We start from the raw sequence: 144,179 nt of genomic DNA on the forward strand, positions 1-144,179 counted from the left end.
ACTGAATGTAAAGCGTAACCAAACAGTCAGCATGTCAATGCATGCAGTATGTATTTTCTTTATCATAATGTATTTAAAGTGTGTATCCCTATACCTTTATACATGTTACATTCGCTAAGTACGCAGTATTACAACAATATTGTATAATGCTATACAAAATGTACATGTTTTCATTGTTCAATCCAGATTTGAATAAATAGTTTATAGAATTAACAATGCACATTGGTTTCCTGTAGAATAAATCATAGCAGCAAATGACATATGTGTGATAGCCAAGATCTACTTCACCTTCCTTAAACCTTAATGGGAAAGCCTTTGACACACTTGCTTAATCCACTTCTCTTTATCTGGAAAATATTCCAAATAATGAAGAGATTCATTTTATAATGATACCATTTACCGAAGTACTGTATTGTGACAGTCCATGTAACTACTGAAAGAGATTTTTGTTAAACTACTAGTTCTAGGTCATGTGAGTTGTGTTATCAGTCCTTGGCCATTTTCATGTAGATTCATCCTCAATCACGGTTAATGTTAACTCCATGTACACATAAGGGCTGATAAAGAATCATTAGTCTCCTTAATGAAATCATGGGTTCTATCCTTCCATCCTTTTCTATTGAAAACTGCTCTTCATTTCAAAGTTGTTCTGCTTTATTAAAGCTCATTACCATTTCACTTTTAATAAGCGCTCTTTAGAGTCATTACCTGCAGTAGAGTTAAAGGCTCAGCTATTAAAAGGTTACTTTAGTGTGAATAATGGCCTTCTGATATACTCAAGTTAATTACTATTGGAAACTGGTACAATTCTAATTTAATGCTGAACGCCTAGTGAAGGATATGCCAGAGTAACAAAATTGTCCCAAAAAAGTATTCATGGTCAACAGTAAAATGTAAAATGTATATGTAAATGTAACAGACCTATGCAATCTCTTTTCACAAGGATAATGTCCTCCTCTAACACTAAAGAAACTCATCTTGAAGGAATTCAGTTACATCCTCCCCAATATCAAAAATGGGAAACGAGGAACATTATTTTTAAACAATGGAATTGAGTCTCAGATGTTCTGTCTGAATCAGTCAAAGCCTACATCTTAAACGACAATCCCGATAAATGAGAAATAGAAAAAAGGGTACAAATGTCCCTCATTTTTTTAACTTCCTATCTTTAAAAACCTCAATGTCAAATACGTAGACATAATTTAAATTCAATAGCATTCATCATTATATCCTATCTGAAGAAGATTATTTAAAGCTATGAATGCCTGTTAAACAAAGTCGTGGGCAACTTTAAGTAGTAATGGTCAAATTGGGCGGCAGGTAGCCTAGCGGTTAGAGTGTTGGGCTAGTAACCAAAACGTTTCTGGTCTGAATACCCGAGGTAAAAAATCTGTTAATGTGCCCTTGAGCAAGGCACTTAAACCTAATTTGCTTCAAACCTAATTTGCTTCATACTACTATGGCTGACCCTGTAAAACAACACATTTCACTACACCTATCCGGTGCATGTGACAATAAAATGTATTTTTATTGATTTTCTACAGAGCTTCAATGACTCCTACAATACAGTTACGACCTGTGCCCCAGGTCTCTATACCACATTTGCAGCACATGCATTAGTATGTGGAGCACTGAAATTACAGGGGGCACCCATCAAACTGTTATCAGCCTGCTTGATTCAACTCTCCAAAGTATTTATCTGGTCAATATTTCAGTGTATTATGTCTGTTTGTAACAGTTTGTTATATGTGAAAATGTGATCGCATTATAAATTGTATTTTTATTTTCAAGGACTCTTGGAAGATTAGTCCAAATGAGGACTAAAAGAGATAATAATAATAATAAATAATAATTATTATTATTATTATTTTCGAAAATAAAATCAATTCAATGATCATTACTGTAATCACCATACTATCACCGTATTATCCTTCTGTTGAACTATGTTATCTTCTTCTCACAGACTTTAAGAGCACTTAAAGCTGGCCTCTTCATCTCTGGCACTATTTCAAGAGGTAAAAGCCTAATTCCAAGAATGGCTGTATAAAATGCCAGCACAAGGGCTTTTACATCACATTGGTATTCAAGGTTTGCTTGACAACAAATCAAATGTTTGTGGTTTTTAACAAGAAGCTGCAGAACACTTTACATGTTCTTATGGAATGTGTTATGCATTACTTTGACTTTAGGGACAAAGAGGCTAAAAACATCCACTAGAACCGATGGTGAAACCAGGAAGTGATATACAGTAGTGGTGGCTAAGAGTGACTTCCTGGTTTGACTGAAATAGGGAGTGGGTTTGACAGGAAGGGGAGAAGCCATTTAGGGAATTTGATTAAGCTGGCCCGGGATGCCTGGGTTGGGCAGAACCGGGCTGCGTTCCGGGTGTGAGCCAGGCGCCCCGTTCTGGCTGACGTCGAAGTCGGCTTAAAACAAAAGTGACGTTAAGTACGTGGAGTAATGCGTAGGATTCTATGTTTTTATATGCAAAAATGATTGCTTTTGATAAAACCTAGTTTGAAAATGTGAACATATATTTTATGGAAAGAGATGTATGCATCATGCTGCCTTGTTGACAAAATGACAGAGCGGTTCAGATTACTGTTCGATTTGAGTAGGGCGTGCCTCCCTCATCGGCTTCGCCGGGCCAGTTTATTCGAATCCCCTCATTTTGATTGCCATATTGTGGTCAGAAATGTTTGGTAACTAGGAAACTGTTCATAGTATAAAAGCCTAGTTTTTTCACTCTAAGTGAGAACTTCCTCATAGTCTTGTAAGAGATATTAAAACGAGGTCTGCCCAGAGTCGCCACAGGACAGATCTGCAAATGGATGCCTAACTCGCTCCTCATTGTGAAGGAAGAACACCAATGTCTGCAACTTCCAACCACACCACCCGCTATCCCATCCCTAGCCCCACTTTACTCCCTCCACCCCTCCGTTTCCTCCAGAGACTGACAGCTGGGCTTAGTTACAGCATTTAAAGATGCTCTCACTGGCAGACCACAAAGCTTTCAAATAATCAATTTTCTCTCAATCACATAATACAGGAAGAAAAATAATAATAGCATGATGATATCACCACCTAACAAATTACACATATTCCACAAGCTAAAGGGAAAATTACCTTAATGTTGAAGATATAGTGAAAAGAACACATCAATCTAAACTTCCATTTTTATTTGTCTACTTAAAAAATGTACTGTAATTGCCTTATTCATTAATCTAGGCAGAATGCACTGCGTTAACTTTTTTTTGAGCAATCTGTTTCGCTCGCTCTCAAGGTTGTGTGACTTTAACTCGAGGCCTAAGTAAGACTTATGGGTGTCATTATGAACCCTTTCATAAATCCCCTGGCCCTTTTTGCTGGACACTAATAAGTACAGGTCAGGAGATCATCTGATCACTTTTTCACACAAGATTGCATTAAAACAAAGTCAAAGATTAACCAGGTTATAGAGCATGCAGGAAGAAAAGGGAGAGGCTAGTTGAAAATGTAGCCATGATGAAAATCTGAATTAATTTTGCCAACAGTAGACAGGTCGTTGAGATGTTTTGGATAAATCGTGTGATTATTGCCAGTCTCCATGATAGACAGATTATTTGCTGAACAATGTGTCTTTGAAGCCCACAGGTCAGCCACTGTCAGCCGAGCAGATACTGCACATTATATATGAGAGAATGGACAGCCGACTTCCATCAAAGACATGATGAAGAGACGTTATGCAGACATTTTTCTTGATCAAGAAAATGCAACCGCAATTGAGGAATGACATTGTTTTACGATAAATGATTTCATTTTTTCAAACGAACTATTGCATGGGCTGAATGGCTTTAGTGTAGCTCTACTATTGTTCACGTTTCACATTAATGAGTAGCCAACAGAGAAATCAGTCACAATGATGATACTGACAGACATGCTCAACAAAGGAGTTTGAAGTATATAAACAATAGAAAGCATTTTCAATTGTTTGATTCTGTTGATGGGAACAAAAAATAAGGGGATTGCTTTTAACATGTATGATACTGTAAGTGTACCTGAATGCACAGACACCTCATTTGGACAAGCTGTTTCTTTTTCAGTCACTGTTACCTTTCTATTGCCTGCCTTTTTGCTTTTTATGTCTTTGAGCTTTTAGACGAGGACACAAAAGAAAGACTAGAAACCAAAAGTGATGGAAATTATCACACAGTGCTGTCCAACATTAATCAACTATTTTTTCATCAATTGTGAAATATAAAGTGTGCTTTTGTGGCATCTGTGGCATTTCTCAGGAAAGATAACTGGTGATATGGGTAAAATGAAGTGAATCTGTCTACTGCTTAACATTGCCAGTCCAGCGAGAGAAACAGTCTTACAATAACAGCCAAATCCAAGTCCTAGACCTAGAGTATACAGTATAGTAAAAGTCCTGAAGAACACATTAGAAGTGATGATTCGCCACATAGCATAATAAAAACATCAACAGGGAAAAATATGTCATCAAATTTGTCTTTATACACTGAAGTATTAAAAAAAGACAAATTATAATTAACAAAAATACAGGTTTCTTGTATTCCTCTGTTCTAACTGAACCTATTTAAAAAAAAAAAATGAAATATGAAAAATATGATTACAAAATTTGGCCAATCCGTCAAAGAAGATCTGTAAAGAGTACCACAGTATGAGTCATAATACCCATAAAACCTAGCGTTCAAATAAGGAAATGGTTCCAATTGTTTTTACACCATTCATTTTTCCCACAGGGGATTTTAGAAACACTTAAAATGAGGGCTGTGTTTTGTGTAAGCTTACCCTGGCGTGACGTTTTGATAACTGTGTAAATCTCATGTATTTACCCCCAAAAACTAAAATGCTAATTAGCTGCTAATGTGGCTATTATAAGAACTACAAATGCCATGATGATCTGGACGAGACTGCCGAATCGAAGCAAAGGTAAGAATCTTTACTATCTAATGTAAGCAAAATGTTGTAATTAATAAATTGCCTACATTTCTTTAAATTGACAATTCTGTGAACTGTCTTGTGCAAGTTTAAAATTGACACAATACCTGTTGGCAAAGGTGTCAGCTAGAGATGACGTGCAGGAGTTGCAGGGATTTGTAGTCTTGCATGATATCTACTTTGAGGCTAATTAGCATTTTCGAATCTGAGAGTAAATAGATCCGAATATATTGATAAAAGTCACCTTGTCCAAGGGAGTTTAACATGCTTATCAAAACGTCACACCAGGGTAAGCCTACACGAGACACAGACCTTATTTGAAGTGTTTCTAATATTCCCTATGGGAAAAATGAATGGTGGAAAAATGATTGCAACCATTTCCCTGTTTGACCGCTAGGTTTTATGGGTATTATGACACCTCCACTGTGGGGCTTTATGTCCACTGGACAGGAAAGTTGTCTCTATCCCACCCAAACAACTGCTTGCATTACACTGATGAATGGAGCGCCCTGCCAGATTACTTGATTTGATAAGCAGTACAAATCATCGGTAACATAATACATCACAAATTGTTTTGTCAAAAATGTATGGTACAATTTATCAAATGACCATCGCAGTGGGTTGAGTTATGGTGTCATATCTGGCATGATGTCAATACTCAAGTAGAGTTGAGGGCAGCCTGGCTACAGTGATTTAGACACAATGTGCTATGACCTTTGCACAATGTTTAATTCATGTAGCAGGGAAAAAAATGCTGTAGCATTTTAAATTGAATCAATTCGTATTTGTCACATGTGCCATATACAACAGGTGTAGACCTTACAGTGAAATGCTTACTTACAAGCCCTAACCAACAATGTAGTTACATTTTTTTTATACTAAAATAAATACCTACAAAAAATAAGAATAACAAATAAAAGTACCAAATAATTAAAGAGCAGCAGTAAAATAACAATAGCAAGGCTATATACAGGGGGTACCGGTAACAGAGTAAATGTGCGGGGGCACCGGTTAGTTGAGGTAATATGTACATGTAGGTAGAGTTATTAAAGTGACTATGCATAGATAATAACAAAGAGTAGCAGCAGCGTAAAAGAGGCAGTGATCCCATCAGTCAGGATGCTCTCAATGGTGCAGCTGTAGATCCTTTTGAGGATCTGAGGACCCATGCCAAATCTTTTCAGTCTCCTGAGGGGGAATATATTTTGTCGTGCCCTCTTCACGACTGTCTTGGTGTGCTTGGACCAGTTTGTTGGTGATGTGGACACCAAGGAACTTGAAGCTCTCAACCTATTCCAGTATAGCCCCGTTGATGAGAATGGGGGCATGCTCGGTCCTCCTTTTTCTGTAGTCCACAATCATCTCCTTTGTCTTGATCACGTTGAGGGAGAGGTTATTGTCCTTGCGTCACATCACATGTTGTTACCTACCCTTACCACCTGGGGGCGGCCCATCAGGAAGTCCAGGATCCAGTTGCAGAGGGAGGTGTTCCTTTTGTCCAGGTGGGAAAGGGTAGCGTGGAGTGCAATAGAGATTGCATCATCTGTGGATCTGTTAGGGCGGTATGCAAATTGGAGTGGGTCTAGGGTTTCTGCGAAAGTGGTGTTGATGTGAGCCATGACCAGTCTTTCAAAGCACTTCATGGCTATAGACGTGAGTGCTACTGGTCGGTAGTCATTTAGGCAGGTTACCTTAGTGTTCTTGGGCACAGGAACAATGGTGGTCTGCTTGAAACATGTTGGTATTACAGACTCAGACAGGGAGAGGTTGAAAATGTCAGTGAAGACACTTGCTAGTTGGTCAGAGCATTCTCGGAGTACACGTCCTGGTAATCCGTCTGGCCCTGCATCCTTGTGAATGTTCACCTGTTTAAAGTTCTTACTCACATCGGCTGCGGAGAGAGTGTTCACACTTTTGGTATGAATTGTGGGTGTATCATTCAGGTAACACAATTTGCTTTATTTATCATAGTCATCCAAATGTTCTAATCTTTTAGATATCTGTCTGATGATATTTGAATAAGATGATGGATATTCAAAGTTTACGTTCCAAGCTGTTAACAGAGTATATTGAATAATACACTGTTATCAGAATGTTTCACATAATTATAGGCTACAGCACATCACTGACTAGGCAAACAACTTTTATTCTTGACGGGAAGATACTTTAGGCCTAATCAAAACCTATCATGTCACCCTAACACACATACCAAACAATTATAACAACTGAATATGTCACGACTTCCGCCGAAGTCAGTTCCTCTCCTTGTTCGGGCGGCGTTCAGCGGTCGACGTCACCGGTCTTCTAGCCATCGCCGATCCACCTTTCATTTTCCATTTGTTTTGTCTTGTTTTCCCACATACCGGGTTTACATTCCCTCATTACTTGTCGTGTATATAACCCTCTGTTCCCCCCATGTCTGTGTGTGAAATTGTTTATTGTCAGGTTGGCACACTTCCGGCTGGTTTGCGTCGGGTTTTGTTTCACACCCGTGCTTTGTGGCAGCCGGTACTTTGTACTTGGTTGTTGCACTTTGTGCTGCCTCACTTGTTCTTTGGGCATTTGTTTTTGTGACGCGGTTGCGTTCTGTTCAAATAATTGCCTCAGTAAAGTGCTTTGTCCACTCATCTCTGCTCTCCTGCGCCTGACTTCCATGCACCAGCTACACCCACCGTTTGACAGAATAACTAGAACTCACACCCTTCTCACGATTATCATTATTGCAAGTTAGCATTCTCACAGCTTCTTCTATGATAAATACACAACAATGATCTCACAAAACTTGCTTGTGAATCATATCTGGAATATTGATTACTCATTGATTTATAATGCATTGTTTTATGGGAAAATACTGTCATGTTAGGCTAATTCTATGCATAATTACTTAATCAACAGTGCAATCCAATTTCCTCCAATATTTCATGATCGGTTTTACAATGCCAGACATTTTTTATTTGCTTTCCAGTGCAGCCTTGAAATAAAGGCCTGAGTCCAATGTAGTCATAAGATAATCAATGAAACTGCAGTAAACAGTCAGCGAATGGCAATTAAAGGGAAAGACCTTAAAATGGTTCCTCTAGTCAAACCTTGATCCTGTATTGGACGGGAAATATTGCCTGTGTCCATCCCACCACTGGCCAATCTTAAAGCTTACTGCGATGACTACATGGACTCCTCACTCTCAGGGTTTATGGTCTGTGTAATAATTTTAAGCAAAGAGACCAGTGCCTTCAGTGGAGACGGTGTAACAGCTGGAGTCTAGGGAGGACAAGTAGAGTATGATTGATCATTGGGAGCAGTATAGCTGTGTACCTCTCACCTTCCCCTCGTGCTTATTGCCTGCTTCTGATCTCTCACATCTGTCTTGACTTCCAAAAGAAACAGTCCCCCAGGATACCTCTCACAGTTACATTCCTAACTCTGTTTTTATGGGTGAGAGGAAACTTGGGGTTAGGGACAAGACATTCAAACCATAGTTTTGTGATTTCCAGTATTTTAAATTGTACATGTATTGTTTAGCGTTAGTTTTAGGGTTACAGTAGGTTAAGGTAAGGGTAAGGGTCAGGTTCAGGGATAGGGTTAGCGTTATGGTAACCGATTCGCAAGAGTTTGCCCAAAAATGTAAAACATCAAATTGTCAGGCTGTGTTGAAACAATTGTGCAAAATGTTCAATGCACCTCAAACTGAATGTTCAAATTCTCAAGCTTCAAATTCTCAAGCTTCAATTGTAAAACCTGTCATAAAACCCAGCAACCATGTCAAATCACAAAACCCATAGTGCCCTCATCTTATTTTAAAATGAGTGGTTTCCAATATACAGTATCATGGCCTTTAGAGGAGTCTACGGAGGAACGGTGTAAACAGCCATGGTCTACAAAGCAGGAATGACCAAAGATAAAGAAGTGAGGGGTGAAATGCACATGCTCAAACCCAAATCTATTGGGTGGTTACTCATTTCTAATGACCCATTAAATCAGGGCACATCTTGAGACCTATTTTTCAAACAGACTGCAAACTAGATGGTGTTAGAAAAGGGTCTGCAAATTCCCTCTCAAAAATTACTGCTGTCTTATGAATATGTCGTATAAATGTCGGTATGCTAATTGTGCATTTATAACATTCTTAATGGCTTGTTAATTTACCTCCTACACTAAGATTGCACTTGAAATGAGTTAATGACTACAGTGGGAGTTAACAACAGACAATGGCAGATGCAGTATATTAAACATATTTATCTACCTTTGCAAAGAGCATACATGGACTTGTAGATAATCAACATTAAAGTAGGCAACATGGAATATTTTCTTTGCAGGTTACTCCTTTACATGAATGAGACCATTTCATAGTGTCACGGTTGTCGTAGGAGGGAGCGGACCAAAGTGCAGCGTATGTGTGTTGTTCCACATTTTATTTTCCCTGAAAAACTATGCAATACATACAAAATAAACTGACTGAACAAAAACAACAAACCGTGACAAAGAGTTAACATACACATACTCCAAATCAATCTCCCACAAACCCAGGTGGGAAAAACACCTACTTAAGTATGATCTCCAATTAGAGACAACAATGACCAGCTGCCTCTAATTGGAGATCATCCCATACAAAGCCCAACATAGAAATACAAAACTAGAACATCACAACATAGAAAAACTAAACTAGAAAAAAAACCTGTCACGCCCTGACCTACTCTACCATAGAAAATAACAACTTTCTATGGTCAGTACGTGACAGTACCCCCCCCCCCCCCCCCCCCCCAAAGGTGCGGACTCCGAACACACCTAAACAACAACAAGAATAAGCCAACCAACAAAAAAAGGGAGGGTTAGGGAGGGTGACTAATGTCAATTGTTTCAACACAGCCTGACAATTTGATGTTTTACATTTTTGGGCATCTCTGGTGCAGTACGCAGAACCTTCTCATCCCGCGGATCCTCCAGCAGAGGAGGCGGCTCCAGTTCGGGGCGTAACTCCCGCTCCGCCCACTGATCCCTCCGCTTTTGTGTCACCGGACCCTGGATCGTCGCCTAAGGACCCGGACCGCGGATCATCACTGGAGGTCCTGGACTGCATACCGCCGCTGGAGGTTCTGGACTGCGGACCGCCGCTGGAGACTCTGGACTGCGGAACGTCTCAGGAGGTTCCGGGCTGCGGAACATCTCAGGAGGTTCCGGGCTGCGGAACGTCTCAGGAGGTTCCGGGCTGCGGAACGTCTCAGGAGGTTCCGGGCTGGGGACTGTCGCCGGAAGCTCCGGGCTGGGGACTGTCGCCGGACGCTCCGGGCTGGGGACTGTCGCCGGAAGCTCTGGACTGGGAACTGTTGCCGGAAGCTCTGGACTGGGAATGTACACTGGAGGCCTGATGCGTGGGGCTGGCACAGGTGGCGCCAGACTGGGAACACGCACCTCAGGGCGAGTGCGGGAAGCAGGAACAGAACACCCCGGACTGGGCAGGTGCACTGGAGGCCTGATGCGTGGGGCTGGCACAGGTGGCGCCAGACTGGTGACACGCACCTCAGGGCAAGTGCAAGGAGCAGGCACAGGGCGTACCAGGCTGGATAGACTCACTGGAGGCCGGGTACGTGGGGCAGGCACAGGATATACTGGGCCGTGGAGGCGCACTGGAGGTCTCGAGTGTAGAGCTGGCACAACCCGTCCTGGCTGGATGCTTACTTTCGCCCGGCAAACGCGGGGCGCTGGCACAGGACACACTGGGCTGTGAATACGCACTGGTGACACAGTGCGCAGAGCCGGCGCAGGATATCCTAGACCGAGAAGGCGAACTGGAGACCAGGAGCGCTCAGCTGGCACCACCCTTCCTGGCTGAATGCTCAACCTAGCTCGACAAATGTGGGGCGCGGGCACAGATCGCACCGGGCTGTGAATGTGCACTGGTGACACAGTGCTCATCACCGCATAACACGGTGCTTGCTTCATCACTCGCTCCCCACGGTAAGCACGGGGAGTTGGCTCAGGTCTCCACCCTGACTCTGCCAATCTCCCCGTGTGCCCCCCAAATTTTTTGGGGGCTGCCTCTCGCACTTGCCTTGTGGTTGGTATAGTGCCTCGTAATATCGCCGCTCCGCTTTCGCTGCCTCAATCTCCTCTTTAGGACGGCGATACTCCACAGCCTGCCTCCAGGGTCCTTTCCCATCCAGTATCTCCTCCCAAGTCCACTGGTCCATTCCACGCTGCTTGGTCCTTTGGTGGTGGGAGATTCTGTCCCGGTTGTCGTATGAGGGAGCGGACCAAAGTGCAGCGTGTGTGTCGTTCTACATTTTATTTTCACTGTAAAACTATGCAATACATACAAAATAAACTGACTGAACAAAAACAACAAACCGTGACAAAGAGTTAACATACACGTACTCCAAATCAATCTCCCACAAACCCAGGTGGGAAAAACACCTACTTAAGTATGATCTCCAATTAGAGACAACAATGACCAGCTGCCTCTAATTGGAGATCATCCCATACAAAGCCCAACATAGAAATACAAAACTAGAACATCACAACATAGAAAAACTAAACTAGAAAAAAAACCTGTCACGCCCTGACCTACTCTACCATGGAAAATAACAACTTTCTATGGTCAGTACGTGACAGTACCCCCCCCCCCCCCCCCCCAAAGGTGCGGACTCCGAACACACCTAAACAACAACAAGAATAAGCCAACCAACAAAAAAAGGGAGGGTTAGGGAGGGTGACTAATGTCAATTGTTTCAACACAGCCTGACAATTTGATGTTTTACATTTTTGGGCATCTCTGGTGCAGTACGCAGAACCTTCTCATCCCGCGGATCCTCCAGCAGAGGAGGCGGCTCCAGTTCGGGGCGTAACTCCCGCTCCGCCCACTGATCCCTCCGCTTTTGTGTCACCGGACCCTGGATCGTCGCCTAAGGACCCGGACCGCGGATCATCACTGGAGGTTCTGGACTGCATACCGCCGCTGGAGGTTCTGGACTGCGGACCGCCGCTGGAGACTCTGGACTGCGGAACGTCTCAGGAGGTTCCGGGCTGCGGAACGTCTCAGGAGGTTCCGGGCTGCGGAACGTCTCAGGAGGTTCCGGGCTGCGGAACGTCTCAGGAGGTTCCGGGCTGGGGACTGTCGCCGGAAGCTCCGGGCTGGGGACTGTCGCCGGACGCTCCGAGCTGGGGACTGTCGCCGGAAGCTCTGGACTGGGAACTGTTGCCGGAAGCTCTGGACTGGGAATGTACACTGGAGGCCTGATGCGTGGGGCTGGCACAGGTGGCGCCAGACTGGGAACACGCACCTCAGGGCGAGTGCGGGAAGCAGGAACAGAACACCCCGGACTGGGCAGGTGCACTGGAGGCCTGATGCGTGGGGCTGGCACAGGTGGCGCCAGACTGGTGACACGCACCTCAGGGCAAGTGCAAGGAGCAGGCACAGGGCGTATCAGGCTGGATAGACTCACTGGAGGCCGGGTACGTGGGGCAGGCACAGGATATACTGGGCCGTGGAGGCGCACTGGAGGTCTCGAGTGTAGAGCTGGCACAACCCGTCCTGGCTGGATGCTTACTTTCGCCCGGCAAACGCGAAGCGCTGGCACAGGACACACTGGGCTGTGAATACGCACTGGTGACACAGTGCGCAGAGCCGGCGCAGGATATCCTAGACCGAGAAGGCGAACTGGAGACCAGGAGCGCTCAGCTGGCACCACCCTTCCTGGCTGAATGCTCAACCTAGCTCGACAAATGTGGGGCGCGGGCACAGATCGCACCGGGCTGTGAATGTGCACTGGTGACACAGTGCTCATCACCGCATAACACGGTGCTTGCTTCATCACTCGCTCCCCACGGTAAGCACGGGGAGTTGGCTCAGGTCTCCACCCTGACTCTGCCAATCTCCCCGTGTGCCCCCCGAATTTTTTGGGGGGCTGCCTCTCGCACTTGCCTTGTGGTTGGTATAGTGCCTCGTAATATCGCCGCTCCGCTTTCGCTGCCTCAATCTCCTCTTTAGGACGGCGATGCTCCACAGCCTGCCTCCAGGGTCCTTTCCCGTCCAGTATCTCCTCCCAAGTCCACTGGTCCATTCCACGCTGCTTGGTCCTTTGGTGGTGGGAGATTCTGTCCCGGTTGTCGTATGAGGGAGCGGACCAAAGTGCAGCGTGTGTGTCGTTCTACATTTTATTTTCACTGTAAAACTATGCAATACATACAAAATAAACTGACTGAACAAAAACAACAAACCGTGACAAAGAGTTAACATACACGTACTCCAAATCAATCTCCCACAAACCCAGGTGGGAAAATCACCTACTTAAGTATGATCTCCAGTTAGAGACAACGATGACCAGCTGCCTCTAATTGGAGATCATCCCATACAAAGCCCAACATAGAAATACAAAACTAGAACATCGCAACATAGAAAAACTAAACTATAAAAAAAAACTGTCACGCCCTGACCTACTCTACCATAGAAAATAACAGCTTTCTATGGTCAGGACATGACACATAGATTCATTTTGGATTTCAATACACAATCCCATATTGCATGTTTAATTTCATAAAAATGTACAGATAACTGCCAAAATTAAGGAAACATCAACATAAAGTGTCCCGAACTGCATGGCCAGGCACAACTCCAACACCATCATTAAGTTTGCAGACGACCACAACAGTGGTAGGCCTGATCACCGACAATGACGAGACAGCCTATAGGGAGGAGGTCAGAGACCTGGCCGGGTGGTGCCAGAATAACAAGCTATCCCTCAACGTAACCAAGACTAAGGAGATGATTGTGGACTACAGGAAAAGGAGGACCGAGCACGCCCCTATTCTCATCGACGGGGCTGTATTGGAGCAGGTTGAGAGCTTCAAGTTCCTTGGTGTCCACATCAACAACAAACTAGAATGGTCCAAACACACCAAGACAGTCGTGAAGAGGGCACGACAAAGCCTATTCCCCCTCAGGAAACTAAAAAGATTTGGCATGGGTCCTGAGACCCTCAAAAGGTTCTACAGCTGCAACATCGAGAGCATCCTGACTGGTTGCAACACAGCCTGGTACGGCAATTGCTTGGCCTCTGACCGCAAGGCACTTCAGAGGGTAGTACGTACGGCCCAGTACTTAAGTGGGGCTAAGCTTCCTGCCATCCAGGACCTCTACACCAGGCGGTGTCAGGGGGAGGCCCTAAAAATTGTCAAAGATGCCAGCCACCCCAGTCATAGACTGTTCTCTCTACTACCACATGGCAAGCGGTACCGGAGTGCCAAGTCTAGGACAAAAAGGTTTGTCAACAGTTTTTACCCCCAAGCCATAAGACTCCTGAACAGGTAATAAAATGGCTACCCGGACTATTTGCATTGTGTGCCCCCCGAAACCCCCCTTCAGTCCGCAACCCCTCTTTTTACACTGCTGCTACTCTCTGTTTATCATATATGCATAGTCACTTTAACTATACATTCATGTACATACTACCTCAATTGTACTCAATTGTACATACTACCTCAATAGGAACCAATATGCACAGGCAGTTAGGAAAGATAAGGCTAGCTTTTTCAACAGAAATATTCATCCTGTAGCACAAACTCAAAAAAGTTCTGGGACACTGTAAAGTCCATGGAGAATAAGAGCACCTCCTCCCAGCTGCTCACTGCTCTGAGGCTAGGAAACACTGTCACCACCGATAAATCCACTATAATTGAGAATTTCAATAAGCATTTTTCCACCTGGCTACCACTACCCTGATCAACAGCCCTACACCCCCCACAGCAACTCGCCAAAGCCTCCCCCATTTCTCCTTCACCCAAATCCAGATAGCTGATGTTCTGAAAGAGCTGCAAAATCTGGACCCCTACAAATCAGCCGGGCCTGACAATCTGGACCCTCTCTTTCTAAAATGATCTGCCGAAATTGTTGCAACCCCTATTACTAGCCTGCTCAACCTCTCTTTCGTATCGTCTGAGATTCCCAAAGATTGGAAAGCTGCCGTGGTCATCCCCCTTTTCAAAGGGGGAGACACTCTAGACCCAAACTGCTATAGACCTATATCTATCCTACCCTGCCTTTCTACGGTCTTCGAAAGCCAAGTTAACAAACAGATTACTGACCATTTCGAATCCCACCGTACCTTCTCCGCAATGCAATCTGGTTTCCGAGCTGGTCATGGGTGTACCTCAGCCACGCTCAAGGTCCTAAACGATATCATTACCGCCATCGATAAGAGACATTACTGTACAGCCGTATTCATCGACCTGGCCAAAGCTTTCGACTCTGTCAATCACCACATTCTTAACGGCAGCCTTGGTTTCTCAAATGATTGCCTCGCAAATGATTGCCTATCAACAGCCTTGGTTTCTCAAATGATTGCCTCGCCTTGTTCACCAACTACTTCTCTGATAGAGTTCAGTGTGTCAAATCGGAGGGCCTGTTGTTCGGACCTCTGGCAGTCTCTATGGGGGTGCCACAGTGTTCAATTTTCGGGCCGACTCTCTTCTCTGTATACATCAATGATGTCGCTCTTGCTGCTGGTGATTCTCTGATCCACATCTATGCAGACGTCACCATTCTGTATACCTCTGGCCCTTCTTTGGACACTGTGTTAACTAACCTCCAGACAAGCTTCAATACAACTCTTCTTCCGTGGCCTCCAACTGCTCTTAAATGCAAGTAAAACTAAATGCATGCTATTCAACCGATCGCTGCCCGCACCTGCCTGCCCGTCCAGCATCACTACTCTGGATGGTTCTGACTTAGAATATGTGGACAACTACAAATACCTAGGTGTCTGGTTAGACTGTAAACTCTCCTTCCAGACTCACATTAAGCATTTCCAATCCAAAAAGCACCTGCTTTCAATATTCTTTTTTTCCCTAATTTACTCAAATGTTTCACATACAGCGGCTTGCGAAAGGAAAAATGCCAAGGGGGGTGAATACTATCTTGTTGCCTTGCAACCTGGAATTAAAATTGATTTTTGGGGGGTTTGTATCATTTGATTTACACAACATGCCTACCACTTTGAAGATGCAAAATATTTTTTCAAACAAGAAATAAGACAAATAAACGGAAAACTTGAGCGTGCATAACTATTCACCCCCCAAAGTCAAAACTTTGTAGAGCCACCATTTGCAGCAATTACAGCTGCAAGTCTCTTGGGGTATATCTCTATAAGCTTGGCACATCTAGCCAGTGGGATTTTTGCCCATTCTTCAAGGCAAAACTGCTCCAGCTCCTTCAAGTTCTTTAAGTCATACCACAGATTCTCAATTGGATTGAGGTCTGGGTTTGACTAGGCCATTCCAAGACATTTAAATGTTTCCCCTTAAACCACTCGAGTTTTGCTTTAGCAGTATGCTTAGGGTCATTGTCCTGCTGGAAGGTGAACCTCCGTCCCAGCCTCAAATCTCTGGAAGACTGAAACAGGTTTCCCTCAAGAATTTCCCTGTATTTAGCGCCATCCATCATTCCTTCAATTCTGACCAGTTTCCCAGTCCCTGCCGATGAAAAACATCCCCACAGCATGATGCTGGGAATGATGTTCTCGGGGTGATGGGAAGTGTTGGGTTTGCTCCAGACATAGCATTTTCCTTGATGGCCAAAAAGCTCCATTTTAGTCTCATCTGACCAGAGTACCTTCTTCCATATGTTTGGGGAGTCTCCCACATACCTTTTGGCGAACACCAAACATGTTTCTTATTTTTTTCTTTAAGCAATGGCTTTTTTCTGACCACTCTTCCGTAAAGCCCAGCTCTGTGGCGTGTACAGCTTAAAGTAGTTCTATGGACAGATACTCCAATCTCCACTGTGGAGCTTTGCAGCTCCTTCAGGGTTATCTTTGGTCTCTTTGTTGCCTCTCTGATTAATGCCCTCCTTGCCTGGTCCATGAGTTTTGGTGGGCGGCCCTCTCTTGGCAGGTTTGTTGTGATGCCATATTCAATTTTTTAATAATGGATTTAATGGTGCTCCGTGGGATGTTCAAAGTTTCGGATATTTTTTTATAACCCAACCCTGATCTGTACTTCTCCACAACGTTGTCCCTGGCCTGTTTGGAGAGCTCCTTGGTCTTCATAGTGCCGCTTTCTTGGTGGTGCCCCTTACTTAGTGGTGTTGCAGACTCTGGAGCCTTTCAGAACAGGTGTATATATACTGAGATCATGTGACAGATCATGTGACACTTAGATTGCACACAGGTGGACTTTATTTAACTAATTGTGGGACTTCTGAAGGTAATTGGTTGCACCAGATCTTATTTCGTGGCTTCATAGCAAAGGGGGTGAATACATATGCACGCACCACTTTTCCGTAAAAAAAAATATTTTAAATTTTGCAACAAGTTATTATTTTAATTTCACTTCACCAATTTGGACTATTTTGTGTATGTCCATTACATGAAATCCAAATAAAAATCAATTTAAATTACAGGTTGTAATGCAACAAAATAGGAAAAATGCTAAGGGGGATGAATACTTCTGCAAGGCACTGTAGTATGTTATCACAGACCGTGGTGCAACAGTGCCTCTTCAGCCACCCGAGCCACGGCCTCTAGAAAGCGGAGACAGTACAGGTGCATCAAAGCTGGGACCAAGAGACTGATAAACAGCTTCTATGACCAGGCCATCAGACTGTTAAACAGTCACCACTAGCTAGGCTCCACCCAGTACACTGCCCTGAACTTTAGCCAATGTTACTAGCAGGCTACAACCCGGTACTCAACCCTGCACCTTTGAGACTGCTGCCCTATTTACATAGAATCATTGAACACTGGTCACTTTAATAATGTTTACATACTACTTTGCCCACTTTATATGTATACTGAACAAAAGTATCAACACAACATGTAAAGTGTTGGTCCCATGTTCCATGAGCTGAATTAAAAGATCCCAGAAATGTTCTTCTACAATTTTGTGCACAAATTTGTTTACATCCCTGTTAATGAGCATTTCTCCTTTGCCGAGCAGTATTTCTGTTTGTAATAAAGCCCTTTTGTGGGGAAAAACTTATTCTGATTGTCTGGGCCTAGCTCTCCAGTGGGATAAATACCATGAAATAAATGAATAACGTACACAAACCAAAGAAAATACTGTTCATAATTTGGTTAGTAATTTCTCTGGAACCGTCAGCTTGGTCATTTACTCAAATCTCCCTCCATCACAGAGCCACCACTCAGACCAGGATCCACCTCAGAGTCTCCTTACGACCGTCGGTCAGAGGTGGACACATCACCAGTAGTTCTACTTCCTTTTGAATCTAAAAAGATTGAGTCATAATAACAAATTATACATTGTTAATTCCTATCATTTTGACATAATTCATTTGGAAATGTTGTTGAATTCAGTCGTTTTGTGTTCAACAGCATTTACAGAATTGTCATGTTTCTTTTTTTTTTTAACTCTTTAGTATTCCCTGACCCCTTGCAGACAACAGGCTTCTAAAATCATACACCCATAACATCCTCACTTAAACGTTATCCTCCCATCACAACAGAGCAAGCCATTATATCAGTGCATGCTAATCTCCTAATTAACAAGCTAATTAGGCAATTACAGCTTTGCAGAAGGATGCCTAAATGAAATATGTCAACACAGTCACTGCTTTCTATGGCACCTGTGGGTCTTTTCAGATGTCACATTGAAAAGCATAATATACATTTGAACAGATGAAGCATAATATCAATTTGAACAGATGACGAAGTGTTGTATATGCACACTCATGTGTAGTTCAAACAGACTAGCATTCTCTGTGTTAAAAGTCCTCATTTCATTAGTAGTGATGAGTTAATTAGGCTCAGTAATTTAAAGTCCTTAAACATTTTATACCACACATCCTTTCCAACTATACCATGCCCATTCCCAACAAAGTCCACAGAAGGTAAATCATAGATCATCAGAATATTTAATTATGCAATGTGATGCGTAGATTTCTTGCCCTAGCCTCAAGTGGTGTAGCTGTAACAGCAATAATTTATTTCAAATGTTCAACTTTTCTTTATAGAAGTGGGGCTTGTTTCAATGAATCCAGATCAACCAAAAGCAGGTATACAGTATAATGAACTTTCAGTTATGACTAACTCCGCTTTCAACCAACTGAAGTGGAATTACAAATGCATTAAAAGGTTGTTTTTTTTGTATGCCTCTGAAGCAGTGGTTTCCTACTGCAGATGATTAGGGAAATTAATAGAAGAAGAAGAAATTATTCATTTTAGATTAATAATATGGTTTCAGAATTGAAATCACAATAATGCGCTCCTGGTTAAGACAATAATGCGCTCCTGGTTATGTAAACTGTGTGGTGAACTTACAGTGCTACTGTGTCTTTTTGCAGGGGGCTGTCATAGTACGAAAATGAATTATGTTGACATATGGCTGAGAACAATGGTGAAAAGTCATGCTATGCAATGCAATGAAGAATCATGCACTGCAACAGAGGAGAGGAGCTCGAGCTGTACCTTTGAGCCCTCCTTGACAGGTATGCAGTCTGACTTGACAGCTCAGTATTTCAATGATAAATGCAGTAGTCCTGGGACTCCCTATTCACTAAACTCAAGAGTGTGTTGAGCTGATACTTCAAGGTCAAGTGAATAAGAAAGAGCGGAACCACACAGTTCGCTAAAGAAGAGAATCTCATTTGCTTTTTGACTTGGTAGAAGCTGCTTGCCACGATCTCAACCCTCAGACCTTTTAGGTTCTTGATTGAGTCTAGAACCAAATCTCTCTTAAATGTATTTCATGATTTCTTTCAAAATAAATGTAGCTGCACGGTGTTCAATGAAGTGATGCAAAAATAATTGGTGTTCCATTCTGATAACAACACAAAACCACTTTTGTCCATGTCCAATGATGGTCGTTTGATCCAAGAACAGTTATCTCAAGAGTTTTGAAAGTCTCTGGGAATGCTCTTGAGTCAAGAGTGGTGCCCTTCAGTTTTCATTAAAGAGGCTTTAAGTTTAGTTACTGTTTTACCTCAAAACAGTAAATACATTTCTTAACTAATGAAACCATACAATCTTGTCTTTTAGGCTAACAGGGCTTTTGCTCATTGGCATGGATGAGCCCCTTTCTGTCTAATGAGGTAATTTCTGGCGAATATCTGTCCATTTATGGGACCACGTTTGGCTCAATAGCACCTCCAGAGGCAAAGTTTCTGTATGGCCTCTTTAATTCAGTTTTACAATTAATTAAAATAATATAACATGTTATGTGATGGTTCGTATGGTGCCACCAGGACAGAGTTTGTGTGAACTTCACTATCACCAACATGTTGAGCTCTCTGTCTATTTTACACCAAAGTAGGGTGTGGTCCTTTGTAGTTCAGAATGGGGCTTGTAACACCAGGGTAGTGGGTTCGATTCCCGGGACCACCCATACGTAAAATCTATGCATGCATGACTGTAAGTCACTTTGGATAAAAGTGTCTGCTAATGGCATACAGAGCATTCGTAAAATATTCAGACCCCTTGACTTTTGTTACATTACAGCCTTATTCTAAAATGGATGAGATTGTTTTTTTCCCTCATCAATCTACACTCAATACCCCATAATGACAAAGCAAAAACAGGTTTTTATAAATGTTTGCAAATGTATAAAAAATTAAATACTGAAATATTAAATTTACATAAGAATTGGTATTGGTTTTTTATTAGGATCCCCATTAGCTGTTGCAAAAGCAGCAGCTACTCTTCCTGGGGTCCACACAAAACATGAAACATAATACAGAATGACATAATACAGAACATCAATAGACAAGAACAGCTCAAGGACAGAACTACATACATTTTTTTAAAAGGCGCACGTAGCCTACATATCAATGCATATACACAAACTATCTAGGTCAAATAGAGGTGTTGTGCCATGAGGTGTTGCCTTATCTGTTTTTTGAAACCAGGTTTGCTGTTTATTTGAGCAATATGAGATGGAAGGAAGTTCCATGCAATAAGGGCTCTATATAATACTGTACGCTTTCTTGAATTTGTTCTGGATTTGGGGACTGTGAAAAGACCCCTGGTGGCACGTCTGGTGGGATAAGTGTGTGTGTCAGAGCTGTGTGTAAGTTGACTCTGCAAACAATTTGGGATTTTCGACACATTAACGTTTCTTACAAAAAGAAGAAGTGATGCAGTTAGTCTCTCCTCATCTCTTAGCCAAGAGAGAATGGCATGCATAGCATTTATATCAACCCTCTGATTACCCTTTACTCAGTACATTGTTGAAACACCTTTGGTAGCGATTACAGCCTCGAGTCTTCTTAGTTTTGACTCTAAATCAAATCAAATCAAATTGATTTATATAGCCCTTCTTACATCAGCTGATATCTCAAAGTGCTGTACAGAAACCCTGCCTAAAACCCCAAACAGCAAGCAATGCAGGTGTAGAAGCACGGTGGCTAGGAAAAACTCCCTAGAAAGGCCAAAACCTAGGAAGAAACCTAGAGAGGAACCACGCTATGAGGGGTGGCCAGTACTCTTGTGGCTGTGCCGGGTGGAGATTATAATAGAACATGGCCAAGATGTTCAAATGTTCATAAATGACTAGCATGGTCAAATAATAATAATCACAGTAGTTGTCGAGGGTGCAACAAGTCAGCACCTCAAGAGTAAATGTCAGTTGGCTTTTCATAGCCGATCATTGAGAGTATCTCTACCGCTCCTGCTGTCTCTAGAGAGTTGAAAACAGCAGGTCTGGGACAGGTAGCACGTCCGGTGAACAGGTCAGGGTTCCATAGCCGCAGGCAGAACAGTTGAAACTGGAGCAGCAGCATGGCCAGGTGAACTGGGGACAGCAAGGAGTCATCATGTCAGGTAGTCCTGAGGCATGGTCCTAGGGCTCAGGTCCTCCGAGAGAGAGAAAGAAAGAGAGAAAGAGAGAATTAGAGAGAGCATACTTAAATTCACACAGGACACCGGATAAGACAGGAGAAATACTCCAGATATAACAGACTGACCCTAGCCCCCCGACACATAAACTACTGCAGCATAAATATTGGAGGCTGAGACAGGAGGGGTCAGGAGACACTGTGGCCCCATCCGATGATACCCCCGGACAGGACCAAACAGGAAGGATATAACCCCACCCACTTTGCCAAAGCACAGCCCCCACACCACTAGAGGGATATGTTCATCCACCAACTTACCATCCTGAGACAAGGCCGAGTATAGCCCACAAAGATCTCCACCACGGCACAACCCAAGGGGGGGCGCCAACCCAGAAAGGAAGACCACATCAGTGACTCAACCCACTCAAGTGACGCACCCCTCCTAGGGATGGCATGGAAGAACACCAATAAGCCAGTAACTCAGCCCCTGTAATAGGGTTAGAGGCAGAGAATCCCAGTGGAGAGAGGGGAACCGGCCAGGCAGAGACAGCAAGGGCGGTTCGTTGCTCCAGAGCCTTTCCATTCACCTTCACACTCCTGGGCCAGACTACACTCAATCATAGGACCCACTGAAGAGATGAGTCTTCAGTAAAGACTTAAAGGTTGAGGCCGAGTCTGCATCTCTATCATGGGTAGGCAGACCATTACATAAAAATGGAGCTCTATAGGAGAAAGCCCTGCCTCCAGCTGTTTGCTTAGAAATTCTAGGGACAATTAGGAGGCCTGCGTCTTGTGACCGTAGCGTACGTGTAGGTATGTACGGCAGGACCAAACCGGAAAGATAGGTAGGAGCAAGCCCATGTAATGCTTTGTAGGTTAGCAGTAAAACCTTGAAATCAGCCCTTGCCTTAACAGGAAGCCAGTATAGGGAGGCTAGCACTGGAGTAATATGATCACATTTTTTGGTTCTAGTCAGAATTCTAGCAGCCGTATTTAGCACTAACTGAAGTTTATTTAGTGCTTTATCCGGGTAGCCGGAAAGTAGAGCATTGCAGTAGTCCAACCTAGAAGTAACAAAAGCATGGATTCATTTTTCTGCATCATTTTTGGACAGAACGTTTCTGATTTTTGCAATGTTACGTAGATGGAAAAAAGCTGTCCTTGAAACAGTCTTGATATGTTCTTCAAAAGAGAGATCAGAGTCCAAAGTAACGCCGAGGTCCTTCACAGTTTTATTTGAGACGACTGTACAACCATCAAGATTAATTGTCAGATTTAACAGAAGATCTCTTTGTTTCTTGGGACCTAGAACAAGCATCTCTGTTTTGTCCGAGTTTAAAAGTAGAACGTTTTCAGCCATCCACTTCCTTATGTCTGAAACACAGGCTTCTAGCGAGGGCAATTTTGGGGCTTCACCATGTTTCATTGAAATGTACAGCTGTGTGTCATCAGCATAGCAGTGAAATTTAACATTATGTTTTCGAATGACATCCCCAAGAGGTAAAATATATAGTGAAAACAATAGTGGTCCTAAAACAGAACCTTGAGGAACACTGAAATGTACAGTTGATTTGTCAAAGGACAAACCATTCACAGAGACAAACTGATATCTTTCTGACAGTTAAGATCTAAACCAGGCCATAACTTGTCCGTGTAGACCAAGAACTTGTCCGTGTAGACCTCTACAAGCTTGGCAACCATGTATTTGGGGAGTTTCTCCCATTCTTATCTGTAGATCCTCTAAAGCTCTGTCAGGTTGGATGGGGAGCGTCGCTACAGAGCTATTTTCAGGTCTCTCCAGAGATGTTCGATCGGGTTCAAGTCCGGGCTCGGGCTGGGCCTCTCAAGGACATTCAACGACTTGTCCCAAAGCCACTCCTGCGTTTTCTTGGCTTTGTGCTTAGGGTCGGTGTCCTGTTGGAAGGTGACCCTTTGTCCCAGCGGTCTGGAACAGGTTTTCATCAATGATCACTCTGTACTTTGCTCTGTTCATCTTTCCCTCGATCCTGACTAGTCTCCCAGTCCCTACTGCTGAAAAACATCCCCACACCATGATTCTGCCACCACCATGCTTCACCGTAGGGATGGTGACAAGTTTCCTCCAGACTTGACGCTTGGCATTCAGGCCAAAGAGTTCATTCTTGGTTTCATCAGACCAGAGAATGTTGAACATAGGCCACTGAGTTATTGGGGACCTTCAATGCTGCAGACATTCCAACCCGAGCCATGTCCCTCACAAAAAGGCTGTACAGAACTTATAGATTTTTAAGTTATTTTTTATGTTTTTTCTAATTGGGGACCTTCAATGCTGATTGTGCCTCGACACAATCTTGTCTCGGAGCTCTAAGAACAATTCTTTCGACCTCATGGCTTGGTTTTTGCTCTGACCTGCACTGTCAACTGTGGGACCTTACAGTGAGGGAAAAAAGTATTTGATCCCCTGCTGATTTTGTACGTTTGCCCACTGACAAAGAAATGTTAATAATTAATTTTAATGGTAGGTTTATTTGAACAGTGAGAGACAGAATAACAACAAAAATATCAAGAAAACCGGATGTCAAAAATGTTATAAATTGATTTACATTTTAATGAGGGAAATAAGTATTTGACCCCCTCTCAATCAGAAAGATTTCTGGCTCCCAGGTGTATTTTATACAGGTAACGAGCTAAGATTAGGAGCACACTCTTAAAGGGAGTGCTCCTAATCTCAGCTTGTTACCTGTATAAAAGACACCTGTCCACAGAAGCAATCAATCAATCAGATTCCAAACTCTCCACCATGGCCAAGACCAAAGAGCTCTCCAAGGATGTCAGGGACAAGATTGTAGACCTACACAAGGCTGGAATGGGCTACAAGACCATTGCCAAGCAGCTTGGTGAGAAGGTGACAACAGTTGGTGCGATTATTTGCAAATGGAAGAAACACAAAATAACTGTCAATCTCCCTCGGCCTGGGGCTCCATGCAAGATCTCACCTTGTGGAGTTGGAATGATCATGAGAACGGTGAGGAATCAGCCCAGAACTACACGGGAGGATCTTGTCAATGATCTCAAAGCAGCTGGGACCATAGTCACCAAGAAAACAATTGGTAACACACTACGCCGTGAAGGACTGAAATCCTGCAGCGCCCGCAAGGTCCCCCTGCTCAAGAAAGCACATATACATGCCCGTCTGAAGTTTTGCCAATGAACATCTGAATGATTCAGAGGACAACTGGGTGAAAGTGTTGTGGTCAGATGAGACCAAAATGAAGCTCTTTGGCATCAACTCAACTCGCCGTGTTTGGAGCAGGAGGAATGCTGCCTATGACCCCAAGAACACCATCCCCACCGTCAAACATGGAGGTGGAAACATTATGCTTTGGGGGTGTTTTTCTGCTAAGGGGACAGGACAACTTCACTGCATCAAAGGGACGATGGACGGGGCCATGTACCGTCAAATCTTGGGTGAGAACCTCCTTCCCTCAGCCAGGGCATTGAAAATGGGTCGTGGATGGGTATTCCAGCATGACAATGACCCAAAACACACGGCCAAGGCAACGAAGGAGTGGCTCAAGAAGAAGCACATTAAGGTCCTGGAGTGGCCTAGCCAGTCTCCAGACCTTAATCCCATAGAAAATCTGTGGAGGGAGCTGAAGGTTCGAGTTGCCAAACGTCAGCCTCGAAACCTTAATGACTTGGAGAAGATCTGCAAAGAGGAGTGGGACAAAATCCCTCCTGAGATGTGTGCAAACCTGGTGGCCAACTACAAGAAACGTCTGACCTCTGTGATTGCCAACAAGGGTTTTGCCACCAAGTACTAAGTCATGTTTTGCAGAGGGGTCAAATACTTATTTCCCTCATTAAAATGAAAATCATTTTATAACATTTTTGACATGCGTTTTTCTGGATTTTTTTGTTGTTATTCTGTCTCTCACTGTTCAAATAAACCTACCATTAAAATTATAATTTCTTTGTCAGTGGGCAAACGTACAAAATCAGCAGGGGATCAAATACTTTTTTCCCTCACTGTATGTAGACAGCTGTGCGCCTTTCCAAATCATGTCCAATCAATTGAATTTACCACAGGTAGACTCCAATAAAGTTGATCAATGGAAATAGTATGCACCTGAGCTCAATTTGGAGTCTCATAGCAAAGGGTCTGAATACTTATTTTATTTATACATTTGCAAAAATTTCTAAAAACCTGTTTTCGCTTTGTCATTATGGGGCATTGTGTGTAGATTGATGAGGAAAAAAAGTATGTATTCCATTTTAGAATTAGGCTGTAAGGTAACAAACTGTGGAAAAGGTCAAGGGGTCTGAATATTTTCCATATGCACTGTATATTATATAGTCATCCCACACTTGCTATTCTGGGGTGTTTGTATGATTTCAATGAAACAGTCTTATATGAATGGTGTGTAGGTATATGACGCTTAAATGTTGTAGCCTTGCATCCAGCTCAACAACTTGTCTGCTGCCATAGCAACTGCAGGGGAGCGCTGAGCAGTGCTGCCTGCCTGTGCAATGCATGTCACCCATAGCAACGACCAATCAGAAGTTTCTATCCTTTTGTTCAAGCACAGTGAAGGTAGAGGATATGATGGGTGGGCTTTCAGGACCATGCATCTGCCAGCAATAGGACACTCTGGTCGTCAGTCGCATTCAAACACAGCATTGATTGGTCGAAGTGGTTTATTTCCAATATTATAAACATGTTTACTGCTTGCCTACCCTATGTGCCTCGGCTTGGTAGAGATGACTATACCATAGCCATGAAAAGCAAAACGTCTGTGCAGTTCATTATCAGTTCTGTATTAAACTATATAAACATCTGATTAGGCCTATGCATTTTATTTTGTTTGTAACATGCACATTTTTATTATGTGTGGAATGACAGTACTTTGGTGCACGTGCACTCGTGAGGCATAAGACAAGTGGAACTACACCGTTATTTGGTCATTATAATCACCATCTCAAGCAATGCACTTGAATTTTAGCTTTCGGGGTTCCAGAGAAGTGACAAGAATATAGACCCCTCCTCTGATGGGCGGAGCGTGCATTTGTATTTCGATGTTGTCTTTTTTTCTCCAGCTCTTGTTCTGACACGTTTGCACTGAGTGAGTGGCATTGGCACACTTTCAATCGCTCACTACCTCTGCCATCAAACAACATAAAGCACACAGAGGCAGAGGCTCGCGCTCATAAATTTCAGCAGGCAGATATTTTTGCGCATCGCTTTACAGTGTGTAGCCTAATTAATTTCTCGCTGTTATTTTTTTCTATAATTTTTCCACTAATGCAAAACATTTTTTTAATAATTGCAATACATTTACAGGTAGCAGGTAGGCCTACTAATTTACTACCTAAGTGTTATATTTTTTAAAAATATTTTCATTCACATGTTTATATTTAATTTTCACTGGATATTTTGTTTCCTGCTGACAATAATGGGGATTTGAACATTTTCAAGAGGAATTGTACGAGGAAACATAATCAAAAGAAGACGACTAATAAATGACAGATCAGCAAGGAGCAATCATACACAAGTCGTCAACTCAAAAGAGAAAGACGATTTGACAAGAGGACCCCTGCAGGATACGAGGGACAGCGGCTGTCATTTTGACAAATAAGTTTTGAACAATTATAGCTTATGCATTTTCGGACAAAAACATTTATAGATACTCACACTTCGGACCGTGCATAAAGAAGGAAGATTGCAAGAAAGTGATTACTTGGACACGCGATATTGATACCATTACTGGTACTCAGCTAACGTTAGCCTATTATTTTTTTCTTATAGGCTACGCGTAAACGCAATATCACCAATATACAGCTCTCTAACGCAACACACGTTGTAGTTGTTTTTTTTGTATGTGAGTTTTTCACGCCAAGTTTCCATTTCTGTGGCTTCGTGCATTGATTCTGTTTCGGCTGACTATGGACGAACAAGCCCGGATCATGCAGGCTCTCGGCGGTGTCAGCTTGGCTGGCCACTCGATACAAGGAGGCATGGCACTGCCGCCTCCACATGGACACGATGGGATAGATGATGGGAGAAAACAAGATATCGGTGACATTCTGCATCAAATAATGACCATTACTGACCAAAGTCTGGACGAGGCGCAAGCAAAGTTGGTTCATTTATATGTTTTCTTTACAAAACACTTTACTCACCATTACTCACTATAGCTAATTAACATTAACATCCATGTAATAAAAGGCTGGCTATAAAATGCTGATCCATATGGCAATCCCATGGTCCAAATTATTTGCAGCGGCCAATGTAGATTAAAAAGTTAACACCTGTCATCCAGTAATTCTAATAGTTTTGAAACTTGCTTCTGGCTGTGTGGAGGCAAAAAAAACTTTTATGTGCAAAGTGCAGGCTTTACATTGCATTTACATATAATGTTGCGAATTGGTAGGTTGGGGCTCTTGTAAACATTGATGCGTATTTGTAAAGTACTGTTTCACAGTAACTCCTGATATTTAAAAATAACGTTGGCTAATGTCCAAATTTAATTCCATGGTAAATTCTTTACCAATAGCAACAATTTTGAATGTAGGCTTACACTCTTAGTTTAAATTGTGAATTTTCTACAAATAAACTTTTTTTAAACAAACTTTGAAGTCTTGCAAAATAGTTAGCATTTCAACAAACAATGCATCCATCGTCATTCGTGTTGACAAATCACTGTTTATGCTACAACTTTGAGATGCATGTCAACATGTGCAAAATGAGCAAGACCTCGAAGTTATTGTAAAGAACAAAGACACATTATCTTAAAAGTTCTAACAACTGAGGTGTTATAGTGACTATATTTCAATGTTGGTTCTTGTCTCAAACTGAAACAGGAAACATGGACTGAACTGCCACAGAATGAAACCTGCACTCTTCAGCGTCCTCTGCGAGATCAAAGAGAAAACAGGTAAGACTTCACATTAAAGTGGAAGATTTAACAACAGGAGGACTGTATCAATAGGCAACATTGCTGATCCCCAACGCATTTGCACACCGCCATCTTTACTCTCCCCGTAGGCAGCCTTATCCGAAGTTATCAAGCGGGAGACAGAATCAGCTCCCGTCCGTCAGGACATTTTAAATGGGAAAATTCAGGTTATGGTTAACGTTACAGCCTTTGAGAAGCATCTGCAGATCTCCGCGAAAAGGTATCGGTGCTCTCATGTAAAAATTGATATAGGGTTGTTATCCGATGGTTACATAGGGATGGAATGGACAATGAGGTGCGTAACATTCCTCCATATCTTATCATAAATAAAGGACATTCACTGGCTTTGGTCTTATTAGGCTACACCACACCATGTGCATTATATGAGCCGTTTCTGCGCCATGAATCTCGTGTTTTATTAAAATGGAAAGTATAGCCAACAGTGATGGTAATTATTAATCCTATATTTAGTCAGTTAGATCGTAATCTCGTGCTTAATGAGGTTTGCTGTCCACAGGATGGATCACTATTGGCATTATTGGCACGAGTCTAACCATTGTTGCCTTCTGTAACGCACATAAAGCATTCAGACGATCAATAGAGCCAGCCGTTTCTAACGTGACAAGCTAAGTGCAATGAAACTGTGGAAAGTATATATAAGAGCATTGTGTAGCCTAGTAGAAAACATAATATTCAAATATCTGCCCAGCATGTGGGGACACAGATTTTAGAACCAGTCACTTGCCCACATTAATATTAATGTCCTAATACAAATGGGTAGCCTACGAAGGAGTAACTGTATGAGGGTTAATATATTGTTAGAAAATAGGACATGATTTAAGATTGGTATATTTGTTAGAACAGGAAATTGGTTTGGTCATCCTTAGTAGCCTACAAGATGATGAGTTAAACTCAAAAAGTGAAATAGGCTTCCCCCAAACAACACTATTGTGTGTATAGGCTGTGTGAGAGAGTTTGTGCATGCCAGTCTGCGCTAGTGCATGAGTGAACAATTGTGGAACAATGCTACTTTAAGATAACCTTTTTCAAATTCTAACCATGATAAATCCACAAGCTACTAAGGTTAGCATACTAATTGTGCAACCTGTCTTATGCATCGTTCTTGTGCGTCGCAATGGCATGCAATCCTGACATCACAGCAAATCAAACACCATACATCGATTGAACACTATTTTATTATAATGCACATTTCCATTTCTGTTTTTTGCCCAAAGTCTTTCTAGTGGGCCTGAGAGTTTTGCCAAAAGGAGATTGCTCATAAGAAGACACGAACCACATGCTACAGTCAGTGATGTGATGGTGTGCATCTTGAATACGCTTTTGTTAGGGTAGGTAGCCTAGACCAGTCATTGCAAGGCCAGATGCATATCATATGGTCCTAATAAATATATCACTTTTGGATATGGCACCAAATACTATGATTTTACGCCCACGCTATTGGAGAAGGTATTTTTTGTGGATAGGATACTTCTGAAAATGTTGACGAGCCAAAAGGAGGTTAGTGCTAGTCAACTTCTCACATATAAACCTATTACAAAGATGTGTTTGTACTGCAATGCAATATACAAAATTAACATTTTCAGTATTGCAAGTGTATATATTTGTAATATTTAATGTAACCTTTATTTAACTAGGCAAGTCAGTTAAGAACAAATTCTTAGTTACAATGACGGCCTATATGAAAACATATTAATAATATGGCTGTTGATTCATTGCTAAAGGGTATGTGGCTGACTTTCTGGGGGATACTTTATACAGTGTAAAAGGCAGAGGCTCTTTATTTTTGTCCACAATATTTAACTATTTCCTTAAGACTTTATTTTATGCATTTAACATTTAAATAATTTCAAGTTATGGAAATGTTTTATTCTATATCAAGCTGTTGCAGAAGCATTATAAGCTGTCCACTTTACTCTCGCTAGTGAATAGTGATCTTCGATACCAATGGTAAATCATACTATGTCAAGTTCCAGTCGTTTATGACTACAAAAGACAGGATTACAACAGTGGTGCAAGTGTTTGGCATTTTCCCCTACATGTTGGTCATGTCCACGTTTTGCATTTTGGTATCCTTTAAAAGAGTGAGAGAGAGAGGGATGACAGTTGTCAAATACCGGTAAACTCTTAAACCCAGTTGAAAGTTGCCTATCATACAGAAACCCCTTTAATGACATTAATTTGCTACTGCTTTAAAATAGTGACGAGGTGTCAGATTCATGGCCTTTATGTGGCTTATAACCAGAAGTGACTTGGGTGAGATCATAAAACTTAATGAACTTCTCGGCCACAGGAGGTGTCCGCAGGGGCAGGAGAAGGGCCCTCTTGGCTGCCTAGCCTACTTGAGGTATTCTTTATGCCTGTCGAGAAGAAAGTGGGAAAGTGAGAGAGTGATTGTGTAAGAAAAAGGGGAAACATGATCACTGGATGTTTTAGCTCTATGTAATGATGTGTGAGCGACTGTGAGTATACTGTATGTTTTATACTGTATGAGTGTGCATCATAGATTAATCCATGCATTAGTATCAACACACACGATATGCATGTATCCCTACACGCTTTCAGATCTAAACCCCACCTGTAGAACTTATCTCCGTGGGCACATATTGGATTACTTTTGACATTTTTATATTTTATATTACATTAAATATCGAATTAATTATGCATAAGAAATAGAGTCTCTAAATATGCTAATTATTTAAATGAGCTTGTTTACTATTCCAGTTGTTGTAATCTTCTTTAATCCCTTTGATGGTCTTTGTTTCATTGCCATTTTCCACAAGAACTAAACCAGTAAACAATATACTGTACTCCTGTGCTACTTTGTTTGAGCACTCAATTTGGAAAAGCCTGTGTGTAGCAATGCTGGATTTTCTCTATCCCAGTCCCTCTGATCAGTATGTGTTTTGTGTGCTGTGTGAAGTATGGGAGTAGCTGTAAAGTCTTTGTTTTTACTATTGAGAATTTAAATCCAGTTTTAGTTTGGAATTGAGATGTGTGTGTGTGTTTTTTGACATATGGACATTATTGATCTCATTGTAATCAGTGCTTTATTTGATTATACTGTATCAATAGATACATAATAAAACTGTATCAGTAGTTTCATAATACAATTAAATGCAATTAGTACAATGTACATGTAAGGAGAGAGAAATCTTTGAAAATATAAAATACTTATTATTATTCTTGGATCACATTGTACCAGGTGTAAATAGAAACAGGCTAAATCAAACCTGAAGTGTTTGTATTGTAGCCATGTAAACAATGACAGCAAACATACTTGGATTTACATCTGTTTGAAGAGGTAATGGATGATGTGTGTGTCTGTCTGTGTGTGTGTGTGTGTGTGTGTGTGTGTATGTGTATATATCTCTGTGTGTGAGAGAGAGTGTGTCTGTGCGTGTATCTGTGAGTGTGTATGTGGTTAATCTGCGGTTTGGATTCACAGCCTTCCCCCTCTTAGCCATTGACAGAGCTCAGCTGGTCTGGTGGCCTTCATAACCAAACAGTTTTTCTCTCCCACTGTGGGTCATTCACATGCCCCCGTGGCATCATACAGAGGGATTGTTTGCTCCTTTCATGTCTGTTCACTGGCACATAATCTCAATGTCATTTAGCCACCCAATGATCCCATCCGGGGAAAACCATATCCAACCATGAATTTGACAGCAGTGCAGCAATTCAAATACGGCTGTAACTACTTTATGTTTACAGTATATGCTTCAATACTGTGCAGAGCATTCTGTTTTTTTACATTCATATGTATGTTATAAATAAGAAGGCCATTTTAACCCACCTAGAATCTCAGAAACTCACTAGGGAACTTGGTGCGTGGTGGGGGTGGGGGTGGGGGTGGGGGTGGGGGGGGGTGGGGCTGGGGGTGGGGGCTCAGTAGCCTGTGTTGTGTGGTTGGGAAAGAAAGTGGGATGCACTTGACTGGTAAACAGACTATTTGTATTTGTAGTGTTCAGAGGATTTTTGGCACTCTTCTTACTCTTATTGTAGACCCAAAGCAGATTTCCTCATCGCTAATGCCCTAGAAATATTAATTCACTTTGATATGCTAATTAGGGGGCATTATGCAAGAAATTAGATTAAGTGGCAGCATGAAGTCATTTGCCTGTCAGTAAATTGAGTGTTTTTTAGCAGGAGGGGTTTGTCTTTTCACTTTCTCTTGTTTTTGCATTTCAATGAGCTGAATGTGAGATATTGCTGAAACTGCTACAATTCTTTACCTTTTTATTGTCCATTGTTTATTTTCTCTCTCACTCGTCATGTTTGATACCAGCAATCTGCAAATGATGACACTTGTTTGTTCTTCGACACATTCCTTTTGTCCACACCTCTTCTGAATTGTGCCCAGCATGTCAGGGGTAGATAAAGAAAAGTAAACTCTAAAAAGATACGTTTGCAGATTTTTTTATTTTTTTTACTGTAGCTTGAGGAAGACATACAGTACATCGGGCATGAGATCTCAGTGCTAATCAGATGGGTTTTGCAGTAGTTTCTCTGTGCTGGGTTTGTTTTCTCTCCTCTCCTCTCCTCTCTCTTGCCCTGGAAGAGAGGCTCGCATCAGCAGCGGGAGCAGCAAGAATAACAAAGGTGAAAGATTACCTCCATATGGTATTTCTGACCAGGAAAAGGAAAGGTTCTGCAAAAGCACTCCTCTTTGATGTGAGGTTTAATCAATAGAAAGAGATTACAGAAAACTATTACAGGCTAAATCACAGCGCGCACAGAGGCTTAGTCCTCTCCACAGCTCTCTCAGCTGCACTGCACTCCTCCTGGCTGTGTATTGACTTGTTGTTTTCATGACCTTTGACTCATCAAGTTCAGAAATGGGAGGTCTGGTCTGGAGAGGTAGGAGATTGCAGGAGGCTCAGGCTGATAAATGCCCAGATCCAGTGTGTAGAGCAGTGGATTAGAGAGACTAGTTACAGTATCTGACTAGGGGGGTAGGGTTAGCCTACATGTTAGCCTCCTCACACTGCTGATGCCACTGCTGAACATGCCACAGTATTTGTCTGTTAGTTCATCTATGTGCACGCTGTAGTTATGAACAGTGGACTGGCTGAGTTAATTTCAGATTGAGGTTGTAATTAACCACCTGCAAGGCTGACTAAAAGCATTACCTTGAGTAAATATAGTTAGGATTGAGGGTGTAAACATTTGTCAAACCTTTAGGGAACATTCATTTTAAGGCTCCCTGATAAAGAGTTAATGAGACCCCTAAATCTAGTTTGTTGTTAATTTGACATGCCATTATGATTATTATGAATATTATGATTATAGTTATATTAAATTGAGAAAACAATGAAGTTAGCAATGTTACAATCCTTACCATGGCCCAAGATCAAAAGTCAATATTTGTGAAGACTGCCTTGTTCTTTACCCTTTGCTTTTTATAGTGTTGATTTGTGCAAAATACCACAGTCAATGTATGCCGTGGAACAGAAAGCCTTTCAACAGACAGACAATTGACTTTGGATGCTTTTTGTTCGAGAGTGCCTCAGTGATGCGGCTGCAGTGACTAGATAGCGCTCGGCAGAATGGCTCGCTCACAGCTGGGTTCCGGGCCGTCTCAATGGCAGGGCTACTTGTGCTTCCTCTGCAGCGGGCAGGGGATTGGGAAGATGGGGAGGTTATCTAAGCAGCTCCCAAATCCCCTGCTTTCTCCTAACAGCAGAGAAAAAAAGCATATGATAAAGAGAGAAAATAGAAAAAGTGGGGTGCGTAACAGTATAGATGGGGAGGGAAATCTGGAATGCCATATGTTCACATTCTCCCAGTATTTGTCGGATTTTGTTTTCCCGACTGCTACAGTGTAGCAGCACCTGAATCTAATTCTGATCTGAATGAGGTGCTTTGGTACGATAACCTGCTGGTGGTGATGACCCTCCATCTGTACTCACACAGACCCCATCTTATGCTTGCCTCTCTCGCTACCTCTTCTATAGCTGGAAGCGTTTTCTGTGGGCTCCTGTGCGAACAGCAGCCCATAATTGTATTTTTGCCCATACATTATACAAATTAGTCTTTATGGCAACTGGCATACAAATGTGCATCCTCCAACAATATTTTAGTAGGTTAATTGCAACATTTCTCTCTTGTACATCTGAGTAGTTGTTAATTAGGCATGACAAAGTTGGTGAAATAGTTATCTTCAGGCGGTGGCAGCCAGGAGAGGCTGCTTGGGATGCAAAAGGGAAGGCTTGATTGAAACGTTTGACATCGGTAAAGCTTGGAGCAGCATGGCCCTTGCTTGCTTTCTGTGCACTCCATTATCCTCAGTGTTCTGGTCCCTCTCTCAGCTAACCAAACAGAGTATCCCACCTGAACCAACATGCTGCTGAAGCGTGATGAATAATAGAAAAGAAAATTAGAATAAATCTCTCAGATCCTCCTCAGTATTGTTCAGCCTCATCCATCAGGAAGAAAGGCTCCTCCCACATTGACCCAGTCTGGGTATCAATGACATTGTCTTATATTTGCTAATCTCATTTAATAAATGTGGTCCCTGCACCCACACCCCCAACTCTGGAGATGAGCTCATGTTTCATTTAATTACCTTCTACCTCAGATCGTTCGGTTTGCTCCATTCTTTGTTATTCAAGAAAATACAGTGAATATGAACATGTAGAATATTACCTCATAGACAGAATTCTGTTATTGGAATTTCATTGGAGTTTATTAATTCAGTTGGCTTCTAAACTTATTTTTGTCAATGGGAATAAGTTTGTCTGTCGTGTTAGTTAATTCAAGATGTTCAACCCCTGTAGAGCTGATCATCATTTATTTTTGAACACATTTATTTCCCTGTGATCGTTGCATATAGCTAGGCCCTCCTCTCCAGAGGTCAGATGTCATAATGTTTCCCCCGTGGGCCACCTGGTGCTTTATGTTCATGTTGGAGACATTTTTGGAACATGGAGGTAGCTTGTTCTCCATCAGGGCCCTGGCATCTGTTAGCAAGGCGTCTCCTCTAATATATTACCGGAGTTGTGGGCCCTTCAGACCAGAAAGAGACTGGCTGATGAATTCGATATCACCTTTGACTTGTCAGCTATTCTTTGCAGGTTAACCAAATTGTGCTCAGTATGAAACATTACATTTTCATTCAAAGAAGTGAATGTTAAGCCAGCCACAGCTGTTTTCAATATTTTATGCTTTTCCCCTGACATGTATATGACATAAGTACAATTTGTGATGTGTTGTCATCAATAATTTTGTCAGAAAGCATAAAAGCTTGAAAAGCCATCCAACCACCATGGTGTTTATGTCCCATATGTACTACAGCAAAATATGCTCACCTCGTTGGACGGTTCCTGTCTGATATAGATTTGACAGCGAGTAATTCTGTTAAATCAATTAGTTTTATGTTTATTTATTGACGTTTTCATAAGTATACATTAGTATGCTAGATTTGTGTAGGTACTATTCAGTTCAAGCCCATTGAGGAATGGTCTGAATGTATCTTATGGAGCGATAAGTGATATTGATTGAGTAAGAGCTAATCACAGATCAGGTCAGGTAACAGAGACACTGGACCAATGCAATGGGCAGACTGTTACACAGTAATAAGAATGATACAACTAGAAACAGAGCAAAGGTTTGGTTACCGGATGTTTCCTATAGAGTTTCATTATCTGAGTCCAATCCTGGTCTTAATGTTTTAACACAGTATCATTAGATGGTGGAACAATATTACCATAGAGCGTTATTAGTATAAAGAGTGTCAGATGGAGAGACTGGTACAAAGCAAGTCCTCTCTCGGTAATGATACTGCTATTTATAGGTCCCCATTTCATTAGCTCCAGTGTTTCAGAGAAGATATTTTCTCATGGGGCAATAGATGCCTGATGTTCATTTACTCCCCATACACATTAAATGTGGACAACCAACATGGCAGAATGTTTTTTTAGTAAAGAGGGGCCCCTCTGCTGTTTCCAGGAAATATATTTTGATGTTATTTGTTTTGGTGTTGATCTATTTTATGATTGACTGACTCATCTTTAGAGGTTTGATGATACATATCATATTATCCATGTAATACAGTAACAGGGTATAGTGAATGGAACTCTTACAGGTGATCATTTATCATTCAGAGAAGTGTTGGCATTTTCAATTTCATCTAGATTATTAGATTTACAGATTTTATTTGAACAGTTCTAACATTTCAACATTGCAAGGCTTCAAATCATTATCCATGTTATCACACACACCCTATACAATGTTGAATAACGTTATGTAGCTATTATAGAAAACAGAACAATGTGTTATTGTTGTCTATTTCTGCCCTTATCACATGTATTGTTTTCACAAAAGGTGTTTTCTAAAGTTCTCTCCTTATATGTTCATCTGAAATTAAGTCCCTTTTTCTATTGTTCCACAAGCCATTGTTCCACACGGTTCATACATTAGAATGATATATTGAAGGCAGAAATGGGAAAAAGACTGCAATGCAATGAAAATTTAATCAGCGTCTTCTGCTGCTTTAATAAGGCAAATAATTCTTATGGGCTGCTGTGTTAAGATTTCTAATATTTAATTCATACCAAACCTTGCATTATTCTGCCCCTGCCCTGACAAGCCCCACTCTGCTGCCTGCCAAAAGGCAACATTAAATACTTAAAAGCAGATGTAAATGTCTGAAGGCATCTGTATGGCCAGTTTTGAAGTCATCACTAAATGGTACTACCTTGCATTATTAACTATTATTAGGGACAGAGATTGTTTATCAATTGATAGTCTTTTTTACTTAACATTAGAATGAGAATAGAACATTTCGAATATTTGCCAGGTCAGATGGAACAGAGCATCAATCATTTCACTGAAACTCCTTGATGGCCTCGTATTTGTGTTTTTAAAGGCAACTTATTGGCTCCTGGTGTTGAACACAGAGAAACCTTATATTATTGAGTGATTCAGATTTACTATCTTTACTCCTAAAACAATATACAAGGGACTGAAAACCCCTCCACTTCTATCGTCATATTTTCTTATGGGTTGGTGAATGTATAAGACTACTCTAAATGTACCTTTCCTTTTCTTCCTTGAAGTTCATTTTTGTGGGCTGAAGCAACGGAAAGATGGCAAGTGGCCAAAGGCTAGGTGATGGCTCATGTTAAAGTGAAACGGCAGGTCCTGTTTTCCTCTCTTGGTGAAATGGCTTAATTGGTGTCAGAGCCCCAGGGATAAAGGCCTCTTGCTCTGAACATAGCCACACCGTCATAGTCTTCCCTCAGCCAGGACAAGCGGGTAACGTCTGGTGGTGAATGAGGACTAAGCCGTGCCATAACAATATGCAATGATGTTTGGGATGACAGAAATTAATACGCGCTTGCTCCCAGAAAGTCATGATTAATGACGGCTAGTCGGGGAACGCTGTCCCTCCTCTTACTCCACTTTGATGGGGATTGAAAAGCGAAAGAGGCTGGTTTCTCTTCTCTTTAGAAAGTGGATGTCACCCAGAGTACATTACTGCTGTTTTTCTTTCCCGTTTTTCCTCAAGAGGAAGGCGGTGGGGGATTGGATGGTCCCTCCTAATGAATTTAGGATGGGTCCGCTCCCCTGATTTGGGAGTGGACCTATCCTGTCCAGTAGCAAGCTGGTGGGAGTACTCAGTCTTCCTTGGAGTTATCGCTGTTAGGAAGTACATAGGAAAGGAAAAGCACCTACTGATATAGATAATTACTAATTTTACAATCTAACAGTTATTCACAAATGTATGTTTCATTTGATTATCAGATTCGCTTAACATCTTTACTATATGTCTATAGATATTATAAACAAGTTAAATGACTTGTTGGCAACCTATATCCATATATCAAAATTATTTATGATGTCTGTGCACTTGGAAAAGGAACAGAAAACTAAAACAAGATATATTCAATGTTGTAAAAAAAGAATGATGACAATGTGCTTTTTCATAGTATCTGTGTTTTTGAAATTACCAACATAAATTTTATTTAAAGGTCCAATGCAGCCATTTTTATCTCAAATTATTTCTGGGTAACAATTGCGTATCTTACTGTGATTGTGTTCAATTAAAATGGTTTAAAAAAATTGCTTCTTGGCGATGAACATTTTCTCAAACAAGAATGTAGCTAGTACTGTCGCGGATAGGTCTGAGTGGGTAGGGAAAAACAGAAAACTAGCTGTTATTTGCAAAGAGTATGAACTGTCTTTCTTGTTGGTCTATTCACTTTTTTACTGCCAAAACTCCATCCCACCAAAACAGGCTGAAATTTCAAGCGGTCTTTTCAAACAGCTCATACACTAAAATGCCATTATCAAACTTTTACAATTGGACAGTATCATTCCAACCTCATAGTGTGGAAATATATATAAAACACAGGAAATCACATTTTTGACTGCACTGGGCCTTTAACATCTTCAACATTGAGGCTTTTCTGAAAGTGAACGATTCAGGGCCCAATGTGTGAACACAATGAACTGATGTGCAGTAGCCATGATATGAGTATCTGTTGTGTCCTAGCAGGAGACACATTAATATTTAATCCTGTCTGCCATACAGATCCCCAGACCCTTCTTTTCAGGCCTTACTTTCACTAATGTCTTGTCCACCTTCCCAGGTATTTCATTTCTAAGTGAAGTGGAATTAAACAACTCAGTCTCACAATCAATTTGTGCATATATGCACATAATTCATTACAGCAAATTTCGTGCGTTTTTGTGCGTTTTTGGTGTGGCTTAATTCGTGAGAAAAGACACAAATTTTATGTGCTTCTTAATTCGTGCGAAAAGACACAAATTTAACCAGTAGGCTAAAATTTAACCATGTAGCCTACACACAAGCATTTGCAAAAACAATATAGACGCGATAGTTTATATTTAAGTTTTGATCTTCTTAATGGCTAATTCAATGTTATAAAAAGTCGATTTCCGCGCTTAAAAACCCAGGGTCGTTATGTAACAGTGTAGGTTCCGTCCCATCTCTTCGCCCCAACCTGGGCTCGAACCAGGGACCCTTGCACACATCAACAACTGACACCCACGAAGCATCGTTACCCATCGCGCCACAAAAGCCACGGCCCTTGCAACGCAAGGGGAAACCCTACTTCAAGTCTCAGAGCGAGTGACGTCACCGATTGAAACGCTATTAGCGCGCACCACCGCTAACCAACTAGCCATTTCACATCGGTTACACTTACACTATACAGAAATGTTGTCTTTGTTTAACCATGATTTAAAATGTGTTGTTGTATGCCTATATGTACTGAACACTTCAGTACATATAGGCATACAACAACACATTTTAAAGGCACCTTGTAACCGATATCTAAGTACATGTGCCTCTGCACATTGCAGTGAAAATTCAAAGAGCAAGTTTTGACAACAGACATTTTGCTGACACAGAGTATTTCTCTCACTTCTGCTTCTCAAATAAACACTAGCTCTTTCAGAATGATTGATACATATTTAGGTAGCCTTTTTTCCCCTCGTACTACTGTGGAAGGTAGGGGTTTATGCAAGCAGCAGAAACATCAACGTTTTAAATAGTCAATCACTAAGCCTCATAAGGGTCTATCTCTGCTCTCAGATGGGTGTGTAGGAAGACAATGTCAGCTTTTATTTTGGTTCTCAGTGATCTGAACAGTTACTGTCTCACCATTCATCATTTCAGTTGTTTCCTGTTGATGATTTGTACTGCAGTGTACTAAGACTCAAAGCCCACATCAACAAGATCTCATAAAGTCAATGAATCAGCATAGTTGCAGGGGTTTGTTGACTATTTAAACCATCGCACAGTAACTAAAAGGTTGTTGGATCGAATCCCCGAGCTGACAAGGGAAAAATATGTCGTTCTGCCCCTGAGCAAGGCAGTTAACCCACTGTTCCCCGGGCGCCGAAGACGTGGATGTCGATTAAGGCAGCCCCCCGCACCTCTCTGATTCAGAGGGGTTGGGTTAAATGCGGAAGACACATTTCAGTTGAATGCATTCAGTTGTACAACTGACTAGGTATCCCCTTTTACCTTTCTATTTAGTAAGTTGCTGCACATGTCAGTCTGTATTTTGTACTGTAATGTCCACAATTTGCTTTTGGACTTTGAAGATAATTATGTAAATTGAGAGGCCTCCCATGCGTGGGTAAACATAGCTGTGTTAGGACAGAAGGCGTGGTTCCCCTCTTTCTCTAAATAATGAAAAATAAACCCTAACATGGTGTGTGCGTGTGTGGGTGCGTGTGCGCAAGTCAGCCAGCCTGTCAGGTCCCGGTGTGAAGGCTTGGTTCGAGGGCGCTTGGTGCCTCTGTCTGTAAGTATGCCGAGCATGGCCTGGCCTCCCGGGTGCTGAAGGAGAGCATGGAGTGGCAGAGTTAATTTATTTAATGACTGAGCGTCTTATATCTCCCGAGCCCTGATTAGAATCCTTGCTTGATGAGAGAAGCGATAGAGTGGTGTGCACCAGCCTCATGCACGTAGACCCACGGGCTCCGATTCCTCCATCCTCTCTCCTCCCCACCCCCACTCTATCTGTCTCCGCCGCTTTCCCCAAACCTTCAGTAAAGATCAGAAACAAGGCTTAGGGAAAAACCATGCCATAGAGTGAGGTGTTTTACAATTCTTGGCTGTACACCTGTGATAATTTTGTAGTGTACCTCATCTATAATTTAGTATGGTGAGCTAAAGCGAGCGATGCTGGGAAATCCGAATGAGGAGTAATTGTGATTAGTTGTGTGATCAAGATGAAGATCTGTATGAACGTGGGAAAGCCAAACAGTGTGTGTCACTTTGGCAGCAGTGGCTGTCAGCAGTGGGGGAGCTGCGGTTGTAAAAACCATGCCCTCGCTCTCTGCCAGCATGTCTCTTGTGGAGCCAAAGCACTGCCCTGTAGATCTGGACTGGCTGTGGGAGGGAATGCAAAAACACTGAGGACTGTGGAAATAAGTGCTAAGAGCCCTAATTGTGAACGGGTTGAAGTAATGACATACTTCTCCGAGCTATCATGACTAAAGAGGTGAGAGAGAGGGGGAGAGAAGTGGCGTAGAGGGAGAAAATACTCCCTGCTTCTAACATTTTCATAAGCCATCATCAGTAATGCAGCAGCAGCCTCACAAACCAGAAATGATTTCTTCAGACATTGCTGTCAAGTCTTATTCAAATAGCAGCCTCACATTTGAATAACAGCCGACATTTTGAATTAATTAATCAGACAAGATAGTCTAGGCCTTTTCTCATTACTCTACGGGTCAGGCTGGGGAAGATATATGCGGTGGTGATGATATACTTGTCTGTAATAGTGATTTATGGAGATTTTGGATTGTACTCGATTTGTCAAAGGGCCTGGTAGCAGAAAAAAATAGGACAGTACATATTTCATTACCTAATCTTTGATTGATTCCATGATGCTAAAATATATAATCTTGTTGTTTAGGTGCATGGAAATCCCTTGTTAAGGCTGCAGCCTGGCATCAAGAGCAGAAATACACACGCATGCACGCTTGCACACACACACACACACCATTTTAATCTCCTCATAGACCTTTCCCATTTTACTTTTCCTATGCAATTAAGCGAGGGCTGTAAATTACAACTGTGCAGTACTTTAATTATCACAGTGTTAAAATAGAGTTCCTGTCTTTGAGAGGATTTCATTAACTTACTGACTATCCTGTGTGTGCTCATTTTTTATTCCATAATCATAAGATTCATTTGATTTCCATGATGTAGTTGTAGGCACAGCCAGCCTATGACACAGGGCTATTCTGGCAAGTGAAAGATAAATACCTATCCTAAAATAGAGACAACATATTCATGTCAGTTTCAAGGTCAACAACGATCTTGACATTTGGTGACAGTCTTGTGTTAAACTACTTTGGCTTTCAAGTTGTAATGTAAAGTAAGTTAAATATTTCATTTAGGTGTGAATCCAATACATAATAGTTTTATGACATGCATCCTTTCTTGTTTTTTACTAGCCACAACAACTTCATCTCCACATATATTGTTTCTAATTCTTGAAAATGATCATTCTTTTCTATTTACATAAAGCCACCGTGTTTGACCAGGCTGTAAGCCAAGAACAGTTCACATAGTGGAACGAAATGCCAATTACATTCAACCTACTCTGTTTATTGCTCTTAGAGACTTGAGTTTGTGGTTTCAGATTGCTGTACAGCAATGTTCAATCTGGCTGTATATGTCTGTGTGTGTGTGCATGTGTGTGCCAGCTACCTTGCTTTGGGCATGTGTTGTTAAGAGTGTGTGAAGGTGAGACTGCAGTATGTTCTGTTTATAATTCTCTTCATGGGTATGACTTTACAGACATGTAATTGAGCATGGGCCTATACTTATGAGGGTAAAGGTGTTTGTACAACCCAGCGGTGCAGAGAGACTGATGATCTTCACCTGCTAGAGCTGCTCAATACTACTATTCAACAATGACTGAGGCTATATAACACACACACATTCTTGTGTTGATTATTGTCTCATAGCCTTACATTGGTAGAACATGTCAATGTGTCTTTGACTCAATTTATTTTGCACAAATCTGTCATTTTTGTGGTTTTGATGGTTGGATATAAGACATATCGGAGTGTGGGTTGTGGATAAGTCATTAAAAACTGTGTCACCTCCTCACTGGCCATTTGGCTCATTTGACAGGACTTGTGAGAGCACTACAGTGTACGTGTGTGTGTGTGTGTGTGGTGCACACGGGCATGTGTGTGTCAGAATGGTATGAGCTGTTGCCATTCTAGTGTGCAGGCAGCCCATCACAAAATGCACCACCGACCATTGTGACAAAACATTCAAATAAATTGCTGTCAGGCTGCCGAAACACCAAGTGCAGCAATTTTTATCTGACGTGCAGAAGACCCAGACATGCAGTCGTGACAAGTAATGCTGGAGCACCTGTGAGAGACTGACGATAAAAATCAGGATATGCCTGATCCTCGGCATATTATTACTCTTCCTGAAGAGAGAGCTCAAGATGGAGAGATATGTGAAATGTTGCAGCGTTTTTAAAGCCTGGCTAATGAATACACTGCAGTTTTTTTACTGCACAATTCATTATACAGTAAAATGCCGGACTACTGATATTGAGCTGTCAATTCTTTTTGCATTATAAATATATGTAATTAGTTTCATCTCCCCTTTCTTTGAATTGCAAAATTGGGAACAATGGGTTTACTTTTTGGACAATTCTGATAGTGATTTATAAACATTATGATGTTTTACTCATAGGTCTCCAGTGCTTTAAATTTACGCTATAACATTTTAGTTAACTTTAGAATGAGAAAAAGCTCTCCAGAGAACCAGAGATGGAGGACACATTGTTGAATCTGACATCCATCCTACACAGCATTGTTATGTTCTACCTTATATGTTGTTCATGCGGAATAGGCCCTCATTATGATTTTAAGGATGAGAGAGGAAAGCTTTTAATTAATGATATGTAAATGGTTCTGAATTGATTATGTTAGAATATCAAGAGAGATGGGTAGAAGCTGTGGTGTAATATATTTTAATTAAGAATTAATTAAAAATGATGGCAATTTTAAAGAGCCTCACAGAAAATAGTGGAATTTACTCTCTGTCAGAAGTAAATTAGCCTTTGATTAAATAAACGAGCACATACTGTATTTATAGAAGAGTTATTTTTAAACTTTTCCAGGAAGAATTACACCGTTTTTCAAAAGTAATTAGCATTATGTCAGTGGTGGACCAGTAACTGAGTTTGCCATGGGTTAATTGTGATTTATCCCAATTATAATTTATTAGATTTCCTTGATTTGTGTCAGTTTATAGATCAATAAAACTGTATTTCATTTCATGTATTCAGTGCCTGAAATTACATTGTGCATAATAAAAGCAATTACAGTGCATACAATGGCATCACACAAAAACATTGTATATGTATTACATACTGTATATACACATTATTATCATATATGACAAGTCAATTATAAACCATAAAAATTTCACACATTTTTTCAGTAAAAAGATTAGTTGTGACTAGTGTGAAAACATAGGTAACCTCTTTAATAGTCATCTGTTTCTTTTATTCTTTGGAGAAGAGATAAACATTTGAGAACTTAGATGCACTTATCGTGTGCAGTAGTTTTACAAGGCAGCACAGGCCTTTGTTCTCTGCTAATACTAGCATGCATGCTCTTTGCGATACTCTGCGATCAATGGCAGAGAGGCTGGTATCACAGCAGTTGGAGCAGGCATAGCTCGGGGGGGAGGGGAGGGGGGTCCCTGGTGGTTCATTTTGATTGGAGCACAGAGTTTTGTGTTGAAAGGCCAGGGAGAGACAGGCTGTTGGAACCAAATCCCCCTGGATCAGTTAGAGCTTTGCAACAAAAAACACCTTGATATTCCGAGGGAACAGTTTGCTAAGGAAACGAATGAAATTAAATGAGCTATTTGAAAACAGAAAACAGAAACAATGAAATGGATATAAACGACTTGTGAATGTTTGTGTGTTTACACTGTATGAATGTGTGTGCTGTGTAGTGTATTGGGTGGATTGGTTGAATATACTTATGTAGAACTTCACCACAATATGTTATAGTGTATAGCAGGGGTGTCAAACTCATTCCACGGAGGGTCTAGTGTCTGCAGGATTTTGTTTTTTCCTTTCAATAAAGCCCTAGACAACCAGGTGTGGGGAGTTCCTAACTAATTAGTGATGTTAATTCATCAATCAAGTACAAGGGAGGAGCGAAAACCCGCAGACACTCGGCCCCCCGTGGATTGAGTTTGACACCTGTGGTGTATAGCCTCTACAGTGAGGCTATATTGCTTTTTGCAACAGTCCTGAAGTATTTATTTGTCATTCTCTGTTTTCAGTATTCAAAAGGCAAATATATGGATATTGAGGTGAAATAGGCTGTTAGCTGAGTAGTGCTGTTAACAAGCATAGTGAGACAGCAGGTAACAGTGCAGTATCTTTCCACAGAGAGAGAGAGCATAGGAGAGAGGGGTTTGTGATGGGAGGAGAGGAGGGCTGTGATGGGGTAATGAACCAGTTATGGGAGGCAGTGTGGACATGGTGGCTAAGAGGGGAGGGGATGGTAAATAGGGTATCAGTCCTACTCCAACATAACCCCCTCTACACACACACACACTCACACACACACACACACACACACACACACACACACACACACACACACACACACACACACATACATATATACAGCCAATGGCTGGCAAAGCCTCTCTCTTCTTTTTGACACCTGCAACCAGTTGCAATACATCACTGTCAGGATCGCTTTCACCACCCATCTGCATTTGCACGTTAGTTACCCATGGAGGCCCTCGTCAAAAAAGTTGAGCAGTCCTGACACAAGCTCCCTGGTGGGAACATGAAAGGTGATGCGATGTTGGGAGGTGCCATGGCGGGTGTCACTGCTGGCTGCACTCTCTCCCAACACAAACCTGATTAATACTGAAGGCAAAAATGGATTGTTAGCTCATTGGCTGTTAATGCACAAATACCACACCATTCACCTTCTATGTTTAATACTGAACGCATCGCATGAATATCTGGGCTTTGTTTCTTGATTTCCATCTTCCATATAGCTGATATAGGCACAGATGTAACGTTGTACCCTGCACATTGACTCGGTACTGGTACACCTTGTACATTGCCAAGTTATCGTTACTCATTGTGTATTTATTATTACTTTTGTTATATTTTTCTATTATTTCTCCATGTTCTTTGTCTCTGCATTGTTGGGAGGGGCCATCAGTAAGCATTTCGCTGTCTACACCTGTTGTTTACGAAGCATGTGACAAATACAATTTGATTTGATTTGAAAAGAGATTACATCACACTTCCATAGCATATTTCCATCGCCAGGTATCATAAATGGAGTATAATAATGAAATAGTTAATGAGTATGAGGTAGTCTAAGTTGAAGTTCAGATTCATTGGCCCTGTATTAGTGGCTCCTGTATTGTCTGCAAGGTTGTGAAATTGGCTGTGAGTCTGGTCATTGAGGAGGAAGTGACTGCATGGCGCCTACAGTGTGAGTGAGCTCACTGTGGCGTGGTGGGGGTAGTAGTAGTCGTCTGACAGTGCCACTGTTAGCTAGCGGTCGGTGAGTAGAGCGGCGGCTCCGGCCCCGATGGAGGGGGGTCAGCGGCTGAACTCACTGATGGGAGCCAGAACATGAAACAATGCCTGGGTAACGTCTGGTGGGTGAGCTGCACAGAATTACAAGCGAGGGAGCAGGCCTGCTGAGGCAATTACAGCCTAATGGGGTCATTTGGAAGGCAATTGCCAGGGGTTAATGTAGTATGGAGAGATGAGGTGAGATTGAAGTGAAATTTGGGGCTAGATAATGTGTTCAAATGAAAAGGGAGCGATCAGACAAGTTGTGCATTGACGAGGTGGGAGGTTGAATTGGGGAACGAGAGCATGGGCACTCGCAGTGACACAGATGGACACAGGGCTCTATCTTTCACACTAATGCACACACACACATCGTATGCCCTGGAAGCACTACCTCTCTCCCTACTGGAGGTCTTCTTTTCTTTCTCGTCTGTCTCTTCTGTCTGCCCCTCTGCTCTCTCCATGGCCTCTCCTTGTTGGCCGCTCTCTGAACAAGGGCTGCTGTGTTTCACCCCTGCTGATGAACACAGTCTACAAGGAAGTGTTATTTTATAGATGCTCACGCTGGACAATGTGTGTGTTTCAGCACTTGTGATATAATTCTGTGTGTCATAAGTGAGAATACCAATTCCGATGATCATAGTTTGATGAATACTGTGTAGTACAGGATAGGGAAGTCCTTAGTTAGAGACATGTCAAGCCCTCCTAGTATCAGTTGTGATAGAGTGGTAAACGTGTTGGAAGAAGTAGGAGAGGCACCGCAATGGATCGGGATAAAGTGGATCATTATGCGCTCTTACGTTATCCAGTTCATTACCTTAATTGCCAAACATAATCCTGTTTTGGAAGGGTGCACTGGAGCTTTGGGAACAGATCTTAGCCCAGGCTTCATCCCCTGATCCCCTGGCCGGATCTGCAGGAGGCAGCCCAATCATGCTAACGCTAAACTTTGATCAAAGCCAAACTTCCTTAAGGTCAGCCATGTGAATTCCCCTGGAGCTACTGTGTGCGCTGAAGCGAACTGCAGTATAGGAGGTTGTAGAGCACTGGGTGCCTTGCTGCTGCTGCCTGTGACCGTGCTGGATCACCGGCCAGCAATAGCATTATCATCACCTTTCAAGTCTTCAGCGTTTTTACACGATTATGCTCAACACTGGAACTTAACATCATCCATGGGTGAAGATTCTTAGAACAGTCTCTCGCCCTCACTCTCTTCCACACTCTCTCTCTCTCTTTCTTTCTCTCTCTCTCTCTCTCTCTCTCTCTTTCTCTCTCTCTCTCTCTCTCTCTCTCTTCTCTCTCTCTCTCTCTCTCTCTCTCTCTCTCTCTCTCTCTCCAGTCCCCCTTTTTTCTCTCACACTCTCCTGCCATCTCTGTGAAGTCTGCTCCGCTCCTCCCCTTCCACTCTACACAGAGTTTTGGCCTGGAGCCGGCCACTTCACTGAGGCATATTTTCCCAGACTCCCTGAAGGCTATTTTACCAGGATTCCCATTAGGTCTTAACCCATTACCAATGTTCCAAATAATTTACGGAGTGATCTATTTACTTTATATGGTAATTAATTCATTTGACATGGCTTGCTCAATGCTCATGAAAGTCAGCATTTCATATCTGTGTCACCCATTTCTTCTGTATGTACTTCATGCTTTTCTGTTGAATTTTATGACATTTTATATACGGTACCAGTCAAAAGTTTGGACGCACCGAATCATTCCAGGGTTTTTATTTATTACATTTTTTACATTGTAGAATAATAGTGAAGACATGGAAACAATGAAATAACACATACAGTTGAAGTCAGAAGTTAACAGTTGAAGTCGGAAGTTTACATACACCTTAGCCAAATACATTTAAACTCAGTTTTTCACAATTCCTGACATTTAATCAGAGTAAAAATTCCCTGTCTTAGGTCAGTTAGGATCGCCACTTTATTTTAAGAATGTGAAATGTCAGAATATTAGTAGAGAGCGTGATTTATTTAAGCTTTTATTTCTTTCATCACAGTCCTTGTGGGTCAGAAGTTTACATACACTCAATTAGTATTCAGTAGCATTGACTTTAACTTCTTGGGGCTATGTGGGACGCTAGCGTGCCACCCGTGGTGCACCCTATCAACAGCAGGTGCATTTCAAGAGCGGCAAATTTGAAACCAAATAAATGTCAAAATTCAAATTTTTCAAACATACAACTATCTTACACCCTTTGAAAGATAAACATCTCCTTAATCTAACCACGTTGTCCGATTTCAAAAAGGTTTTACGGCGAAAGCATAAAGTTAGATTATGTTAGGAGAGTACATTGACAATAGCTGTGTGTAATGTTTTGTCAATTCAAAGACAGGCGTCACCAAAACCATAAAACCAGCTAAAATGATGCACTAACCTTTAACAATCTCCATCAGATGACACTCCTAGGACATTATGTTAGACAATAAATGCATTTTTAGTTCTATCAAGTTCATATTTATATCCAAAAACAGCGGTTTACTATGGCGTTGATGTTCAGGAAATCGTTTCCCTCCAATAACCGGCAGTCAAGTCAGCACCACAAATTAAATAATAAAAATTAGAAAACATTGGTAAAATATTATATTGTCATTTAAAGAATTATAGATTTACATCTCTTGAACGCAATCAACTTGCCAGATTTAAAAATAACCTTACTGGGAAATCACACTTTGCAATAATCTGAGCACTGCGCCCAGAAAAATACGCTTTGCTATACAGACAAACGGCCATGTTGGAGAGATCTAAAATCGAAAATACTATGTAAATAATCCATTACCTTTGATTCTCTTCATCAGATGTCACTTCCAGGAATCCCAGGTCCATAACGAATGTAGTTTTGTTCAAAAAAGCTCATCATTTATGTCCAAAAAGCTCCGTGTTGTTAGCACATGATCTAAGCCAGCCGGACTTCTCGTCATGAACGAGGGGAAAAAATATATTTACGTTCGTTCAAACATGTCAAACGTTGTATAGCATAAATCATTAGTGCCTTTTTTAACCAGAACATGAATAATATTCAAGGTGGACGAATGCATTCTCTTTTATAACGTATTGGAACGAGGGTACCCAACATGAACTCGCGCGCCAGAGTCTAATCGGCCATCACCGTTCCAAGGCTCTTGTTCGGTCAGATCTCACAGTAAAAGACTCAAAACACTTTGTAAAGGCTGGTGACATCTAGTGGAAGCAATAGGAAGTGCCAAAACATTAATCAACCCCTGTGTGTTTCAATGGCATAGGCTTAAAGGTAATTCAACACATCAGGTATCCACTTCCTGTCAGAAAATGTCTCAGGGTTTTGCCTGCCAAATGAGTTCTGTTATACTCACAGTCACCATTCAAACAGTTTTAGAAACTTTAGGGTGTTTTCTATCCATATATAATAAGTATATGCATATTCTAGTTACTGGGTAGGATTAGTAACCAGATTAAATCGGGTACGTTTTTTTATCCAGCCGTGAAAATACTGCCCCCTAGCCCCAACAGGTTAAATTGTTTAACTTGGGTCATATGTTTTGGGTAGCCTTCCACAAGCTTCCCACAACAAGTTGGGTAAATTTTGGCCCATTCCTCCTGAAAGAGCTGGTGTAACTGAGTCAGGTTTGTAGGCCTCCTTGCTCACACACACTTTTTCAGTTCTGCCCACAAATTTTCTATGAGATTGAGGTCTGGGCTTTGTGATGGCCACTCCAATACCTTGACTTTGTTGTCCTTAAGCCATTTTGCCACAACTTTGGATGTATGCTTGGGGTCATTGTCCATTTGGAAGACCCATTTGCGACCTAGCTTTAACTTCCTGACTGATGTCTTGAGATGTTGCTTCAATATATTCACATAATTTTCTTCCCCCATGATGCCATTTATTTTGTGAAGTGCACCAGTCCCTCCTGCAGCAAAACACCCCACACAACATGATGCTGCCACCCCCGTGCTTCATGGTTGGGATGGTGTTCTTCGGCTTGCAAGCTCCCCCTTTTTCCTCCAAACATAACGATGGTCATTATGGCCAAACAGTTCTATTCTTGTTTCATCAGACCAGAGGACATTTCTCCAAAAAGTACGATCTTTGTCCCCATGTGCAGTTGCAAACCGTAGTCTGGCTTTTTTATGGCGGTTTTTGAGCAGTGGCTTCTTCCTTGCTGTCGATATAGGACTCGTTTTACTGTGGAAATAGATACTTTTGTACCTGTTTCCTCATGCATCTTCACAAGGTCCTTTGCTGTTGTTCTGGGATGGATTTGCACTTTTCGCATCAAAGTATGTTCATCTCTAGGAGACAGAACGCGTCTCCTTCCTGAGCGGTGTGATGGCTGCGTGGTCCCATGGTGTTTATACTTGCGTACTATTGTTTGTACAGATGAAGGTCAGTCAATACGGAAAATTTCAAGAACTTTTAATGTTTCTTCAAGTGCAGTCACAATAACCATCAAGCGCTATGATGAAACTGGCTCTCATGAGTACTGCCACAGGAAAGGAAGTCCCAGTTACCTTTGCTGCAGAAGAGAAGTTCATTAGAGTTAGCATCCTCAGAAATTGCCTATTAATTGCACCTCAGATTGCAACCCAAATAAGTGCTTTACGGAGTTCGAGTAACACACATCTCAACATCAACTGTTCAGAGGAGACTGTGAATCAGGCTTTCATGGTTGAATTGTGCAAAGAAATCACTCTTAAAGGTCACCACTAAGAAGGAGAGACTTGCTTGGGCCAAGAAACACGAGCAACGGACATTAGACCAGTGGAAATCTGTCCTTTGGTCTGATGACTCCAAATTTGAGATTTTCGGTTCCAACCGCCGTGTCTTTGTGAGACGCAAAGTAGGTGAACAGATTATCTCCGCATGTGCAGTTCCCACCGTGAAGCATGGAGGAGGAGGTGAGATGGTGTGGAGGTGCTTTGCTGATGACGCTGTCTGGGATTTATTTAGAATTCAAGGCACACTTAACCAGCATGGCTACCACAGCATTCTGCAGTGATACTCCATCCCATCTGGTTTGCGCTTAGTGGGACTATCATTTGTTTTTCAACAGGAAAAGGACTCAAAACACACCTCCAGGCTGTGTAAGGGCTATTTGACCAAGAAGAAGAGTGATGGCATGCTGCATCAGATGAGCTGGCCTCCACAATCACCCGACCTCAACCCACCGGACCGCAGAGGGAAACAAAAGCAGCCAATAAGTGCTCAGCATATATGGGAACTCCTTCAAGACTGTTGGAAAAGCCTTCCTCATGAAGCTGGTTGAGAGAATGCCAAAAGTGTACAATGCTCTCATCAAGGAAAGGGTGTCTACTTTGAAGAATATAAAATATAAAATATATTTTGATTTGTTTAACACTTTTTTGGTTACGACATGATTCCTTATGTGTTATTTCATTGTTTTGATCTCTTCACTATTATTCTACAATGTAGAAAATAGTAAATATAAAGAAAAACCCTTTAATGAGTAAGTGTCCAAACGTTTGTCTGGTACTGTACATTTACATTATCTATGACAGAAGATTCAGTCATTCATAATTTGCACTCAAATGCCTGCAGCAGCCTTTATTTGTTTAGTTCTTATTGGAATACATTAGGCTCTCTTGTCTGGTCTGTTCACAGTGTAGCCTCTCAACCATAGCACAGCCCCATGTTGAGGAGGGATTGTGTCAGTGCCATGGGGAATACTAGTATGATGCAGCTGTGTTGTCATTTCTGAGTGACAAATACTCACTGGCAGACAATCAGGATGGGGGAGAGGAGGGAATGGTGTCACTGACAAAGTGCCCTGACCTCTAGGGCCCCTGGCCTCCAGAGAACCAGGCACAGATTCACCTCAGGTCAGCAGTGGTGTGAACATGGAGAGCAGCTCATCCCATCGCAGGCAGAATCTGCTGGTGGAGAAGGTAGCCATCAAACCCGTTGCCTATAGAGTAGGACAGAAATTGGGTATAGATTTTGTTTGAGATTTTCAAATGGTAAACGTGTAACCGTTCTGTACCTTTATGATTGCCACCCTGTTGCATTTTAAAAGACCATCACTGGTCCCTATGAAACCTTTGTACCTAATTTGTGAACAGGCCATGAAGTATAGCCTTTACAACTGCAACAGAAAAGGAGATGTAGAAAGCTCATGTCAACAAAGCATCCCATCAAAGCCAGGCTCTTTCCTGTTGTAAGGTAGGGGAAAAATCAATGCTGCAATCTTTTTCTTTTTGCCTTCTCCAATCCGTAATTGAAATGGAAAATCAAATGATAATTGTTTTATCAATATTCCCTTCCTGCCCTACAAGGGTCAGCGCAGAATGATCATGAGTCGGGGATATGACGAGGACAAAATGTGAAATTGAATAGCTAGGAAGCAATAAATCAGCTTTGACAACTAAGAGTGACCAGCATGTATCTGGAGCAGGCAGCTCTCCCCTCGGAATTTGTCCTAATGCTGTCCACGCTAAATAGGGAATATTCATCTCATTATGGCTGCAGTTAATATTGTTATCAAATAGTACTCTTAAAATTCATGCTGAAAGTCAAGGTCAGTTTTGTTATTATTGTCGTCATTTTGACTCTGGTATCAATACTAGAATAGAGGACAAAGCGATATGGCATACGCTGAGATGAGGGAGAAAAACTGAAGATGAAAAACAATTCCTACAATGTAAAGCATACAACATAAGTGCATTCTAGTCATAATACAAGTATTTATTACCTTCAGCTAGTTTGTTAATTAGCATTTTGGTTCAAATCTAGGACTATTTGTTTTTTAAATTATTAAATAAAATATTAGTTGTTTTTCGGTTCCACATACACAAATAATGTGTCTCATAGAATTGACATGTTTTTAATCACCTTTTTCCATTAACCATTTCTTTAGAGAGGTGGTTTAGAGGACTATGGGTAGCTTGTGGCAAACGACAGCACATTTTTCCTCCTCTCTATTATATGTCCTTAAATGAACACGTAGTGCCAGCTTTATAAGTCTTGTAAAAACTGCAGATAAAACTGTTGCAGAAAATCGAAATGCTAAATCATGTGAAGTCCCTTTCCATTGGGCTCATCCTCTTGCAAAGCATTGACAAAAATATGAAATTGATTTGGTTGAAGGGTGTTAAAGAGGCGACAGGAGAATGTCACAAACAATGAATGGTCGCAGCTTGGAGGAAAATCAATGGAGGAGGTTGAAGCCGGTCTTGAGAGCAACTTGGCAGGCGCACACTGTTCCAAGAACAGATCTGTCTTCTTAGTTGCATGATCAAAGGGAACACTTGATAGGTTTAATGAAGGGAGATACTATTCAAGTGACAACAAGAAATATAGATATTGCAGCTGTGCAAGCCCCAGCAATGCAGTAGGACTGATTGATAATATGTCTTAATTGGCTGCTTAGTGGAAGTTAAGAGACAGCTTTTGCTCTGCGTAAACATATAGTACTGTAGCTTGTCAGTGCAGGGGCTCACAAGGCAACAGCCATCATTGCAATATTGAGGTTTTATACTTTTCTATATAATTTTTATCTATCAAAGTATTTATTTTACTGAAACATTGTGACAAGTTGTATTACATGGTAGGATGGGTAACATGGATACTTCCCCACTTGTGCCAGTTGTACTCTATTAACCATATGGTGCCATGGTGCATTATAGCGCTTATGTTGCAGTATTACGCTCTTGTGATGTATATTGACATGATCTTTATGGGTTTTATTATCCCAGATTCAAATCAGGACAAAAAAAGATCCTCAGTACCTGTACATTCCCATTAGTCAGGTTCATCTCTTGACAGTGTTGATGATAACCTGTGCAATTAAAAAAATAGTATTGGCTGAATATCATTCAAGTGGACGTTGTGATACACACCCCCCCCCACCACCACCACACACACACACACACACACACACACACACACACACACACACACACACACACTTAGATGGAATTGCAGTTGTAAGCCTGATGCCATATGCTACTTTCCTCTTTAGCTGGGATTATGCCATCATTATTGCTGATAAAAGCTGTTTACTGCCTTGGCTCTAAATCGATGCTCGGGGCGCTCGGAAACTGGCATTCCCTTTCCAGAATAGTTCATTTCATGCCAGCTGCTCAGGATTCAACCCTTTTGTTCAAGATTTCACAGGTTTTTACAATGTTTATTTTCTGATTCGATTTTTTTTTCTAACAATAGACGTGCTTTCTCTTCCAAGTGGACAGATGTTTTGACAATATTCCCTTTCCATTTCTGTTTAAGCTATATTTAAGGGGGAATTACTGTATGTTTAGTTCTGGCAGTTTGCCATCAAGCAGACTGAATAAACATTTGTTTTCACTATTAAAAAAATGACTTTTGTGTTTTTGTTTTTAGACCAAAATGTCTGGCATTTACATTTCAGAGATCACCAAAGATTATCCAGAAGCGCTGCACAGCCCTGTGTTATCAATCAGTGTCATATCAGTCAATGCAGGTTGACAACTGTGTTAAGATAACAACCAGTTCCCAGGACTATCAGGCCCCAATGACCTTGTGTGTCTCAAATTAATAATGAAAAACCAACATGAAATCACAACCCACTGGTTCCCAGGCAGTGATGCATGCCCTATACCTGACCAGCTAAAGCCCCTCCACTCTCTTTCAGACAAGAAAAACAGGCAACTCAAACAGAATTGCAATGATTGATTTCTAAAACAGGATCACATGCTTTGATCTAGTGCAAATAATGGCAGATTCCTCTCCACAGTTTAGAAGGAAGAATATAATAGCTTTTCCTATCGCATCCATTAGATGTTGAGCTAGAGCCAGTGTAGCCAACAGTCCCTGTTGCCTGTTGCATATTCACAACACATACAGCACATATAGTATGAGGCAATTATGCTTGTCATCTGTCGTCTTGTTGACAGGAGTGTTGGGATGTATAAATCGTCTGCATAAACATCCCCTCTACTACTCTACGTTTTGGCTCCATGTCCCTTAAATAATGTATCTCACTCGCTCTGCCTTGCTCTGGCTCCTGGGGTACCCAGGGAAATCACGTTGATCAATATTGACTATTTGAGAGGAATTGCGGCAAACATTAAAGGAGAGTAGGATTTACAGTAGGCTTCTACTAGGCTCTAATCTAACCATAATTTAAATCCATTGAGCGAATGGTTAGAATCCTAATTCAAATGTGATCTAACACAAGTCCTTAGGAAGGTTGATTTGAACATTTCAGTCCTTTGTTTTCCTTCTTATGAACTTCTAACAATTGTAGTGTGTTATAACAAGGCTTTTGGAGCAAAGTGTTTGTTTGTGTTTGTATGCATGCATAGGCATGTGTTCACAGGGCATAAATCAGGACATGCAATCCAGTATTTCTTTATTGGTCAAGGGCCATTGAGCAAAATGGCTTAATGCTCTCTTAACCATTTCAGCGCTGGCAGCAACTAGAGGAACTGCTGCTTATTGCTGGCCAGCTGGCACTTGAACCAAGGAACAGTACACACACTGTGACTCTCAGTGTGTTCATCTACAGTATGCAATCTCAACAGCATTGCAACTCTCCTTTGGGCTAGTCGTACTGCTTCCTCCCTTGCATAGGCCTCTGTGTTAGCTAGCTAACTCGGGTTAATAGATTTGTCAGGAATGCGTGAAACCCATATTGCTGTGAAGTAATGCCATTAAGTATCTGTACATTTGACAATGCTTTCTTATTTAACATCAGATAATGGCTTCTGGCTGTTATTATGTATGTGTTTTTGAATGATTGGGTTAAATGTCTTGCTATGGTGTCCTGGCTCACTGAAGATCCCCTAATGTCAAGGTTTTGGTCGAGGATATTCTTTTCATAGCTCTTGGGTATTGTGTAGCACTTTCTCACTCATGCATGAATGTCTGCACACCAAATCACGCTTTAACCTCAACCAGGAAACCCCATCCCAAGGGTCGTGCAAGCTCCAGCAAGATCTGTGTGAGTGAGTCATTGCCAGGATTAAGGTATGCTACACTCATAGAAAAAGGGTTCCAAAAGGGTTGTTCGGCTGTCCCCATAGGAGAACCCTTTTTGGTTTCAGGTAGGACCCTTTTGAGTTCCATGTAGAAATCTCTGTGGAAACCAAAAAGTGTTCTTCAAAGTGCTCTCCTATGGGGACAGCCGAAGAACCCTTTTAGGTTCTGGATAGCACCTTTTTTTCTAAGAGTGTAGTCAAAACCATGCTCACTATGACATAGGATATAACTTTGCCCTATTGTATTCTTGCTCAACATTGACGGCCGGGGCACTAGTTTTCATACTGGCATACTGGCACAGGAGAGCTTGAGCTGCAGTTGGGAAAGTCAGAATCAGGGGACACAGGACTGATGTTGAGAGTTTTGGAGTGGGCCTGTAGGTTGGGTATGGAGTAAGAGGGACATACGTCTGCTTTCATAGGACTCCATTATAGACGTTGAGAATTGGAGCTGGGGTTGGGGCTGGGTGGCAGGACTTTGATAGTGAGGGGATTACAGCGTGCACTCAGCCTGCTCCCTATGGCAGGTGGTGACAGGGCATGTGTGGTCCCCGACACAGGTGTGTGCAATTAGCCTGACAGCTAATCCTGGACAGCCATGAAATAGGACCTCTTCTAGAATGCCTGTGTGTGCATGCATGTGCACATGAAATAAACATCTGGCTTTTGATAAACTATACAAATTATAGGTAATATTACACAATATGAGCTACTTATTCCTAAGAACTAATGTACTTACTATAGCATTTCAGGAGGGTATTCATACCATGTTTCCTTCCACTATGTTGGAAAATGCGTATGCCATTTATTCAGCTCGTAGTAATGGGGAATGGACTTGGAAGAGAAGAGAAGGTAATGTATTGGAAAATATTGCATTACTTGTCATAGGTCAGGTTTAAAATGCAGCTTGATACAGTTATTACCTGTAATCCGGGCATAAACACAAATCCTCAAGCACCAGCCAAATTAATAATTTGCATAATTAACATGCATTTTTAACAGAGGCTGGCCCTGTGGTTGCCAAGGCAGGACTGTGGGTAATTAGGGCTAACGAAGCAGTGCCTTGGGCCCTTACCCGCGGACGTACTGCACTCATTCTCAGTACAGGGATTGACAACTGCAAGAAAAGCTTTTCCAGTTTAGAGCGAAACCCCATTTGACAGAATTAATAGTTGACAAACTGCTCCTAAAGCCCTGGCATTGTTTCTGTCAGTTGTTTGGTTTGATGTCACTGTTAGGCATTATAAATCAATAGTGTCAGGATTTGGTAATGTTTATAGCAAGACAAGGTTTATTATTTCATGTGACTGTCATGGACAAATAGTATTTATCATAGCTGTCTATAAATTACTGGAGACAGACTGTTGGTTTACCCAAACCCACTCCGCTCTTGCAGGGGTAATTCCAATGTCCACTTACATATTTAAAGTAATTTATTTTCTCAGCCGTGGGCCCACGTTAACTGTGTGCTTTCTCATTCTCCTGTGGGACTCTGTCTGTGTGTTAATTACCAGGGTGCTGCTGCCACATTAACACATACAAAAAGATGATCAAAGCTAATTCAAAAGAGACCCTGTCAAATATATTTCAGACGCTCACTATCTCGATTTTTTTAAGACGGCCTGTTGTGAAGATGGAGAAATACTGGTGTAATCCTCCTCCTTTAACAGTATAAATATGCTTTTATGTTTTTCTCGATAGCATTGTCTGTCTGAGTGATCTGAGAAAGGGAGTGCAAACTTCTCAAAGAAATGCCAAACTGACTAAGGTCAGGGAGTGGTCATGGTCATGTCAGAACAAAGCGTAGCCTACTAGGTCAGACGCTGAGGAACATCTACTCCCCCTCCATCGGTAAAGCACAAATGTACGTGTCAAATTCCGACATACTGTAGCACATCAGCCACTCTGGGCTGAGCCCAAAGAAAGGGCCTTAACCTTTGTTTCCGAGCTGCACTAATCAAAGCAATTAGAGCCATCACTTTTAATAAGATGATAAATTACTCATCTCAGACTACAACTTTGTCAATGCAGTACATAAATTCTTGCTGTATTCGGTGATTGATGTCTTGTACTCTATTAGCCATGCTATCTAATTTGTATTCATTATTACAGGAAAATAAACTCACAACACAATCATTATTTACAAGTTAATGGCGAGCTAATTACAGAAATATAGCTTACGGTTGTGAGTATGACGAAATAAAAGCAGGGCGTTCTACTGGAGAATTGTAAAACTTAGACACTGTCTCGTTGGCCTAGCGTTATATCCTAATTTGACTTTGGTGCAGGTCATGTTGTTCTTTGTGTTACCATCTCTGGTAAACACGCACTATATCATAGAAAATCTAAGTTTATTTGTCACATGCACAGGATACAGAAGAAGTACAGTGAAATCCTTACAGTAGAGTGAATTGGTTACTTGCATAATGGAGTCTTTTGTTTAGGCATGTAGCTAGCTAAACAATTAATCATAATCCCTACTCATAACGTTACTACCCTGCATGAATCTACATGTGGCTAAAGCTAACCAAGTAGGTTTAATGTTAGCTAGCTAGCTAATATTAGGTTATAACTAGCAATGCAAATGGCTCCAAGATACGAATAATATTACTACACAGATCATACATGTAACATTATCTAGCGAGCCAGCCAGCTAATGTTAGTTAGTTAGCTAACAGTACGCTTTAACTTGCAATGAAAACAACATTCTGACAAAATTAGAAACATGTAATATCTGAAAATGTAGCTAGCTAAACTCTGTTACCCGTTTACATGGATAAAAACTTCTCCCTCTCTGTCACGGATGCCATGGTTGCCCTTAGTTTGAAGATATAATCCGGAGACAGGTGTTTTATACAACAGCATGTGTTCTCTTTGCAGTCAAACACTTTAATTTTCTCCATCTCCTTAGCTATCATACTCTGCTTCCACTGGGCATTCCACTGATTTCAAAACTCGGTCCTCCAGAAAGTAGAGAGCCTTAGCAACACTTTTGCATTTCTTCATGATATCTTTCAAAAATGGCGTGGTAGAAAACACCATCAACACATACTGAGCAGCTCACATTACAGACAGAAGCATGCTACATGGCAGACCAATTCAAACTCATCTCCTGGCATGTCCAACCCATCCATTATCTCTGCCAATCATGGCTTGCGGGAAGGTTCTTGACTTTTTCATGTGGCTAAACCAACTAGGCTTGTAATTTAACAATTTTATTCGTATTTACGGATGGAATAAAAGTTTGTTATTAAAGCACATGAAAATTCACATTCCAGAAGGCATTTCTTCCAAAAAACGCATTTTGATTAAAAAAAAAACATTTTTACGTTCCAATGCCTCTCCTGTGAAACGCGGGACATACGCTAGTTTCCTGAAACAAGTCACAAATAGTTTCTATAGGTTTCTTGATTACACAGCCCTGATCATCTTCAATTTCTCTCCCTCTTGTTTCTTGCTTATGACTCCCATGATAACAAAGGATTTTATCTTTGTATTGAAGATGCATCTACTGTGTCTTATGAGGCTGGGAAATCAACAAAAAGATTAAGAAAGGGAGAGCTGAGGATTGGGTATTGATCAGCAGTACCATTGACTATCAGTTCCACTTTCAGTAGGGAGGTCATTAGTTAGCCCAGTGCGCTAATTCATCCCTGGATTGCAGTGCATCCGTTAGAATGCTAATTCTCTACTATGATCTGACAGCTGGGCCAGAGAAAGGGGCAGAAAGGGGGTGGCTTCAGAGACAGGGGACGGTGGGAGGTGTAGGATTTTGGTGTGGTTCTGGTGTAAGAGGAGGACTGTGGTATATGGGATGTGTCTGGGTAAGGGGTGCACAACTGTCCCCTCCTGTCTTTGCCCCCTAGCACTAATGATGTAAATGAAATATGACATTTGGTGTCCACATTTAACTTGCATTTGCAGTCCACTTGAGAGGGCCAGTATGCATGACCTACCTTGATTAAGCCCAGGGCTGCCTAGGACTGTACCCTTTAAACTGCAAGAAAAAGTGATGGCGCAGAGGAGAAAGCTGAGCCTGTATAATTGGGCCAAGTAGAGCGGCGGGAGGCAGCCAGTCTCCGCTTTTCCTTTTGTATATTCATGACCCCCCCGACTTGATTGATGGAAGGATAGCATTTGGTGACACTGTCATTTGCAAGTTGAAAGGTAGTGCAGTGGCTGGAGCGGTGCTGTGGCTGTGCCTTAGAGGGGGCAGTAAGAGGAGCCTCATTCCTATGCTGAATATATCCAGCCCCTTCTCATTTTCTTTGTCTCCGTTAGAAGAACATCTGCTGACAACACAGAGTTTAAAATGAACCAAGTTGAGAATGAAAAGGGGGTGAAAAGAAACATTCATCTGTGTTTTTGCATGTGAAAAGCACAGGCATGGGCCACATTACTTGGGCCACCTTTGTAGCAGGTTAGTGTTTTTTGTCATTCATCTTGTTCTGGGGGAGCTCTGCAGTGGTCACTAGATAGCACTGCCACGAAGTCATAAAATCTGATTTTAAACCTAACTGTAACCCTAACCGTAACCACACTACTAACCCTAACCTTAAATTAAGACCAAAAAACAAATGTTTTGTTTTCATTCTTTTTTATAACATAGCCCATTTTTAAGGGGAAATCACTCAGTTCTGCCTCCAGGACAAGACTCAAGACAATTAAGGTCAACCTGCATGTTCGTAATCAGCTCCAAGTTAAGTGATTGAGCTGTATATTATGTCTGATCATGTTATTTTCTTATTTTTTTCTTATTTAATTGATAGCTTTCAAACATTTTATGGTGTTTGCATTTCCCTTGTTTTTATTTGTTTTATTTGCTTCTCTGCTAATCATTGTCCATTTTCTTGTACAGAAATACTAAAAATCTTATATTACATTTACAATATATGATGATTTTATTAAGAAGGTAATGTACATTTTACATTTACATTTTAGTCATTTAGCAGACGCTCTTATCCAGAGCGACTTACAGTAGTGAATGCATACATTTCATACATTTTTTTTTTTTTTTTTTTTTGCTGGCCCCCCGTGGGAATCGAACCCACAACCCTGGCGTTGCAAACACCATGCTCTACCAACTGAGCTACAGGGAAGGATGTAGATATTAAACACCACTCACCATGTGTTCATACGTATGGATTGTTAGAAACACTTTGTGACAATCACATCATCAAGTTTGTTGCTGCAGTTGGAAGGAGAAGATCTAAAATCTGCAACAGAAATCTCACTCTGTTCCTTTGCTAACACTTCTGCTGTCCCTCCAAAAAGACAGCCCACACTTATCAGAGCCACAATTTATAGCTGGCAATGTGAAATGTTCGTCTGCTGCAACTCCCATCTTTGTATTTACATCAATTAACACATAAACTCTAATTACCCAGATCACGGCAGTTGGGAGTCCATAAATGCAAAGCGACATGGAGAACCTAGCCAGCTGACAAAGAAGGAAGGTGACGATAAATAGGGAACTATCAATTAAGTAGAGGCAGTGACGGTGATGCATGTGCGTGCTGGGAGGTGTCATGCGTGGGGTGGAGGTAGGAGTGAGGAGGTAGGAGTGAGGGGGCAGAGGGGTCTACAGATAGCTAGCTATAAACAGAGGCTGTGGGGTTCCTGCAGCTCACACATTGACATACTGTGTAGTGGTGATGACACACTGGCTGCACATCCCTTTGCTGCTTTAACAGCAAGTTACCCCAGACACTTTTTTTAAGGTGTTGTTTTAGGTGATCGTGTCTACGTGTGTAAGGATTAGCACCTAGTCACGTAAAGTAACGCATTCAACCTACAAAGATTCACTTTTTATTACAATTATCTTGTATTTATTTTATTTGTTCAAAATGTACAGTAATAGCCTTATGGGGAGGTTTTCATAGTGGCTTGACAGACAACCTGACAGTTTATGTTTCTATATAATAACTGTGCTTTGCAGACTTAATCATAGAGAGGAAAAAATAGTGGGTTCTTATAATGATTTTGAATGGTTCACAGACCAAGCTTGAACCGCAGGTTAATCCCAATAAATTGAACTTGATCAAAGACCACAGCAGTAAAAAAGTATGGCTCTGTACATTAATCTAGTAAACGCATGAAACAGGCCTGGGTCCGCTCTATAAATTAAACACTGGCTGCAATAATGCTGATCTTATGAAATTCTGCAAGTGTTTGCTCCAGGCAGCTCTGTTAGGAAGTCTTGTTATCCACGTTTCTCAATCTCAAATGCTGTTCTATCTGCTCTCTTTTCTCTACAATACCCGGGTTTAGCAGGATAGCATGGAAAGGATGGCTAAATGATGGATCTGCTAAGGAGTTGTTTACAAGAGTGTGTAAAGCATTAAAGAGCTGCCAGAAGGTCCATTAACATAAATGTTTAAATCAGACAAACAAACTTATATACCCAAATGAAAATGTTCCCTGCATTAATCTGGCACAGACGGCACCAGCCTAACAATTAGTGCCCCCTCTGCCACCCCTCCCACACTCACCCCACCCAGTGCTCATTCAGTAGTACCAGTAGTGTTTATGTAAAACAGGAATGGGCTACTTTGATGGGGGTGGGGTTCACAGAAAATATGTCATGAGGGGCTGCAGTGGCTCGCGGAACTGCGTACCTACGTCCATACCCACATAGCCCTAACCTTTTAGGGGCCATAAGTGAAATGTGGTCCCCCCCACCTTGTGATCAAAACATTTTTAGAGTTAATTTCCTGGAATTGTACAAACTTTGCCATGGGGAGAGAGAAAAATGTGCAGTTTTACAGCTAATTTCCTACAATTCTACATATTTTGTGATAGGTTGAGGAGAAATGTTTGCAGTTTTTAATACGATATCTGAGTGAGACTGACAAACAAAATCAATGGGGGCCCCCCGGTCGATAAATTGACCATGATTAGATAGCTGGCTAGACTAATTTACCTATCTGAAACATTTCAGCTGACATAGGCTAATTGAGTGACTGTCAGTGACTGACAAAACAAGAGAAAAACTGCTGATGCAATACCAAATTTCCAAATTTCACCTTGTGTGTTCTACTATTCTAACTCACAACAGTAAGTTGAGACCCTGACTGAGTCCCCCCAGAAAAAAACAACAACAAAAGGAGGTGGTCTCCTGATGTAGAAACTACCTGGGACAGCAGATTTGGAGTGCCGTGTCACTGCTGAAGCAGCATCTTTGCCAGACACCACTCCAGGAATCTGAAAATAATTGTCAGACTTGTATATTATGACTGAGTTTGTCGGGTTGCTGTGAGGTTGTGCAGAGCTGCTGTAAAGGACTAGAGAGTTTATCTTTATTTCTCTCTCTCAACACACAGAAGGCTCGCCACATAGCTAGTTGGGCCAAACTGGAACGACTGATTTAAGTGCTAGTAAAAGTGTCTGATTTTAAATACTGTTTGCATGCCACCCCCTGGAAGACATTTCATATTCAGCAGATTTACATTATGGCCATTATTATGATTTTATGAACCACGAGCGTTTAAAACTATTGCTTTAAAAGTGCATGGGGATATCTCAGGCTCCGCACCGACCGGTGTAAATCTTTGTCTATGTCTGTGTAGCTCTGACCGAAGCCAAACAGACACCCCACTGAAGAGGAGCTCATGACTAAAAGCCATCTCAGTAAAAGAGTGAGAGAGGTTGTTGCTGCATGACCCCCATCTCTTTCTCCTAGCGGACTCCCTGAAACCTCCGGGAAAAAATGAAACTGATTTAATTCTCCCCATGTGCCGCACAAAGATAAATTCTGCCAGTTTTCAGGGAATAACCTTGAACATGACAGAATGGTGTAAATTCTCCCAGTGTTTCATGCATCTCTCTTTTTTTGATAGCAGTGAATAAACCATCCTCATGCTGTTGACCTGGAGGGAGAGGATGAGAAGCAGAGTTTGAAGCTAAATTAGCCCTTTCATATGCTCATGTTTATTCTCACACATTGACTTTATTTCTCTCCTCTTGGTTTCTCTAGTCTGTGCTTTCTGCAGACGTAGCTTTCCTGTGTTTAGTACCATCATGCATCATCTCTGACCACGACTCACTAGTTAACCAAAACGTTGTTACACCAACGTTTACAGTTGTGTTTAAGTATCACTTTCTGGAACATATATCTGTTGGATGTTTTAGATGTTTGGATGCACCATTGGAAATAAATGATTTGAAACAGAGACAAATAAAGCATTTGGATTGATTCCTCCATTACCTGGATAGGCTGTTGACTTTGGGGAGAGTTATCACTGTTTTCTTAAGTGTGGCGTGGATATTTGCTGGAGGGCTGAGTGATCGAGTCAGAAGCCTGGAGCATCCTAGTGTGTTTATACATTGCTTGTATGGCAGCTTTCATAAGACATTTACCCCATGATTTGCGATGAGCTTATGTGTGAATAATTAATGGCAATTAATCCTTAATTACAGTAATTAGGCAAGTCACAGGAAATTAAGCTGCAGCTGGAGAAGCCTGTGCCTTGGAAAAGGGAGGACTGGGGCTGAGCGAACGTGCCATTTAGTGACAGTGGAGCCGTGGCACATTGAGCTTTCACCAGTGTGCCTGTTTGGCAGCAGGGGCAGGGCGTGTGGAGACACAGATGCTCCTAGGCAGTGGGCCTCTGTCACCGGGCAGCCAGTCCTGCTCTGCAAGCACAAGTAAAGGGTTCATTGGCTGTGTGTGTCTATGTGTGTGTGTGTGTGTGTGTGTGTGTGTGTGTGTGTGTGTCTACCACCACACTCGCCCCATAAAACCCACCTACCTACAAAACACCCTGGAACACCACATAACATTTTCAGTTTTTACAAAATGACATTGCCCTATTTGGAGGGAGAGATGCTGAGAGCTGCTCCAATCAGGATCAGACAGTCATTAGATTAATTTACTCCCTTTTATCTTATTTTTTATAAAAACTGAATTTACAACTTGGTGGAGCACCTGAGCTATAAAACTTGAATGCCAAGTTTGCTATTAAGACCCAGTTTAATTTCAGTTGATGGCTTGAAGGACCAAGGGTTCTGAAATAATTCACCAATATTTGCTGCAAAACCATTAACTCTCCAATGACTGTTCAGGGAAGGAAACCACTAAACAAGACCGGTTTCTGGTTGCTGATTTAATTGTTTGGTAAGCATTGGAGATAATAGGTGATTTTATTATTGGCAAAGACTGAGTAGGGGAGTGGAGGAGCGGCTCTCTACGTTTTGTTCAGAACCCATTTGTGCTTTACCGTGCTTGCCTTGATGAATTTCCGCTTCTTTCTGCTGTTGCTTCCAATTACACTCTTTTTCAGAATCCTAATTGATATGCCAGTCCCACTAGATGAACCATAGCTTTTTTACACTCCATTTTTCCATTGGCTCATTTGTTTAACTTCCTCCTATGACCAAAATTGGGTTTATGAATATCTCAGTTAGTAAAGAATAAAGCTAGAACTTTAGTGTATATGTAAATGTGATTATTTTTACAAACTGTTTTACCAACCTCAGTATTATTACATGCATTGTACATTTGTTTTTTCATATAATGTTTGTTACAATCGAAACTGAGTGTGCATTGTTTCTCCCTTATCTACTCCCTATATGTCTACTCCCTGAAGTAACCTAGACAATGTTACTGCTCTCGTTTTTTGTGCATAGAAGGACTGTTTTACTAATAGGGAGTTTAAGTGGCATGGGGAGGCATCCAACTGTGATATTACATTAACACATAGTACTTGGCTGTGTCTGTCAGTGACTGCCTTCAAAAATGCTATTTGAAATAATAAGGATGTATAGGGCGCTAAGAGATGCTCTCCTTGCTCCTGACTTACAGCCACACATCCTCCTCTCTCCTTAAGGCTCATTGGTATCATTTTAAAGCACCTTTAAGACTAATGTAATGTATGCTTAGGTTCTCTTATACTCAGCATATGTATAAGGAAATATTTATCTTCTTTCAAAACCACACATACCCCATTATGTCCTAGTCATCTGATATAATGCTAAGACCAACATGTTATCTTACTATACAACAAGGCTAGTTATGCCTAACCCTACAACAGACATCTTTTCTGCTGTTACACAAAAACCCTGTCTCCTTTTTGTTGTGTTGTGATGGACCAGAGGGAGGATGGGTAGCAGTACCTTAGCACCAACAGCCTCCTGCAGCCTAGGGAGATAGCCAGCCTACCCCCAGAACGACAAGGTCAGCATGTTCTACAGAACATGCCCAGGGTTCTCTCTATAAATCAAATAAATTAGGCTGTGTTAGCCGTAAACTCACAGCGTGTCGCCCGTAAGCTACAGGGTAACTGCACAGGAGCAATGCTTCCAAATCTCCTCCTGAGCAGGTCAGACTATGCAGGGGTCCTGAGAAAAGCTTTGTGAATCAGAGATGGCCCTCGCGGCCTTAACTGCAAGCTAAATAGCGTACCTAAATTGCTTACCACAATATATGTAAAATTAGCTTGGTACAATTAGTCTGTACACAGTATCTTGGCAACATTGGCATGTATGCACAGGCATAACCAAATTTGTTGAGTCTATTGCTTTAAGAGGGAGTGTGTGCGTGCGTGCATGCCCGCGGGCTTGTGTGTGTGTGTGGCTAGGGGCATTCTTGTATCTACAGTGGTGTTTACTCACATTGCCAATCAAATATGAATTCAGTAACAGTGAGAGGTTACAGCGATATGGTGCTCAGGCTTTCCAAGAGCCGTCTATGAATGAACAGTCAACACAGTGAGAGCTTCAAAGAATCTCTCTGAAGCGTTTGAGCCTCTCATGGAGAAAGCTTATTATGGTTGAAATGTTTTTCTAGGAGGCCCAGATATTCTTTGTGAACGTTATTACCCAGAAATATAGGGTATTTCTATGTGTTTATATCAAGAAGCACCTGCAAAGAACCAGTTAGCAGCCTGGTGAGTTTGAGTTGTGCAGTTGAAAAATAAGAACTCTTAATAAGAAAAATGTTGCAATATTTCATTGTTCACTTTTCAAAACTATGTCATTTCAATTACTAAAGTATTATCTCCAAAGGTATGCTTCTTAAATACAACAGATAAAGCTACACACGTGTTACAGAAGAAACAACTATTGTGTGGATCTAATTCATTTCCTCTTCAATCTGTGTGATCATGTGTGTGAGCACGCTGAAGTTATGGTTGTAATGATAATGAGTGTTGTTGAATGGTAGCCTGTAAGAGGCCTTCTTCCTGCCCTGCCGGTAGAGCCGTGCAGATGACACCTCTGCTGATCTGCTAATGGACCAGGATCTGTAAGGCTATCCCCTGGCCTCGCTCTGACCCCTTTGTGCAACTGAATTCCTCAGATGTTTGCAGGATCAAGTCACTTAATCTGTAGCACAGGCCAGGGTCAGAAACAGAGGACAAGGGAGAGAAAGAGAGAGGGCGAGAGAGAGAGAGAGAGAAAGAAAGAAAGAAAGAGAAAGGGGGAGGCAGGAGCAGACGAGCACGGCACTCTGCTGAAGGTCGGAGGGAGCAGCCCAATGTGCAGACTAGAGAACTGCAAATGTCTGGCTCTCAGCTATCTTTCCTAACCAGTTTTAAGCTGCTACATTTTTTACATACACATAAGAATATACTGAATCTCAATACTGGTAATTGCATAAATGAAAATAATGTATACCCCTTTACAAACAGGCTTGAATACAATATTCCTCCAACATTGTTCTGTGAGATGGAACTCGGTTTGTGTCTCTGACTGTATCCCTGTCGTTCACCAATCATGAGAGACTTCCCATCAAGCCCCAACTGCTCCCACATGAAAGCAGCAATTCATAATTCCAGGTCTGTGTCACACACAAAAAGCAGGCTGTCTGTGCCTAATGGTTAGGCGGGCCTGATGTGAAAAGGATATAGCTTAAATAGGATGAAACCTGGAGAACTATTTGACAATCAGACAGTGATGTATTCTGAAGGTGGAGAGGCTAGGGTGGGCCAGTGTAATGTGTGGGCTGAGGCTCCTAAACATAAGCTGGAATTTGCTTCAGTACTTTTTTTGTTCTCAATCACCTGGATGAAACAATCCTGAAGGAGCCTCTTGAATGGCTGCTTGAATGAGACCCCTGACAAGCTGATTTTCCATCCCTGGCGCCAGACTGCGTTCTCTAGTTAATATTCCTAGATAAAGTGTTGCACAGAAGTAAACCAGAAGAACCTCCACTCCTGACACAGGTGACAGCATTTGCATCAATGATGTAGTCTGTGGCGGCAGAGAGGAAAGAGAGAGGAAAGGAGAAAGAGGGATAGGGAAAGGGTCTGTGACAGAATGAAGAGGCAGAATGAGCGTTTCTACTAAAAAGCATTCCTAAAAAATAGCATTCAAGATCATTTACATGAAAGCAGCAGAGGCATTACAATTGGTAAAGGAGCGAGTGAGTCTATGCAGCATTTACTGTAGACACTAAACCCCAGGCAAAAGAGAGGGGAACGGGTGTTTCTTTGTCTGCTTTTCATTGACTGTAAGTTGAATATCTTGTGGCAGAAGCAGGGCAATGGAGAGAGAGAGAAAGAGAATCCCTGCTCTGAGTGAACCTCCAGCCCTCTGATTGCTTTGTCAAACAGAGCAGGCCTCAGCTGCTCCATAGACTCACCAAAGAGACCATCTCTCACAGCCCAGCGTAAGAAGCCAAATAAACTGCATTAATGAGGAGTGCACTGGAAAAGCTGCACTTTCTTCACAGGCTTACTGAAAGTGATGGGGCACTCTGTACTGGCATTAGAGTAACAGTAGAGTAATGTTGCCTTCTCCAATAGATGTCTTATGTTATAAATGTGATAGAGTTTCAATTATATTACCATGTGTTTACACAATGCACTTCCTTCACCGGAGTGTGTGAGCAGTAGCTCTAGTCCAGCATCATCAGAGGTGTTGTGGTTGCCTAAGAGACGGTGCCAGTGGTGCCTGGGTCCTGCCACCTGTGTGGAGGGAGATGCCCAGCTGCTATACTGAGCCAGTGGCAGTGGCGTGACCAAGCTGCACTGGCAGCATTGTGGCCACACTCCCTGGCAGAGGTGCTAATTTTAAACCATGTCCCAGATTTAATATACCCCAGTGCAGCACTTCTTTACTGTGTGTCCATCCTCATCTCATGTGCCACTGAAAAACACACTCAAAGCTGTTGGGCCATGGTCCACACACACATACACACACACACACACACACACACACACACACACACACACACATACACACTCATAAATGCAGTGTACACATAAACTCACAATCACACACACACACAGCACCTGTCACTGCCTTTTATTCAACGTCAACCTTCAACTGTCTCACATATCCGTAGTGACACTGGCAAAGTGCTTGACTGCTTTTTGCCAACAGACTGCAGCACTTTAACTGTAGTTAGTCATGCATCATTATGGCAGATTCAAAGCAGTGTTTCTGGGAATGCCTGCAGATGGTGGAGGCAGAGCCATTTGGAAGGGAAGGAACTGTGACAATGATGCTTATTGCATGAGGAAGTGTGTATGGAAATGAGAGTGAGTCTGAGTAACAGTTACTGAAAGGAAAAGCTTGTGAAAGACAAAACAAACAAATGACAACTAAAGATGACCATAGGTCAGAAGAAAACAGTATTGTGCTACTGTTGAATAATAGCACCCAGGAGAGTTACAGTGGAGAGTTACAGTGGGTACAGTATGTGCTATTGCAGTATGCTTGTGGAATGAGTCTTACTGTATTTATCCAGAACTATCTGTTTTTGAGATATGATACTGCACATGAAGTCTGCATGCAGGTCTTTGTTAGGAGGAGGCTTGTATGTGGGTATTGATCAGGAATTGTTTCCTAGAATCAATGATGTTGGCTGTGTAACATAGGACCACCCTGCTGTCTATATAAAGACTTAACCCTCTTGCATCCAGGCTTTGTACTTCTACAAAAACTCATCTCGCAAAAATTGCCATACCATAACTGTCACTTGTCAGTTACTCTTTGTTAAATTTATAAGAAAGCTGTTACATTTTCAACTGAATATCCCTGTTGAAAAATAAAATGCTTTTAACCACTTTCAGTAGAAGCTGATTCAAGGTTCATAAAAAGGACTGGTTTCTTTATTCTTAAAGGGAATAATGAACCCATTAACAAAATACTCACTCATGGAGAAAAAAATCTTATCTTTATTCCACATGATCATACAGTGACATATTCCTTTTGACATCATTGTGTGAAAGCAATTTCTCTCCCATATTAATTCTGCTCAGCGACATTAGCACATCTATAGACTCCCAGTCCTTTATTACAAAGTAGGTGGCCTGGAGGAAAATATATGGATTCGTTCCCTATGGCATAAAATATGGATTAGTTCTCTATGGCATAAAATATGGATTAGTTCTCTATGGCATAAAATATGGATTAGTTCTCTATGGCATAAAATATGCATATAGGTTTCTTCTCCAATCTGTGTTATTCCTTAGAAAATTCACAACTGCCTGCAGTACTCCTAAATATTTCATTAGAAAACTTTTGAATCTGTCATTACTCTGTGATGAAGTAATCATCAGCTGTCACAATTTTCCTTTAAAATTATACTTGGAAATAGGAATTGAATGATTCAACGGGTGTGGGCTGTATAGTGCCTTCAGAAAGTATTCACACCCCTTGACTTTTTCCAAATTGTGTTGTGTTACAGCCTGAAGTTAAAATGGATTACATTGCGATTTGTTTGTCATCATACCCCATAATATCAGTGGAATTATGTTTTTCGAAATGTTTACAAATTAATAAAAAATGAAAAGCAGAAATGTCTTGAGTGAATAAGTATTATACCTCTTAGTTAGGGCAAGCCTAAGTAAGTTCAGGAGTAAAAATGCGCTTAACAAGTCACATAATAAATTGCATGGACTGTGTGTGCAATAAGTGTTTAACATGATTTTTGAATGACTACCTCATCTCTGTACCCCACACATACAATTATCTGTAAGGAGAATTTCAAACACAGATTCAACCACAAAGACCAGGGAGGTTTTCCAATGCCTCGCAAAGAAGGGCACCTATTAGTAGATGGGTAAAAATAAAAAAATCTGACGTTGTATATCCCTTTGAGTATGGTAAAGTTATTAATTACACTTTGGATGGTGTATCAATACACCCAGTCACTAAAAAGATACAGGCGTCCTTTCTTAATCAGTTGCCGGAGAGGAAGGAAACTGCTCAGGGATTTCACCATGAGGCAATAATGAATTTAGTGACTTTCAGTTACAGAGTTTAATGGCTGTAATAGTTGAAAACTGAGGATGGATCAACAACATTGTAGTTACTCCATAATACTAACCTAATTGACAGAGTGAAAAGAAGAAAGCCTGTACATAATAATAATATTCCAAAACATGCATCCTGTTTGCAACAAGGCACTAAAGTAAAACTGCAAAAAATGTGGCAAATAAATGAACGTTATGTCCTGAATACAAAGCGTTATGTTTGGGGCAAATCCAACACAAGACATCAATGAGTACCACCATGCTTCATATTTTCAAGCATGGTGGTGGCTGCGTCATGTTATGGGTATTCTTGTCATCTGCAAGGGATTTTTTTTTTATGATAAAAATAAACCAAATATAGCTAAGCACAGGCAAAATCCTGGAGAAAAACTTTTTTCAGTCTGCTTTCCAACAGATGGTGTGAGACAAATTCACCTTTCAGCAGGACAATAACCTAAAACACAAGGCCAAATATGCACTGGAGTTGCTTACCAAGACGACATTGAATGTTCCTAAGTGGCCTAGTTACAGTTTTGACTTAAATTGGCTTGCAAATCTATGGCTTGAAAATGGCTGTCTAGCAATGATCAACAACCAACTTAACAGAGCTTGAAGAATTAAAAAAATAATAGTGTGCAAATATTGTACAATCCTGGTGTGTAAAGCTCTTAGAGACTTACCCAGAAAGACTCACAGCTGTGATCGCTGCCTAAGGTGATTCTAAAATGTATTGACTCGATACTGGGGGTTGATTACTTATCTAATCAATTACGGTATATTCGTTTTACATTTTAGTTATTTTTTTGTTTACAAATGTTAGAATTTTTCATCCATTTTGACATTACAGAGTATTTTATGTAGACCGTTGACAAAAAATGACAATTCAATCGATTTTAATCCCACTTGTGTAAAAAGTCAAGGGGTGTGGATACTGAAGGCACTGTATTTGTTTTTGCACAACTAATAATATGAGCTTGAGTGAAAAAAATATCTACTTGGTTCAAATACAAATTTATTATGAGAAGAGCTTACTAAGAAAAACGTCCTAAATAACTAATTTGAGGTAGAAACTCATAAGACACTGTGGCTCCTAAGGGGCTAAACAATGATTTTTCACTGTCCTCGTTTCTATAATGTTGTCGCTTAGATTTCTGGGGTTGCTGTGTTTCCGGATTCACAGACAACCAACTATCATCTATGTATATTTTGACATGGCCTATTGATTAACGAGACACATTATTTATCTTATTATTAGTATTATTTTGTGCTACAATTTGCCATTTACCTTGAAACATATAATAATGATTATTTTCTTACGTTGTTGTGTCTCAATGGGCCACTAGGCTATAAATAGGAGCTAAGTGCAATGTTCAAATCAAATTTTATTGGTCACATACATACACGTGTTTAGCAGATGTTAATTTCGGGTGTAGCGAAATGCTTGTGTTTCTAGCTCCGACAGTGCAGTAATATCTAACAAGTAATATCTAACAGTTTCATTACATATACCCAATACACAACATATACCCAATGGTCAGGTCACTCTGAGGAAGATGTCAGCTTGACGTCAAAACGTCAGTCACCTATTCACATCCTGTACAAAGGAATAAAGTGAGCTAAAATAAATCAATCTCTTCTTTTTTTTGTTGAGTGCTCCAACTCCTTTCTGCCTTGAATTAGTCCTTTTGGAAGTTTTTCTTGGTAAGCCCTTCTAATGATTTTTGTCATTGTTGTTGAGCACCCCTCATTTCCTTTGTTTGCTGAAGCACGAAGGCCCACCTGAACTCTGACTAGTTTATTATATTCACTCTGCCCACATGTACAGTCGGCTTCCAAATTACCGTCATACACTCTGGCTGTGCTAGGAATATCAGTGTGCTCTAAGGACAGCCTGGTAGGGAGGGAGGAAATCAAAGTAATGGAGTTCATAGGACTACTGTACTGGGCATCTATTAGCCCACTGCACTTCTGCCCTAACCTACAGTTTTTCCACACATTCCTTATTGTTTCCTTTCTTTTCCCTACTTTGACACAAATGCTATTGGCTTGCAATTTTAGCAAAGAACATGCTAGCTAGTAATGGCATGTACATGGCAGTCTAGTCACGGATGTGACATTTGTGGTATTTTTTACTATGCCCCTTTTTGTTATGAACCCCCCTTATAGGCAGCGTCTGTTTCAAAAATGTCTTTAAAGTATTCCGATCCGAGTTGTAGTCAACATGGCAGATGCCATGTCTCCAATAAGAGCTTTTAGTAGGAAATAGTTTGCATTTGTTAGTGTGAGCTTGTTGCCAAGGATCTGACTGAATCTGAAGATTTCTGTGTTTGTTTCCTTAAAACAAGTTTTACAGTTGACTTACGAGATACTCAAAAGTCATTCAACTATCAGGGAGAGTCACAGAACAATGACAATTACTGTCTGTCTTTTCTTAGCTCGTTCTGATCTTTAGTGATCACAGATTATCCATCAAGCTAGAGAAATAATTACCCTAAATGTCTTGTGAACAGACTGGGAGCAGATGCTCAAATAGCACCACTGTTTCTACCAAGGTGAATGTGTTTGCAATTTCCTCCTGTATCCCTGCTTAGTGAGATGGCCAGACAATAAATAATGAAACAATTCAAATGAATGTAGTACCACTGGTCCAGATGAATGGGTTTGGTGCCCCCACTTCCCACCTAGCCCCCACCTCCTCCCTGTTCAGCCCTATTACCACAAGGCCTCTCTACCAATCTGGCTATGTTGGGCCCCCACTGTGGAGCAGCATGGCACTGGGAGTTGTGGAACTCAGTCCCCCCATAGCCCCAGGCTGCCTCTACCTTTGGTATGCTGCTCAAGGTTAAAAGGATCCCAGTTGGGTGTTTAACACTGCATACGGCTTGGACCCGGGACAACACTAATACTAGCTATCTTGAACAAGAAGAGCAATGCTGCCGGGTGCTGGACCTTGAGGAATATCTCCTTCCTATTTCCGGGTGAACTATTTGTCTTTGGGTCTGAATTAGATGGTTTTTATTCCGATTTCTCATCAACCATCAATATGGGAGCTAGAAAAGAGCAAACAACATCATTACTGCCATTCCCAGTGCAAAATGGGCAGGTTACAGCTACTGCTCTAGAGTCACTACCATTGGAACCTATAATAGTTACCCTGTAACATCCTACTAAGTCAATGTTCCCTGTTTGTAAGACAACAACTCCTGGACTGAGATGCATGATTTATAGGCTTCTCCTGATTGTCATACACTTGCTGCTTTTGCTGGTGTTCAGTTTAATAGCTGACAGAGCACTTCTGACTTTGAGTAACAGAGCTCAGAGAAACTGCATGCTGGGCTCTATAGTGACTCTACCTCTGACCCAAAGCGAGGGAGGCTAGATTTATGAAATCCACATGTTTAATACATTTCATTTTGTCCAGGGGATTTGTATCGCTTACCGCAGGATTGTAGGCTTGCCACATTTGGTGTATAGTACCGGTGGTGGTATTGTCTGAGGGGAAAAAAATACCTAATATTTGTTCCTGTAGATTTGTCTTATGGCATCTCCCACTCCATACATTTCCATAGAGATAGATGTTGCATTGTTGTGCAGACGTGTGCAGTACATGCAGCCATGATACTTCATACATAATCCCCCCTAAAAACCTGCAAAAGAAATGGAAATTGGTAAACACATACAGCGATTGAATATCAGGTGGGTTTTTAAAGGACTGAGGTTGGCCTCAATGTCATATACGACCTGTGTGTATTCATAAATAAAGTCAGAAATATGAAACATACAGTCCTGTAGCCTGTTTGCAGCGGAACTCTTCCCATTGGTAAACATATCCTGTGTGGTTTGCAACTATGGAGACAAGGGAAAGAACACCAAATGGACTAGACCTAAGAATATTTGCTTTTCTGCAGTGTTGGCATAATGTAAAAAATAGAAAGCCATGGTTTGTTCTCACCTGTAATCAAATAACAGTTTTTATAGTGTAGTGTTTGCCTTCGTAATGGTGTTTCGATTTAGGTGAGTCTGTGTCATCCCCCTCCCATTTGGAGAGCAAACGGGAAGGGAACTATACCTTCCTACCTGTACTGTCTCATGCTGCTGGGCCTTATGAGGGAATAAATGAAAAAGGGTAGGGAGAGAGAGATGGAGAGAAAGTTCACGGCCTGGGTCAGTAACTAGGCAGCATCACTGCCCAACACAACCAGCTGTGGACTGACAGTCCACTCTATGGAAGTGGATGCTTTGTTTACTCCTAGGATGCAGGCTAGTGTACTGTTGACAGATACAGTACCAGTCAAAAGTTTTGACACAACTATTCATTCAAGGGTTTTTCTTTATTTTTACTATTTTCTACATTGTAGAATAATAGTGAAGACATCAACTATGAAAAAACATATATGGAATCATGCAGTAATCAAAAAACTTCACCTGGAATTATTTTCCAACAGTCTTGAAGGAGTTCCCACATATGCTGAGCACTTGTTGCTTGCTTTTCCTTCACTCTGCAGTCCAACTCATCCCAAACCATCTCAATTTGGTTGAGGTCAGGTGATTGTGGAGGCCAGGTCATCAGATGCAGCACTCCATCACTCTCCTTATTGGTCAAATAGCCCTGTGTTGGGTCATTGTCCTGTTGAAAAACAAATGATAGTCCCACTAAGCGCAAACCAGATTGGATGGCGTATCACTGCAGAATGCTGTGGTAGCCATGCTGATTAAGTGTGCCTTGAATTCTAAATAAATCACCGACAGTGTCACCAGCAAAGCACCCCCACAGCATCACACCTCCTCCTCCATGCTTCACTGTGGGAACCACACATGCAGAAATCATCCATTCACCTACTCTGCTTCTCACAAAGACACGGTGGTTGGAACCAAACATCTCAAATTTGGACTCATCAGACCAAAGGACAGTTTTCCACCAGTCTAATGTCCATTGCTCGTGTTTCTTGGCCCAAGCAAGTCTCTTCTTATTGTTGGTCTTCTTTAGTAGTGGTTTCTTTGCAGCAATTTGATCATGAAGGCCTAATACACACAGTCTCCTCTGAACAGTTGATGTTGAGAAGTGTCTGTTACTTGAACTTTGTGAAGCATTTATTTGGGCTGCAATCTTGGGTGCAGTTAACTCTAATGAACGTATCCTCTACAGCCGACCTAACTCTGGGTCTACCTTTCCTGTGGCGGTCCTCATGAGATCCAGTTTCATCATAGCGCTTGATGGTTTTTGCGACTGCATTTGAAGAAACGTTCAAAGTTCTTGACATTTTCTGGATTGCGAGACCTTCATGTCTTAGAGTAATGATGGGCTGTCGTTCCTCTTTGCTTATTTGAGCTGTTCTTGCCATAATATGGACTTGGTCTTTAACCAAATAGGGCTATCTTCTATATACCATCCCTACCTTGTCACAACACAACTGATTGGCTCAAACACATTAAGAAGAAAATAAATCCACAAATTAACTTTTAAGAAGTTAATTGAAATGCATTCCAGGTGACTACCTCATGAAGCTGGTTGAGAGAATGCCAAGAGTGTGCAAAGCTGTCATCAAGGCAAAGGGTGGCTACTTTGAAGAATCTCAAATATAAAATATATTTTGATTTGTTTAACACATTTTTGGTTACCACATGATTCCATATGTGTTATTTCATAGTTTTGATGTCTTGAATATTATTCTATAATGTAGAAAATAATACAAATTAAGAAAAACCCTTGAATGAGTAGGTGTGTCTTTTGACTGGTACTGTATGTGTAGCTAGTGGCGAGTGATAGTCAGAATGTATGAGGGCTCATAATGCTGCTGTCATCCAGTAGTGTCATGTTGAAATTAAGCATTTCACCTGTTTTCGTTCAGCAGAGTTGCAGCAGACAGCTCGGGCTTCCTGTATTTATTGACTTGTTTTACTAGCCTTAAACAGGGCACTTTTATACGGGCCTGCTCAGTCTTAAGACTCTCTAGACATTTACATTATTCCTGGCTGAGTTACACACACATATACAAGGGCATGTCCGCAGGCCAGAGCGGGTATGCGCACTTCACACATACAGTGAGGGAAAAAAGTATTTGGTCCCCTGCTGATTTTGTACATTTTCCCACTGACAAAGAAATGATCAGTCTATAATTTTAATGGTAGGTTTATTTGAACAGTGAGAGACAGAATAACAACAAAAAAATCCAGAAAAACGCATGTCAAAAATGTTATAAATTGATTTGCATTTTAACCTCAAATACCTCAAAAATGCAAAAACTTCAATTTTTCAAACATATGACTATCTTACACCATTTTAAAGACAAGACTCTCGTTAATCTAACCACACTGTCCGATTTCAAAAAGGCTTTACAACATTCAGGATGAAGGAAAAAGAGGAAACCGCACACTGTTCTTGATAGTATCACTGATATTTAATAAGCTTACGTATCGGCCTAACGGCCTTCGTCAGAGTTTTTGTGAATTTTCTGAAAACAGCACCTCTATGTAGACCTAGCCCCACCCACATCCGTTCCACGTATGGAAAGGAGTTGGGGGCAAAGGAAAAATAAATAAGTGCTACCAAACATAACAATATGCATTTCACAAATATTACAAAAGTGTATAGACAAGACGCACCGAACACGTCCATAAAATCACAACGAGGACATAGCAAGTTTTCATTAATCATTGGGTACATCATACGAAAAAACTAAGTAATCTTAAATAGGAACATATTTTAAATTCACAACATAACATACATAGGCATTTCATCATTAAGTCCTTTAGGAAATAATGTCTGGAGTGTGAAAATCCAAAAACATTCTCTTTTGCTCAGAGTATTATTAATATCACCTCCCCTGTCTGATATCTTGACTTTCTCTATACCACAAAATCTAAAGGTAGAAATGTCATGCTTTCGGTCATTAAAATGTACTGCGACTGGATAATCCCTGTCGTTTCGCCTGATTGAACTTTTATGTTCACTAATTCTCTGTTTGAGAGAGCGGGAGGTTTTACCGACATAGCAGAGCCCACATGGACATTTAATAATGTAAATAACATGGGTGGTGGTGCACGTGATGATATCGTAAATTTGAAACCGTTTTCCTGTGTGTGGGTGGCAGAAATATTCACACTTCATCATATTGTTGCACTGTGCGCATCCTCTACATTTATAGCTACCATTTTATTTCGTGGCTGGCAGTTGGCATGAACCAATTTATCGCGTAAATTGCGACCTCTCCTATACACAATGAGTGGTGGATTCTTAAATTCAGCCGGCAAAGCTGGGTCCGATGATAAAATATGCCAATGTTTCTTAACCACACCTCCCACTTTTCGCGAATTCAAAGTATATGTGGTTGTGAACATAACGGAGTGTTCTTTTGCTTTAGCTGGTCTTTTTTGTAACAATTCATCTCGTGTTTTTCCCAATGCCAAATGAAGAGCTTCATCCACACATTGTGGCGAATAGCCTCTTCTTAGAAACCTAAGGCTTTACAACGAAAGCAAAACATTAGATTATGTCAGCAGAGTACCCAGCCAGAAATAATCACACACCCATTTTTCAAGCAAGCATATAATGTCACATAAACCCAAACCACAGCTAAATGCAGCACTAACCTTTGATGATCTTCATCAGATGACAACCCTAGGACATTATGTTATACAATACATGCATGTTTTGTTCAATCAAGTTCATATTTATATCAAAAACCAGCTTTTTACCTTAGCATGTGACTAGCATTCCCACCGAACACTGCCGGTGAATTTACTAAATTACTCACGATAAACGTTCACAAAAAACATAACAATTATTTTAAGAATTATAGATACAGAACTCCTCTATGCACTCGCTATGTCCGATTTTAAAATAGCTATTCGGTGAAAGCACATTTTGCAATATTCTCAGTAGATAGCCCGGCATCACAGGGCTAGCTATTTAGACACCCAGCAAGTTTAGCACTCACCAAAGTCAGATTTACTATAAGAAAAATGTTATTACCTTTGCTGTCTTCGTCAGAATGCACTCCCAGGACTTCTACTTCAATAACAAATGTTGGTTTGGTCCCAAATAATCCATTGTTATATCCAAACAGCGGCGTTTTGTTAGTGCGTTCAAGACACTATCCGAAAGGGTAAATAAGGGTGACGAGCATGGGGCATTTCGTGACAAAAAAAATCTAAATATTCCATTACTGTACTTCGAAGCATGTCAACCGCTGTTAAAAATCAATTTTTATGCCATTTTTCTCGTAAAAAAGCGATAATATTCCGACCGGGAAATAGTTTTTTATTACAAAGAGAGTGAAAGAAAAAGCATGCTATCCCCTCATGCACGAGCCTCAGTCTAATGGCCCTCTGATAGAGCACTTGCCAAACGCGTTAATGTGTTTCAGCCTGGGGATGGAATTACATCGTTCAGCTTTTTCCCGCCTTCTGAGAGCCCATGGGAGCCGTAGGAAGTGTCACGTCATGCCAGAGATCCCCTGTATTTGTTAGAGATGATTAAGGAGGGCAAGAAATGGTCAGACAGGCCACTTCCTGTAAGGAATCTTCTCAGGTTTTGGCCTGCCAAATGAGTTCTGTTATACTCACAGACACCATTCAAACAGTTTTAGAAACTTTAGGGTGTTTTCTATCCAAAGTCAATAATTATATGCATATTCTAGTTACTGGGCAGGAGTAGTAACCAGATTAAATCGGGTACGTTTTTTATCCGGCCGTGCAAATACTGCCCCCTAGCCCCAACAGGTTAATGAGGGAAATAAGTATTTGACCCCCTCTCAATCAGAAAGATTTCTGGCTCCCAGGTGTCTTTTATACAGGTAACGAGCTGAGATTAGGAGCACACTTTTAAAGGGAGTGCTCCTAATCTCAGTTTGTTACCTGTATAAAAGACACCTGTCCACAGAAGCAATCAATCAATCAGATTCCAAACTTTCCACCATGGCCAAGACCAAAGAGCTCTCCAAGGATGTCAGGGACAAGATTGTAGACCTACACAAGGCTGGAATGGGCTACAAGACCATCGCCAAGCAGATTGGTGAGAAGGTGACAACAGTTGGTGCGATTATTTGCAAATGGAAGAAACACAAAAGAACTGTCAATCTCCCTCGGCCTGGGGCTCCATGCAAGAGCTCACCTCGTGGAGTTGCAATGATCATGAGAACGGTGAGGAATCAGCCCATAACTACACGGGAGGATCTTGTCAATGATCTCAAGGCAGCTGAACCATAGTCACCAAGAAAACAATTGGTAACACACTACGCCGTGAAGGACTGAAATCCTGCAGCGCCCGCAAGGTCCCCCTGCTCAAGAAAGCACATATACATGCCCGTCTGAAGTTTGCCATTGAACATCTGAATGATTCAGAGGACAACTGGGTGAAAGTGTTGTGGTCAGATGAGACCAAAATGAAGCTCTTTGGCATCAACTCAACTCGCCGTGTTTGGAGGAGGAGGAATGCTGCCTATGACCCCAAGAAAACCATCCCCGCCGTCAAACACGGAGGTGAAAACATTGTGCTTTGGGGGTGTTTTTCTGCTAAGGGGACAGGACAACTTCACTGCATCAAAGGGACGATGGACAGGGCCATGTACCATCAAATCTTGGGTGAGAACCTCCTTCCCTCAGCCAGGGCATTGAAAATGGGTCGTGGATAGGTATTCCAGCATGACAATGACCCAAAACACACGGCCAAGGTAACAAAGGAGTGGCTCAAGAAGAAGCACATTAAGGTCCTGGAGTGGCCTAGCCAGTCTCCAGACCTTAATCCCATAGAAAATCTGTGGAGGGAGCTGAAGGTTCAAGTTGCCAAACGTCAGCCTCGAAACCTTAATTACTTGGAGAAGATCTGCATAGAGGAGTGGGACAAAATCCCTCCTGAGATGTGTGCAAACCTGGTGGCCAACTACAAGAAACGTCTGACCTCTGTGATTGCCAACAAGGGTTTTACCACCAAGTACTAAGTCATGTTTTCAGAGGGGTCAAATACTTATTTCCCTCATTAAAATGCAAATCAATTTATAACATTTTTGACATGCGTTTTTCTGGATTTTTTTGTTGTTATTCTGTCTCTCATTGTTAAAATAAACCTACCATTAAAATTATAGACTGATCATTTCTTTGTCAGTGGGCAAACGTACAAAATCAGCAGGGGATCAAATACTTTTTTCCCTCACTGTATATGGGAGCCCGGCAAATATTCTCAGAAGCACTTTATCATACCGCCATGCACTGTACAGTATGTTACAGGCTACACATTACCCATACATAAATGCTACATAGCTACATATTCTATACTACTATAGTAGTTAGTAGAGTTTTTTTTATATGATTTTATATTTATTTTAATCCATGATTTTGCCCATGCATTAAATATGCACAAATAAGGAAACATTTAAAGCTCTTTACATTCTTTTTTTTAGGATTGTACATTGTAGTTGAATATATATTATTTGCACATGCGTCTGAGTAATAGAAGTAAAGATTTGGAAAAGCTCTAAACATCATGTCTCCCTGGCTAATCTGCAGAACTAACATGTCCAGTATGTTGGGCAATAAATGATCATGAATATGAACACCAGAGTCACAGTGGATGTGATGATCCCTATCCCAGCCTAAACCCTCAGACATTATTTACATGATTTTTTATTTCTGAATAAACCCCTTTTATTTCCCGCTGTGAGGATATTGAAACCTTTTGTAGTGGGGTAATATTTGATATGTGTATATTATACTGTATATACCTCACATGTGACCCGTAATAAGACTATATGCCTATTAAATGAATTATTTGACTCCATAAAGATAATTTAGCAATATGTAGAGACTATAGTTGAGTTACAGGAATTGGAAGGTCGAGAAAGGTCTAAGAATTGTCTATATCAAAGGCAGATATTGAATTACATTGTAAAATGGATGGAATCACATACAAGCCATAAAGCTTAAGTTACAAGGCAATACTAGCATCACAAGGCATTCACAATCTATCTAGGCATGAAGATCCCAGAGTTACAAAGTAAAGCATAAAAAACATTACAGGCCTACAAGAGAAAAATGTTCATACAACCTTTCAGCGGAGTGGATAACAGGAGCAAGAGGCAGAACAAAGGCATTTCATTCCATTTATAGCATCTGAATATGTGACTCTTTAAAACCGAAACCAACCACCATTGACCAATCAAACTAAACTAAGTTACAGTAACCTAATCAGTCAATCTCCACAGGATGTCACAGCATCTAAATAAAGGCTTGTGTGGGGGAGTGAGACCAGATAAGGCAGAATTCCTAAAGACACTAAAATCCCTTTGCATAGAGTGGTTTAGAGTTACCCTGTACAGTTACAAGTTACCACAGAGATCATACATCCATGTAGATAGCGTCAGAGTTCTCCTCAGGGGACAAGTTTCAGATATACAGTGCATTCGGAAAGTATTCAGACCCCTTTACTTCTTCCACATTTTGTTATGTTACTGCCTCATTCTAAAATTTATGAAATAAAACATTTTCCTCATCAATCAATCAATCAATCAATCAATCAATCAAATAATCAATCAATCAATCAGATGTATTTATAAAGCCCTTTTTACATCAGCCGATGTCACAAAGTGTTATACAGAAACCCAGCCTAAAACATCAAACAGCAAGCAATGCATATGTAGAAGCACGGTGGCTAGGAAGAACTCCCTAGAAAGGCAGGAACCTAGGAAGAAACCTATAGACGAAACAGGCTATGAGGGGTGGCCAGTCCTCTTCTGGCTGTGCCGGGTGGAGATTATAACAGTACATGGCCAAGATGTTCAAACGTTCATAGATGACCAGCAGGGTCAAGTAATAATAATCACAGTGGTTGTAGAGGGTGCAACAGGTCAGCACCTCAGGAGTAAATGTCAGTTGGCTTTTCATAGCCGATCATTCAGAGTTAGAGACAGCAGGTGCGGTAGAGAGAGAGAGTCGAAAACAGCAGGTCCGGGACAAGGTAGCATGTCCGGTGAACAGGTCAGGGTAGACAGAACAGTTGAAACTGGAGCAGCTGCAGGTGGACTGGGGTGGACTGGGGACAGCAGGTGGACTGGGGACAGCAATGAGTCATCAGGCTAGGTAGTCCTGAGGCATTGTCCTAGGGCTCAGGTCCTCCGAGAGAAGAGAGAAAAGAGAGAGAGAGTTAGAGGTTGCATACTTAAATTCACACAGGACACCGGATAAGACAGGAGAAATATAACAGACTGATCCTAGCCCCCCGACACATAAACTATTGCAGTATAAATACTGGAGGCTGAGACAGGAAGGGTGTATTAAAAATAAAAACAGAAATACCTTATTCACATAAGTTTTCAGACTCTGCTATGAGACTCAAAATTGAGCTCAGGTGCATCCTGTTTCTATTGATCATCCTTGAGATGTTTGTACAACTTGATTGGAGTCCACCTGTGGTAAATATAATTGATTGGACATGATTTGGAAAGGCACACCCCTTACTATATAAGGTCCCACAGTTGACAGTGCATGCCAGAGCAAAAACCAAGCCAAAGGTTGAAGGAAATGTCCGTAGAGCTCAGAGACAGGATTGTGTCGAGCCACAGATCTGCAGAAGGTTACCAAAACATTTCTGCAGCATTGAACCTCCAAAAGAACACAGTGGCCTCCATCATTTTTAAATGGAAGAAGAACCCAATTGTCACTCTGACAGAGCTCAAGAGTTGCTCTGTGGAGATGGGAGAAACTTCCAGAAGGACAACCATCTCTACAGCACTCCACCAATCAGGCCTTTATGGTAGAGTGGCCAGACAGAAGCCACTCCTCAGTACAAGGCACGACAGCCCGCTTAGAGTTTGCCAAAAGGCACCTAAAGACTCTCAGACCATGAGAAACAAGATTCTCTGGTCTGATAAAACCAAGACTGAACTCTTTGGCCTGAATGCCAAGCATCACATTTGTAGGAAATATGGCACCATCCCTACAGTGAAGCACGGTGGTAGCAGCATCATGCTGTGGGGATGTTTTTTAGCGGCAGGGACTGGGAGACTAGTCAGGATCGAGGGAAAGATGAATGGAGCAAAGTACATAGAGATCCTTGATGAAAACCTGCTCCATAGCGCTCAGGACCTTAAACTGGGGCAAAGGTTCACCTTCCAACAGGACAACGACCCTAAGCACATAGCCAAGACAATGCAGGAGTGGCTCCGGGACAAGTCTCTGAATGTCCTTGAGTGGCCTAGCCAGAGCCCGGACTTGAACCTGATCGAACATCTCTGGAGAGATCTGAAAATAGCTGTGCAGCGACGCTCCCCATCCAACCTGACAGAGCTTGAGAGGATCTGCAGAGAACAATGGGAGAAACTCCCAAATACAGGTGTGCCAAGCTTGTAGTGTCATACCCAAGAAGACTCAAGGCTGTAATCACTGCCAAAGGTGCTTCAACAAAGTACTGAGTAAAGGTTTGGAATACTTATCTAAATGTGATATTTCAGTTTTTTTAATTATTATACATTTGCAAAAAAATCTAAAAACCTGTTTTGGGTTTGTCATAATGGGGTATTGTGTGTAGATTGATGAGGGGAAAAAACGATTAAATCCATTTTAGAATAAGGTTGTAAAAGTCAAGGAGCCTGAATACTTTCTGAATGCACTTTATATCAAACATGGATGCCTTAGCATCACTAACACACATTCCAATTGCCAATTCTCTGGATACTGTTGAGAGAGAAATATATTTTGGCCCCTTGACGGGGGAAGGTCTGACTGGTCCTTGGACATTGTCTTGTGTTTTGTCGAGTCATTTGCCATGCGGCCGGTGACAGAGAGCACATACATTAGGGCCGAGCCTAACTTTCACACAGATGCCATCTTAACCAAAGCTTATAGGTGCCCATTTATTGAATACCACTAATTAGCCACCACAGGCAAGACAACAACACACTCCAAAATAGAAGGTGTGGAGCCGTTTGCATGAGAAAGAGGATGTCTTAAGTTCTCTCTGTGGATTTATTGCCAATTAATCCTATGGAATGTAAAAGCAGTGCTTTTCAAAGGGGTATTGGATTTCACAAACACATTATGAAAGTCGATACCATATATTAACACTTGGGGTTTCTTTGTGCCCAGTTTTCTTTGTTCTTGTGTGTGCATGGCAATATACTGTATTTGACCTGGAACCTCATGGTCTGCTTGATGTCTATAGGGATTTTGTACATAGAAAGCGGTGACATAGGGCAATACAGTCTGAAAAGGTCAGCAGGTTGCTTCAAGGAAATTGAGATTAAATGTATGTTTCCACACATCTGTTATAAAATTCTAGGTTGTCTGGAGGTATTCAACGTTAGCCATTTTAAAAAGGCTCATAGCTACAGCCCTTTGCCACTCCATCACTACATTCAACTCAGAGGCCGAGGTGAGTAATGGGCTATATTTTCCACACAAGTGCGCAACAAAAAACACAAAAACAAAATCATTAATTGCCCACATACAGTAACCAAATGCCATCAAGAGCCCATGCTCTCATTAACCTGGCACCTAATTATCTGCCTCCAGTCTGAGTCGTGACAAGCCCCGGCGTCTGAACCCAATGCTTGTTGTGTCAGCAGTGGGATGCAGCGCTACCGCAGCCCAGCCAGCAAGCCAGGGCTCCATTAGGTGTGTACCAGACAAAAGCCCCGTGCCGCAAAGGTTCCCTCTGCACGCGCCGCTGCAATGTTCCTCCCGTTAATGCCTTCCCTTCCAATTAAATCTGCAACTGTTAATTACTGTAATTATGGGAGCGAGCCCCTCGCTCTGTCCCCCCCACCTCCCTCTCTCCCGGTATGTCGAGACAAAATGGCACGGTAGCTATTGTGCTGCTTCAGTTGTGCGTCTTCTCTGCTCCGGTGAAGCCCTTAGTAGGGAATTGAGTGGGGATAGGGACTTGATTCACTTGATGGGGGTGACGTGGTGGAGACTGCACAGTTCATCATGGATAACTGGGGAAGGAAGTCACAGCCCATGGCCATGTCTCCAGACGAACTCATTAAATGGTGTGTAAAATACACTCTGAGAATAATTAGAAACAAATCATATTTTTTACCTTGTCCATTGGATATTAGACAACAAGGAGTAGCACCATCACAACACAAACTTCAAAGGGTTTTTCCCGATAGCAATTTTGCTGTTGAAATGATTATTTCAAATGGTTATTTTATTGTAAATCACTATTATAATAGTTTATATTAAACCACAATACCACTTTAGTACTGTCACAGTTCTTGCGATGGATATGATGTGATGCGTTGAGTAAAAGGGGAGGTAATTAAGAGTAGATTGGCAGCCTTCCTGGTAGTCTCTGTTCTAATGTCCATCCTCTCTGTCCTGCATCTGTCACATGGTGTTGTTGGCACTGTACGTTGATCTGACTAGCTCCTCCTCACTGTCACTGTACAGACCACAGCAACCTGCAGCATCAGGCACAACAATACGCCAGCAGCTGTGATGCTCCTTTTCAGGTACATGAGACTTTGGCTGAACATTCTGTCCCTCCAAATCACAGCCACTATTTACCTTAGGTTATAAACACTGTAAAAAACAAATGTATATGTGTTCTCATTGGTGAGCATCTCAACATGTCTCACCGCTCAGCAGTATGATGGCTGTCAAAGACACCCATTTCCAACGGTACAGCCTCTGCCTCCACCTGCAATTGGGGCTATATATGTTAGCTCGTCTGGGAAGAGAATGTTAATCTATAATTTCGAGTCACATTCTTCCCTATAAAATGCACTCTTCAGAGGGAAACAGCTCCCCTCTTTTTCAGGCAGTGCAGTCTCTCCCGTGGATTCACTGAAACAAAATCTAAATGATGGACTGTCATCTCTCGTGTAGAAATGCCGTTGCAAAGAATATTGTGTCTGGCACTGGATCATGGTCTGCTGTATGTTCCCAATGCTGCTTTATGGTTCATGAGTTCATGAGTACACACACACACACACACACACACACACACACACACACACACACACACACACACACACACACACACACTTGCACGCATGCGTGGACTCATGCACACAGACACACACCACACACACACACACACACACACACACGCTTGCACGCATGCGTGGACTCATACACACACACACACACACACACACACACACACACACACACACACACACACACACACACACACACACACACACACACAAATGCCTCAAGCCGAAACCATTTATTTAGAGGAATACAGTAAAAACATGGGATTAATGACAGAAGGAGTATTATTTGTTTCACCCTTAGCCTTTAGAGTAATGTATTCATGGCTTCATACACATTATATTTAGATGAAGTGGTATCTATATGTGCCTGGTTGTCTGTGTGTACAGGACCTGCTGTGTGACCTGGTTTCTTGCAATCTCCATCTTCTAATTAGGGAGCTGCAGAGAAGGCTGCAAAGGGAGGAGAGATTAGTTGCCTTTGGGTATTTCATAACTGGCTTTCAGTGCCACATTTGCATTATGTGCTTGGGGTCTGAATAAAGAATTAGGGTACATTTGCAGTAAATTGAGGCTAGTAGCTAAAAACCAAAAGTATATCAAATATGAAATGAAATAAGAGAGGAAAAAGCAGCAAATGCTGTTAGTTATCTTGAAATGCTATAATACTACTTTACTGTAAATCTAATTTTCTTTGTTACTAAATAATTAGATCAAGGTACCATTTTTTTTAAGGTATATTTGTATTCCAGGTTTATGTGAGTATTGATGGTAAATGCTTTAACAGGCAGTTAATGATTTGTGCTGATTCTGGGCTGCTAGTGCAGCCCTGTGCTTGAGCCCCATGCTGTATGTGTTCTGTAGGGTCAGTCAGTGTGATGATCTGTAGAGGAGGTCCTGTCCACTCATTTGGCCAGTCTCCCTGACCGCTGCGTGCGGCCGCCACAGCCAGGCCTGGTCAGCCATCACTGCGCCACTTGGCCACCTGCCCACTCAAAGTCTGAGAGGGCAACATCCAGAGTGGACAAACACACACACACACACACACACACACACACACACACACACACACACACACACACACACACACACACACACACACACACACAGCAAGTGACAGTAGGCCTTGTTTACCCAGTGTCCCTCCCTCAGTTGTCTCCCATCCTCTCCCTGTGGTCTGTCATGCCGTGTGTCACTTTCCACAAATGTCAATGCCACAATGGGACAGTGATTCATTTTGGTGTGTTCAGCAAAATGTCTACAAGATGTTTGTTTGGGTTATCTTTTCCCACCCCCTAACCCATCCCCTCTCCCATCTCTCTGATTCGGTGAGGCCCGACCCCCCCCCCCCCCCCCCCCCCCCCCCCATTCTCTTGTCAAAGTCTTTGGGAGAGGAGAGCATCATCATCGAAGGACAAAGGCTACCTGAACTGACAGGGATCTTCTTCTTTGACCGGAGCCACTTTTTGTCACGTTTTCTTCCCCGCCCCCTGTGCTGTCCGTTTAAAGTGTGCTGGTGGCGTATGATGAGAGAAGTCTTGACCCAGTACCAGGGGGCTGTAACACTTCACTGTCAATGGGCCTTATCAATCACCGCACTGGGAGGAAATACATCATCATGCTAGACAGGGATTCCCCAGTTTAGGGTCCTTTCCCTGCCCTCTATTACTCTGTATTTAATCTATCTGCATGCTCACTTGTTCATCCCTACAGTATCTCTGCCTGCCTCAACTCTAAAGTCAAACCCTCTGCGGTTTACAGTGGATACAACAAGAACTCAAATGCTTTGAAGTCTCTTTTTATAGAGATGGAATAGTAATGTAAGGTGTGTATCTTTTCCTATTGATGCAGTTTGAAAGAGAAAGCGTGAGCGCGCATTGACAGATGTGTAGGGAACTGTCAAATTCACCGTTTCTGTCTGTGGGGAAATATAATGATTTAGCCCCTGAATTAGACAGGATCCTTTTCAGCTTTTTTATGGTAAGAAAGAAAGTGAAACAAAATGTGGCTAATGCGTGCTAGCTTTCCCTCAGTGTGGTATCAGGTATGGTAATTACCCTACCATTAACATTGGGAATAGCTAATGTGTATTAATGTGTTAATTACTGTACATGCTTGAGAGAGCCCGAAGGCATTCTCCCAGATTCTCTGTGCCATGTGGATATAGGCCAAGCTTAAAAAAGACTTTAAGGACATCAATGAAAGAGAATCTTTATGTTTTATTGGCCAGAACAAAAGATTTCCAATGGTAATTTGATGCATTTCTCTGCTTCTAAAGCGAGAGCCACTAATCTGGAGGCTTTGAAAACGAGATGATATTAAGTCAAAAGAGACATGGAAACAAGTCTGTAGTGACACAGTGTTCTTTGTGTTCTGTTGTCTCTTGTGTGTTGCTTTGGCATTGTGTTCTAATCACATGGTGGGTTAAGGTTCAGGGATTCTCACTAATACTCACCCAGAGAGGGGCCACCTCAGTGGGATCTGTTCAGCAGGCTGAGAGGAGAGCCACGGCCTGCCTGTCTCTGTATCGCTTGGGATTGTATCCTGCTCTAAGAGAGATGACCTTTGCAAATATTGACAGAAAATAAATTTGGTTTCGATTAGTTAGCTTTAGGAGACCTTTGTGGATCAATGCAATTAGATGCACAGTGTGTGGATATGCGCTGGGCCTTTTGGTTGGAGCATTGAGCAGGAAAGGAACTGCAGGGGGTCAGGGTTAGGTGTATCGAACAGGATATTTTGAAAGCGGTGGAAGTAACAGAGATACAATGTGTTCTTTCAAATACAACAAGGCACATGGTTCACAATCAATTTGCAACACGGTAGAGCGGTAGAGCGAAAATAATTAGGTATATAATTAAATCTGTGGAACAAATATTCAAACAAAGTAATGGAAAAATGGAAAATCATCTCACTAAATAAAAATATATCTCACTTTTCCTTTGTGATGTACTGAGGTGTTATGGTCTTCTCTCTGTGACAGTGTAGTACTGCAGTATGATCTGGTGGATAACCCTGCTCCAGCCCCTGATCCTGCTCCTCTCCTTAGCAGCTCACATTACCCCAGCAGGGCTCTGCTTTTATGACTCTCCTGCTCACACTTCAGTGATGAGAGTAAACAAACGCTGGGCCAAAGGTCAGCTAAGCCCCCGGAATAAAAGAAGGCACAGGGGGAAAGAGGTGGGAGGAAAGGAGAGTGGCCAGAGGCATTGCTCAGATCACTGTCAGAACTTCAAGCAGGGGTGATAAACGAGACAATGGCACTAAACCGGAAATGATTCTAAACAGTGGAGGGGAGAGAAAGGCCTGCTTTGTCTTCATCTGTCAGTTGTGTTATTTCATCGGATCAGATATGACATTGAAACATGTAAAAATAATAAGTAAAACCACACCTCACTGATATGAATGTATTAAGCACATTGTCGACTTCCTTTCAACCCTTGAGTAGAAATTAGGTAAACAATATGAACACAGATTTCAATGAGAGAAAAACAAAAATCCAAGTAGAGAGAAATCCAGTAGAAGATGGAAAATCACAGCACTTGGTCTTTTGGCTGGGAGCTGCTCCCTGCTGTATGTTGAGGCAGGTGGAGGGGGGAAGTGTTTCCAAACCTGTTTGTTATGGATGGGCCTCGATAGCTGCTCTGGCACAAACACACGCTAGTGGGCTGCTGGAGGGGCGGAACAATCTCAGACCAGTGGAGTAATCATTTTTATCCCGCTGATTTCCCAAATAGAAATGGACATGTATGATAAAATTGTCATGGCCACTCCACACGTTAGCTTCCTAATAGGATTGCACGTCACTTCCTAATGTCTCGCTCTGTTTGCCCGTGCTCTGAATGGACACATTATTGCTCAAAGGAACTTTACTGTAATATATGGTGAGACAAGTAGCTCTTTATGGCCTGTGATTATTTGGTTTGAATGAAACCCTGTAAATCCCCCAGCTGTGCTTCCCCTGGATAAAGAGTGAGTGGAGTAAAAGTGACAACATGGGTTTGGTGTGGAAATGTGAACTGCTGCTTTCAGAGTTCTAGTTAATATACCTGACATGAAAAACATGCCTAACTACTTACTATCACCTCCAGCACAAAGGAAAATGCGGACTTGAGCTTGTGTCTGCAGCAAAGGGTCGGCAAAAGTACTACACTGAGCAAACCAGTTTGCTCAATCAACCTGCAGATATTACCACCACCAGAGGTACTATACTAATAGCTCAGCATCTTTACAGACATGATGGTGATGGGGTTAAAGTTAGTGGAGTAATGGCATATTGTTCACATGGGTGATTTGGCTTGGCATGCCTGATGCTACAACTCTTCCAGCATCAATGTCTCCAACACAAATGGCCACATGCATCCTCTACCTTAACACCATTACAACTACAAGACAAACATCCAGCCAATAGATCCACAGATAGACACAAATGTGAGTCTTGCAGTAGCATCTCCACATCTGAGACACACACCAATGTCGATGGGGATTGTTAATGCGGTATGTGATGAGAGAGGTGACAGTATGTTACTTTAAATATCCATATAGTATCACTGTTTCAATGTCGTGTACATGTGGTTATGTATGTGTGTCTCAGAGAGCGAGAGAGAGAGAGTGGGTGTGCTGGGTACACAGTCAGTGCCTGGTAGAGCCCCTCTCTGATTGCTAGGCTACTGCCTCACACAATAGAATTACTAATCTTCTTATTTAAAATTCAAGGGCTCACCATATCTTAATGAAGCCTTAAGAAACTGTTAAATCCCTACATCTCTGGCAGATTACTGAATAGAGATAGCCCTGGTAATCATAACGTCTAAGTGGGCACTCAGTGTTTACTGCAGATTGGGTGCCCTTTTTATTAATTTATTGGACTGAATAATGCAGATTTATTTGGCTGGTAATTCTGATCGGCTGCAGTCTTTTTTTCATTGCAGCCGTCATGACAACATTCTCTATGCATGCAGGTGTACTCCTATGCTGACTGATGCCTAATTAGGATTGAAATGTATCGGAAAGAATGAAAAGAGAAAAAGAAACAGCGGGTCCCGATAACAATAGCAAAAGTCAGCACTCAATGATTTGTTTGTGTGTGTGTATGTGCATGCGTGAGCGCGTGTGTTTGTGCGTGCGAGCCCTGAGGTATCTTAGAGTTGCACAGTAATCAAGTGCACAATTAGAAGAGAAAAAGGGAAAATATTGTCTATGAGTAGTTGTAAATGAAGTAGAATAATGCTAAATATGGTAACGTTAAGAGTGTGGAAGAACCCTGGCTCTGTTTTTAATCACAGAAAACCAACAGACAGTGGTGATTTCAGGCTTTGCATCATGCAGAAAAGGCAGACACATGCTTGAGGTTTATTCCTCTGTTTAGCATCCTTTCGGAGAATAGAAGTGCCACCTCGCAGTTGAGCATTTGTCAGTTTATGGATGTTGCTGTCATGTAAGCCTCCCTGTACACACAGTGTGCAGTGCAGTGTGTAGATAAAATAAGGCAGGCCCGGGCTTTAGGCGACAGGAACACAGCACGTACACAGGAGGTACCCAATCCATTCCCACAGGGGATTACCCGCACTGCACTTTGGCTATATGACAGACATCCAGGGAAAGGTACCTATAGAAAATCATTTTGGCTTTAGCTGCTCACTGCTCAGGATACTGTACAAGACAATACTTGTGAGGCTGGCACTGCATAATCTGGGCTGTTCTATGTTTTTTACCCTCATGGAAATCAGCCAGTCAGCCATGGAGGAGTCAGTTTAAGAGTGTGTCTAGGTGTGGTTCTTGGTCAGACCATCAAACCCACCCTCTGGTATAGAATGAACACTAAACAAATTACAAATGATTATTCAGTTACCATGGAGGTTCTGCCCTATCAAAAACAGAACAGTATCAAACTCCTTTGTGTCTGTGTCATATCTGGAGGTCTGGACGTCCTCATGTCTAACTGTCACTCTCTCTCTCTCTGATGTCTCTCAGGCCTCAGCATCCGTGGTGCCCAGGAGGAGGACCCTCCCGACCCCCAGCTCATGCGCCTGGACAACATGCTGCTGGCGGAGGGTGTGTCAGGACCAGAGAAAGGGGGTGGATCCGCCGCTGCCGCCGCTGCAGCCGCAGCTTCGGGAGGGGCCTCAGACAACTCCATTGAACACTCCGACTACAGAGCCAAACTCACCCAGATCAGACAGATCTACCACACAGAGCTGGAGAAATACGAACAGGTTGGTGTGAGTCACACCTTTAACCACCTTCACATCACACCTTTAAGCTTCATAGACGTATTATTAGAGTACAAAACCAGGAACAAAATATTTGTTGTAATATTGGAAACGTACATATTTTGTGGTTCATTAACTAAGTCTAAGTTAACTAAGTCTCTGGAGTAGTGTAGCGAAAGTCTAAGTTAACTAAGTCTGGGAAGTAGTGTCTAAGTTTTTTTTCATTTTTTCTAATTTATTAGACATTTTTTAACCTCTTTTTCATGGTATCCAATTGGTAGTTACAGTCTTGTCCCATCGCTGCAACTCCCGTACGGACTCGGGAGAGGCGAAGGTCAAGAGCCATGCGTCCTCCGAAACACAACCCAGCCAGGCCGCACTGATTCTTGACACAATGCTCGCTTAACCTGGAAGCCAGCCGCACCAATGTGTTGGAGGAAACACCGTACACCTGGTGACTGTGTCAGCGTGCATTGCGCCCGGCCTGCCACAGGAGTAACTAGAACACGATGGTACAAGAACATCCCTGCTGGCCAAACCCTCCCTTAACCCGGACGATGCTGGGCCAATTGTGCACCCATGGATTTCCCGGTCGCGGCCGACCACTCGGGAGGCCCAGTGTAGTCTAAGTTAACTAAGTCTGGGGAGTAGTGTAGTCTAAGTAAGCTAACTAAGTCTGGGGAGTAGTGTCATCTAAGTCTAAGGTAACTAGGTTAACTAAGTCTGGGGAGTTATGTAGTCTAAGTCAACTAAATCTGGGAAGTAGTGTAGTCTAAGTCTAAGTTAACTAAGTCTGGGAAGTAGTGTAGTCTAAGTAATGTAGTCATCTCAGTAAAATGAGAATATGATCAACTCATTCAGGTGCCATGTTGAGCTTCAGCAATAGAGAAGAGAAAATGAAAGGTGGAACACTGATGCCTCAGCAATGCAGTGAGGTGAATTAGACTAATTTACTCCCGGCACTCTGAGAGGAGAGGAGTGAGGGAGGAGAGGAGAGGAGGGAGGGGAGAAGAGGACACACAACACTTTGCCTGGAGTGAATACATCTTTCTTAGGGGTGTTTCCAGGTTTTAATTATCTAAATGTAAATACTTAACGAATTTTACTCAGAGTAATGAGCTAAAGTGTGCACTACGTAAATGAGTTATTCTAATTAATCATGTATGAACTACTGGTTTAACGAAAAGCTGTTTAAATTCTCTCTGTGCTGGGCCAAAGCCAAATTGCAAATCGGCATTTGCATTTATAGATGACTTCACCAACTAAGTAATTGAAGTGCTCAGCAGTCGTATAAATACTGGGCTGTGTTTTTCAAAAGCACGATCAGTGAAGATACTTTTAACTAAGGGAGAAGGCTCATAAACACATTCAGCTACTGAAAGTTGTTCCTAACCAAAGGATACTAGCCAGGAGGGTACTAACAGGGCTGTGTTGGGCTCTGTGATTTCTCTGCAGGCGTGTAACGAGTTCACCACCCATGTGATGAACCTGCTGAGGGAGCAGTCCCGCACGCGACCCATCTCTCCCAAAGAGATAGAACGCATGGTGGGCATCATCCACCGCAAGTTCAGCTCCATCCAGATGCAGCTCAAGCAGAGCACCTGTGAGGCCGTCATGATCCTGCGCTCCAGATTCCTTGATGCCAGGTCAGTGTGTATATATGACGTGCATGTGTGTTACTGTGTGTCTCTGTGTTCCAAAACCTTTCTTAGACCATGACCCACAAAATCACTGTTTTCTAGACCCACAAAATCAATGTTTTCTAGACCCACAAAACCAATGTTTCTAGACCCATAGACCCACAAAACCAATGTTTCTAGACCCACAAAACCAATGTTTCTAGACCCACAAAACCAATGTTTCTATCCTGGAGCATACAGTAGGAAGGCACTCAGAGACAGAACTATATGGAGACATATGATCGTAATAACAATACTTCCTAGAAAATGTACTTCTATATCTGCGAAAAACAAATCAACAACATACAGCGCCAAACAGTACACTGCAAATATTCATAGATGATCTTGCCATAAAGCGCACGTGTTATGTGTTATAGCCATCTTTCAAGATAATCATCCGCTATCACCTGAAAGCATTTTAGATTAAATGAAGTGGGAACAAAGTCATATGTAATCAGCTGGTGTTCTGGATTACTGTAATCACAAACCGTTTGTGGAGTGGAGCTCTAAGGAGAGTGGGAGGAAGCAGAAACCAAGTAGAAGCGCATTTGCTGCCCATTGCTTGTGTGAAGTGCAGTAAACAAGGCAAAATAAGCAGCAAATGCTAAATAACATGATAAGTAGTTCCCTGGGGGGGAAGAAGGGGACCCAGATCTAGTTACAGTTGGTTTGTTCCCACTGGAGTTCCCTGTTGTGGAGTGGAGCTCTAAGGAGAGTGGGAGGAAGCAGAAACCAAGCAGATGCACAGTTGCTGCCCATTTGCTTGTGTGAAGTGTATTAAACAAGGTAAAATAAGCAGCAAATACTCAATAATATGATAAGTAGTGCCCTAGGGCGGTAAAGGAGACCCAGATCTAGTTAGAGGGGATTTGTTCCCACTGAAGTTCCCTGGGGCCATGGCATTCCAGGAACAATGCTCAGCTGAGCATGTCTTGATTTCTATAATGTACCGAGATGCAACTGGGCCTAGCACTCTGTCACCAAGCCTGCCCATCTGCTGTGCTAAACACTACACATTACATGCTTGGCCTGGAGATCAGAGACCAACAGACCAAATGAAGCTATGTATGTGTTTCTGTGTTTCTGTGTGTGTTGTGTGTGTTTGTGGGTTTAGCGATTGGAGGATGGCTTGGTGTGTGTTGATGAGGATGGTGGTGAAAGGAGGACACAATATTCCGCTCCTGAGACCCCCATTCCTCATTATTTTCACCATTTATGTGTGAGATTGATTGTGCTATTTGTTCGATCCAAATGGATGAGTTAATGCTGGTTTTGCTAATGAGCTTCCTTGGCCTTTCTCTCATTTTGTTCACTATTAAGGCGGAAAAGGAGAAACTTCAGCAAGCAGGCGACGGAAATCTTGAACGAGTATTTCTACTCGCATCTCAGCAACCCATATCCCAGTGAAGAAGCCAAAGAGGAGTTGGCCAAAAAGTGCAGCATTACAGTATCCCAGGTGGGTGCAGCTTCCTTATCTCAGACGCAGTGGCTGGTGGGTATTCAGGGGAGAAAAGGCAGTATACGAGGCCCCTGGCTGCAACTCAAGACCATTCTGGAAGGACGGCTAGGCCACACTATCAGAGAACAATGTCCTTATCTTACCTTGACATTGAGCCTAATGACACCTCAGCTAGGGCAGGTTCGGCCTATCACAGCAGTGGCCACGGGGAGGGGAGGTCAGTGTCCTAATATTGGCTGCAATCAGAGGCCTACAGTGGGTAAGCCCTCCATATATGTCCACTCTGGGCCTGTTATTCCTCCATACATTTCCACTCTGGGCCTGTTAGTCCTCCATATATGTCCACTCTGGGCCTGTTAGTTCTTCATATATGTACACTCTGGACCTGTTAGTCCTCCATATATGTCCACTCTGGGCCTGTTAGTCCTTCATATATGTACACTCTGGGCCTGTTAGTCCTCCATAGATGTCCTCTCTGGGCCTGTTAGTCCTCCATAGTTGTCCTCTCTGGGCCTGTTAGTCCTCCATAGATGTCCTTTCTGGGCCTGTTAGTCCTCCGTAGATGTCCACTCTGGGTCTCCTGCCATTTTCTTTGTCATTCTCTCTGTCTGCTCGACCAGTCCAGGTGGCTGGATGTCAACCTGTATAGGTTATCCAGTTAATCCATATGATGTTTAAGGTACATGTGAAGTCACAGTGCTCAGGCTTAGGCTTGTACATGCAGACGACACTGCTTCACCCAATAAACATTTTGTTTTTACAAACAATTTATGTGACTTTCCCACTTTACCTTTAGCCTAATAGATGGGTTAACCTGAAGGCAATATAATCTCTCACACCCAATCCCCACACCCAAACCAATTCAGCATTGTTATCCTCCTTCACTCTGTTCTGCTACTATTGTTAAAAGTTGGCTCATTTAGATTTGTGTATTCTAGTTCAGATGTTAATCCATGGTTGTTCCAATTTGAGAATTACCTATACAATAAACACTGATTTGCAATGTTCTCTCTTGTCTGTGGGGAGGGGGTGTGGAGGGGTATATTGAGTGTAGTCATGCAGAGTCAGATACTGTAAAAGCCCATTCTTTTTTGCCTTCAGGGGGTGGGAAGCACCATCACAGTATCACAGGTATGTCATGACTTCTCCTGATCCACTGTTGTTGTTTTCATTCTTTTGTATATTTTCTTGGTTTCTGTATGTGCACCTTCACAGTCTACCACTGCACACAGATCCCCTTCCTCACACAAATGGACTGATATCCTGGCATTCAAAATCAGTCTGATGCTATTTTAATGTAGGCGTACCATGCTTACAGCTTTACTGTACGTTTGGCACCAAGCAAGTTCCACTGTGATACATAGAATGTCTGTTATTTTGCTGTTGAATATCACACAATATTGGGTGATCAGATCGTACGCCAAGACTAGGTATCATACAACATTTTCATTGTATTTTCAGCACACTTTTGATCATTATTTATGATTGCTAAATACCATTTAAAGACAACAACCATACCACCACATTATATTTTTGGTTTTGATGTCTCATGTCATATCATTTTACTTTTTTGTTATTTCTATAACACAAATCATTTGTTTTCTACACAGTATGCATTTTTTTGTTAGTTGTAGATCATCTGCTAGTTATGTCCCTCTTGGTTTTGGAACATGCAGTGTATGTCTAATGTTCTGCTTTCTGCCAGTGTGGTTCATGTTAGTTGAAGGAGTGGGCATTGACCCTCACAAGTGGAACAATTCTCTGTTCTGAGTGCTTGACTTAACAGGGCACTGTAGGAGTTCCCAGGAGGACAAATCAGTCCAGAAATAAGAGGCCTTTTAAGAATTCACTTGAACTCATCTCAAGCCCCATTAGCAGGGTTCTCCTTGACAAGCCTAGTCCACTGCAGCCACTCCTATTGACTACTTTGTAGTGCTTTGGCTCAGTCTTAGTGAGTTAGACTATGTCAAGTCCTCTCTGAGTTTGTTGTCTTACCCAAGCATAGGAGAGCCTGGTGAAGTCAGAAGAGTTACTCCAGAGAATGGGCAGTAATGGCGTGTTTGGGTATTTCCAGATACTCTCAAACTCAATGGTGAGGTTTGTTCACTAAGGAAGGCATTATGTACAGTATTACAGTACCTTTGTATACTTCATTATAGAACTTTCTTTCATATACACTACAGTGACTGTAGTATAAATATGGGAATCAATAAGCATTAGATATCAGTCTGATGGTTATCACAGATGTCTAGGTGGAATCTACTGCTTTGATTTATGGATTGACTAAGTAGGTTTAGGTGGACATTACACAATGCCAATATTGTTCTCTGACTAGAGGGAACTGAGTGTGTGTTTCATTGCATGAGCATATACTGAACAAAACTATAAATGCAACATGTAAAGTGTTGGTCCCATGTTTCATGAGCTGAAATAATAGATCCCAGAAATGTTCCATACTCACAAAAAGGTTATTGCTCAAAAATGTTGTGCTCAAATGTGTTTACATCCCTGTTAGTGAGCATTTCTACTTTGTCAAGATAATCCATCCACCTGACAGGTGTGGCATATCAAGAAGCTGATTAAACAGCATGATCATTATACAGATGCATCTTGATAGTACGTGTTCCGTTTGTATTTTTGTTCAGTATAATTTGAGCCAGTTTGCTACAGCAGGAAAATAATCCTGCATCATCAAGAAATGTGAATTATTATTTGTATTATAATTCATGGACATTTTTTGTAGTGGTTGATAAATCTTTCCTTAGGGAAAATCGAGTCTGACATTTTAAAGTGGATATTACAAACTTTAGAAGCATTTTTAAACCTTGAATACACTACAAGTTTGCATTTCCTGCTGTGCAGGAAAATCCTCAGCACCAAAAGAGTGTTAAAGTTAAGATCCTACATCTGTAATTCTGTTGTTCAAGATATTACCTCACTTCATGAAGCGATGGCCCTCTACATTCAGGATACAGTCTTACTGTATTATTTCACTCTGTCAGTATGCATGTGTGACAATAAAGGTGTGGGATTGGACGGCAGTGGTTTCTGTCCGTGTTTATGGATGTGCCAGGGGCCATAATTGATATAATCTCCAGACAGTGCTGCTGTGAGGGGGCACTCTGCTCCCAGAGCACAGACAGGGACAAGCAGCCCTCTAAACGGACAAAAGAGAGAGAGCTCAGAAAACAGGGCCGATTCAGCACCACAATCTGTGTTTACCCATTTCAGAGCTCACAGTCTTCACACATATCAATATTTCAGGTCATTATATATTTAGGCGAGGGATGCCTTGGGTTAAGGTGTTAAGTATTCATGTTCTCTGTTCTATTATTGATAATATTAGCAGCAGGATGGCCACTGAAACCCCTTTGTCTGTATAATTAAGACCCATGTTTGAGGTTTCGTTAAAGAGTCTCCCGAAGAAGACCTTATAAATCCAGTGGTATTGAGATCTTGGAAAGATCATCTATTCCCTTTCAATGACAAGAGCAGTGTATTGACCCGGAGTGGGGTAGAAATGTTAGTGAATTATTAACTACTCTTACATGCCCTCTCTAGTGGGTCACTGAGAACAAACTCGGTGTCGTGTTCTTGCAAGGAGTCTGCATGACCATTATACAATCGCTCCTTTTGATGCAGCTGCTGAGGTCAGGTAATTCAGTCTTTCAACTTGGCTCCCACTACACAGGGAAGTCAATTGAATGCACAGTCTGCCACAAGATAAAAGGGAATTAGTTCTGTGGATTGGGTTGTGGTCCCTACCTTACGGTGCCTGCATTTACACAATGTTTAGCTCAACTGTGAATCACCAAAGCCAGAGTTGAGTGGGCAGGAGAAAAATGTGTGTGACCAGGGGAAGTGGCCCCTTAATACCCAGGGTAGAGGATGCTAACACTGCTGAGGCTGTGTAATCTAACAACACCAGTGGTTAAACACAGTCATAACAACTTGTCCTGAATAATATACTGCTCAAAAAAATAAAGGGAACACTTAAACAACACAATGTAACTCCAAGTCAATCACACTTCTGTGAAATCAAACTGTCCACTTAGGAAGCAACACTGATTGACAATAAATTTCACATGCTGTTGTGCAAATGGAATAGACAACAGGTGGAAATCATAGGCAATTAGCAAGACACCCCAAATAAAGGAGTGGTTCTGCAGGTGGTGACCACAGACCACTTCTCAGTTCCTATGCTTCCTGGCTGATGTTTTGGTCACTTTTGAATGCTGGCGGTGCTTTCACTCTAGTGGTAGCATGAGACGGAGTCTACAACCCACACAAGTGGCTCAGGTAGTGCAGCTCATCCAGGATGGCACATCAATGCGAGCTGTGGCAAGAAGGTTTGCTGTGTCTGTCAGCGTAGTGTCCAGAGCATGGAGGCGCTATCAGGAGACAGGCCAGTACATCAGGAGACGTGGAGGAGGCCGTAGGAGGGCAACAACCCAGCAGCAGGACCGCTACCTCCGCCTTTGTGCAAGGAGGAGCAGGGGGAGCACTGCCAGAGCCCTGCAAAATGACCTCCAGCAGGCCACAAATGTGCATGTGTCTGCTCAAACGGTCAGAAACAGACTCCATGAGGGTGGTATGAGGGGCCGACGTCCACAGGTGGGGGTTGTGCTTACAGCCCAACACTGTGCAGGACGTTTGGCATTTGCCAGAGAACACCAAGATTGGCAAATTCGCCACTGGCGCCCTGTGCTCTTCACAGATGAAAGCAGGTTCACACTGAGCACATGTGGCAGACGTGACAGAGTCTGGAGATGCCGTGGAGAACGTTCTGCTGCCTGCAACATCCTCCAGCATGACCGGTTTGGCGGTGGGTCAGTCATGGTGTGGGGTGGCATTTCTTTGGGGGGCCGCACAGCCCTCCATGTGCTCGCCAGAGGAAGCCTGACTGCCATTAAGTACCGAGATGAGATCCTCAGACCCCTTGTGACACCATATGCTGGTGCGGTTGTCCCTGTGTTCCTCCTAATGCAAGACAATGCTAGACCTCATGTGGCTGGAGTGTGTCAGCAGTTCCTGCAAGAGGAAGGCATTGATGCTATGGACTGGCCCGCCCGTTCCCCAGACCTGAATCCAATTGAGCACATCTGGGACATCATGTCTCACTCCATCCACCAACGCCACGTTGCACCACAGACTGTCCAGGAGTTGGCAGATGCTTTAGTCCAGGTCTGGGAGGAGATCCCTCAGGAGACCATCCGCCACCTTATCAGGAGCATGCCCAGGCGTTGTAGGGAGGTCATACAGGCACGCGGAGGCCACACACACAACTGAGCCTCATTTTGACTTGTTTTAAGGACATTACATCAAAGTTGGATCAGCCTGTAGTGTGGTTTTCCACTTTAATTTTGAGTGTGACAATGGATTTCCATTGATTATTTTTGTGTGATTTTGTTGTCAGCACATTCAACTATGTAAAGAAAAAAGTATTTAATAAGAATATTTCATTCATTCAGATCTAGGATGTGTTATTTTAGTGTTCCCTTTATTTTTTTGAGCAATGTAGAATAACACTGACCAGGTCTTCACAAACTGATATATTCAATAGAATTTCCCCATCGTATGATCTGTCGAAAGCAATTCTGTTTTTGAATTGATTGGAATACTTTTCTATTTCAAGCATTCATGTAACACAATGTTGAATACTGGAGAGTTCATTATTTCTATCAATAATCAGAAGCAAATATATTTGAGAACTACTGTTTCCAGTAGAACTATAACCCCAGTAGAACTATAACCCCAGTATAACTGTAGCCCCAGTAGAAGTATAGCCCCAGTAGAACTACAGCCCCAGTAGATCTATAACCCCAGTAGAACTGTAGCCCCAGTAGAACTGTAGCCCCAGTAGAACTATAACCCCAGTAGATCTACAGCCCCAGTAGAACCATAACCCCAGTAGAACTATAACCCCAGTAGAACTATAACCCCAGTAGATCTACAGCCCCAGTAGAACCATAACCCCAGTAGAACTACAGCCCCAGTAGATGTATAACCCCAGTAGAACTATAACCCCAGTAGAACTATAACCCCAGTAGAACTATAACCCCAGTAGAACTACAGCCCCAGTAGAACTACAGCCCCAGTAGAACTATAACCCCAGTAGAACCCCAGCCCCAGTAGAACTACAGCCCCAGTAGAACTACAACCCCAGTAGAACTATAACCCCAGTAGAACTATAACCCCAGTAGAACTACAGCCCCACTAGAACTATAACCCCAGTAGAACTATAGCCCCAGTAGATTTATAACCCCAGTAGAACTATAACCCCAGTAGAACTACAGCCTCACTAGAACTATAGCCCCACTAGAACTACAGCCCCAGTAGAACTATAACCCCAGTAGAACTACAGCCTCACTAGAACTATAACCCCAGTAGAACTACAGCCTCACTAGAACTATAACCCCAGTAGAACTACAGCCTCACTAGAACTATAACCCCAGTAGAACTATAGCCCCACTAGAAACTACAGCCCCAGTATAACTACAACCCCAGTAGATCTATAGCCCCAGTAGAACTATAACCCCAGTAGATCTACAGCCCCAGTAGAACTATAGCCCCACTAGAACTATAACCCCAGTAGAACTATAACCCCAGTAGAACTATAACCCCAGTAGAACTACAGCCCAGTAGAACTACAGCCCCAGTAGAACTATAACCCCAGTAGAACTATAACCCCAGTAGAACTACAGCCCCAGTAGACCTACAACCCCAGTAGAACTATAACCCCAGTAGAACTATAACCCCAGTAGAACTATAACCCCAGTAGAACTACAGCCCCAGTAGAACTATAGCCTCACTAGAACTATAGCCCCACTAGAACTATAGCCCCAGTAGAACTACAGCCCCACTAGAACTATAGCCCCACTAGAACTATAGCCCCACTAGAACTATAGCCCCACTAGAACTACAGCCCCACTAGAACTATAGCCCCACTAGAACTATAGCCTCACTAGAACTACAGCCCCACTAGAACTATTGCCCCACTAGAACTATAACCCCAGTAGAACTATAACCCCAGTAGAACTATAACCCCAGTAGAACTACAGCCCCAGTAGAACTATAGCCCCACTAGAACTATAGCCCCACTAGAACTATAGCCCCAGTAGAACTATAACCCCAGTAGAACTATAACCCCACTAGAACTATAGCCCCACTAGAACTATAGCCTCACTAGAACTATAGCCCCAGTAGAACTATAACCCCACTAGAACTATAGCCTCACTAGAACTATAGCCTCACTAGAACTATAACCCCAGTAGAACTATAACCCCAGTAGAACTACAGCCCCAGTAGAACTATAGCCCCACTAGAACTATAGCCCCACTAGAACTATAACCCCAGTAGAACTATAGCCCCACTAGAACTATAGCCCCACTAGAACTATAGCCTCACTAGAACTATAGCCCCAGTAGAACTATAACCCCACTAGAACTATAGCCTCACTAGAACTATAGCCTCACTAGAACTATAACCCCAGTAGAACTATAACCCCAGTAGAACTATAGCCCCACTAGAACTACAGCCCCACTAGAACTATAGCCCCACTAGAACTATAGCCCCACTAGAACTATAGCCCCACTAGAACTATAGCCCCAGTAGAACTATAACCCCAGTAGAACTACAGCCCCAGTAGAACTATAGCCTCACTAGAACTATAGCCCCACTAGAACTATAGCCCCACTAGAACTATAGCCTCACTAGAACTATAGCCCCACTAGAACTATAGCAAAACCAAAACCAGTGATAGTCACCATGGTGATTAACATTATAACCATTTTTCAAAGGCCTCTCATATATTGCTAATCCAAGCTCATTGTCATTATCGTTGTGTTTATTATGCACTATAATGCCATGTAGATGGCATTCATAAAAGTGTCTGGCTGTGGTGTGGCTAGGTAGTTTTCATTATGTTGTGGCCCTTGTGTTAAAACAGCGCTGCTGATAAGTGACTTCTTTATGATGCGCTGTGAGGCCCATAGATGCCATTGAAGCAGACAGGTACGGTCTCGGTCCTCCATGTGATTTCATAAAGAATCGATTAAAGGTAGCTACAGCCATTACCCAGCAGCACACACACACACATAGACAGACAGACAGGCAGCTCAGCTCAGCCATTACTATTAGATGAAACAGGCCAGAGGCTTTAGAGAGCTGTCTGGAGGCTTCTTTTTACCTATGCTTTGTTTTAGCTCTCTTAAATGTTAGCCCAAGTACTGTACCTCAGAATCATTACTGATATTAAATGCATTATAGTTCTGCATTTTGTGAAATATAACAATGCCATTGTATTTGTCTTAAAGTGATTTCTCAAAGCATGGTAATGTATTTGTATTTCCTGTTAAATATATACAGTAATATATATATATATATATATATATATATATATATATATATATATATATATATATATATATACACACACATACACATACATAAAAACCTAAATATAAATGCATAAAAGTGCATAAAAACCTCTCTCTGAGTGGTATCATTATTGGGATGTTACTGTAAATATATATATATACAGTAATATCCCAATAATGATACCACTCAGAGAGAGGTTTTTATGCTCTGCAGTGGTGTTGGTGATCTGGCTCAAAGGTTGAGACTGCCTGCATCCTCACTGCCCTTAACATCCACTGTAAGCAGGTTAAGTAAAAAGGATGGTGGCTAGGGCTTTCATTGCTTCCAATTAAACCTTGCTTGTTAGTTTAACCTCTAGGTAAACACATTAAACAATTGATGTCAAGGAAACCCTGCCAACAGTGGCATCGCCTGAATGGTCATTCATTTTAATTGCCTAGATATTAAAGATTTAGAAGCACAGAGACACGCAGGATAGAAACGATCTGATGTCATGCAAATCCAGTTGGTTTGCGCATGCTGCAGCATTGGCGGGTTGCTGGAGATATTAAAATGTAAGCGCAGGGGTGGAAATTAAATAAAGCTTCATTAGGGGCAGCTGCTCTTTGGCTGGTCCGGCAGCAGGCTGCAGGAGCTGAGGGGAGCCATAGCACGGCGACAGGCCACTCTAATTTATAGGCCTATTAAAACACAACCCTAATCTCTTTATTATTCCACTCTTATTGCAGAGCCAGCCCTCACAACCTGGGACATTTATTTATTTATTTATTTTCCTTTTTTTCTTTCTTTATTTCTACCATGAGGTTGGAAGGATTTATTTCTGTCACTGTGCTGTAATACTGTAGTATTAGATTAGAATTAGATATGATATAATACAAATATAAGCATTTAGAAATAGAAATATAGAAACTGCACTTTTTAATTATAGAAGCTACACTTTTTACAGTTTTTAATGTTGGCATTTATTATTGTTAAAGTGATAGCTAAACTGTGATGATAGAGTTTCAATTAATAGAGACACAGCAAACATTTTGCCCTGAGATTGTGTTTCATATGGACACAAAAGTTCCTCATGATCGTTGTGTTGTGTTGTTACTCGTTGACCTCACCATAGCACCACAATGCCTGCGTCCTGTATTATGCAGCCTGGCTGACTGAATGTGCAGTGGCCAGACATGGGTTTGATGCTCTGCACTGGTGGACTAAGAAATCATCTTCATTAATATTCATCTGTGTATCTGTTAAGCAAGTTCTACCACCAGTGCAGTTGCAAATAAGTCTACACATAAAATGTCTGAACTTATTTACAATCTGAGAAATGTTCAGTGTGTGTTTTGGGAGGGAAGCAGCCCCTTGTGTGTTGGTTTTGTCAAGAGACAAACAGAGAGCATGTCATGCTCCTTTCTATGATAACGCACAAGTGATTCCTGATTATTGCTTAATTAGCCTGCATACCCAGTGGACATTATTGCAGGGGCTGGGAATTGAGTACTTGATGGACCCAAACGTGACATCTTGAAACAATCACACTGCTCAGTGCACAGTGCCTTGGCTGCTTGACGTCTGACACCTCTGCTCTCCCTCTGCTCTCTCCCCCAGGTATCCAACTGGTTCGGCAACAAGAGAATCCGGTACAAGAAGAACATAGGCAAGTTCCAGGAAGAAGCTAACCTGTACGCTGCTAAGACTGCAGTAACAGCAGCGCATGCAGTGGCCGCCGCAGTGCAGAACAGCCAGACCAACTCCCCTACCACACCCAACTCCGGTAGGCACCCCTGTGCAGGCCCTAACTCTGCCATCCACCCCCAGCCCTCAGTCCCCAGCCCCCCATGCTTAACCCCCACTCACGCACCATTCACACAGGCAGGAGTGACAGGCACTGCTCCCAGCCTTGGGATCACAGAGTCTCCTGTCTGATACAGTTGATGCCAAATAAGACAGGCAAACTCATGCATAAAGAGTGCATTCTTGGTTTGTGAACCGAGAACAGATGTATATCTGACAAAAAGACAATTCAAAATGATGTCACTGAGGTTTTGTTTTCCCTTGACTTTTCCTCAGCCCCCCCTCTAATTTGTCAAACTGTAGCTCCACTGTATGGTAGTGCATTTTATTCTAAGAGAGATTTAAAATAATAGCTGGGAGCAGTTAGAGTAGACTGTATAGGTTACACCAATGTGAAATAACAACAGCAATGCACACAATTGTTAATGAATAATGGGACTCACAAATGACAGAACAAAGACATCCAACAGAATGTATAGTCCAGGAGAATGACTGTGATTTTGGACTTGGCTGACCTCACAAAGGGTTGTGATCTGGTAAGCGATAGCTATTTGAAGTGGTCCCCTTTTTCTTGCACCCAGGATTCCAGATGAAAGATGAAGAATTTCAGCTGGACTCTGCAGAGAGCAAAAACACTCTTTTAACCAACATGTTTACTGGTACTGCTCTTTTCATAAGCTTCTTATTGTCCTTGTCATTGGTATATGATATTTCCCCACTAACAGTAGATAGGAAGTTAGGGATGTGGAACAAATTGGGAGCTTAAAGCGATCAGCCACATGTTGGATCACTGTTTGTTTCATGTGATTTTTATTGAATTAGTTTTGCCTCCTTTTTTGTGGACAATCTGAATACCCTCCTCAGAATTATGACATGATCACTATCCTCTCCTTTATCATGTGTTTCCTTGCTTCCCTTCCTTTTGTAGTTGCTTGCTTTTTGGGAATCTAGTAACCGAGTGTAGTATTGAGTGTTGTGTATGTACAGTAGAGTGTGTTTGTGTTTGTGTCTCTCTGTGTGCTTGTGTGCTTGTGTTTAGTTAGTATGTACTCTTTCCTCGTAGCCCTCTATATAGTTATTCAGCTACTTACATCTTCCCTTTCCAGGTTCTTCAGGTTCTTTTAACCTCCCAAACTCTGGGGACATGTTCTTGAGCATGCAGTCTCTGAATGGGGATTCTTACCAAGGGGCACAAGTCGGAGCCAATGTGCAGTCACAGGTAGGAGCCACAAACAGGGACAGGTCTTATGTGCAAATGCACAGAGCCGTCCCAGTTTTGCCTGTGTGCTGAGCCATCCACAGTGCAGTCTTGAAGTACAGTAACTAAGACATGCTTCCCACATTGGGCCAGCTCAGATTCCCACAGTGTCACAGTCTCTACTGTAAAAGTGACAATGTGGGCTCCATTGTCTATTTTGAGAACATTGACAGTGTTTACTGACTGTAATTTGCTTTGGATGGAATATTCTGGCCTACCTTAAAAATATCCCACCCCATTGCTATCAACAATTATTTCTAAAAGACTCCAGAAAATGTATTTATTTAATCTCTGTAACTGACTCGATTGAAGATTCCCATTTTGTGAATGCATTTGGCTTTGACTTGAGCTCTTGGGTTGGTGTTGGGTTTTATGGTATTGTATTCCTCCTACAGTCCTGTCTTGTATTCTTTCCTGTCTTTGTCTCATTTTGGTTGTGTTGCATTTTGTTGTTGTTGTTGTCATCCATTATGTTATTTCTTCAGGTTTAGAGACAGACATAGGGAAACATTGCCAGAAGATACTGACCCTACCGTTACACTTGTTTACACTGAACTGCACTGGGGTCGAAACACAATCATGGTTACATTAAGACACCATGGAGCCGTCGTGAGATATGGGTTGGAAAATGTACCTCAATGCAGGGATGGGATATTCCACTGTACTAAAAATGTTACCTTTATCCACACTGCTCCATATAGAAGATTGGAATACAACCAGTTTTCCCGGAAACCTGCCCTTTTTGTTCTCATGCTAGCTAGCATTAGCCACATCAGCCATTATTGAATGGCATGTGACGTTGAACAACAAAGGAGCGGATTGGCTGACACTGCTATTCCAAAATGTGGCTAATGCTAGCTAGCATGAGAACAAAATGGGCAGGTTTCCGGGAAAACTGGTTGTATTCCAATCTTCTATATGGAGCAGTGTGGCTAAAGGTAACATTTTTAGTACAGTGGAATATCCCATCCCTGCATTGAGGTACGTTTTCCGACCAGTATCTTGCGCCGGCTCCATGGTGTCTTAATGTAACCATGATTGTGTTCCGACCCCAATGCAGCTCAGTGTAAACAAGTGTAACGGTAGGGTCAGTATCTTCTGGCAAAGAGAAACATATCCATAAACATGTCAGATGCCCCCATTAGAACTAGAGATTAATGGTTTTGGACATAGTCGCAGGAAGTAGGGGTGCTGAGGGTACCCCCCCTCCCAACAACAGCACCCCCAACCCATCTTCCAGCTGCCATGGTTTCATAAAGTGCACACACCAATCATAACATCATGGAGAGAATAGTCTGGTTTACGTGTTGTCTGTGTCTCATAGTCCCTTCCCACATGGAGTAAGTTTTGTATGTTTTGAAACATGGCATTGAGCATGTGTGTTAATGTAAAACCCCATGCCATAGTGAGTTGACAGCCATGCCCACCCTCTCTCTCCCATCAGGTGGATACCCTGCGCCATGTTATCAGTCAGACGGCAGGATACAGTGAAGCTCTAGGGGGGAACACTATGTACAGTCCACACGGCTTGAATGTAAGTGTCTCTGCTTCCTCTTCCTCTAGGTACCATTCTGGAGACAGTGGTTATACCTTGAACAGACCTTGTCCAAACTGGATCCATTCTACTGTAAACATTAGTCACAGTATGTTAGTAGTAAGCTCGGATACAGTTCACCTTGCCTTGCTTCCCACTGTGTGATAAAAGTGAAAGCTTAGGCAAATTAATTGCACTCATTTATTTTCTTTCTTGACCCGTTATACATTTCCTTTTCTCAGAACAAAGTTTTGAATGTTACTAGAAAAGGTTTTATGGAAATCTAGGCTGTCAGGAACATAGTAAGAATAGATGGCTAATCTGAGCTCAGTGAGCCAGGGAAGTGAGAAACTCCATTCCGCACTGCCATAGCAAATGATTGAGCTTCTTAAAGGATGAAGCGAACATGTGACATAGGAGATTAGAGATTGTAGGTATGTTGACACATTTTCATTGCAGGAGGATAAAAGCATAGTTTAATAAAGCACACATAGATCATAGTGCAGGTGTAATAAAATCCCCCTGTTTTTGCTTTTATAAACATCTTATAATATCTTATGTGACTGAAACCAAAATGAAATGAGTAGGCTTTTAGTTGTGTATCTATGTTTGATTTAGCTTTTTTTAAATGCTTCAGAGACATTGCCATATCCTTATCATCATGATAAAATATGAAAGTGAGATCGCCTGCAGCCTTTTACAGACGTGAATTCCATCTTCCTTGATGAGGCCTGATATGGTGCTTTTTTGTAATACAGTGCATAATCTGAAGCCATCAGAGTAAAGATTAATTTATTTGATGAGAGAGAGCAAGAAAAGAGAAGCAGAGGGAGGATGAGAAATGGCTACTGACATATTTCCCTTAGCAATATCAGAGAGAAAATATTACCATTTGTTGTCTTTATGTTGCCATGGTTGGGACAGTGAAGGCTCAGTTATCTTCAGCTTCCCATCATGACAGCTATTGTTATTGAGAGGCATTTGAATATCATGAGCTTATATGTACAGTCTAAAATAATCATATAAAAGTTAGACATTTTCAGTAATACAAAGAGATAATCCGAATACTTTCGACATTATGAACCTTGGTCAATCGTTTCGATTATAATTGTTTTCTTCAAACTTGAAAATCACTCCAGTCCCAATTCATTGTATAAAAGTTGGATACATGCAGTTGAAGTCAGAAGTTTAGATACACTTACGTTGGAGTCATTAAAATTTGTTTTTCAACCACTCCACAAATATCTTGTTAACAAACTATAGTTTTGGCAAGTTGGTTAGGACATCTACTTTTAATTTTTCCAATAATTGTTTACAGACAGATTATTTCACTTATAATTCACTGTATCACAATTCCAGTGGGTCAGAAGTTTACATACACTAAGTTGACTGTGCCTTTAAAGAGCTTGGAAAATTCCAGAAAATTATGTCATGGCTTTAGAAGCTTCTTATAGGCTAATTGACATAATTAGAGTCAATTGGAGGTGTACCTGTGGATGTATTTCAAGGCCTACCTTCAAACTCAGTGCCTCTTTGCTTGACATCATGGGAAAATCAAAAGAAATCAGTCAATACCTCAGAAAAAAAATTGTAGACCTCCACAAGTCTGGTTCATCCTTGGGAGCAATTTCCAAACGCCTGATGGTACCACGTTCATCTGTACAAACAATAGTACGCAAGTATAAACACCATGGGACCACGCAGCCGTCATACCGCTCAGGAAGGAGACGCGTTCTGTCTCCTAGAGTTGAACATACTTTGGTGTGAAAAGTGCAAATCAATCCCAGAACAACAGCAAAGGACCCTGTGAAGATGCTGGAGGAAACAGGTACAAAAGTATCTATAGCCACAGTAAAACGAGTCCTATATCGACAGCAAGGAAGGAGCCACTGCTTCAAAACCGCCATAAAAAAAAACAGACTATGGTTTGCAACTGCACATGGGGACAAAGATCATACTTTTTGGAGAAATGTCCTCTGGTCTGATGAAACAAAAATAGAACTGTTTGGCCATAATGACCATCATTATGTTTGGAGGAAAAAGGGGGAGGCTTGCAAGCCGAAGAACACCATCCCAACCGTGAAGCACGGGGGTGGCAGCATCATGTTGTGGGGGTGCTTTGCTGCAGGAGGGACTGGTGCACTTCACAAAATAGATGGCATCATGAGGCAGGAAAATTATGTGGATATATTGAAGCAACATCTCAAGACATCAGTCAGGAAGTTAAAGCTTGGTTGCAAATGGGTCTTCCAAATGGACAATGACCCCAAGCATACTTCCAAAGTTGTGGCAAAATGGCTTAAGGACAACAAAGTCAAGGTATTGGATTGGCCATCACAAAGCCCTGACTTCAATCCCATAGAAAATTTGTGGGCAGAACTGAAAAAGCTTGTGCGAGCAAGGAGGCCTACAAACCTGACTCAGTTACACCAGCCCTGTCAGGAGGAATGGGCCAAAATTCACCCAACTTATTGTGGGAAGCTTATGGAAGGCTACCCGAAACGTTTGACCCAAGTTAAACAATTTCAAGGCAATGCTACCAAATACTAATTGAGTGTATGTAAACTTTTGACCCACTGGGAATGTGATGAAAGAAATAAAAGCTGAAATGAATCATTCTCTCTGCTATTTTTCTGACATTTCATATTCTTAAAATGAAGTGGTGATCCTAACTGACCTAGGACAGGGCATTTTATGATTAAATGTCAGGAATTGTGAAAAACAGAGTTTAAATGTATTTGGCTAAGGTGTATGTAAACTTCCGACTTCAACTGTATTTGGAAGAACATTAAATGAGCACACCGTTTTCTTGTGGTGTTTACAATGTAAGCAAGCACTCTCTTGCTAAACTATAACACAGGCCGTCATTATGTTCTCAGACAGAGCTTGCTGTCATTTTGGTTTTGTTGAGCACCCTTTAGCCTGCAGGCCTTTAGAAGAAGTGTCAACCTCTAGCAGGCTCAACTGAAGTGTTTCACACTCTCCCACAAGGTTTCTCACTTTCCTTCACTGTTTAAGCCAGAGCTCACTTAATCACCACATGAGAATATGCTCTGAAATCCAACATAAATGACAAGTCAACACATCCAATAAGGGCACCTGCGAAAAGAGAAATATCCAGGCAACAAAAAAACATGCTTTAGATAATTAATTTCAAGAGATGGAGAGGCCTTCTCATCCAGCAACACTCTTATTTCAATGCAGTACCGACATTGTGACAAAGCAGACCAGATATAGCTATGTATTGACCTATTCCAGGCGATCTAAATCATCAAAATACTAATTCCACCAATAAGCCACATGAGTACTAGAGCTCCCAGTTTACGGTAATGCAGACAAATTGTTTTGATAATGAAGTGCATCATAGGTAAATGAGCATATGCTAACCTTTTGTTTTGTTGATGTGACAGAGGTGATCCAGACAAAGGCTAGTCCCTGCCGCGAGCCAAGCCAAGTAAGGCTGGCTCAGACTGGATCTCTTGGAAAGGGCCTGCCCTGTCACTTCCACTCACTTCCACCTCACCCAGCCCCAGCCTTCCCTCTTCCTGACTGACAGAAGAATATGTAGCAACAAGCTGCTGAAATCTGATGGGACATTGATTTCAGAGTTCGCTCCCATTGGCTGAGACATGAGGCCAATTTGTTTCAAGGAGTCTCATTGCTAATGCTAATATAACGCAGAGAATGCCCATTTGCTTGGCAGTTATACTATATCAAAGGAGACTATGGATGGGAGATATCAAATTAAGTCAATGAATTCTAATGTATCTTTTTGCGCAATATTCCAAATACCTGTATGGCAATAATAATTTAAAACATTTATTTTTATGAACGTTTATTTCCGCTTGTTCTCATGATGTATTTTTGGTCTTGTGTCTTTTGCTCCTCTGTGCTGTGTGCACCTTCCCATTTACATCTGAGATCTATATCTAATGACGAGATGCTCATGTCTCCGCCCTAACAATGGGAGTTGTTGTGCCAAAGGCGGGAAGGCAGGTGACAAGCTTAGGTCCAAAATAAACACATAGAAACACATTGGGCTTATTTTGGACAGATTTTAGTGAGAGTGAAACCTCTTGCTTCGCCTCTTCTTCTCTGTTTAAACACACACACCAAGCCCCTCCCCCTGCCACTCACAACAACAAAGATGAGAGAGCACTTCTTCCTCTCTGACAAGCGGTTTCAACTCGCCATTTGCATTTGAGGTTTGGTCCAACAGAATCAGTCATATGGACACAGAAACACACTGAGACATTTTACTGTAATAGAGAAGTTAACCTTTCTAACGATACACTTTTTGTGTCTCAACTCCTCAAATTGTGCGCAGAGCAGACGTTACTAAAACAGGAGTATCAATTAACATGATTGTGGAAAATGTATGCTCAGTTTGTCCCGCTAGCAGCAGTTATACTAGCTGTCTAGTTTGTGTTTTATAAATATGCAATAAACATAAAACACAATTATATAAAGAATTGGCAACTCGTTCTCATTCTGAGAAATAAGGTAGGCCACTTGACCTCAACATCTGAACAAAGTGGACAGGCTAGCATGCTGTTCAAACAGTTGGAGATGGACAGAAAGGTGTGTTCATAACAATTCAACCTTGTTAACTAGCAAATAGATACAATTTTGCTAAACTTTAAATATTAAGATTATCTGGCTACTCACTGAAATGTAGGCTTGTGCTTGACTGATTGTTTATGAGACCTGTGTTCATTTTCTATCATGCCTGCTGCAAGAAGTTAGTCAAATCAAAATCAAATGAAATTGTATTTGTCACATGCACCGAATACAACTGGTGTTGACTTTACCGTGAAGTGCTTGCTTACGAGGAATTCCAAACTATGTTTAAAATAATAATAATAAAAAATATGTAACACGAGTAATACAAGAGCATTTTCATAAACAGACTTGAAAGCCAGATCACTGATTATTGCAAAAACAAATCCCAGGTTGAACTATTTTGATGAAATAATACAATTATTACTGCCTCTTTTGGTTTTGCAAGGCTTATATTTAGCCTATTGTAGGTATAATTTCACAAGCCAAGAATTCATTAGTTTACTGCTGACTGTTTAAAATGCAGTGTATTGACCTTTAATTGTACAACAAAGCTTATTTAGAAAATTGCCCATATATATCGTGAATCGCCCAAGTGTGTAAAAATGTAGCTATGATTTTTAAGCCATATCGCCCAGCCTATTTTTATTAATGAATTAGTAAATGAGCATACGTACACACACATACTGTGTACACAATGAGAATGACTATTATACCTTATGTTTTGGTTATCTGTATTCTACTAAATATATTTTATTGTACAGAGATATCTTATTCTCCCTCACATGAAAATGTCTTTTGGGGAATAATAACTGGTCTTGATTACAAATAGAGGCTCCTTACAAAAGCATTAGGTTGTTAACATGGACTTCTTCATTTGTAGTGAGATATTATATTACTAAGTGTTTAATTGTGATCCCTTCTCTTCTGCTTCCTTCCTAGGCTAATGGGGGATGGCACGATACAACTACTCCATCTGCTGTAATCTCCCCAACAGAAGGACCTGGAAGTGTGCACTCTGATACCTCAAATTGATCTCTGTTATCGATGCATCTGATCCCCAAGCTGTAAAGCCTGAACTTTCACTGACTGACCAACCAGAGAGGATAAACAAAACTTTTTTTTCAGAACTAATTGTCTGCTGCATCTACCAGAGTCCTCAACTCCCCTCGCAATGACTTTCTACAATATGGACACCTGATGTTTTCTTGGTAGTTCAGTGAAGTCATCACTCAAACTTCATCAGTCTCATGATTATAATTCACCATTGCTATAGTTATGTTTGTCATTTGAAGGGGTAAGCACGTACTGTACAAATCAAACAAAACCCAGATCTTTATTGTGCAACATTCATTTCAATTGACAATTGATTTAAGAAATGATCTTTCCCAAGCTGAAATTATTCCCAGTGCTGAGTGTATGACATTATGTGTTGTCATAGGTATTCTAAAACGTTTTGGTTTTGAAATGCAATATATATACAGTACAAGTCAAATGTTTGGACACACCCACTCATTCCAGGGTTTTTCTTCATTTTGACTATTTTCTACATTGTAGAATAATAGTGAAGACATGAAAACTATGAAATAACACATATGGAATCATGTAGTAACAAAAAAGCATAAAAACAAATATATATTTTAAATTTGAGATTCTTCAGAGTAGCCACCCTTTGCCTTGATGACAGCTTTACCCACTCTTGGCATTCTCTCAACCAGCTTCATGGAATGCATTTCAATTAACAGGTGTACCTTGATTTGTGGAATTTATTTCCTTCTTAATGCGTTTGAGCCAATCAGTTGTGTTGTGTCCAAACTTTTGACTGGTACTGTATATATTTCCTATCAATTTTTTTGTTTGTTGATCAATCAATTACCTTGTTTCTTGGTCTCTTTCCGTATATTGACTAACAACGTAGCGGTTCTATCACTGAATGCCAGGAGTGATGTTTGTCTGTAATGTTGTACAGAAAACTAAATAAAGCTCCCATTGTAAACTCTATGGCAGCTTGGGAGAGTTACTTTCAATATTAGTTTTGCTTTACAACCACCAGTTTGAAATGCGTTAGAAGTAATTGACAGTAGAAGTTCATTGACAATGCTAATGGGATAACTCTGTATTTTACAAACTTGCAACATATTTGACAGTTATCAACAAAAAAGCATAAAAGACTGGAGTGATTGTCAAACATAGAAAAGCATGAAAGTCATGTGATATTTAAATATGTTTTTGTTTTTGCTATGGGTTGAAATAGTCATGGGTCTAACCGTAAATCCAACCAGTTATAGCACTTCCTTTTGGCATGTGACAAGATACCAGTCACACAAAATATGTTGTATATAATATAGCTTAAGAGTATTTATACATCCCACGAAATCAATACACAGCTTTATTACCTCATTCAAAATCATAGAAACCAATAGATTTTCAACATTTCTATAGCTTAGAGTGCTCACTTACTACCTCTAAACAATATCACGACCATCGTTTTTGTCTTTTTATTTAACATTTTTATTTAGTTGTTTTGATTATATCTTGTAATTAACTCTTTGTTTTTCATGTAATCTAATGTATATTTTAATCTTTTAAGAAAACAAAGTTGCTTTGTTGCAACTGTAAAAAACACAAAAACAAGAACATTGAAGATGTTAACAATAATATTAATACTAAGAATAGTGAAAAAATAAGAGGTAGAGGTGCAAAATTGTTGGTTGGTGGATTTTGAGGGAGGGTTGGGAGAATGTTGGTCATAAATTAACACCAAACAGTAAAACTGTTGTAAATACTGAAGAACATTTTGAATGTTTCTCATCTTGTTACTAATTCACACAAAAAAAACATTATTAAAACTGTAATGCATAGAGGTTTCAGTATTCTGAAATGTACATTTCAAGCTCTGTTTGACAGGGTTCAAACTTTCTTTGTCTTTTTTGTATTGTATGTGTTTCTGAAACAGATAAAGTCATGACAAATGATTTGTGGCAGTGATTCTAATGTATTACAAATGTTTAGTGTTTCTTTCTAACCAGACTACACCCTGGACTGAAAAGTCTTCCTTGTGGTAGTTATGTGTAATTTCAAACATGAATAAACTTTTTGCTTTCAAGACGGATATTCCTCTTATTATTATTCGTTTGTACATTTATACATTACTACTACAGTCCTTCCCCATGTACACTGAGTATAACAAACATTAGGAACACCTTCCTAATATTGTTGCACCCCCCTCACCCCCACCCTCTGAATGGCACACATACTGTACACAATCCAGTGTCAGTTGTCTCAAGGCTTAAAAATCCTTCTTTATTCTGTCTCATCATCTACACTGATTGAGGTGGATTTAACAAGTGACATCAGTAAGGGATCATAGTGTTCACCTGGATTCACCTGGTAAGTGTATGTCATGGAAAAATCTGGTTTTCTTAATGTTTTGTACTCTTAGTGTAGATCATTTCAGTTTCTTTGACTTTGTCATGACCAGAATGCATTACATAAACGAGTACAGTGAAAAGTAATTACGTGTCTGTATATGGCTCATTAGACCATAAAGGATGACCAATCTAGGTATTTCATTCTATTGTGGCACTAAATAAATATCAACCAACCAATCATTTTTAACGGAATTCATCTTTATAAAAATTATCTCACGAAGAATTACTATGCTGAAATATCACACTAGACCATGGTAGGATTTCTGAGTGAATTCAGCCTTTCCCTGAAAGAAAGCATGGTTTATCCACAGGGCCAGGCCTGCGTCAAAGACTTCAGGGCCCATTTCAGGCATTTGCTTTGATAGAAATACGCCGAACAGCTAGCCGTTACATGTGGTAGGGTGACATGTGACAAGATCATATTAATAGTGCTAATTGTTGCCTGAGCCCTCTGACAAATGCAACTAAATTAATTACCTCAAGTAATTAGGCTGTTTGGAGATCTGGGATTATCCCAAATCCTGGATTATTATTATGTAAACCATTGGACAATGAAGTAAGCTTTTCATGAAGGTCTGCATGGAAATGCATTTAGATGCAATGAGTTGGGTATTGTAGAGCCTGCCAATTATGAAGATTAGTGTGAAGATTAGAGTGAATAAATAGACACAATCACCTGTCTAATAGAAAATCAGAAAATTGATGATCAGAGACAGAATTGAGTGTACAAAATCCATTGACCCAATGTGGTTTTCCTACAGGAACTTGTCTCAGAAGACTGCTACCCAATATCATACAGTACACCTCTTATTTCATAGGACTGTTTAAGTGCCCTTTGCTCTCATTTGAAACTGTGGCTGGAAGGTGAAAACTTCATTGAACCTGGTTCTGAGGTTACTGCTTAGCCAGCATGCTTTCTGCAATTAACTGAAATGTCAGGCACTTATAATTCCAGTTATTCTTTCTGTCTGTGGTAGAAAGGCTGTCTCAATGGGTCCTTGGTTACCAATATAAAATGGCAATTGACACTCATGTATTCCTATTTTCATAGCAGACTCCTTGAAAATGAACCATGCATTCACTGTGACTGAAAAGGGAAGCATGCAGCTATGTAAGGGCTGTGTTTATAGTATGAACCCCGGAAGCAATGTGTTCCATTTTAGTAACACTAGCTAAGAGCTAATCCAAGATGTGCTGTTAAGGAGTGTATGCTACTCCTTTAACGCCCAAGGATTTACATGTTATGTTCAGAGGTACAGTGAGGGAAAAAAGTATTTGATCCCCTGCTGATTTTGTACGTTTGCCCACTGACAAAGAAATTATCAGTCTATAATTTTAATGGTAGGTTTATTTGAACAGTGAGAGACAGAATAACAACAAAAAAATCCTGAAAAACGGATGTCAAAAATGTTAGAAATTGATTTGCATTTTAATGAGGGAAATAAGTATTTGACCCCCTCTCAATCAGAAAGATTTCAGGCTCCCAGGTGTATTTTATACAGGTAACGAGCTGAGATTAGGAGCACACTCTTAGTGCTCCTAATCTCAGTTTGTTACCTGTATAAAAGACACCTGTCCACAGAAGCAATCAATCAATCAGATTCCAAACTCTCCACCATGGCCAAGACCAAAGAGCTCTCCAAGGATGTCAGGGACAAGATTGTAGACCTACACAAGGCTGGAATGGGCTACAAGACCATCGCCAAGCAGCTTGGTAAGAAGGTGACAACAGTTGGTGCGATTATTCGCAAATGGAAGAAACACAAAAGAACTGTCGATCTCCCTCGGCCTGGGGCTCCATGCAAGATCTCACCTCGTGGAGTTGCAATGATCATGAGAACGGTGAGGAATCAGCCCAGAACTACACGGGAGGATCTTGTCAATGATCTCAAGGCAGCTGGAACCATAGTCACCAAGAAAACAACACTACGCCGTGAAGGACTGAAATCCTGCAGTGCCCGCAAGGTTCCCCTGCTCAAGAAAGCACATATACATTCCCGTCTGAAGTTTGCCAATGAACATCTGAATGATTCAGAGGACAACTGGGTGAAAGTGTTGTGGTCAGATGAGACCAAAATGGAGCTCTTTGGCATCAACTCAACTCACCGTGTTTGGGGGAGGAGGAATGCTGCCTATGACCCCAAGAACACCATCCCCACTGTCAAACATGGAGGTGGAAACATTATGCTTTGGGGGTGTTTTTCTGCTAAGGGGACAGGACAACTTCACCGCATCAAAGGGACGATGGACGGGGCCATGTACCGTCAAGTCTTGGGTGAGAACCTCCTTCCCTCAGCCAGGGCATTGAAAATGGGTCGTGGATGGGTATTCCAGCATGAAAATGACCCAAAACACACGGCCAAGGCAACAAAGGAGTGGCTCAAGAAGAAGCACATTAAGGTCCTGGAGTGGCCTGAAGGTTCGAGTTGCCAAACGTCAGCCTCGAAACCTTAATGACTTGGAGAAGATCTGCAAAGAGGAGTGGGACAAAATCCCTCCTGAGATGTGTGCAAACCTGGTGGCCAACTACAAGAAACGTCTGACCTCTGTGATTGCCAACAAGGGTTTTGCCACCAAGTACTAAGTCATGTTTTGCAGAGGGGTCAAATACTTATTTCCCTCATTAAAATGCAAATCAATTTCTAACATTTTTGACATGCGTTTTTCAGGATTTTTTTGTTGTTATTCTGTCTCTCACTGTTACATTTACATTTACATTTGAGTCATTTAGCAGACGCTCTTATCCAGAGCGACTTACAGTAGTGAATGCATACATTTCATACAATTTCTTAATTTTTTTTGCTGGCCCCCCGTGGGAATCGAACCCACAACCCTGGTGTTGCAAACACCACGCTCTACCAACTGAGCTACAGGGAAGGCTGTTCAAATAAACCTACCATTAAAATTATAGACTGATCATTTCTTTTTCAGTGGGCAAACGTACAAAATCACTTGGGGATCAAATACTTTTTTCCCTCACTGTAAACTGGCTCTGGCAGCCAAAACAGCCAAATACTCAATTGCGACACGGTTCTAGAAACATAGCCCTTTACTTTAATTTCACATCAAAATAATTTTACAAATGGCAAATTTACACTTACTGTACATGGTTTTTACACAGTTGTAGTCAACAGTATTTCTCACTTACAACAGTTTTCTCGTGTCCTTCTTCTCTTATACACAGGTGTTTGGAGACGCTAGATTGCTAATTAGAACAGGTGGTTGCCTCTCTCTTCCGTAAACAAGCGGTAACATGGAATTGTGGCCGGGGGGGGGGGGGGTAGTAATTCTACCTTTTGTTTCATGAAAATTCTTTCTCGATTATATGAAAGTAAAGTCCAAAGGTTTCCAAAACCGTATCACGAGCGCCGGGACTGTTGTACACAGTTCCGCGCCGTCATCAATGCTTCAACTGAGAACCAAAGAGGGAGCCCTCTTTGGTGAATGAGAGCTAGCTCTCATTCTTGTACACCAAGAAATCAATTTATTATGAAATCTCAGTTTCAGCAGTAATGGATGGATTAAATACCACAAATGTAAAACATATGGCATTATTTAATTTAGGCTAGCACCTGACAAGCTAGCTACTGTAGCCACACCTGCACTGTACATCAGGCAGTATGACCCAAGCGTGAAAATAGATAATTTGCTACTGTTGTATTGATATTATATAGCTCAATAGTAATGTTACAAAACTCTGAACGAGTACTGCACATACCGTAGGAACCCTATGTGGTATGTAATATAAATAAATAACACACATTTAAGCCTGTCTTTATTGTTCAAATATTATTCATTGGGCTTTTGTGTTAAAATAATCAAAATGACCAAAACACCTTTAGAAATAATATTTGTCACAGAAATGCCTACTAGAGTTTTCTTTAAGGTTCATTAAAGACAACATTTTCCAATGAAAATGTACAATGAAAATCATGCATCATTAAATATGGAAATCCTGAATTATATTAGAAATCGGCAAGATCTGAGATGGTGCCTATTAAATTAAAGAAAGATATCATTTATTTTATCAAGGTAGAGTTGATATTCTGTTAAATGTAAATGTGAAATGCAATGTTCTACTCTTTTTGATTTATTGCTGCTAGTATGTTGTTCAAAGACCCATGTTACATTTCAATAGGGGACAATGTGTATACGTTCAAATGTAAACTGCTCTTGTATGCCTGGCTCTACTCACCAAATGAAATTGGTATAATTTAAAACATAAATTAATAAACACATTTGAAAGTGTGCAGAGAAAGGCAATCTTCCTATTTTTCATTAGGATCCTTTAATATTTCATTGAAGTACCACACTCCCATTACAACACAGGGCCTGCCTCTCCCTGCTTGGTGGGTGATGTATAGACAAATGCATTGCTTTTACACCACACATTTTATTAACAATGTGCACAGACATCTCCATTGCAGGAAAATAGCAATGAAGATGAAAAAGTATTGCTGTTTTTTGTTTGGTTTTGTGTATATGTAAATTACCTAGGTTGAGTATGTTAGCATTGTGTAGGCTTATTCTGTTGTTTAAAATTGCCATATGTCACCAAATAATCTACAGTAGGCTTACCCACCACCCTTACTAGTAGGTAAAGACTTTTGAAAGAATTGTCATAATATTATTTGAAAAGCAGTTAATATTTATGGAGCAAATGTAGCCAGTCTGGATGTAGTCAACACTCATTACACAAAACTGCAGCTTGCCTTCAGTGGATATGGTTTTATTATAATACACTCCTCTTACTTTGTCAGAACTTGTTTTGTCATACATAGTGCACAAGCTATAGACTAGTTTGATTTATTGAGTGTGAGCATAATGGGGTATGGACTCGCTATACTGAGTAGATCTGGAGTGCTGATTTCTATAAAGAGATGAGTCCTGAGTGGCCTTTGAGCTTTAAACAGTTCAGTTAATTAACATTTGATCCCACCTATCCTTGCATCTATGATGTTCATTCTCAATTCCATTTCAAAGCCCACTGAACACATTACAACCATCTTTTCCTCCTAGAGCTAGTACAACATATGCTGTTATATGAGGATTGCAACAAGGTTTCAAGTAGCCTCCTCCCGAAATTGATGGTGGCTTATCTTACCTTGTTGGGTAATGGCAGACCTGTGAAGGCTTGTGACAGGAGACAGATGTTCTCTTTACCTCTCAGCAGAGGCATGTCAGCAAGCATGGGATGCCTTTGTGCTGGTAAAGTACACTGACATCAAGTCCCAAAAATAGAAGAGGGAAAAAGGCACATTCTCTCTTTCTCTCTCTCTCTCTCTTTCTCCCCCCCCCCCCCCCCCCCCCCCGCCACCACCAATACGAGCAGGTCATAGACTGTTCTCTTTAAATGCTCTATGTACCTAGAGCACAGTCAGATCAGTAGGTTATATTCTGTAATGGGAAATCATTAGCTTTGGGTCTGGTGCTGTGTGTTCTCAATCCCTTGCTGCTACATTCATATTTTATATCTCATGTTTCACACAGTATTAACAGCTGCAGCTTGTTTTCACCATCTGTAGACAATTACTTTGAGTTTACTTGGCTTTGTTATAATATCATGTTTTCATATAGCATCTCTCTCAATAGGCACCATACCGCAATCTCTGACAGGTGCTGAGGAATTTGCTCAGGAGACACAGTGAGTTGAATTATTATTGCATTATTTAGTCTTGAAATAAACAAACAAGTTCCTTACAAACATTGTGTGCTACCAAGTCATGTGTTCAATTGTTCTGTGCAGCCAATTATTATTCATATCAACTAGCAAGTACCCCCATTGCCCCTTAACTCCAACAGGCCACCGTTAATGTGTAATACTTCCCCGACCGTACGCTCTCATTTGCTCCTCACTATCTCTTTGTTCTGTGACCTTTCTACATTCACCTTGCCTTGTTTCACCTATTTTCTATCACCAGACTAGCTCAGATTCCTCAGTCTAGTTTCAGTATAATAACTTGACACTTCACATTGCATTAGTCTTAGTCCCGACAACAAGGTTATGTGACCTATAGTGTCAGAGAGCATACTCCATACTTGCCTGGAGTAGCTATTTATCAAGACAGCTTTGGGCCACCTATGATTCATAGCAGAAGAAATACAAATATGAGGCTGTGGCTAGTGGCGATGGCTAGAGGCAATGTTTGTGTGACAACAACACCTTTAGTGACCACCATAAAGGCTATACAGTAGCTCTCTCTAGGAAGGATAACCATGGCACAGGACTTGTGAGAATACATATTTTTATTTTATTTACCCTTTATTTTATCAAGGATTGATACCCTAGACCAAGGTCTCTTTTACAGATGAGCCCTGAATTCCAGAAATTAATTTAGGAAGTGATTTTGTATTTTTTTTTATCAATAAATACCTTCTACTCCTCAGTTTATTCAGGAGTCAAAAACAATTGATGGTGTTTTTTCAAATTCTGAATTGTTATTTACTTCCTGAGTTTACTTCCTGAATTGATGCCTTCAATTCGATTTGACCCCAGCCTTGAAGTCCAGGAGTTTTTTGTGACCTGACCGGGTAAAGCTCAGGTGCCTAAATACATACATTATTCCCAATAGTATGAGGTAGCAGGAAAGATGTTATGCTATCACAAAGGCAGATCCACAGTATCAACTTTGACAATGAGCGTAGAAGCTAGCCAAGCGTTGTGCTGGCCAGGGTGGGGTGGATAAGGGGAGACCCAGGACCAGACAGAAGGAGGTTGTGTTGTGAACCCTGAGGAGGTTGTTAGGAGACCAGTGACCACTGGCATGATGTCATACTTCACATGTAATCACTCATCCCAGCACCGCTGGCACTAAAAATGACGAGCATAGATACTGACCATTCATACTATCATGACAAACAAACGTGTTAATGTGAAATTCAGATATTTTTTTTTCAAATGCAAAAAAATATTGTTTCTCTCAAATTTTGTGCACAAATTTGTTTACATCCTTGTTAGTAAGCATTCCTTCTTTGCCAAGATAAGCCCTCCACCTGACAGGTGTGGCATACCAAGAGCAGCATAATCATTATACAGATGCACCTTGTGATTGGGACAACAAAAAGCCACTCTAAAATGTGCAGTTTTGTCACACAACACAATACCACAGATTTCTCATGGTTTGAGGGAGCGTGCAATTGGCATGCTAAAATGGCGGTGGAAGAAATTGCAGCAGTTTTACGGGCGCCCAACCAATTGTGCTATTATGTGTTTGTTTACGCGTTATTTGTAACTTATTTTGTACATAATGTTTCTGCAATCGTGTCTTACGGCAGAAAAGAGCTTCTGGATATCAGGACAGCGATCACTCACCTCGGATTAGACAAAGATTTTTTCAACAACAAGCAAGACTCACATGATATCCTCCAAACACCCGGCAGGGCCGATATCCCAGTTATTTGCAAGAGGAAGCGACGCAGGTACAGAGGACGAAGAGCCGGATGCCTCGTCAGGACCCGCAGAAGGCGAGTAAGAAAGCTGCCGTTACCATCAATATTACTCGCCAACGTGCAATCATTGGACAATAAATTAGACGAGGTACGATCATGAATATCCTACCAACGGGATATCAAAAACTGTAATATCCTATGTTTCACGGAATCGTGGCTGAAGGATGACATGGATATTCAGCTAGCTGGATATACGGTGCACCGGCAGGATAGAACAGCAAGACAACAGGGGGCGGTCTGTGCATATTTGTAAACAACAGCTGGTGCACGAAATCTAAGGATGAAGATTTTGCTCGCCTAAAGTAGAGTATATTGTGATAAATTGCAGGCCACACTACTTGCCTAGAGAGTTATACTTATACAGCTGTTTATTTACCATCACAAACAGATGCTGGCACTAAGACCGCACACAGTCAGCTGTATAAGGTAATAATCAAACAGGAAACCACTCACCCAGAGGTGGCGCTCCTAGTGGCTGGAGACTTTAATGCAGGGAAACTTAAATCAGTTCTACCAAATCTCTATCAACATGTTAAATGTGCAACCAGAGAGAAAACAATTCTAGATCACCTGTACTCCACACACAGAGACACGTACAAAGCTCTCCTTCGCCCTCCATTTGGTAAATCCGACCACAACTCTATCCTCCTGATTCCTGCTTACAAGCTAAAATTAAGCAGGAAGCTACAGTGACTCGGTCTATAAAAATGTGGTCAGATGAAGCAGATGCTAAACTACAGGACTGTTTTGCTATCACATACTGGAACATATTCCGGGATTCTTCCGATGACATTGAGGAATACACCACATCAGTCACTGTCTTTATCAATTAGTGCATCGAAGACGTCGTCCCCATAGTGACTGTATGTACATACCCCAAACAGAAGCCATGGATTATAGGCAACATTCGCACTGAACTAAAGGGAAGAGCTTCCGCTTTCAAGGTGCGGGAATCTAACCCGGTAGTTTACAAGAAATCCCATTATGCCCTGCGACGAACCATCAAACAGGCAAAGCATCAATACAGTGCTAAAATTGAATCATACTACACCGGCTCCGACGCTCGTCGGATGTGGCAGGGCTTGCAAACTATTACAGACTACAAAGGGAAGCACAGACGCGAGCTGCCCAGTGACACGAGCCTACCAGACGAGCTAAATCACTTCTAAGCTCGCTTCGAGGCAAGCAACACTGAGGCATGCATGAGAACAGCAGCTGTTCCAGAAGACTATGTGATCATGCTTTCCGTAGCTGACGTGAGTAAGACCTTTAAACAGGTCAACATACACAAGGCCAGATGGATTACCAGGACGTGTGCTCCGGGCATGTGCTGACCAACTGGCAGGGGTCTTCACTGACATTTTCAACATGTCCCTGATTGAGTCTGTAATACCAACATGTTTCAAGCAGACCACCATAGTCCGTGTGCCCAAGAACACAAAGGCAACCTGCCTAAATGACTACAGACCCGTAGCACTCACGTCCGTAGCCATGAAATGCTTTGAAAGGTTGGTAATTTGCATACCACCCAAACAGATCCACAGATGATGCAATCTCTATTGCACTCCACACTGCCCTTTCCCACCTGGACAAAATAAACACCTATGTGAGAATGCTATTAATTGACTACAGCTCAGCGTTCAACACCATAGTACCCTCAAAGCTCATCACTAAGCTAAGGAACCTGGGACTAAACACCTCCCTCTGCAACTGGATCCTGGACTTCCTGACGGGCAGCCCCCAGGTGGTGAGGGTAGGTAGCAACACATCTGCCATGCTGATCCTCAACACTGGAGCTCCCCAGGGTTGCGTGCTCAGTCCCCTCCTGTCGTCCCTGTTCACCCATGACTGCATGGCCAGGCACGACTCCAACACCATCATTAAGTTTGCAGATGACACAACAGTGGTAGGCCTGATCACCGACAACGACGAGACAGCCTATAGGGAGGAGGTCAGAGACCTGGACGGGTGGTGCCAGAATAACAAGCTATCCCTCAACGTAACCAAGACTAAGGAGATGATTGTGGACTACAGGAAAAGGAGGACCGAGCACGCCGCTATTCTCATCGACGGGGCTGTAGTGGAGCAGGTTGAGAGCTTCAAGTTCCTTGGTGTACACATCAACAACAAACTAGAATGGTCCAAACACACCAAGACAGTCGTGAAGAGGGCACGACAAAGCCTATTCCACCTCAGGAAACTAAAAAGATTTGGCATGGGTCCTGAGATCCTCAAAAGGTTCTATAGCTGCAACATCGAGAACATCCTGTCTGGTTGCATCACTGCCTGGTACGGCAATTGCTTGGCCTCCGACCGCAAGACACTTCAGAGGGTAGTGCGTACAGCCCAGTACATCACTGGGGCAAAGCAGCCTGCCATCCAGGACCTCTACACCAGGCGGTGTCAGAGGAAGGCCCTAAATATTGTCAAAGACCCCAGCCACCCTAGTCATAGACTGTTCTCTCTACTACCTCATGGCAAGTGGTACTGGACTGCCAAGTCTAGGACAAAAAGGCTTCTCAACAGTTTTTACCCCCAAGCCATAAGACTCCTGAACAGGTAACCAAATGGTTACCTGGACTATTTGCATTGTGTGCGCACACACACACACACACACACACACACACACACACACACACACACACACACACACACACACACACACACACACACACACACACACACACACACACACACACACACACACACACACACACACACACACACACACACACATTCATACACACACACACACCTTTTTTTCGCACTATTGGTTAGAGCCTTTTTAGTATGTATTTCACTGTAAGGTCTACACCTGTTGTATTTGGCACATGTGACAAATAAACTTTGATTTGATTTGATTTGACTGCGGGAATGTCCACCAGAGCATTTGCCAGAGAATTTCTCAGAATTTGGCAGTACGTCCAACCTGCCTCACAACTGCAATTTGGCAGTACGTCCAACCAGCCTCAAAACCGAGAACCACGTGTATGGTGTTGTATGGGTGAGCGGTTTGATGATGTCCACGTTGTGAACAGAGTGCCCCATGGTCTCAGTGGGATTATGGTATGGGCAGGCATAAGCTCCAGACAACGAACTCAATTGTATTTTATCGATGGAAATTTGAATGCACGGAGATACTGTTAACGAGATCCCGAGGCCCATTGTCATGTAATTTGTCCGTAATTTGTCATGTAATTTGTTTCAACACGATAATGCACGGCCGCATTTCCTTATATGAACAGTAACTAATTGTTGCATGTTGCATTTATATTTTTATTCGGTATAGTATGCTTTTTTTCTTTGTGTTCATTGTTTCATTTGTCAAAGTACCAAAGTGAGCACTTTTCATATGGTGTATGAAAAGTAATACTGGAAGTTCCTGCAAGTATTATTGCAAAAATAAATATATAATTTTCTATTGTATTCAATTTCTCAGATTTTTCATTGCCTGTAGGCACTTTTCTTTTCTGTGCCAACTATGTTTCTGTGTGTGCGTGCATGTGTGTGTTTGTCCACTTGGTCTCAACGGTCTGCCTGGCCCTTTGTCTGCTTCCTGGTGGTGTCTGGGATCTCAGGTCTTCAAGGCACCAGGATCATTTTCCCTCTGTAGCTGTTGTCACTACTATGGACCCAACTAATTCATCTTGCTAATGGCAGGCGGCTCAGTTGAGCGCTATTATTGTTTTTATTATTTCCATTTTTTATGCTGGCTGCAGTTCCTCTTTTTCCTTGATGTAATACAATTAGCAAAAGTACACTTAAGAGAAACAGCTCTTTCTGTCCTCAGCTCCCTCAACCATGTTTATTTGTATTTATTTTATACAAAAGTACAGAAGAAATGAGTCAAATACAGGAGTGAAGATACTACTGTTCAGTTACAGAATAAGAAAATGACTAAAAGGCATCTAATCATTTAAAAATTAATATGATTTTTATTTTCAAAACACCCAAAAATATTTGGCTCATTGTCTTGATATGAACGTATATTTCTTTACTGGGGAACAATGTGAATTCAAAATGGAGTAAATACAGTCAGTAGGTTAGAGAATCACTGATGCATGACTCTCAGGAGACCGGTCGACATGAAATGACACCAGCCTGATTTCAGTCTTGACTAGAGGAAGGTCGTCGCCACACAAATGAAGAAAATGTGAAGTAGTTGGAGGTCTAAAAAGTCCTCAGACAGAACTCTCTGGGCGCAATTAAGCCCAGGATCGGTAACCAGATCTCCTCATCGACATTCTCAATAAAAGGATATTTACAGAATCTATAAAATACTCAGGCCCACAGCCTTTTAGACGTCTGAGGCGCTTTACTACATGAAGAATCAAATGAATTTGCACTTTGTGGTTTTAAGTTGTGGTTCAAATGCTATTGTTTGTTGTGTGCAAAAATTGGTCTGGACTTAAAATCGAAGGTCTCATCCACATGTATGGATATGAGGAGAATACATTTAGGGAGTGATGCACCTTGAAATGACAGCATGGCCTGTCCAGAATCTGTGTCTCGTATCTTCATGGCATGAATACCAAACCTGGCACAGTGTCCGGCCCAACCACAGGAATTCATTACCATCATTGCTAGTCTGACACAAATGAAGTCCTGGCACTTGCAGTCTACCCTCTCAGACCACAATACTTCATCATAAGCCATCCTTAATTTGTTTGGTTGTCAGAGACTGCTGTTTTCAAGTCTATAGCGAGGGGCAGCCTGTTCGTTTACAGCTCTCTTTGTCACAGTATGTCAGGGCAGCAGGGGCTGGTTGGAAGTGGGTGGATGGTTACTCACACACTGATCCTTCGCTTGACTTTTTCAACCTCAAAACGCCTCCAGGACAGTTCTCTAATTAGCACCTACAGCTATGAATTAAATATACAATCCCACTAGTAGTACTGTCTGTCACCCTTGACCTTTGCAGTCCCTGTGGGAAACATGACCAAAGAGGGAGGTAGGCATACAGACTGAGGCAGACTCAAACCATACAGACTCAAACCAAATTAGCACAGACAGGTTTTTAACCAATGAGAATTCACAGCTCAGAGAGGAGCTGGGGCAATGGAGGGTTTTGCATTCCAACTCCATTTCCAAACGGTGTCTAGCTAGGGGTATGGAACACATTTTCGCTTTTCCTCTCTCTCCCCCTAGAGAAATCAGCCTGTCTCTGTGTCCTCTCAGAGCAGCTGCTTTTCACATCTACGCATCTCTGTTCACTCTCCATCCTCCTATTGATTTCTTATGAGAAAATAACCAGCATGTCTGAATGAGAGAGTCAGGATGTTGTTTGAAAATGGGATTGTTCAGCTTATCTGTATTTAGTGTGCAACTTCAAACCCATAAAACACACACACAAAGGAATGTTCACGTATTTTCAGTGTATTAGCTGTGTAAGCGAGGAATTTTCTTTTTGCAATAAAGGTAATGATCAGACACCCCATCTCTCTTCAACCCCATCTCTCTTCAGATTGCCTAAATCACCTTAAAATCTAACACAGAGAAGCTGAGCAATATGGACGACAGCATTTGTCGTAGCACCAGACCCTCATTAACAGAAAGAGCCGACTGCTCTGGAGGGTTCGTGGCCTTATGTCCCCAGGCAAGCACAATGAATGGAAATGGGATGAGAGGGTGGGGAATACAAGTCCTTCTCCATCCCCACCACAGAGGGCGCTGGTACAGGGACAGAGTGACGCTAGAGCTATCCAAATAACATATATATTATATTATTATTATAGTAAGACCTTCACAATTAAAATCTGGTAATATTAAACCTTTTTTTTTTACAATTAATGCATTGTAGCTGAAATAAACACACTATTTATTCAGGTTAATGGAGTGAAGGTGATATCCTGCATTGATTAATGATATCACACATTCATTATTAGTACGTTTTCAGAAGACTGAACTGTTGAATTTATAAACACAAATTGGTCCTCTGATCAGTTTAACATGACTCAGGATAAGACCCAAATGCAGACATTTCGATTCTCAGGAGACAAAGGGCTGTGATACAGAGGTTTGATCCTAGACACATGAAAAGTGGGATGTATACGGAGGGTGCGGGGCAACAGAAGATGAACAGCAGAGGGGCTAAGAATCTTAGAGATGGGGAAAGATGGAGATCGGCCTCTCTCCACCCGGAGGGGCAGATCCCGAGTGGACAGCCATACCCTCTGCCCGAGACGATAGCAGGGAGCAAGGGTCCGGTGGAGGTCCGCCTGTCTCCGATACCTGGAGGTGGTCTTGAGAAGAGCGGACCGGGCTCTCTTCCAGGTACGGCGACAGCGGAGCACGGACATCTGGGCGGAGGGTATGTTGGCCTCTTCCTCTAGCTCAGGGAAGAGCGGGGGCTGATATCCCATGGAACACTCGAAAGGCGAGAGACTAGTAGCCGAGAAGGGAAGGGTGTTGCGGGCGTATTCCATCCACACGAGTTGCTGGCTCCAGTTGGTGGGGTTGGCAGAGAAGAAGCAACGAAGAGCTGTCTCCAGGTCCTGATTGGCTCGCTCTGACTGGCTGTTGGACTGGGGGTGAAAACCGGAGGACAGGCTGGCCGACGAGCCAACTGAGGACCACGATCGGAGACTGTGTCCACCGGAAGTCCATGGATCCGGAAGACCTATTGCACCATGAGCTGGGCCGTCTCCTTGGCTGAGGGTAACTTTGGAAGGGGAATGAAATGGCCGGCTTTGGAAATCCACCACCATAAGGATAGTGGTGTTGCCATCTGATGGAGGGAAACCAGTGACGAAGTCCAGGGATATATGGGACCTAGTGCGGTGAGGAACAGGGAGTGGTTGAAGGAGGCCAGCTGGAGCTTGCCGCTGGGTCTTATTCTGAACACACACAGTGCAGGTAGCGACTAACGTGGAGACATCAGGAACCATGGTGGTCCACCAAAAACATTGTCGTACAAAGGCCAGGGTCCGACGGGAGCCAGGATGGCAGGCAAGTCTGGAGGAAGGAGCCCATTCCAGGACCGGGAAATGGGAAGAGTCCGGGACAATAATCCAGTTAGTCGGATTATCCCTGCAGCCAGGGAGTCCTCAATGTACCTTTCCAAAGACTTGGTCTCCAGACCCGACAGGGAATAAAGCTGCTCCTGAGGTGGCGTAGTGCCCGGGAGTAGGTCGATAATGCAGTCATTGTAACGGGTTTCGTCAGAAGGAGTGGACCAAAGCGCAGCGTGGTAAGTGTTCATAATTTGTATTATCAAAAAACACTCAAACAAAATAACGTAAGGGAAAAACCAAAGCATTCTGTCAGGTACAGAATAACAAAAGAGAAAACAACTACCCACAAACACAGGTGGGAAAAGGCTGCCTAAGTATGATTCCCAATCAGAGACAACGATAGACAGCTGCCTCTGATTGGGAACCCTACTCGGCCAAAACAAAGAAATAGATAACATAGAATGCCCACCCCACAACACACCCTGACCTAACCAAATAGAGAAATAAAGCGGCTCTCTAAAGCGGCTCTCTCTAAGGTCAGGGCGTGACAGTCGTAGGGCCAGGGGGGAATGATGTGTCATGGGCCTTGTTGAAAACCTCCCAGAGGTCCTGGTACTCTGCGAGAACGGCGGAGAGGTACGAGGCTTTTCCCAAACCCGTAGGAAGATGTCCCGGGGCGGGCTGCACCGACTTCAGGCAATGAGCGTGGCAGAACGGGCTCCAACCCTTGATAGAACTAACAGTCCAGTCGATAAGGGGATTGTGCCTCTGGAGCCGTGAAAAACCCAAAACCACGGGTACCTGAGGAGATTCGATGACCAGAATTTGCATGGACTCACTGTGGTTACCTGACACTCGCAGGTTGATAGGAACCATATTGTGGATTACTCTGCCAATAGAGCGCCCATCAAGTGCTCTGAAGTCTATGGGAATGGAGAGGGGTTGAGTAGGGATTCCCAGCTCTGACACCAGGGTAGTGTCCATAAAACTCTCGACGGCCCCAGAGTCAATGAGTACCCGGAGAGATCTTGACTGGTTACCCCATAGCAGGATGGCATGGAGAAGGGTACAAATACTGGGAGATTGGAAATTTGCAATATACCCACCAGTGTATTTGTACCTACTGATTAGCCTGGTCTTTTAATGGACCGGAGAAATGAAATGACTGGTAGAACCGCAATAAAGACAGCTCTAGGTGTTCAGTCTGCGTAAACGTTCGGCAGGAGACAATCTAGCTCTGCCAAGTTGCATAGGCTCCGGAGTAGGCGAGTCGGCAGACTTCAGTGATTCGCGGGGGAACTCGGGTAACTTCGGATTCTCTCTGGCAATGTAGACGCTGGGGACTTCCGGGATTCCTCGGAGGCGAGGTGGGATCCTTGGCCGAGCAAGTGTGACTGGGAACAGACCTCCTCTCCTTCCTACGTTCCCGTAGCTGCCCATCGATTCGTATGGTCAAGGCAATGAGAGAGTTGAGATCCATGGGGTGCTCCCGGGCTGCGAGCTCTCTTTAACATCCTCCAATAATCCATTAAGGAACGTGTCAAACAGGGATTCTGGGTTCCAGGCACTCTCGGCGGCCAACGTCCGGAAATCAACCGCATAGTCTGCCACACTATGGGAGTGTTGACGTAGTAAGAGTAGCTTCGAGGTAGCCTCTCTTCCGGACAATGGAGAATCAAACACCTTTTTTTACCTCCACCATGAACTCCTCCAGAATGAAGCACACAGTGGATTGTTGCTTCCACATCGCCGTAGCCCAGGCGAGAACTCACCCGGATTCCAGCATTTTAAGGTACGCGATCTTCGAGCAGTCCAAGGGAAAAGAAGAGGGAGCACTGGGAGAGAAAAGCCTGACAGGTTCCTGAATCTCCAGCGTAGTGCCCCGGAGGAGGTAAGCGGGGTTCTCGGGAAGCTGGGGTGGGCTGGGTAGACACATTGCTGACAGCGGGGTTAATGAGAGGCTGGGAGGTTACTGTTGTGGCTGGCTGCCTAATAGACAATCTGCGGAATTGCTCCAGCAATGTATTGAAAGTGCAGTCATGGCATTCTACCAAGGTCTGAAATCCTTCCATAAGATTTTGAAGTAACTCCTTGTGTCTTCCAATGGTGGCACCTTGGGAGGAGACAGCGTTGTAGAGCTGGTCCAAGTCTGCCGGGTCAGCTATGGCCAGTTCATACTAGCATAAGACCCAGATGCAAACACAGGAGTCAGACAGTTCGAATCTCAGGTGTTTATTACAAAACGGGGCAGGCAAATGACAGGTCCAAAGCAGGCAGAGGTCGGTAATCCAAGACAGCGTCAATGAGGGACAGAACGGCAGGCAGGCTCAGGGTCAGGGCAGGCAGAGGTCAGTAATCCAAGACAGCGTCAAACAGGGACAGAACGGCAGGCAGGCTCAGGGTCAGGGCAGGCAGAATGGTCAGAACCTGGAGCACTAGAAAACAGAAAACAGAAATACTGGAAAACAGGAGAACATGCTGTTAAGACTTGACAAGACCAACAGAAAACGCAGGTATAAGTACACAGGGGATAATGGGGGAAATGGGAGACACCTGGTGGGGTGTGGAGACAAGCACAAGACAGGTGAAACAGATCAGGGTGTGACAAGTTTGCACTTCATGCCAGAGGCAAGGGCATGTCTGAGTGTGTCCAGCAATAGTATCTTATAGAGAAGTAAATGTCGTGTCTTAGATGGGGTTGTCATTTAGAGAGGGAGATAGGCCATCATTAAGGCTGCATTTAGACAGGCAGCCCAATTATGATATTTTTTTCACTAGTTGGTATTTTGACCAATCAGCTCCAAAAAAGATTGGTAAAAAGACCAATTAGTGAAAAAAAGATCAGAATTGGGCTGCCTGTGTAAACTCCCACAGTCAGACTGGCCATCTGGCTTTTGGGCAAATGCCAGATGTGCTGGTCAATTTTAGCTTAGTGAAGGGAGATACATAGTTGTATAACTGAAATGCTTTCAACTGAAATGTGTCAACTGAAATGTGTCTTCTTCTCTGAATCAGAGAGGTGTGCAGGGCTGCCTTAATTGACATCCATGTCTTCAGTGCCCAGGAACAGTGGGTTAACTGCCTTGCTCAGGGGTAGAATGACAGCTTTTTACCTTGTCAGGTTGGGGATTTGATCCAGCAACCTTCCAGTTACTGGCCCAACACTCTAACCACTAGGCTACCAGGGGCCTGTCTAAATTATTTTATTTGCGAATTGATCATTATCTGGCAAAAAAATAGGGCTTCAATTAACAAAATGAGGGCCTCGACAAAAAATGGGTTGTGTGTTAGAAATGCCAGGGACGATTTATGGTCCCAGTCCGCCCCTGCCCGCAGTTGTTTCCCTCCACCCCTCCATGTTTGTTAATCACCAACCACTAGGACACACAAACTCCCCTAGGCTCTTTACTAAAAGCAATAAACACTGTATCACACTGACTTACCAACTGGCAAATTCCGGCAACAGAGGAACAAGAAAAAGTCAGACAGCAAAGTGTAGTGGATTCTCTTCACATGGGGCACCGTTTATGTATTATTCACTATTTACATCAAGGTTATAGTAGGGTCGTTTCAACAATTAGGTGCCTTTTGAGTAGTGTAACTTGTTAAAAAAATTATGTTCAACTTAATAATAAAAACAATTCCCATCTATTAAGTGCCAAATAAAGTAACAGCCTTGACTATAACGGCGTTGACGACTTCATCTTAAATTGATCGGATGAGCTATGGGAGCTTACTGTAATGGCTGGAAGGGAATAAATGGAACGGTATCAAACACATCAAGCATATGGAAACCACATGTTTGAGCCTATGCTCTTATAGCTCCTCCTACCAGCCTCCTCTGGTGACTATACAGATAACATGCAGCAAAAATTATTGCGTAATAAAGCAAACCAAAAGGGCCTTAAAATGGACATTGTGACAGGTAAGAGCAATCTTGGCCTCCGTTAGCTACAAATGACTCTTTTGAAACAGCACATTTCAGCAGAGGTGTCACAACAATACATGTTTGTGTTGTAATACTGCCAACTCGCAAAGTGCCATTCTTATTCATGTCTGTCATGGGCATATTGTGAACAGAATGCCACAGAGCCTTCATAACAAGTGAGTACAGCTCTGAGTTGCTGCCATGAGAATGCGAGAGTGAAAGGGATGTGTGAATGTGTTGACATGTCATAGCCTTCAAAATCTAGTAAACTTCAACACTAAGACATTGTCCACCATCTCAAAAGTGATGATCTAGCTTTGCTGCTCATCAGCATTGTTACAAAGATTGCATTGTACAGGTGTCCGCATGTTACACTTCAAAGTTTGGTATGTGTGGAAAAGTGCATGTGTCAGGAACTTAACTTGGCTTGTTTGTTTATCTTAATCGTACATGGTAATAACAATACATTTGAGGCATAAACAGAAAGGTAACTCATAATTGTCTAATATTTGATCTGTCATTCTCACTTTTATGCAAGCTTTGTGGCTTCTCTCCCACTGCAAATTAGTGGTGTAAAATCTTATTGAGGCAATGAAGGTCAAATAACTTAATGTAGTCAGCGGTAATATAAAAGGCATGTTTAATTTACCTGAAAATATTATCCGAGCAATGAAATAAATTGTGGCTGTGGTGTTTTGAGGCACTTTTTGAAAAATGTGTTTAACACTTATAAGTGACGAGAAAGAAATGAACGGGTGGAGAGTGCAAGAGAGGAAAATAAGTGAAATGTAACTCATACTGTAGGTAGCGATATTTTGATAAAGTAATCATGGTTCCAGGAACAAGCTCGAGACCCTGATATCAGCCTTTGGTGATTCTGTGGAGCACTTCAGAACATGGCAGCATCAGATTTACAAATTGAAAATCATTAATAATTCTAACCAGGATGTGATAAATCTGAAATCACTCTCGATGAACCTGGACACATTTTCATAAATCAAAAAGATTACTTGGGGATTTTTAAAAATCTGACGTCAAAGTGTCAGGCTTACTAATGGTTTTTGTAGATCCCTTACCATGATATATCATTAATCTGAGATACATTTGAAATATGTCAGCAGTGCAACATGTGATCTCTCTAATATTAGTGAATATCCTGTTTTATGTCAACACCAGGAAACAGGGAAGGCGCGAAGGACTAAGTTGTTGTGTCTTACATTGAGGAGAATAGTTAAATGATGATTATGATGATGGTGAAGATGACGAAGACAATCATGATGATGATTATGATCATTATTATGATTATGAAGATGGCATTCTCTACCAAATGCACGTGTTGGCCTCTACACTGTGCTTCAAATTGCCCATAAACCCACTGTACAGCTGATGTAATACAGAATTGCATACTACATTAGCGTTTAATGTTTTTAACGATCAAATACACCATGCTTTGCTAAACAACCTTCAATGTGAGTGCAATGGATTTGAAATAGATAAAAAAACATAGATTCCACTGTAATGTATGTTCTTCTCATTCATCCTAAATCCTGATCATGTCCATATATAATGCTTACTGTCACAGTATCTAACGAAGGTGGCGCCCCTCCTCGGTCGGGCGGCGCTCGGCGGTCGTCGTCGCCGGCCTATTAGCTGCCACCGATCGTTGTTTCTGTGTCTTTTGGTTTTGTCTGTCTATCTGTCTATCTCGCACCTGTTTTGTGTTTGTCATTAGTGGGGGGTTATTTAGTGTGTATTTTCAGTTGGGGTTCTCGTGCGGGATTGTTTATTGTCCACTCAGGACAGTTGTGATTGTAAATTGTTATTGTCGATTATTATTGCCGGGCTGCGCCCCGTGCGCTTTTTGTTTCCAGTGCGCTTATTTTGGGAAGGTGTTTTTCCCCTGGCAGACTTCGCCACGCGCCTGGTGCCCTACGGCTATTGCGTGTTACGAATATTATTAAAACACAGTTGCTCCGGCCCTCTGTCTCCTGCTCCTGATTCCACATCTCCACTGGTCCTAGACAGCCGTGACAGAATCCCGCACCTAATATGGAGTCAGCAGGAGCAGAAGCGCCGTCCATGGCTGAGCAGGTCTCTCAACACGCCAGCCTCCTCCACCGCCTAGGCTCGGCCATGGACCAGGTGTTGGCCCGGTTGGAGAACTGGGAGAGAGGTGCTTCCCCAGCTGGACCAGCTCCGGTCCCTCACCCTGCGCCCCTACACACACCCCCTGAAGCGGTCGCCGGTGGTATCCGGATTACTCCTCCCCGGGAGTTCGATGGGACGGCCGCTGGGTGCAAGGGGTTCTTGCTCCAATTGGAACTATACCTGGCGACCGTCCGCCCCCCCCCCTTCCGACGAAGAGAGGGTGAGTGTCCTCGTCTCCTGTCTCACGGGTCGAGCCCTGGAATGGGCCAATGCGGTCTGGGATGGCCCAGACTCGGCTCGGGGCGACTACCCTGAGTTCACCCGCCGCTTCCGGGCGGTTTTCGATCATCCCCCGGAGGGCAGGGCGGCGGGTGAGCGGCTATTCCACTTGAGACAGGAGACGAGGAGCGCTCAGGATTTCGCCCTAGAATTCCGGACTCTCGCCGCTGGTTCGGGGTGGAACGAGCGGGCCTTGATAGACCACTATAGGTGTAGCCTTCGCGAGGACGTCCGCCGGGAGCTGGCCTGTAGGGACAACGCCTCCACCCTAGACCAACTGGTGGATTTGTCCATTAGACTGGACAACCTGCTGGCTTCCCGGGGACGTTCCAGTCGGGGCCTGTTCGTTCCGCCTCCCAGTCCCCCCGCTCCACAGCCCATGGAGATAGGGGGGACTGCGTCGAGGAGGACCGGAGGGGGGGGTCTCTCCTGCACCCGATGTGGACGCAGAGGACACACTGTGGACCGGTGCTGGAGTGGTCCCCCCGGGAGTTCGGAGGGCAGGCAGAGCACTACTTCGAACCCCCAGGTGAGTCCGCACCAGCCACACCCAGAGCCCCCTGTCGACCACATGTACACCTCTGTTTGTTTTCCTGATTTTTCCCCTCACTTCCAGTATAAGGCACTAGTCGATTCAGGTGCAGCTGGGAGTTTTATGGACCGTGGGTTAGCGAAGAGGCTAGGGATTCCCCTGGTTCAGCTGGACCACCCCTTCCCTGTGCACGCCCTAGATAGTCGACCGCTAGGGTCAGGCCAAGTAGGGGAGGTCACAGTGCCACTGGTTATGCAGACGTGGGGGGGTCATGAGGAGCGTATCAGCCTGTTCCTCATTGACTCCCCAGCGTTTCCGGTGGTACTGGGAATCCCCTGGCTAGCCACGCACAACCCGCAGATTTCGTGGAGACAGAGGGCTCTTACGGGGTGGTCGAGGGAGTGCTCAGGTAGGTGCATAGGAGTTTCCATCGGTGCGACTACGGTGGAGAGTCCAGACCAAGTCTCTACCGTGCACATTCCCTCAGAGTATGCCGATTTGGCTATCGCCTTCAGTAAGACGAAGGCGACTCTATTACCCCCCCCATCGACGAGGGGATTGTGCGATAAACCTCCAGGCCGACGCGGTTCTTCCTAGGAGTCACGTGTATCCTCTGTCTCAGGAGGAGACAGTGGCTATGGATACATACGTCACTGAGTCCTTGAGACAGGGATACATTCGGCCATCTAAGTCCCCCGTCTCCTCAAGTTTTTTTTTTGTGAAGAAGAAGGAGGGAGGTCTGCGCCCGTGCATTGACTATAGAGGTCTAAATGCTATCACAGTGGGTTTCAGTTACCCGCTACCTCTCATTGCTACGGCAGTGGAGTCATTTCACGGGGCGCGCTTCTTCACGAAATTAGATCTCAGGAGCGCATATAACCTGGTGCGTATCCGAGATGGAGACGAGTGGAAAACCGCATTTAGTACCATATCGGGCCATTATGAGTACCTCGTCATGCCGTATGGGTTAAAGAACGCTCCCGCTGTCTTCCAATCCTTTGTGGACGAGGTCCTTCGGGACATGCTCGGGCAGGGTGTGGTGGTGTACATTGATGACATCCTGATTTGCTCCGCCACACGCGCCGAGCATGTGTCCCTCGTGCGTAAAGTGCTTGGGCGGCTGCTGGAGCATAACCTATACGTCAAGGCTGAGAAATGCGAGTTCTTCAAACGAGCCATCTCATTTCTAGGATATTGCATTTCCACCTCGGGGGTAGAGGTGGAGTGTGACCGCGTGACGGCTGTGCGTAATTGGCCAACCCCAACCACTGTGAAGGAGGTGCAGCGGTTCTTGGGGTTCGCTAATTATTATCGGAGGTTTATCCGGGGTTTTGGCCAGGTGGCGGCTCCCATTACCTCACTGATGAAGGGGGGGCCGGTGCGGCTACGATGGTCAGCAGAGGCGGACAGAGCCTTCCATCGTCTGAAGGTTCTGTTTACCAATGCACCTGTCCTGGCGCATCCGGACCCCTCCTTGCCATTCATAGTGGAGGTGGACGCGTCCGAGGCTGGGGTAGGAGCTGTGCTATCGCAGCGCTTGGGCGTTCCTCCGAAGCTCCGCCCATGTGCCTTCTTTTCTAAGAAGCTGAGCCCGGCGGAGCGCAACTATGATGTGGGGGACCGGGAGCTGTTAGCCGTGGTCAGGGCTTTGACGGTGTGGAGACATTGGCTTGAGGGGGCACGTCACCCTTTTCTCATCTGGACTGACCACCGTAACCTGGAGTATATTCGGGCAGCGAGGAGGCTTAATCCCCGTCAGGCAAGGTGGGCCATGTTTTTTACGAGGTTTCACTTTACCCTCTCGTACATTCCAGATTCCCGGAACCGGAAGGCTGACGCACTGTCGCGTCTCTACGACACCGAGGAGCGGACCATCGATCCCACTCCCATACTCCCCGCCTCCTGTCTGGTGGCACCGGTGGTATGGGAGGTGGATGCGGACATCGAGCGGGCGGGTCAGTCAGAACCCACTCCTCCTCAATGTCCCGTGGGCCTGAAATACGTTCCGCTTGGTGTTCGCGATCGCCTGATCCGATGGTCCCACGCTCTACCCTCCTCGGGTCATCCTGGGGTGGAACGGACAGTGCGGGGCCTGAAGGGAAGGTACTGGTGGCCCACCTTGGCTGAGGATGTTCGGCGTTATGTCTCTTCCTGTTCGGTATGCGCTCAGTGCAAGGCTCCTAGGCACCTGCCTCGAGGGAAATTACAGCCCCTCCCCGTTCCACAGCGGCCTTGGTCTCACCTCTCGGTGGATTTCCTCACGGATCTCCCGCCGTCCCAGGGGAATACGGCGATCCTGGTTGTTGTGGACAGGTTCTCTAAGTCCTGCCGTCTGCTCCCTTTGCCCGGTCTTCCTACGGCCCTGCAAACCGCGGAGGCCCTGTTCACCCATGTCTTCCGGCACTATGGGGTGCCCGAGGACATCGTATCTGATCGGGGTCCCCAGTTCACGTCCAGGGTGTGGAGATCGTTTATGGAGAGGCTGGGGGTCTCGGTCAGCTTGACCTCGGGGTTCCACCCCGAGAGTAATGGGCAGGTGGAGCGCATTAACCAGGATGTGGGCAGGTTCCTGCGGTCGTATTGCCGGGACCGGCCAGGGGAGTGGGCGCAGTTCGTGCCATGGGCCGAGATGGCCCAGAACTCTCAGCGCCACTCCTCTACCAACCTATCACCCTTCCAGGTGGTATTGGGGTATCAGCCGGTCCTGGTGCCATGGCAACAGAGCCAGACGGAGGCTCCTGCGGTGGAGGCATGGGTGAAGCGCTCTCAGGAGACCTGGAATGGTGTCCAGGAGTGCCTAAGGAGGGCTGGTGAACGTCACAAGGAGAGCGCTGACCGCCACCGCAGTGACGCCCCCGTGTATAATCCGGGGGACAGAGTCTGGCTCTCGACCCGGAACCTGCCTCTCCGCCTGCCCTGCCGGAAGCTGGGTCCGCGGTTTGTGGGGCCGTTCAAAGTCCTGAGGAGGATAAACGAGGTGTGTTACAGGTTACAACTCCCTTCATATTACTGTATTAACCCCTCGTTTCATGTGTCTCTCCTCAGGCCGGTGGTAGCTGGTCCACTGCAGGACGATGAGGTGCTGGAGGTCCCCCCGCCCCCCCTGGACATCGGGGGGGCCCCGGCGTACACAGTCCGAGCCATCCTGGACTCCCGACGTCGGGTCGGGGGCCTGCAGTACCTCGTGGACTGGGAGGGGTACGGTCCGGAGGAGAGGTGCTGGGTTCCGGCGGCGGACATTCTAGATCCACCTATGCTACAAGAATTCCACCGTCCCCGTCCGGATCGGCCGGCGCCTCGCCCTCCGGGCCGTCCCCGAGGCCGGCGTCGGCGCGCGGTTGTCAGGAGCCGCGCGTCAGGGGAGGGGTACTGTCACAGTATCTAACGAAGGTGGCGCCCCTCCTCGGTCGGGCGGCGCTCGGCGGTCGTCGTCGCCGGCCTATTAGCTGCCACCGATCGTTGTTTCTGTGTCTTTTGGTTTTGTCTGTCTATCTGTCTATCTCGCACCTGTTTTGTGTTTGTCATTAGTGGGGGGTTATTTAGTGTGTATTTTCAGTTGGGGTTCTCGTGCGGGATTGTTTATTGTCCACTCAGGACAGTTGTGATTGTAAATTGTTATTGTCGATTATTATTGCCGGGCTGCGCCCCGTGCGCTTTTTGTTTCCAGTGCGCTTATTTTGGGAAGGTGTTTTTCCCCTGGCAGACTTCGCCACACGCCTGGTGCCCTACGGCTATTGCGTGTTACGAATATTATTAAAACACAGTTTCTCCAGCCCTCTGTCTCCTGCTCCTGATTCCACATCTCCACTGGTCCTAGACAGCCGTGACACTTACAGGCTTTATTCTGAGAATGGTGTTGCCGAGTATCAGAACCTCTATTGTGGAGAGAGGGGTATTGACAGTGGTGTGAGCAGGGGCGCCTCTGTAATCTAAATGTCATTCAATGAAATTCATCTCCCAGAAACCCCACAGATGTCATACATATGAGTCCAAAAGATTCAATTACTCTTTCTCTTTTTATCTCCCTCACCCCTCATACCCTCCCTCTTTCCTTTGCACCAGTTGCTTATCTGCTGTGATTATAGTCATTACGTACCAGCCGTGTCTATGGCAAGATTTCATCTAAACCAGCCATGCTCAGCCACCTGCCTCTGCAACCACCTCCTCAAGTTAGGCCCAGAAAAGCCGTACCACTTGTGGTTAGGACCTTATTTCAATCAGAAGTCGACTCTTAAAGGGGTTCAAACTCAATGAATACAAGTATAACAGTAATTTTACAAATATGTAACACAACTCTTGTGTTACATATTACATTAGCACTTTCATCAACAGCTATTAAATGTATAATGTATAATGATAGTTAGGCTCATATTATCCTATGGTGACTATGTTAGAAGTGATGTACATTATTAGTATGATTGCCTCTGGATGGAGGGCTGCATCAGACAACACAGCTGCTCTTTTCATGTTCAAAATCTGTTTCTAGCACATCTCTTACCTACATGTCAGATGTACCTCTTCTCCCAGTGGGAGAGGTAGAGTTTAAATGTGATGGAGCAAAACTCATTATTTGACAATGACATCAAAGGAGATGGCTGCTTTTGTGTTTGATGTGAAACATGTTTGAAGTGCTCTCCTCAAGATAGTGGAGTTCATTGTTGCTCAGCTCTGTGGATGATTATCTTCTATCACTACCTATCGCTGAAATGCCTGTCAGATAGTAGAGTGAATAATG

At 42.5% G+C, this 144,179-nt stretch overlaps 1 protein-coding gene across 6 annotated transcripts; it reads left to right on the forward strand.

The window, feature by feature from the left end:
• Nucleotides 1-26,590: 26,590 nt before the first annotated feature.
• pbx3b (pre-B-cell leukemia homeobox 3b) lies at nt 26,591-117,836 on the forward strand. Of its 6 annotated transcripts, XM_014171866.3 has the most exons (11): nt 26,591-27,834; nt 28,559-28,632; nt 93,832-94,073; nt 95,526-95,716; nt 97,070-97,205; nt 98,310-98,339; nt 107,187-107,352; nt 107,954-108,031; nt 108,479-108,591; nt 110,075-110,164; nt 115,667-117,836. In XM_014171866.3, exons 1-11 carry the CDS (start codon nt 27,641-27,643, stop codon nt 115,757-115,759), a joined length of 1,407 nt encoding a protein of 468 aa, XP_014027341.1. In that variant the 5' UTR covers nt 26,591-27,640; the 3' UTR covers nt 115,760-117,836. The 6 variants fall into 6 exon arrangements, with proteins under 6 accessions (XP_014027341.1, XP_014027343.1, XP_082824719.1 ...); XM_014171868.3 differs by lacking the exon at nt 98,310-98,339 and having other exon boundaries at nt 26,595-27,834; XM_014171871.3 differs by lacking the exon at nt 108,479-108,591 and having other exon boundaries at nt 26,609-27,834.
• Nucleotides 117,837-144,179: the final 26,343 nt, after the last annotated feature.

Source organism: Salmo salar, chromosome 24, assembly GCF_965601325.2.
Source record: "Salmo salar chromosome 24, fSalSal1, whole genome shotgun sequence".
In the NCBI taxonomy this organism is placed as follows: Eukaryota; Metazoa; Chordata; class Actinopteri; order Salmoniformes; family Salmonidae; genus Salmo; species Salmo salar.

Bases quoted from the DNA above. Each gene is read 5' to 3' on its own strand.
- pbx3b (XM_014171866.3), top strand. From the start codon at position 27,641: ATGGACGAACAAGCCCGGATCATGCAGGCTCTCGGCGGTGTCAGCTTG. The intron at 97,206-98,309 runs GTGGGTGCAGCT...TTTTGCCTTCAG, and splicing joins GCAGCATTACAGTATCCCAG to GGGGTGGGAAGCACCATCAC. The intron at 108,032-108,478 runs GTACTGCTCTTT...TTCCCTTTCCAG, and splicing joins TTTAACCAACATGTTTACTG to GTTCTTCAGGTTCTTTTAAC.